Source organism: Diospyros lotus, chromosome 12, assembly GCF_014633365.1.
Source record: "Diospyros lotus cultivar Yz01 chromosome 12, ASM1463336v1, whole genome shotgun sequence".
Lineage (NCBI taxonomy): Eukaryota > Viridiplantae > Streptophyta > Magnoliopsida > Ericales > Ebenaceae > Diospyros > Diospyros lotus.
This window is the reverse complement of record NC_068349.1, coordinates 33668005-33812183: the sequence shown is the minus strand read 5'-3', so window position 1 is coordinate 33812183 and position 144179 is coordinate 33668005. Positions and strand designations below refer to the sequence as shown.

The window sequence follows — 144179 nt, the reverse complement described above, 5'->3', positions numbered from 1 at the left end:
AAAACATGTAAAGTTTTACAAGGAATATTAAAAATCAAATTCTTATGGTGGCATTTATCTCGTATGGAAGTGTGAATTGAATGTTCTATTCTATACGTGTATAGAGTATGATTGCATCCGAGTTTACTCGATGGGCAAATTGAGGGAGAAGATTGCTCGTCCCTATGACTAATATAGTGAACCTCGAAACCTAGGTTAATAAAAAAAAAAAAAAAAATTGAGGTAGTGTTACATATTGCAGTCAATATTCCTGAAAGTTTATAAATTATGTACTTAGTCCCTCGTAGTTTCATAAAATATGTTTGGATACCTTTCTCATTTTAGTATTTTACAAAAACAGACCTCCACAAAACCTAATTAATTTTTCAAATTTTTCTTACTATTTTCCAATTAGTCTATATAAACTCATAAAAAACACAAGTATATCAAGTCCTTTTACCTTTTTGTCCTTCATTTTTTAATGAAATGGCAATTTAAATCTCAACCCACGTGATAATTTAATGTTTCGTTGCTTAAAGTTTTGAACATATTTTCATATTATACTATACTTAGAAAATTGATCTATTACTCATGCCGAACAATATATCAATTGCCCGACGCGGACAACCAAGAGGGCATGGGACTTAATGGGCCACCCCTTGTTAGCTTGTATTAGGTAACAGATCAAGACTCAGTATTCTTAACTCATCACACCTTTAAACCAATTGTGGACAGTTAAGATTAAGCAAACTTTATAGTGGTTGGACAACTAATTGAAAAATATTTTATACATATAGCCTTTTTGTTTTTTTTTTTTTTCCTCAAGAAACCCTAATTCTAACAACCAGTTTCAAATTATTTGTTGGATTCTTGAAAATATGGATCCTATATACACACACATATATATGAATCCACATAAAATTTTATGATTATTCATACTTTAATTATTGTAAATTATTTGACAAACTTGACCTCAAATTTCCTTACTCATTAATAAGTATTTACATATTATTATTATTAGTTTGTAGATGCATTGACCGTTGAGATGACAACATGGATTGGTTATGGATTGATTTATGATATGGAGAGGTTTGTTAATGTGTTTTAAGATTTTAATAATTTTTCATAGGAAGAGGTTTGGTGATACATTTTGAGGCCTGATTTGCAATAAATTTAAGTAAAGTGGATTGAATAACTTTGTTAAAAACATTAATAAGTGCATTTTTAATTAAAAAATAGCAATTGGAAACTATTTTTTTTCTAAGATTTGGGTTTTAATGTATTATAAGCCCTATTATTGTGTTAAATTAGAAATATTATTTATGTTTATAATTTTTTTTATAATTTAATTAATAATTTTATTGCAAAGAAATGTGATAAATTTTTATCACTAGAAATAATGTTTAATTGTACATACTAAAAAACATTAAAAGTATTTTTATATCAAGACAATATTAGCTATGAAAGCGAGTAATTTGATTGTTAAAAGTATTTTTTTTCAGGCATTGGTGAACATATATGACAATGTTAAAATCATATTCAAATGTCTTAATCAAACATTAAGTTATTTTTTTAAAAAGGTAATTTTTGTAAATGCACTACTCATGAAAATAATTGTCACGATAGCAAAAATTTCATAATAATACCAAACGGATCCCTAAGTATCGAAGCCTTCAAATGGGTTTGAAGCCATCAAACCGAGAATCGAATTTAATTACTTAGACTCTGATTTTGAGTTTAAAGCCTTTGAATATGAATTTTTATCTTCGAACATAGAGAAAGATAAAGAGTTATTGCTAGAACATCCCATTTGCCACTATGTCCACCACTAGTACCATGACTATTGTCTCATCTCCATTATTGAACCATCAATGTCAACGGCTGTTTCTAGAGAAATTCCTACCGATAGAAAAATCTATGATAACGAGGTTTAAATCCCATTACATGTTGTCGCCAAGCATTGGGGACAACGGAGACACTGGAGAAAGAAAGAAATGGAAGCAGGGGCGGATGCATGCATAGCCTAGACCAGCTCATAATTAAAAAATATTTTTTAATATTAAAAAAATAATTTTTAATATAAAAAATAATAAATTTTACTAATAATTCAGTTAAAAAAAATTTTAGCCTACCCCAAAATTTGTGATGTGTAATTTTATATCTCAAACAAAATTTTTAACCTCGCTCTACATAAATTTCTGGATCCGCTCCTAAATGGAAGGGGAAAAAGAGAGAAGAGAAAAAAGAGAAATGGAGAGAAAATATCGTAAATGTAAGGGCAAAATGGTCACTTTATTTGGTTTATTAATGGCAAGAAATGAGCATGCTATTTTAAAAAATGCAAGGATAATTGACGCAAATTAGACAAACTTTAAGAGCAGTTTGTAAAATTTACCCCAAAATTTAATTGGGGTGCCTAGTTTCATGTATGATTGGAAGTATCCAACAACTATAAAAGAAGTCATCTTCCACAGACATATTCAGGGTGCAATTGGCAGCATGATTACTACAACAACATTGTATCGAGCCTTCATCCTACATTCACCTGACTGATTACAAGTAGAAGAATACACAAAAAAGAAGTTGAAACAATCGTAGCATCTGAGTTGAACAAGGAAAAGAAATGGATTGGACACACCAAGTTCACTTCATTGATGAACTATTGAAACTCTAACCAATTCTCGAGTTTTCTAGATATTAAAAGCTTCTGTCAGACGTATCTCTCTGCTATAGATTTTTTGTCTCATTTTTTGGCTAAACATCCTCACACTGGCACTCGTCTGCCTCTGCTCCTCTCAAAGAACTGCAGAGAAAAACAAGAATATGTTCAGTCCTAAATACAGTCCTAACAATGTTTATTAAGCATATGAAGTATTGGTTCATAATGCAAATGCCAAGGATTGCGTAATGATATGATGCCAACAATAATAGCATACCAAAACTTATATCCCATTGTGGGATTAGCTATATGAATTCTAACTCGTCATTTATTTCTATCCATGGCCAATCTTCCATGAGGCACTTATAACCAATGTCATGCTTAAGTGTCATCTCCCATGGTTCCAAAATTGTTCACATGATAAGGATTACGGGAAGAGCCATTATTAGTCACTTGATGGTGCACAATCTAAAGTTGTTTATGCCCTAGTCCATGTGTTGGGATGTCCCAATTTGAGATTCAATATATGTAGTACAAGAGAATAGATCCTATCTGGTGCATCAGTTTTGCTGGTACCAAAAGAATCAGTGTGAAATTATCGAAAATCCATAGCAGCTATAATTTTATTGCTTTCCATGAAAATGTTGTCGAATTTTGATGGTTCATACCGCTGTCACAAATGATTGCTTGAACACCCAACCAACAATAGGTAACCTCTGGAGAAAAACAGCCAGTGTTGGCCAGAAGCCACTGCAAAGTATGTATTGTTAGAACATAATAGTTTGAAGTTTCCATCTAATACTGAAGATGTGAGAACAAATAACTTAACCTGAAAAGGACAACAAAACCATATGTCTCCACAATCATGCCAATAATTGGCCATCCAATAAGGACCAAGAAGAAACCAACACCAAATGAAAGTGAACCCTGTCATAGAAAGGGGTCACGCATGAGCTAGTGAAATAACAAATGAGATAAAAATTGCAAGGGAAGTTCAAACCTTGAAATCCTTGCGTTTCATGAAGAACTGGAGGGTAGGCTTCACACCAATAGTTAAGGTCACTCCTGACAAGAAGAGGATCTGACCATCAAAGAGAAGCCAACAAATATTACGAAGGTAACAGACTTAGACAATAGTAATAAAGAAACATCATGAGAAAATAAAAATGCAAGAGACAGATGAGAAGGAATGATTTCCTTACATTTCCCATTGCAAGAAATCCCTTGTCAAAGAATAGAAAGATTCCAATCAATGTGAATACTACACCAAAACCAGTCAATCCCAGCCCAATCTCTGAGGAAGGTAGAACTTGTTAAGAGAACAGATTAATGGGCCTGATAATTTTTTGGAACCATTATTAACCAAATAAATAAACTTACAGAAGATATCAAAAAATCACAAAAGGTTTATAGTTAAAAAGAAAGTGGGAAATGTAGAATGGAGAGAAAATTGTACGTGTCACAAATTTTTGCTTCGAAAGCTTTTATTTATGCATTTTCAGGCATTTTTAGCAACAGTTGTGAGTTGTGACAACAGAAAGTTTCATAAGCTATAATCTCTCCAACCACACCATGGAGTATATCTATGTCCTCAGACTCCTTGCTTTGCAAGGTCAATATTGATGATACAAAAAAAATGGAATTATATATCTGTGAGATAATACAATAAAAGGAATAAAAAAACCTTGCTTCTAAAAGATTTTTCTGATGCTTATTTAGATATAATGTAACACAGAAGTACCCCATTGAAGGTTCTATAGACAGTAGTATCTCCAACTACACCATGAGACAGAGATCTATCAATCGAGGAATGCCTGCAAATGGTGCAAGAAATAATGCACACAATATGGATTTAATGCAAAATAAATTGATGTTGGCATAGACTAATCTTGACTTATAAAGGACAACAACTGATAATGTGTTTGGTCTCAGGGGGGGAAGGAACAACAAGGAAGTTAAAGTTTTTATCTCTGCTCTTCTGACTTTTTCTCGTTTGGTTCCAGATACAATAGAAGACATTGAGGGAAAAAAAAATTATTATGAACATTTTCTTGTTGGACTTAGCATTTCTTTCTTACTTTACACAACCAAACAAGAATTTTGTTTTCAAGTCTTGCCATTTTCTCAAAAGAGCCAAACAGATGAAATGATCAAGCTCTCACTCTCTCTCTCCTTGTTTAATTTTCCTTCCTTTCTCTTCTCTTCCTCAAAATCCAAGCATTGACTAAGAAATGAAAACTAGACACTCTCTCCCTCAAATAATACACCTCAGCATACTTTTTTCACAATTCACATGCAATTGAATAGCTACCTATGCATGTCACACATATCTCACATAATGATTCTACCGCCACTATAACTTTACATGAAAACAACCATAAATTTGAATGGAACTATAGTTGCTTTCCCTCTCTAATCTTACTTAATCGATAAACAAATAATTAGGAAAATGATATTCCAATAGACATGTAGATGCTCTGTTCTCTTAGTTTTTGCCACTTACTTTATATTAGCCATGTCCCAGTACCATTATACAAAGATTATCAAAAACAGAAAAAGAATAAGAAAAATTAAAATTAGTACAGACTGCCTGCTCTCCTGTGTGAACGTTGGTACACATGTCCCAAGTGTGAGGAAAACCTCACAATGAAATGTCCTTAATTGACACTTGGAGGACTGTTCTGCAGTAATGAACAATAAAAAATGCTCCTCATATTTCGCCATGTTATCAAACCAATGTTTTTTTTTTGGTAAAAGTACGTAGCATGAGACCAACTAATACAAGAAAAATAACAGACTAGACTGCCTGGGGATATAGTGAAGTACCTGTTATAACAATTGACTTTATATACCAAATGGCCCCCCATCATTCAGCCAAAATATTGAATAGCATAGACATCAATATTCTGACACAATATTTGGTCCATAACCAAAATCACCACTACCACAATTACTGGGATATTTAAGGGCACAAACAAACAAAAAGTGGCATCTCAAACGGTCTATAATGGAGATAAAAGGGTCTCATTGGATCATTATGTCTGATGATAACCAAATAAGATAGCTAGAGATACTGAGGCAAGGTGAATCCTAAATGAATGGCAAGATATCAAGGTTATTAACGGTTTATTTGTGTAAGCAATTGTCACATGACCCAACAAAGAAGCATAGGACAAATATATAATAGGCCTAATGAACACATTTTATTAATGATGCAGTGAAGATAACTTACAAGAAGATAGACCATCATTATCCTTATAATCAGTAGTTGGGGAATTGTTCTCTAATCTTTTGGACAAAGAGCTTTGTTCCTCGAGATGAAGGGTGTTACAATCCTCTCATTCTTCTTTTACTTTTAATTAATGTGTTTAGCTGCTGCTGTCACCCTTGGCAGTATTATCATCTCATATAATAATCATTAGCAAGTTCGAAACTAGTAGGTTTTTGTTGGAAATCACTGTCAACTGCCAGTTAGAGGCCCCAAACAAAAACCGAAACCGCTACTACTTGAACCATGGAGGTGTCTCTACAAGAAACCAATAGTACCCCTATCTGATCACCTTCCTTCACCTCCAATCACCTCATTGTTGCCATTTAAACCACACACAACAGCTGCTATTAACACAGCATTCATCATTAGCACCCAACCACAAAAAATGGCCGTAATATTTCTTTCACTTTCATGCCTCTTGCTAAAAAAGTGGGTTATCAAGTGTCACTGGATACAGACATGCAGGTGGAACACAATGTCCAGTGATTTATATTTAAAACTTTTTGAGAACTCATCGTGCCTCAAATACTGATGGGACACATGTTTATTGCTTGGCATACAATAATTTCAACAAAATAACTTGAGAGCTAGTAATATGATTGAATACAATTTAGATATGCACCTAATAATACCTCCTTTAGGCATTGTAAAGTTCAAAATATCCAATTTGTTCACCAACAAATATTTCAATATTTTATTAGGATGTCCCATCACAATTCTTTCCAGTACATAGAATTGAAAAGCGAGTTCTTACTACATTCATAAACTAAAACACTGATGTATTTTTAACATAACAATGAAAAGTGACAATGGTTTTTATTCCTATACATTATTTTCATTCATATACGACTTCTACTGGTAAACAATTACATGTATACAAAGCATTTCAATCAATAAAATTTGTCAAGCTTACCTATATTTTTTGTAAGCATATTCACTTGCAAATGTAAAGATCAAAGAATTTTTAATAATTTACATATATTGAGAGGGTAAACATCAAATATGCTTTCATTATGGAATAGACCAACCATGTTTAGGTAATTCCTTTGTTCAAATCCAACTTACATCCTTAAATTATTTAAAATTCCCACAAAATCTAGCAATCTAGCAATCTTGCAATCTTGCAAATAGCAGTTTATTTTTCAACAAGCGAGGAGCCATCCTTCTTAAATCATTTCCACCTAAAGCTAAAACTCACATAGGAACAAAATGCAGCCACTAGATTAATTGCATGTAGTTTAGCTGAACTAAGACTCAACCGCCATAGGTAAATTATTTAACTTCTAAGCAAGTAAGTTGGACATGAAAGAATGATATTTTCATGAACCAAGCTATAACTTGATGGTATTGACATCTAAAAGAATATACAATCCCACTCAATGATCATGCAGCTATGCCCTCATCATTTTCTGTTAATAATTTCCCATTCTTTCTTTTAGTTTCTATTTTGCTTCATGATTGCAGTAATCATGAAATTAAGGTGCTAGCCAAACTTTGCTCGCTTTGATCAACAAATAGATCACCCGCCGTGAATAAACATCTCACTTTTTCAAAGTATCATGGGCATTTAATATTGCACTGGAGAAAGAAAAAGGTTGCACTCACTTTTCATGTCACTCGCCTCGAACGAAACCATTTCCTTCACCAGATAGCAAAACTTTAACCACCAAAGTTCTTAACCTAGCTGCAGCAGAGCATAAAAAATTCAAACAAGAGCAAGTTAATGCCCCGAGAACAGCATCAGGAATTCACTAAAATAAGATAACCACTGGTCGTGTTCATTTTCCAGAAAACAAGGTAAAATCGAACACAGAGTTAGGAATGGCACAGTTTATTTCCCTTTGCATGCAACATGTATTCAAATTTGATTGAATATTCATCCATTCAGAAATTCGATTAAGAACATTCTAGGTTTGCAGCATGTAAATCGAAACGTAGGGTATTGTAAGCAAGGATTGTCGAGAAACGGAATTCAAACATCATTGCAACAAATGAAATAAATTCCCTGAAATCTGATACAATGCGAGCCGAAATCGAAGGCGATGAAAATGAAACGCAAACCGAATTGAAGAGACGGAGAGTGATCCTCGCCTCTGAGATGAGTTTGCTCAGCGGGAGAGAGAAGAGAGCGCGTGTGAACGCTTTCGATTTTCAGTTGCTTCCATTCTTCCAAACAGAGAAAAGAAAACAAAACGGAAAAGAAAAAATATTATTGTAAATCTGTTTTTCATTTTAACGTCAACTTACAAAAACATTTTATATATTTAATTTAATGAGTAAATTACACTAACCACTCTCGATTTTCAAAAATTACTTCAAGCACCCGTGTCGTTAAATAATAGGATGATATAATTATGTTATAATTATTTTTTAAACTCTATTTTTCTATCTTCTTTTTCAAACTATAAAAAATAAAAATACATTCACAACAAGATATTGCAAATTTTTTCTTTTTTTTAAAAAGGAAAAAATAAGACTATATAAACCCTATAGCAATAGGAATCCACACACTGCCACCATTGTCATTATCAAATAGTGAGAATGAAAAGAGAGTGAAAGAATATAGAGAGAGAGAAAGAGAAAGAGAGAATTTATGAATTATTTTGATATTTTTAAAAAAATTAATACTAATTAAAAAATTATTTTTTATTAGATTTACTTTTTCTTTGTAGTATTCCACCATCCTTGTTTTTGGTACATTATGAGATTTTCAATGATAGTTGATTGTATTCATCGATTTTTGCAATAATAGCTATGGTTAAGTAAACATTTGCAAAAATATTTTAAAGTTATATATTTGCAAAAATATTTTTCAAGAGATGTGATCGGGCATTGGAAATTCAAAGTTATGTATATTTTATTTTCAAAAATTGACTTCAAATTGCATGAGGCCATACTTAGTCATTCATTGAGAAGATAGGTCAATAATAGATGTATTTTTACGTTTAGCTTTATAAGTTGGTTGATACTAAGTAACCACAAGGTAGTAAGAGTCTCGAAACCCCAACCTTAAGGCTAGTCCATCGGGAGGATTTAAATAGTCTTAAAACTTTAAAATCATGGTTTTAATGAATCTTTATTTGTCACTTTTATACACCCCAAGTTATTAAGATAGCTACATTCAACATGACTCATAATTGAGAAGGATTTGAAGATGTGTGGAAAAGGTTTTGATGTTGTTGTAGTACCTGGTGGTAATTAGTAACAACATAAAGTGACATCCAACAAATGTCTATTGATCCTTCAACAATCTACTATTTACAAAAATTGGGTTTGAGGGTTATTGGGTGTCTTAGTGGAGTGAGATTGTTGGTTTAAATTTGAGAGTTTTGGGGTTTGTTTGTCATGGACTCAGGTTTTACAAAGAAATCTGGTTGGTTGAATTTCATGAATATTTTCTTGAAATTTCAGTAAAACGGGTTTATAATCCAAAGGAGACCATGAGTTACTCCAATTTTTCAAAGAAAATTTATTTTTTTGGGTTAGCGATTGAGAAAATTAGAGGTTAGAATGAATTTGGGGGTTTTCAGTTTGTCCATGTGTGTTTATGGGTTCCAAGAGTTGACTAATTTGGTTATTAATCGACTATTTTGGGCAATTAGTCAACTAATTTGGCTCCAAAGTCGACTAATCAGAACCCTGGTTTTGCAAGCTTTCTGTCAAGTCGACTTTCTTAAGTCAGCTTAAGTAAAGTCAACTATTTTCTTCCATAAGTCGACTATTCCTCCTCATAAGTCGACTATTTTCTTCCATAAGTCGACTATTTCTCCTCATAAGTCGACTATTTTCTTCCATAAGTCGGTTATTCCCTCTCATAAGTCGACTAATTATGATTTTTTTTAGGTTGCGCACCTTGCACTATTTCAACCATAACTTTTTGTAGAAATATCATAATCGAGTTCCATTTTTTCTATTGTAAACTAGACTCAAAGGAATTCAATTTGGTATAAGATTTGGGCCATTTTTGCCAAGTTTTGATCTTATAAGTTCCCTTTAAAATGCTTGTTTGAAATAGAGAGATTTGGAAATTGTGTCTACTGAATTCTCTTTGTATTATCTATCCTTTCTATTGATGGAATCATGACTTGTGCCATATTCTAGAAATCATGAGCTTTGTTTTAACATAAGATTTGGATCATTTGGTTGGGTTTTGAGCTCATAAAGGCCTTGGCAACTTTTCCGTAAAAATATACAATCTTTAAGTTTTGGGTAGTTGGCCTTGCTCCAGTTATTGAGGAATAAATCAAATCACTTACTTTGGGGCACATTTGGAGTATAATGAGAGCTATTAATATGCTAAATGATGATGCTTCTAGATGCAATTATTTAAGAAAGTAGAAGAGGTTTTTGAGCATTTCTTATGCATTTTGTATTCGCTAACCAAGTAGGGCTTGTTCTCCCTACATTTTCTTGTGGAATGATGTTGTACCCTGTGGGATAGGTTCCAAAAGGTCAGCGTTGGGTAGTTATTGTATTTCAACTTACTTGCCACATTACATTGCATTGTGTTGTTGGGTCATGGGTTGCATTCATTGGGGGGGGTCATGTTTTGTATGCGTTAGGAGCGTGAACATTGGCATGACACAGTTGGCCACTTGAGTGCTAACTTGTGTATGATAGGTGAGTATATGCATGTAGAGTACTCGCATGTGTGAATTATTATGTGGGTGTAGCATGGCCTGATACTTGGCTTATAGGAGCCTTGTCATCACCTTAATGCTACAAGAGCCATTACATTCTTTATGTATTGCATTGCATTGAGAGGTTGTGGATAAATTATGTAAAGAAAGTACGAATTCCGTTGACATGTGATATAAGATCTTGATATACGAGCCATAGGCTTAGTGTGATGGGATTGTGAGTGCTTTGGCACATGATGATGGTAGATATGATATGAGAGTCTTGGGTTCATGTTATTGATTTGGTAACCTATCCTTGGCTACTAGCAAGTTTGTATACATGTCTTGGGCGTCAATATGTGCATCTTGTGTGGGCTCCAATGATCTTTGATGTGCAATTTACCTTATGTTTATGCATTTGAAGCTAATGCACGTATTGAACATGGCACGATATGTTGTTGCATTGAGATTAAACACATGGGGTGTAGATGATAGTTTATGTATACGGGAATGACGTGAGTTTTCAATGTATAGCATGATTTGTATGATGTTTTAGAGAAGTTCAGCTATAGCCTATATCCATTTTCCATTATTTTTATATACTTACAGAACCTTGTGGCTCACCTTACTTTAACATCATTTCAGGTTAGAGGGAAAGGCGAAGTTCAAGGTTATTTCTAGTGGCGTTGATTCTTTTGGGGTGGTTATGTATGCAGAGGCAATCTTTACCAAAAGATCCATAGGGGTGTTAAGGAGAGAAATAATTTGGTGGTATATTTTTAAATGTTGTTGATTATCGATTAAGATGTACGTACAGATAAGCCTCAATGTGTATAGTAAACGTAATGTAATAAATGGTGATGCAAACATGTATATATATTGGTTTTCATTGTTATTGGATATTTAGTATCAGAGAAAGGAAAAAAAAATGAAGCAAATTTTTGGGTCGTTTCACATAAACTAAGAGACTGATTTCCAAAACATTTATTTTATCACAACGATTCATATATACTTGATAATTTTGATAATTGATTTTGATACTTTTAAGAATAGCTTACTTAGAATGTTTTTATCGTCAAAATCATAATTAATCACAAGAGTAAAAATATCAATCTATCACAATTCAATTCTAGGGTTTGTTCTTCTTAATTTATGATTATTTTGTTAAGCGTTCAGATATAATCAAAGTGTTTTTAATCATCAAATTAATCATGGTGTCTAGTATAATCTGTGACTAAAAACCCATTAAGGTCAGAAGAACATATATCGAGAACCAAATAAATATTTTATCTTGGTGTCTGCATCAAATATCTATTCATTCATTAAAGAGAGCTATTCATGACTCGGTATATAGTGTCTACCACTACCATATCTCATACAATCAATTTATTTATATTAAAGGTGGCCAATCAACAACGCAAATAAAAGAATTGAATTAATCACAATGAATGAAACTACAATTAAAATTTATTAAATAATAATTCTAAATTGACATAGAATATTCGTGTAAGGTTGCATTGAATTCATTGTAAATTAAATTAGTTCATAATTGAATTAATAAAATCCATGAAAAGAATATATGAAAATTAAATTGCTTCCATGTCAGATTTGGAACCAGATTTGGAGCATCATGGAATTGGATTGCATTAGCTTCAACTTCATGCAACAACCTTGAATTTACTTCACCATGTGCTCCGTAACCTTAGCTAGGGTTGCAATCGAGCTGAGCTACTAAGCTAGACTCATCTTGGCTCGACTCAGCAAACTTGAGCTCAGACTCAAGCTTAGTTTGCTAATTCGATTGATGAGTCAAGCTCAGGCTGCCACAAAGATGAGGTTATGCTACAATGACAACAGAGGGGGAAGTGTGCAACGACGACGAGAGGCAGCGGAGATGGATAATGAGCGAATGTTGGCAACAAAAGGTCAGGTAATGAGAGGCAAGACGATAGCAAGAAAGAGGCAGCGAGAAGCAAGGCGATAGCGAAAGGTGAGAGTCGAACACCGAGCCGCTCATGAATGGCTCAACTCATTTGCGACCCTAATCTTAACTCAGCGTCTACCTCCAATCCTTGTGCCTCTCGTTGCCTTCTTCCTAGCGCCTATTGCTTCCTTTTTCTTCTTATTACGGTCGCTCTCTCCTTTTCTTCTTCTTTTCTTTTTTTTCTTCCCTTTTATACCCCCTGTTTCCTTCCTTCATTTTATACCCTTCGATTTTTAGGTTTCTTTTGAGAATTAGCTGCTGAAATGTCTAAATAACCCTTGATTTGTTGGATTAATTTTTGGCTCTTAATTTATTAATTTTCACCTTAGACCCCTGCTTGAGGTGCGTTTTTCACCCTCAAATCAACAGAACTAGCTCAAGTTATAAAAATGAAAGATGTATCACGGCCTCTTAGCTTTCTGTAGCATCAAGAATCTCGTCAATCTGACAAAAAGTTATATCCAAAATACGACAAGACTGTCGTAATTAACGTCATTAATCCTAAAATCATTTTTCCTACAAAATACTCACAAAACACATCAAACAATCAATTTCACATAAAATTATAGCATAAAATATAAGAAATAAAGCATAAATAACATCACAAATAAGTGGTTCAGTTTTGAGTAGAATTGACTTGCCCTCGAGTCTATGGAAGACCCTCTTCTTGGCTGAGATAAGCCCAAGTTGAATTCCAAGATAGAGAGTGGCCTAATTAAATGGATCGAGGCTGATGGTGGCCTAGTTAAGATGCACCAAAGCTGCTTGGTTAAGATAAATTTAAAGATTACATAAAATACTTCTCATTCAAAAAAAAAAAAAAAAGAATTACAAATCAACTGTAGATAAAAATTGAACAAATCAAGTCAATGTTCTATTCTTAAGTGTATGGTAAATGACACTAATTTAAAAGCCTAAACTTTGAGCCAAGACTATTGTCACACCAGCAAAATAATTAAGGTTGTGTTCTTGAGTATATGATAAAGATTATTGTCACACCCCTATTTATGGGTTATGTACTTGACCATTAACTATAAGCCAAGACTTTAAGTTCACAAAACCTAAAATCCTTCCATGTTTATATAAAATAACATAAAATAATTAAAAGTTAAACCAACTTAAACTAAGCCCACTTATAATCCCTTGTTCCACGTCCATATCTAGCCCTCTAATCTTGCTCACTTGAAAAATAAATTAGAGAGAATGATGAACTTAAAGTCCAATGAAGGTAACCCTATCATAATAGATCAATAAAAAAAAATAAAGAATTTCATATGTAAATAATAAAATAAAATTTTAATTCAAAGATTCACGAGTATTTCATGCGAATATAAAACATCAATTAATCAAGTGAACCACAATAATATTCTATAACAATTCGACCTTATTAAATATTTTAGTAGGTAGAATAGCTCGTGATCCAATCAACTTTACTTTTCACTAGGGCTCATAATTAATTTTGATGGTTTAATTTTTGTCTAGGCTTGTAGTTATACGCCGCCTTAGGTTTTTTTCAATTTTGTATTGATTTTGAATTTAATTTTTTATTTTATTTTTAATTTCTTAATTAATCATAATCTTTATCTTTCTCGTATCATATTAACATAATATTCATATATGTTTCTAATTTTTCTCTCAATTATCCTTTAGAGTCAATCATAATCCTTCTCAAAATCCCTTTCAATAATATATATATATATATTATCTAATTTTGATTCTAACTTTATACTATTTTTTTTATTTAAATGTGAGTTTATATAGATTTTACATAATTTTATTTTTTTTATAGGAAACGAAGAAATGAAATAAATTTTAAAAATTGGGTTTTAAAGAAGATAGATATTATAAATTAATTAATAATATATATACATTTTAAAATTAAAATTATGAATTAATTGAAAATTAATATTATTATAAGAATTAATATTAAAAGAGAGAGATTCTCATTGGAGATAAAAGAGCAGGGTTGAGGAGAATCGAGAAGAGATGGAGGAGGAGGGGAAGGGAGGAGGATTGGAGGGAAGGAGAAGGCAGAAGGCCGGAGAGGCGGAAGCCGCACGGTTGAAGCAGCAGCCAAGTGAGTAGCAACCGCACGCAAGGCACGGCAGGGCGTGGCTGAACCAGGCAGAGGCCGTGCGGTTGGCGAGGCTGGGCGAGCGGCAGGCGTGGCTGACGGCGGATCCGGGGAAGCAGAATCCGGCGCACGATGAGCCCAGGACCAGGTTGGAGGTGGTGTCTGTTGATTCTTCGATGGATAGATAATGCTTCGAAGCCTGGTGATCCTTTGGGTGAAATCTGAGTCCTGGTGGCGGAATGAGCTTCTCGTAGTTGCCTTCCATGGCTGATGTTATTTGTAGGTTTCTCCTCTCTCATACTTGTTCTGATCAAATCCCACATTGTGTTGGAAATGAAATCCTGGTTCCACAGGTGAGCTACTTTGCTGTAGTTTGCCAGAGAGCAATCCTGTTCCTTCCAGGTTTGTTTTCCTCTTCTCCTTAAAATTTAATGACACTATTGATTTCATTTAATTTTAAGTTTTTGGAGAGAATTGTCTTTGAAACCAATATGACCCTATCCTTTTCCATGACAGCATCCTCCGCAACTGCCTTCAGGCGACGAAATTCCCCTTCGTTCTACTGGTCAAAAGCCAAAACGACTGGTTACTGGCCAAGGCAAGCCAAGAAGAATCACCCGGGATGTCTGCCCAGCCATGCCCATGGATTCAGCAGCAGTTTGAAAGGGAATCTCCGGATCTATGCTCCCCCAAGTATTTCGTCGCCCTTTACCTTTTATTATTATTTTTAGAATTGAAATGTTTTGAGTACACATTTTTTAAAGCAGTTTGTCAAATTAATGCACTGAATAGTGATTTATTTGATTTTAGATTAAGAAAATAATTATTCGAAACACGAATAATAAATGGGCACTTGTAGTTGTTTCAGTCTCCAGTGAATATCGATTAATTTAAAAATAAAAGATTGTTTCAGTCTCGAGTGAGTATCGATTAATTTAAAAATAAAAGATTATTAAGTACACATTTTTGAAAGCTATTTCTCAAATTTATGCACTGAATAGTGATTTATTTGATTTTAGATTTGGAAAATAATTTTTTGAAACACAAATAATAAATGGAACTTGTAGTTGTTTCAGTCTTGAACTCGATTAATTTAAAAATAAAAGATTATTAATATGTTTCGGTGTTGATCATTAAACCTTAGGTAAACACTAGGTTGAGCTAATAGTAGTATTTTCTTTGGTTTTCCGGTGGTATTTTTATTGGATTATTATTTGAACAAGATATATGGGCTGTCTAATTAAAGATATTGGATAACTAACTAATTCAAAATTGAAAACAAGATATTGGATTAGGATTGATGTTGTAAAATCTTGAGGACAAATCAAAACTATAACATGTGTATTATTATTTGATTAGGATTTGATAAGACCCAACGCAAAAAAGGATTTGGATAAATGCCAACCAAGAGGCTTATAAATACCAAGTTAGAGCATGGGAAAATAAACACCAAACCAATAATTGTGAGAAAGCTACAAGAAATCTAAAGCAGAAAAACACTTACGAGTGCCCGTCAACCCCAGTAAGAGATCTGAAAGTATGGATATTATTGGATTATATTTTTTGAGATTAACCTATTATATATGTATATAGCAAAAGCAAACCAACCTCATCAGAATTATAATACATGATAGTTATTCTTGAACAGAGTTACAGAGTCGAGAGAGAGAACCCCTTTTGATCAATCGCTCAACTCTTTCTCTTTGCGAACAAACGAGCATACACAACAAGATGATGACGGATCCATTGTCGTCGTTGTCTTCTTCTTCTTCTCCGTTGCTGTCCCCTGGTGTTGTATTCAAACCAACGAAGAGAGAAATTTTGCATAAATTCTTGATAAGAAAGGTTCACAATCTTCCACTGCCCAACAATGCTATCGTGGAGATGGATGTCTATGATCACCAACCCTGCTTATACGCAAGTATGTCTCTAATCCTTTGCTTTCTTTCTTAATTATCTGTGTATATATATATTGTGAACTTATATCATATTTATGGGTGTTCTTTCCTACAACAGGTGGTCATAATTATGGAATGGATCGGTACGAGACGTACTATTTTGTGAGACGGGAGAAAAAGTCTAAATCTAAATTTGAAACCGCGAAGAATCCCAAACGGCACCTTAAAAGCAAGGAAAATTCCAGTCGTGGAGGATGGTGGAAGGCCATCACTGGTGATAAGCCAATCCGTAATAAGAGATGTCGTATAATTGGTTTTAAGAAGACTCTTAAGTTTTGTACCTACAAGGACCAAAAGTATGACCGTAGAGAGTGCATCAAAACGGATTGGATAATGCATGAATACAAGCCGCCGCATCCAACAGTAAGTCTCACCCTTGAACAATTGAGTTTTAAGTTATCTGTATTTGAAACTTAGATTAGAAACATGTTATATAAGAGGCCTGGTCTGTTCATGTAAAGGAAAACAGGGATCGTTATGCCCTCAGATGTCATTATTTTTATGCTTTAGAAGAAGTCTGCCCTTAATTCTTAGCGTTTATTATCTGTTCATTTTAGTTATGAGCACGTATTTTATGTATATGACTTTACTTTATGGCTGACAGTTTATATGTTTTTCTTGCACAGTTCCAAGAATGGGTAGTATGCGGCATACGGTACAATGGGGGAAAGGGGTCTGGGCAAGAATACGGATCGGGATGCCATTTGACGTTGGACTATTGACTGCACTCTCACTCTGCAATTAAAACATAATAAGAACAAATCATAATAAAACTTTTATATTTTTTTATTTTAGTGAGAGGTTTATACTCGTCAGTGTACGAGTGCAGTTGTAGTCCAGATTTAAATTTATATTTTCTGGATGAATCCAGATCGTTCACTGAGAGATTTATTTATGGCAAAAGAAAAAGAATGTCACACACACGCACACGCATTTGGACAAATTGGCAACAAGATTTTTTTATGAGTTTTTTTTAGACAACAGATACTAGAAAATAAAGTAAGGCAGAAATTGAAATAAACATTAAACGTAAAAATATGAATTTGGATAGTGCTTGAGTTAAGACAATTTCAGTACCAACCCGTTGATTCTCAAATTTTAGCATAAAAGATTAGCAACATTAATTTAATTTCAGATATGAGGGTTTGTTATTAAATGCAATTAGAGATGATGATAGTTCTAGGTTAAGCAATCCCCATACATGATATGCGGGATTCTAATTTAAGCAACCACCATAAATCCAATTGCAATTAATACACAAAATAATTAAATTAATCATCTGGGTTTAGGTATGATAGCGTTTCCAGTTCTAGTAACTCTCATACATGGCATGAAAGCTTTAAGTTAGGCTTACGCTCCAATCCAAACCTAGTAATTTTTTAATAATTAATACACACTCATACTGAAATTTAAATTAATGTTACTTATTTAAAGCGCAGCTTTCTTTGGGAATCATTGGTGTTGGACACTGTCCTTGCCTTAACCCAAGATTAGATTTAACTACTCATTTTTATTTAAAAGTTAATTGACAGAAATTTAAATGACGTAATTTAAATAACAGAATTTAAATGACAAGAAATTTAAAGGCATAAACTAACCGGCCATTTAGGCGGTGGATAATTAAATGACAAGAATTAAAATTGCAGAAATTTAAAGGCATAAACTAACCGGCCATTTAGGCGGTGAATAATTAAATGACAAGAATTAAAATTGCAGAAATTTAAAGGCACAAATTAACCGGCCATTTAGGCAGTGAATAATAAAGTAATAATAAATGACATAAGAATTTAAAAGAAAAAAGAAAAAAAAGTAAGATTATAAGAGAAAGTACTAAAGAAAATGAGAAAGAACAAGAACAATTCTCAAAGAGAGAATTATAAGGAAACAACTAAACTTTTATTCAAGAATAATAATCACACTTACAAATGCAATCAAGTGATCTATTTATAGGCCACAAGATGCAATACAAATCACACAATTTCAATTATTCAACTAGACATAATTATATCTAATGGGCACTCACACACTTAAAGTTAAATGGATTTTAGCTATAATACACACCTAATATTTAAATGGATTTTAGCTAAAATACATACCTAATAAAGCACTCATAAAGTTAAATGGATTTTAGCTATAATATCCACCTAATAGTTAAATGGATTTTAGCTAAAAAACACACCTAATAAGGCTCTCACATAAAAAATAAAAATAGATTTCTATAAATTGGTTTTTAATCTTCATTAGGATTAAAAATAATCCTTGGGTCTTCTCCAAATAATATCTTCCATGGATTGTTCAAATTGAGCCTTAATTCTTCATGGGCTTGAATTCTTCATGGACTTTAATTTTTCATGGGCTTGATTTCTTCATGGGTTTGATTTCTTCATGGACTTGAATTTTTCATGGGCTTGATTTCTTCATGGGCTTGAATTCTTCATGCCTAAAAAAAAATAATAATAATTTAATGTTATTAATAAATTATATATTATATATATGTATTATACATGGCACATATATATATTAGATTATATTATATATATATTACATGCATGCATATAATGATATATATGTATTATATATAATTTTATATATTATTATTATTATTATTAAATTTTACTTTAAAATTTCATTTCATTCATTTTTCAATTTAAACTTGCATATAACCATAAAATATATATTAATATCTAATTTAAACCATTTTTAAGATCAAAAGAAGGGTATAATTATAATAAAATTTTTACAAAATTAACCACTAATCAACTATGCATCGGGACATCGGCAAGAATGTGAGGAGGAGCATTTGCAATGCCCTGATCAACATCTTCGACAGGAAAGGTGTTCAATGTTGGAGGATCAGCAAGTTCAAGCACAACAGGGTTCACCATACAATCAAATCTATAATGCTTCTTCTCAACTGAACATTGGATCGGATGGGCAATGCTGTTGGGAAAATGTGCAAGAATATTTTGGGTTAAATGAGCAAGAATATGCATCGGGATGCCAGTTGACCTTGGACTATGCATCAGGACGTTGGCAAGAATGTGAGGAGGAGCAATCGCAATGCCCTGATCAGCATCTTCAACAGGAAGGGTGTTCAATGTTGGAGGATCAGCAGGCTCAAGCACATCAGGATTCACCGTACAATCAAGTCTGTAATGCTTCTTCTCAACTGAACATGGGATCGGATGGGCAAAGCTGTTGGGCAAATGCGCAAGAATATTTTGGGTTAAATGAGCAAGAATATGCATCGGGATGCCAGTTGACCTTGGACTATGCATCAGGACGCTGGCAAGAATGTGAGGAGGAGCAATCGCAATGCCCTGATCAGCATCTTCAACAGGAAGGGTGTTCAATGTTGGAGGATCAGCAGGCTCAAGCACATCAGGATTCACCGTACAATCAAGTCTGTAATGCTTCTTCTCAACTGAACATGGGATCGGATGGGCAAAGCTGTTGGGCAAATGCGCAAGAATATTTTGGGTTAAATGAGCAAGAATATGCATCGGGATGCCATTCGACGTTGGACAATCAACAAGCCCGAGATAGCAACAGATCTCTCGAATTGATTGATGATCCGAGTTGGAATGAGTTTGAGGACACAGAGGGATCCCAAGTTCAGTTTCCTCAGATTTCATTCACACAGAGAGCTCGAAGATGAGGGACTTCATTTTGATTTGTGGACTTGATCTCCGAAGATGAACAGAAGAGGTGCCCTTGTTAGTAATTGAATGTACTCTTTTCTTCTTTTGCATAGAATAGAATATACTCTTTTCTTCTTTTGATTGGAAAGCCAAAACATTCATTGCTGTAAGTTGTTATCTTTGATATGAATAAAACAGAGCACAAGATGCCTCCATTTATCTAGTTTTTCAGTAATTATCACATATCTACTACATAATCTCTTATGCTATCTGCTTAAGCACTTGTTTGGAGCATCAAAATGTTTCTTTACCGTGAATTGTTTTTTTATTTTTTCTTTTAACTGCTTCTGCAGATTCTGTGTTCATACTGTGCAGAGATTTATGTACAAATTAAATCTGCATTGCAACCTGTATGTTTTATATATATATAATGAGGAAAAGGTTGTCTCAATTCAAATGGTTAACTCACTGTTCTTGCTTGCTTGTGTATCTATGCCACTTGATTTGATGTTAGTTCCCATTCCTAAATGTACAACCCATTTGTAGGTTTGCTGCCAGAGCATAGTTATACTGAAACTAGATTTGCTTCAGTGGCAACTCCCAAGGGTAAAATGGTCATTAATGTAGGATAAAAAAATATTAAAAAATGGGAAATCACTCCAAAAAATGCTTAGTATTAAGTGCCAAACCTATAAAATTCTAAAAGTCAGGTAATGGGTTAAAGTGGCTAACAGAGCAGAATTTTTTGCTAAACCTTATGCTCCAGCAGCATTTCTAGGAAAATTCAGGCAGCCAACTCTTAAGGGCATTTTGGTCCTTTTAGGTGCTTGTGCAAATCACGGAGAAATAGCACGCACCCTCTAAATGACATTTTGATGTTGGAGGACTATGTGTTCAGCAATCTCAAGGGTCATTAGAAGGCCAAACTTTGTGGCCAGACCAAGGAAAAAATTATCTCAAACTTTGAAATAAGCACTAATCTGTTCATATAGTTTTGATCACTATTTTTCTAATATCATGCATCTATAGGAAAAAAACATTTAAATCATGTATTATCTTTCAAAATATAGCTATCTTGTGGATCTCAAAGTCTCAAAGAAGCTTCAAGTATAGCTATCTTGATTTATTATGCAATTTTAATTTGTTTAGTAACTAATTCACGATTAATATGCTTGACTTGAAATCATGTACTATCATTCAAAATCATGCAGTGTTATAAAATAATAATGATTCTATTATTGTTTTCCTTATCTTTTGTTTTCTTACTTGTTTAGAAGATTGAACATAGTCTTGAAGCATCGTGTTTAATACCTTTTGCTTTTTCAAAGAGAATATGTGTATAATTTGAAACCTGTATTAGTTACACTAGAATAGAACATTTGGATTTTTTTTTTTTCACTTTTATGTTAATTAGAGTTAACTGAACAGAGTTTTGTGTATGAATTAACCACCTCGCATGTCTCAATATTTTTTTGAACTAGTTTCACATTTTCTCTGTTGTCCTTTCAAAAGATTAATAAATCAATTGCAACATCGAATGATTAATTAATAGGACAATAGTCTCTTGATAGCTTAACACCTTCAATATGGCATCCTCGATAAAGCTTCATTGCCATTAATAAATAGAAATGGTAAAAGGGTCTTTTTTTCTGTAAATCCTCTTTGGGGTCAAATCTTGCCAAGAGGTCTATCGTTTATGAGAATTAAATTAGGAGGCAGTTTCTAAGCACTAATTAATATAGAGATTAAATTTATCTAGGAATCCAACTATTATTGTCAAAATACAACAATTAAGATTTATGATGCAAGAATGATGCACCCCTGGCAGAGCGAGAAGAATAACTGGTAGGTGTCTGCTCATGAAAATGTGTAGTAGGTGACTTTGATCTTCGATTGCCTGGTGGGAGCCTCGAATAAGCCCTCAAGTGCATTTTCTGTAGAGGATTAACATCTAAGGATAATTTTTTGTGTGTCTAGGGCATAATTGTGCTCACAAAAATAAGTTAGAAGGCACACATGGATTTCTCACTTGCGTATGTCTTCCGATGCTTAAGTTAGAATGTGAAGGAAAATAGCTATACGAGGGAATTCATAGATGTTTCATCAGGTGCGCAATAAATAAAGAATGCAATTAATAAATATAAAAGATGTACATTTCTCGACGAGATAGGGGCTAGTCATAGTATTTTTACTAGATGTCGAGGATAAACATGCGTGCAATGTGTGAGGACTGTGGTCCTTGGTATAATTCGAATGGGGTTAAGAGGAATCCCCCCCGAATGACTAAGTGGCCTAAGGAGTCCTCTAAGAGAAGGTAAGCCTTACAGCGAGTTGCCAGAGTAGGTTCTTAACCTCTAGGTAGCTTGCCCGGACAAGACTTTGGGTTTTTAGAGGATGCCTTCAAGTGTTGTTTATTATTCTAAATTTAGCATGTTGTTCCTGAGAGAAATTACACCCAATTAATGATTATAAGACACTATATAGTGCATGGGGCTTTCATGGGCAGCCTAATCGAAAATATGAGAGCTTAAGGGCTACAATTAAATTCTTCATTATGAAGCTCACTACTGTAATTGAACAGAAGTTGCTACGTGATGGAAAATTTATGTGTAAATTAGACTATGGTTTAGGGTTTTGGAAAATTTATTGCAAATATCTCAAATAAATCTTGTAATGTTCACACTCATTAAAATTGAAGTCATGTAAATTTACATAATTTGGTAATGTGCAATTTGTACTGAAACATTCTTACATAATGCTTTACAGGGCTGAGATATCGTGAGAAATTAGCGATATCTCATGTGTAAAGCAAAGCAATTTCTCGCGATTTATCTTCCCTCGTGAATCTAATCTAAATGAAAAAAGAGATAGGACAAACCCTTGCCCAAAAGCCTCTCTCGCACTTGACAAAGATGTCGTTCTCCACTGGCGACCAATGAAACCAACCGACCACCAATGCATTTTACACGAACAAAGTTATCTTACATATGGATGGATAGATAGATAGATAGATATCCGATGCATTCATTGGCCGAAAACCAACTTCTTTAAGCAAACCACCAACGATAAGCGGCATACTTTGGTGGCTGGTGCTGTGGAGGTGGAGGTTTCTTCTAGTGTTCTTCTCACTTGTTACTGGATTGACGTGCCTTGCAAATTTGGACACGGATTAGATTTTCATCAGTTTGGAGGAACTTGAACGAACAGGTGTCTCCATATTGGATGTTGTTGGCCGCTCGGAACTCAGACCACCCACAAGTCATATCAGTCCTATTCCTCCAACCACTATTGTATGATCTTGCCGTCAGCTTAATGGGCCACACTTTCCCTTGCTTGTTCCTCAGCACCATTCCCTTCTTTCGCGATAGCCCAGCCTTCTTCATAAACCACTTCGGAATGGTCTAAAAGAAGAGATATAAGATTAAACCAAGGGAGTATGTACGTATATGGATGATGAAGATATAATACTCACTAGTCACTAGTCACTACTCACCACTGTGCGCGCAAGGTATTTCTTGAAAATAATGCGAAAACAGGGTTGCCCATTTTGATCACTCGCATCCGTGTTCACCTCAACCTCGAATTTTGGTGGTGAAACCAGGATTGGGACAACTTCCTCAGTGTTCTCTTCAATGATTTGTGGGTTCATCATCATGGGCTTCTTTTGGCAACAAGTTGGAGCATAAGCCACAACGTTGAACACCCAAGAGGCACATGTCAGATTAAAGACCAAGAAGTCGCCAGATTATAGATGGTTAGAACGAGAGAGAGAAAGAGAGAGACAAACAGACGGTGGTCGTGAGAGAGGTGGCTGGTGGCTGGGGCTACGGTGTTCAGAGAGAGGCAGGTAGGTGGCCAGAGGGTTGGGGTCGACGATGTCTGCGATAGGAAGAGCGAGAGTGAGACAGAGGAAGAAAGAGAGAAAGGGGGTTTGGGTCATTTGGATAATTTATTAGATGGGGAAATTCGTCGTTTCAACACCCTTGTAAATCTCTTTCTGTACAAATAACACAACTCAACAAAATTTTGTTATGCGAATAAAAAGAAGTACAAAAGAAATCAAACTCTTATGCTTAACTCAAAACCCAAATTCGAATCAAACTAGCATTTGTCTCATTGCATGTATTTTAAAGTTGATATTCTTTTAAATAAATTATATCTAGATCTTATGATTTTTTTCTTTTAAAATATATTTTGTATAAATAATAAGATTTATATGATTTGGGCCATATAATTTAGAAATGTCTCTTAAGATTTATATGTTTTGGACCATTTGTAAAAAGATAATGGTTTCCTTGTCCCAAATTACATGGATTGATATTTACTAATACCTTTTTAATAACATTAGTGACAAAAAAGATTATAAAAAATAAAAGTTATCGTATTTAATTTTAGGATTGAATTAGTTAATATACTTTAAGATTTAGAATAAATCCATCACCATATTTTAAAAGAAAAATATTATATTACTCGCGTCAGACAACATAACATTTGTTTGACACGAATAAATGTGAGAGGGCGGGCATGGGTCCCACGTCTTCCCCTCTCTCTACCTTCCCTTGCTAGCTCCCGTCGAGAACATATCTCTATTTTAAAAATATATAAACTATAACTGTCTTTGTAAAAATTTTTAAATTAGAATATTTATCGTCATGTAAAGTTATTTTAATTAGGGATAGAATTAATATTATTAATAGAATTAAAATATCTATAATAATAATACTAATTAAGTTGCCTTAAAACTAAAATATAGTTATTTATTTGGCATTTAGAAAAAAATAATTTCTTACAAAATCTTAAATCTGTCTCAGAGTTTACCGTACCGAGACCGAGGAAAAGCATATATATGCTCGGCGGAGAGCGCGGGTGGGGGTGGCGCATCGAAATAATCGGCGACACCTCCGATCAATTTCCCGGCTAGATATCGGCACCTTTCGATCAGATCCGCCGGATTCTTTGGATCGATCCTACCGATGGCTCCGGTTTCAGCCCTCGCCAAGTACAAGCTCGTGTTCTTGGGAGATCAATCCGTCGGGAAAACCAGCATCATCACTCGATTCATGTACGATAAGTTCGACAACACCTATCAGGTCAGCAAATTACGCTCGCATCTAGTGGATGTGAAGCGCGGACTACTCTATTTCTGAATTAGAGCTGATCCGTGTGGTTCTCCAATATATTCGCTCGCGTTTTGCTTGTTCGTGTTTTACGGCTGTAACTAGGGGGACGAGTTGTGTTATTTGAAGCGCTAGATCTTAATCTTCTTTCTTATTCAATCCGAGATTCGTGCGATGTGGTGACAATGAATAGTCTTCCACGGCCTGTTTGAATGTCGATTGAATTGCCACTGCTTGCCTGATGGGAAAATGCGTGAAAAAGGGAATCATAAATTTGAATTTTGCTGTTTCCAATGATAGTAAGATGCAGAAGTTCATCCACGTGAGCTTCATGCGTCTGTAAGGATCAGTAGTTATGCTTCCTTTAATGGGAAGTGATTATAATCTATCACGTTCAAATTAGGTTACTTATTTAATTTAGTGAACATTATTGAAAATAGTTTTCTTCAACATTTCTTTTGAATTTGAGCCCTGTTCCACCATGAAAATTTGCAGCTTATGACATTTCTTACGTTGTGCTTAATGTGCTTGGAATAATACTGCCACATAAATGGAATGTCAAGTGGAAAAGCTAGATCTGACCCCTTTGTCTTTGAGGACATTCAGAAATATGATGATTGCTCTTAGAATACATAAATGCAGGTTTCTTGTTAGCAGAAGATTCAGTTCCAGTTGTTGAGTAGTCCTAGGATAAGTATAACCATATTGGAGTATAGAAGAACTGACTAGTAGTAACTATGTTTTAAAATGCTATCCATTCAAGTTGCCCCATTCAAACAATTAATAACTTTTGGAACATTGGGGTTATCCTGGAAAGATTATATTTTTTTCTTAAGCCTTAAGTATCCTGGCAGTATTATTCCTCTTTGGTGGTTTTTGACAGATTTACCCAAGTGGTTCCACTGATGTGCTTGCCTAGAGACTGTTACAGAAGTTTTCCTTGTTTCTCTGTATGCACTTGATTGTCGGGGCACATGAAAATCACATGCTTAGGGCTGTGAATGTGTTAGCCACAAATGGGTCATCAAATAACGCACAGAGGTTTGGAGATTACTTACTGAACTGCAGGAAACTAGTGCATCTGGCAAATGTCCTACCCAGTAAGTTAGCCTAATTGTTACACCCAGTAACCTACAATAAAACAGGTGAAAGCTAACCACAACTCTTGGAGGATGGTATCAGTGAGAATTTGGAGGTTTCGTGGTTTGGTAGTTTGAGAGTTTGAGAAAATATATATAGTAAAAAAACATCTTTAACACCCAAGAATGTTTAATGGAAGTCATGACCATGGAAATAAAAAATAACACAACATCAGTGACTCAGAAGTCATGCATGTGAAACATTATTAGGGAAAATGTCCACAATCCTAACACTAGCATAGATTGTTATAGTCTGGGAGCCTCCCACATTGTAACAACCTATGCTAGGCATCCTGAAAAATTTACTGTTGCTTTATCCATTATGCCAAAAATATCCTCTGGATATATCATGCAAACTTCATTGTATAATATTTTTTTTTCTTTTGAATTATGACTTCACTTTTTTCTTCATTGCATGTGCCCCCGTTATGATGAAGGTTGAGTTTTGTGCTACTTGTATTTCTTGTTCCAAATAAATTGATTTAAGGATATTATTTGCAGGAATACGAATAATACTTCATTTTCTTTTGCATATCTTGTTAATTAAGCTTGAAATGTTGTCTTTCATTGTTCTCTTTTCTCTAACTTCATGAGCACTAAATTTGTGCATCAGGCTACTATCGGTATTGATTTTCTATCAAAAACAATGTATCTTGAAGATCGCACGGTTCGGTTACAGCTCTGGTAAGTTGATGCATTTCTTTTGGGGGAAAATGCCCATGCATACATGTGCTAGTCACATTTTTATTTAAGTGAAACTGATACTGTCAATTAGAATATTGCTTGATAGAGCACATAACAAGCTGCTTCTGGTCATTAAAATTTGTTAGCTTCTGCATTGGCCCACCAAAGCCACAAAAGAAATTCAGTAGAAAATGGAAAGCCTAATGTCAATATTTGCACCTTTTATTTCATAGAAACACTAAAATGAAGTGTTGGAAGTGTTTTGGGATAAATCTTATAAGAACCTTTGACCAAGGGGTCCAAGTCTGTCTCGTTATTTTCTGCTCAGATCTTCTGTAGATAGTAAGTATGAGATGCATACTGAAAATAGTATTTTGAGTCAGTATATGGTGTTTGTAAGTGGATTTTTCTAAAACCTCTAGTTTTAAATTCCATTGTGCAATATTACTGCTAAGATTGAATTTGTATGTGACCTTCTCTATTGTATGAATGTTCTCCTTTTTCCAATATACATGGTTCAATCCTTTTGTCCTGATCTTATTTGTATCATCGATTCTACTACCTCTAGGAATTGTTTATTTAAACACCCAGTCAAACTCCAGAGACTAAAGAATTATGTTGGTGTTTGTATGAACTATTGTATCTTAGTTTATGTGATTAAACGTATATCCTTTTCATTTTGGGTTTGTAGAAGGATCTTTGATTCAAATCATTAGAAGATTTATGTTCATTTACTTTGGAAGTTTTGCCATGTCTTTCATGTGCCCAGCTTTGCTTTATGTCACAGTTTTGTCACTGATATCCTAATTTTTGATAGTCTGGATTGAGAAATGTGATACTACTATTCCTTTGCCTATAGAATTTTTCTATCTGTAATTAGGAATTGGTCAAACCTCCCAGAAATAGATGTTAGCTGGTGCCTGGTGGTAAAAAAGAAAAATCTTCTTTTGCATATGCTGGTAAAGTTGTATCTAATCTAGCTTCAGATGTAAACATGTTGATTTTTCAGTTGATAATCATGATTATCTCACTGCAGAGAAATATATTCTGGGGATTGTTGACTTGATATTTGGTTCAAACCCACGTTTAATCACTATATACACGTTATGACTGCTCAAGTTTTGGAAGTTCATCGGTTTTTTTGGGTATGTTTACAGGGATACTGCTGGACAAGAAAGGTTTAGGAGTCTTATTCCAAGCTATATCAGGGATTCCTCTGTTGCAATAATTGTATATGATGTTGCAAGTATGCATTCCCTCTCTCTTTTTCATCTGATACGTTCGTTTACTCATTTTCATCATTATTTATTTACATTCAGGAAACAATGGGTTTAGAGGTTACACCTACATGAACAGTTGAAGCTTATGTTTGTGTTAAAGATTTTAAAATTGTTTTCTAAGCCTCTTGCCTGTTCTTGTGACAGATTCTTGTATACTTCTATGTTGTATTAATTATTTTCTGCTCTTGGCGTTTTAGGCAGACAATCATTCCTGAACACTTCAAAATGGATTGAGGAGGTTCGCACAGAGCGAGGTAGTGATGTCATAATTGTTCTCGTAGGGAACAAAACTGACCTTGTGGATAAGAGGTAAATTATTAAGCAATTCTTTGTTATCCTGAATTGAGTTGATTGTCTACTTTCCTAGCGCGCGTGCGCGCGCGCACACACACACATATATATATTCTCTTTTCCTATTAAAAAGAAAGGTTCCGTAATTGTTTGATTGTAGAGAAGCTCGCCCTAAGGTGGGTGAAAAAACTGAATATATCTTGTGATTAGTTTTCCTGAATAGATTACCTTTGATATCAGTTGAAGTCTAACATATCAAAAGAATTAGAATGATTTGGTCTCAGATCTACCATTAATCTACTTTGGTCTTCTATTTTGTAATTGGGTACAGACCCTGAATTCCTTGAATCTAGTATCACGCCGTATATTCATCGTGTTAGTACTTAATGGGGCAATCGTTTTAGTTCAAAAACAAGGATTCCACTTTATAGTGAAATGTGGGAGAGGCAATAGGTACAGTCTTACCTCCACTGCTGATTCCCATGATTTGAAGAATAGACAACTACATGAATAAACTAACTTAGAATGGAAGAAAATTATCAAGGTTTATCCTTCCCAACTGAAATGGCCAAACGGCAAACTGATCAAAACAAGATGAATGCATAGCTTTCATATGTGAAGAAATGGTGAACTAAGCACGCTGACAATTGCATAAAAGAGTTGCTCATTCAAATTGGTGGCCAGATTTCGTGACATCTATTTGTGATGGCGCCATGTGTTTTTTTTTTCCTTTTTTGCTCGGCATGGCACTATGTGATTTAATTTGTTCATTTTGATAGTTAAGAGCATGATCTTTTATCAAAAAAAAGGGCATGATTTTTTGATAAGCCTAGAAATAGAGCTCAATTTTGGCTGAGCTAGCTGAGCATGTATGAAAACTTAAATTTATTTCAGCATGAAACTCATCTTTCTAGAGAAGTTTTTGTTTCCACTTCTTATACAGCCAAATCTACCAAGAATTTGTATTAGATGTAATTGGCACATTCTCTGTTGTTATCATTCTTGGGCATTAAAGCAAAATGCAGCCACATTGACATATGACCTATCACCTATAACGCACAGGTTGCTTCTGCTTTGTTGTTTTTTCCTTTTGTTGTCAAATTTTCTCAATCTTTGCTCACACTTTTGCAATCTTAAAACATTGATCCATAGGCAAGTTTCAATAGAGGAAGGAGAAGCCAAAGCTCATGATTTAAATGTCATGTTTATTGAAACCAGTGCAAAGGCCGGCTTCAATATAAAGGTAAGATCTTCTCAGAACAACATTGTGTGGATAAAAGTAATGGTAGCTTGCATGACACTGCTAATTTCGTCTGTGTGTGAGTCCCTTTCTTTTGTTGCTGTTGTTTTGCCTCTCTTTTGCTTGTAATCATTGAGTTTCTAGCAATGATACTTCATGTTCTTATCCATGATGCCACGTTGCACGCATTCTGTTGAAAGTTTCCGGAGGTTCAAGCACCTAATGTGTATCAACTTCCTGTTAAAAACCCCATTGCTGTGGTTCTTAAAAATGGTCTCCTCTCACTTCTGTGCGTGAGTCCTCTAAGTAGTCAGGTCGCGCTCATCGGTCGGTGCTGTACTAATAATCTATTTGTAATTGGGGCTTGTTTTGCTCTAACAACGGACATCCTGTACAGCCTCTGTTTAGGAAGATTGCTGCAGCCTTACCAGGGATGGAAACACTATCTTCAGCGAAACAAGAAGACATGGTCGATGTCAATCTCAAGTCCAGTAGTGCAAGTGCATCTCAGTCACAACCACAGTCGGGAGGATGCTCCTGTTGATTTTCGAGCCATCAAATCGTTCTCGACCTACAATCTGTAAAGCCCTTGTTCTCAATCAGCATTTAAAGTTGTGCGGTTATGGTGATAGTCGAACTAGTCCTCACGTGTCTATCTGTATGATTCTTGTGAACCAGTAGTGTGACTGCACCTTTTTCTTCTTTCTTTCTTTCTTTTTGGTAAACATGTTTGGTCTGTCTGCTGCTTTGTTAGGTGAAATTTTGCTTGGAGATGATATAAAATTAATGAGTCTGGTGAAGCGTACCCTTGTTCTTGTAAATTTCAAGATGCTGTCAGTTCAATCATATGCATGTTTGCACAACACATGCATATCTGTATATGCAGTCCGGACCTTGATTTTTGTTGGTCTAAAACTCATAGACCGTGACAGTACAAGGGGTGAAATTATCAATTTCGCTCTTTGGCTTGCTTTTGGGTGAAATTAGTATTTTATCATTACTAATGTCCATGAATTCTGATTCATGGACCAAAATTCGTTTCCCATCCAGACCAGGTGTTTGAAATATGAAAAATGCTACTTGTACAAATAAGTGGGTTACTAAGAGGATGATCGAATACGTCAAATCACAAAAATGTCCTCACTCAATTTACAGATTCACCACCCCTGCGCTTGGCTACCTTATCTTCTCTCAGCCATAATTGTCTCCAGCAAGCTCCATCTTGTCTCGTCGTCTCGCGACGCGCCTCGCCGCCTTCACATCACCTCACAACGCGTCTCGTCGATCGTCGATGTATCTTGTTGTTGCACCATCTTGTCGCCTTATCATTGCCATCTCTAAATGAAGCCTAAAGCTTTATCCTAGATGAAATCCGATTAAGCTTTATGAATTAAACTCAATCGGGTTAAATTCGAGAATTAAACCCGATTAGGCTCTATGAATTAAACCCTATTGGGCTTAATTCGTAGATTAAGCCCTATTGGACTTTATGAATTAAGCCTGACCAGGCTTAATTAACGAATTAAGCTCGGTTGGGTTCATTTAGGACGAAGTCTAGACTTCATCATCAAATGAAGTCTGATTTGATCATCAAGTTTGTACATATTCTCGATACATGTAACACGGTCGTTGAAATATTATCCTAAATAGTATTTTCTGGACGTGGAGTGCTGGAGATTTCGAGTTTGGGTTGATTTAAATTATTAAAACTTTGAGTTGCTTTTAAGGACTAGTTTGTGTATTAAAAGCTTCGTGGGGGTTCAAGTGGCTCCCTCGCTAGTTAAGGTGTTCGTGTAACAATTTTTATTTGACAAAAAATAAGCACTGTTAGGACACGAGGTTTTTCACTTTACTAGGATTAGTGGAGCTTTATTTTTGTCTGTAACTTCCTTTCTTATTTTACAAATATATTATTTTCACAATTTAAATTTGGAGCCTTTTATTTTTAAAGGAACAATATACTAGTTACTACTTGATAGCCAAACTTATTCTCTTTTATTCAAATAAACTAAGACACACAAAAATGTCTCACGGGCATCATTTTGGAGTTTTTGAAAAGTTAAAAAAATATTTTGGAGTGATTTTTATAATTTTAAAAATATTTTGAGATTGTTTTATAATATTAAGAAAATATCATAAATGCATTTTTCATTTAGAAATGTGCTTCCATCTTTCTTTTTTTTTTTTTTGTCTTTAATTTTTTTCATAATTTGTTTTAATATATTAATATGGAATTTATATTTATTTTTATATTAAATAAGTCTAATTTTTTATTAAAATTTATATTTATAAAAAAATTTCTATATTTTTTTATTTATTCATTTTCTCATGTTTTTATTTTTTACTTTTTTTAAAAATATCATTTCTGTATTTCTGTTTTATATCTTATCCATTTCTTATTTATATTTCCCTGATACTTAATAAATAAACAATGAATTATCTTAAAATTTTTAGAAAAATAATTTTTTAATAATAAAAATTTCACAGCAATATCAAATCAATACTTAAATTATGTAAGGGGCTAACAATGCATAATTTTTTTTTTATATATATATATCTCTATTCATCTTTTGTTCGTGTTCGTATAAATATTTTTTATAATAAATATGTTATCTCAACTTCTTTATATATACTCAAATGTAGTTTAAAGTTTGACTCATGCTAGATGTACATCATTTTTGTATATAGTGGGTTACATAAAGGGGTATTATGACCAAAATACCTATCGCTTCTATGTATCTCACGCGCCTTTATGCGCCTTATGAGGGATATTTTTATCATTGATATTTCTTTATGTAGCCCAAGATAGACACAAAGGTGTAACACTAGCATTATTCTTAAAATTTAAGGTTTATTTATATCTAGGTATAGTTTCATTGAGGATGGATTAGTTCAACAAAAAAATTCGACTACCTGTGTAACAAAATTGATAAATAAAAAATTTCTTTAGTTTGGAATTTAATTAATTTCTTTATTTCTTAAGTTGGATCCAAACTTGTATTTTCATCTATGTTTGGAATTTAGTATTTCTTAATATAAGGCAAAAATAAAAATAAAAATATTATCGTGTAAATTATACTCAAATCTAATATAATTTGAATTATTCTGGATACGTAGACTACTATAATTTATTTTTATAATTTAAGTTTATAGTTATTTTTTTTTCTAAAGATCTCTTCTATTAAGATATTTAATTTATTATTTTTATTTGTAAAGTAGAAGTTTATAAACTCCTAATATCTCATTTTTTTTTATTTATTTAGCTAATTTGGGAGAAGGTATAATTCTTGCGATGACCTTAAACTCTAGTTAGTTTTTGCGTCATTTTTAATTAATTATTATAAAATAAGGTATATATCAAAATAATTGATTGATTACTAAAATAAAAAATTTGATATTCATGTTTTAGTTCAATTGGGAGACTGAGGTATTTTAAATTTATGATAAACAAAAATATATCAAGAGTGTCGATATTTTTGAAATATTTTCTATACTAAAACACCAATAACTATGATGCACGAAAATTTATCAGGAGTTTTGTTTTGATGTTTTCAAAATATTTCCATTTTTGAAATGTCAAGAAATATTTCTAGATTACTTTTACAATTTCAAAAATATTTCATAGTTGTTTCATAATATTAAAAAAATATTAAAAATATGTTTTTAATTTAAGAACACATTTCTATCTACAAATACAAATAGGGAAGAATTTTTTTCTATTTCTAACTCAAAATTTTAATTTCTTTTCTATAATTTGTATCCAAAATTTGTTTGAATGCATAATGAAATTTATATTTATTTTTAGATTGAATAAATTGTTTTATAATTTTTTATATTAAAAAATATATTTATAAAAAAAGTCATATTTTTTTATTTATGTTTTTTTTCTACGTTTTTGTTTCTTACTTTTTTGAAAAATGACATTTTTTTTATTTCATTTTCATATCGTATTCATTTCTCATTTTTGTTTCCATGAAACTTAGACAAGAAACACTAAAACAAGCATTCTTAGGTTGTTTCTGTAATTTAAAAAATATTTTGGGATTCTTTGTAATATTAGAAAAGAATGAGGGATTTAAGAGGAGGTTAGAGCTGCAAAAATTCAATCTCTAACCCAATGTTTAAGCCTTCAATCTCTTCTTTCTCCTCCATTATGCAAAAGGAAAAACCTAAAACATTTGTGCCAATATCTTTCTTATTTCTTTTCTAATCCCAATCTTGTTCTCGTCTAGCAATTGCAACTACAACTCTTGTACCGATTTTCGTTCGCACTTCGTCATTTTGTCCAGATTCGATAGTAACGACCGACAATTGTAACTTTTGGCTGAGTTAGCTCTTCGATCAGCGATCATCTGGTTTCTCTCTCTATATGTATTTATTGCAATTTTATGTTGTATTTTATATATATATATACACATTTTGTGACTCGTGAATGAATGCATGGTGTTAGATTGTATCTAATATTTATAGATATATATATATATGTAGTTATGTATGAATGTATATACGTATGTCTTTGAATAATTCTTGTGGTTGCGTTATTGAGATTTAAATAATTTTTTTAGATTTTAGTATTGTAAGTTTTTTATTGATTTGTGTGTGTCAGCAGAGATTTGTTGTGCTTGTTATTATTAAAAAATAAAGTTATATTATTAAAATATAAATTTATGTTTATATTTATTTGGATATATTATAGAATTTATATTTATTTTTAGATTAAATGATTAGTTTTTAAATAAAAAATTATTATATTTTTTATTTACTCATTTTCGTATCTTATTTTAAAAAATATATATTATTTCTTTTATTCTGTATGATATCCATTTGCGTGTAACCTAGTTTTAAAGGCTAGAGTATGGCCAATTGGCTCTGAATCCAGCGGACTAGGGAATCCCTAAACTACTTTTGATCTTCTTTTGCGACAGGGAATCCCTTTCCTTCTTCTCGTTATTGCTCGAGAACCCACCCAAAAGCTGCCCTTTCTTGTTACACTTGCAGGGCCGCCATCTTTCATCACAACATGACAGGTCTCTCTCTCTCTCTCTCTCTCTCTCTGAAAACCCAGAATCATTTGTGGGTTTTCGTTTTCTTAAACGTTATTGTCTGTTTTGAATTCGGTTCAGATTAAATTGACGATACAAAACTGGGTTTTGGCTCTCTTTTGTGGCTGCACAAGTGAAGATCCAATTTTGTAATCTAAGTCTAAAGGATAGGGGGATTAGGCTATGCATGATACTTCTTTGAATGCGAAGAGTTGCAGAGAGATGGTAATAATTGTTTCTCTTTTCTGTTGAAATTCACGATTGCTGCTTTTAGGGAAAATTCTTTACATGCATGTGATTAGAACTGTACTTGATGTTTGTAGTTTGTTGTTTTTCTCAATTTTTGTGACTAGTGAATGTGAAAAGTGAAATTATAGTCTTGAGCTAGTTCAATTTAGACTACAAAAAACACCTATGTTAGTGAAGCGTTGTCTGATTCTAGCTTTCTTTGTGAGCTTAAATTTCCACATCAGTACCCTTGTCTTGGTTTGATAAATTGGGCAGGGTCACTGGGATCCTGCCTCTTAACATGTTTCCGGACCCAAGCAAAGGCTACTACTTGTGTTTCAGAGCAACAGCAGCTTGGTTTTTTCATTCGATTATGTGATGTTATATCTAGTATAAGGTGAATATTTTGCAATTGCGAAACTAGTACTCCATGCGTGGAGTGTGTATTTGCATTTCAAGGTAAGATTTAAGATCTTTCTGATGCTAGCCACCTCTGGATTACTTGGTACCAAGAAGCTGCGTGTAAGATATTCTCTCCCTTCTAGGATGTGTGGTAATAACGTTTGTATTTGGTTACATACTCTTTGTAGAATGTACCTATGGAAACAACAGCACTTTAAACTTCTCTATTTTCAATGGATTCCTATGGTTCAATAAGCTTTAGGCTTATGGTAGAAATTATTCCTTTTGGTGTCTGCTAAATAGATGAATTGTGATTTTATTTTATTTTTTGTCTTCAATTGCACTATGTCCTTCAAATTTGAAAAGATAACATTTGTAGCTTCCTCTCTCAAGAGATGGTAATGCATTTATCATTTATGTTATTTCCACCTACAGATAGCCAAGAAGCTATATTGATCAACAATGGAACTTTAACTGACCGGCCTCTATTCCTCAAGCTTAGACGCTGGCAATGGTGGCTTTTGGTGGCCCTTAACATCCTCTTTCTTCTTGCTGGTCAAACTGCTGCTGTTATTCTCGGAAGATTTTACTATGATGAAGGTGGAAAGAGTAAATGGATGGCTACCCTTGTCCAAACTGCTGCTTTCCCAATTCTTCTCACCCCATATTTTTTTCTCTGTTTCTCAAAGGATCCTTTCACTGCTTCCACTACTCCTATTGGCACCATTTCCGTACTCTACTTTGTGCTTGGAGTAACCATTGCATTTGATAATTGGCTTTATTCTGTTGGACTATTGTACCTCTCTGCCTCTACTTATTCCCTCATTTGTGCAACCCAATTAGTATTTAATGCTGTTTTTTCTTTCTTTTTCAATTCTCAGAAGGTTACCGTACTAATTCTGAATTCCATAATCGTCCTTACATTATCTGCTTCTCTCATTGCGGTGAATGAGGATTCTGATGCACCATCAGGAGTCTCTAAATGGAAATACTTTCTCGGTTTCCTCAGTACACTTGGAGCTTCTGCTCTTTACTCTTTGTTGCTTTCCCTCATGCAACTTTCATTCCAAAAGGTTCTCAAGAAAGAAACTTTTTCTGTGGTTCTGGAAATGCAAATTTATACAGCACTGGTAGCCACTTGTGTTTCAATTGTAGGCCTTTTTGCCAGTGGTGAATGGAAGACTCTTCATGGAGAAATGAATGATTTTGGTAAGGGGAGAGTCGCTTATCTGATGACTTTGGCTTGGACGGCTGTGGCTTGGCAAATTTGTTCAGTTGGTGTTGTGGGATTGATTTTTGTGGTCTCTTCTCTGTTCTCCAACGTCATTAGTACTCTCTCCTTGGCTCTTACTCCTATTGCTTCTGTGATAGTCTTGCATGACAAGATGAATGGTGTAAAAATAATTGCTTTGCTTCTTGCTTTTTGGGGTTTTGCCTCTTATATCTACCAGAATTATCTCGATGATCTTGAGGCCAAGAAAACACAAGCTGAGGTCAATGAGGCTGTTTAGAATTCTTGTCTATTTTACACCTGGTTGTTGATTGCAAATGTGAAGCAGGATTTCTCTGTGCTGATTGCAGCAGAGTATTGAGGCTCACACTTTGGTGACTTCATATGGTAAGAAGAAGAAATTATGAGAGATTGCAGGGATGAATTTTCATTGTTAAGAGTTGCTGGGTTTAGGGAATTCCCATCCAATGCTTTCAACAGGTTCTCTCATTCAGCCCTGGTGGTTCAGTGATAGTATTCATGACCTGATCTGTCCCATGGGGCATTTTTTTCATATCCATTATTGTTTTCTCAGGGAACAGGTAAATAAGTTTTCTCTAGGAGCTATTGGTCTTGTCACTGTAATTCTTGCACAGTTCTACAGTGCCTTTTACATTTTATGCAAGAAGTTACGTTTGATCTTCACATGGTGTCGTCCAGTTTAGTTGATGCTATCTTCAGTAGGATATCTACTATGATGGGCAAGTACCCAACTTTATATATATTCTATGGATGTCTAAATTGGCTTGCCCCAGGATGATGATAGCCAAGTGGTGATGCTTGCCAGTGGGTGGCAAAACGGGTTGCCGGATCATAATCGTGTCGTGTCGAGACACATGTATAACACGATTATGACAAACACAAACATGACACGATTAACTAATCATGTCAAAACCCTCAACTATAACACGAACATGTTTATTAAACGGGTTATACGACACGACACGCATAATCCGTTTAACAAACAAGTTAAACAAATCACACACAATACGACATGGTAATCCATTTATTAAACAAACGCGACAGGACATGTTAACACGAATAAAAACCTATTAATACAAATAAAACACATTTCACCTGGTAAAATAGGAATATCTTCAACAATCAACACACTAACATGTAAATTAAAATACAGTCATTCAAGAAGAAAATAAAATACAATCATCCTAACAATTTATATATTAGATCTATTAATTATAAATATTAAATTATAATCATAAATTTTTTGAATACATAATAGTTTTTTTAATATTATAATTGTTTTAATTTATTTTTTTAAATTGGTCTTAATCGTGTTATTTTGTGTATAATCGTGTTAATGTATTCAGATCAACCTATTAACCTTTTTAATTAAATGTATCATTTTGTATATAATTGTATTAACGTATTCGGGTTAACCTGTTAACTCGTTTAATTAAATAGGTCATCACGTGTCTAAATGGGTTAGACGGGTTAATCTACTTAAGACACGAAAATAATCATATTATAAATGGATTGACCCGTTTATGACTCGAACTTGATTAACCTTAACCCTAATTTCCTTAACTTCATATCTTTTCATATCATGTAATCGAATCGTGTTTCGTATCATGTAATTGGATCGTGTGAAAAATTGCCAGCCTTACCCGGAAGGTCCTTGAAGTTGCTGTTTGTAAAACTGGCTATAAACAAAATAATTCCAAATGATGACGAAGGGTGTCCTAATCAAATGATGATGAAGGGTGTCCTAATTCATTAGACCTCTTAGATCTTGAGAGAGAGAGAGAGTGAGTGAGTTAGTTGTTTTGTTACTTTATCTTCTTATTTATGAGCAAAGAGAACTATTTTATAACTTAAATCACAACTCTCCAATTATAAAAGAGTAATTTTGTCATTGTTATTAAGACTTACCCTATTTTAAACAGTGCCACTGCCAGCAATACCTAATTAAGTAGCATTTTTTTGTTCTCTCTTTGTTGGTCTAATTATTAATCTATCAATTTGAAGGGGTTGGTGGTGTCACCTTCTGTTTATAGGGTAGGTGTTAGATTTAGAGAGTGTTTTAAGCACAAGAAACCGAAGCCTTGAAAACAAAAACTGTATTTTTTCTTTGCTTTGAAACATAGATTGCATATTTAAAACTCATTGCCTATTTTGCTCATCTCTACCTCCTATACTTTTTATTTTCCTTTTCTAGTTTATATATATATATATATATAGACAGAGAACAATATGATTCTATAATATTTACCCATTTAAAATTAAAAAAGCCCGTTATAGCAATTAATTTGTGGAGAATAGTAAGTGACCAAAAAAGGTTAAAACTTTTATCAAAAAATTTATTTTGAAATTTTACTCTTTCACTTTTAACCTTCTAAATGGTTAATAATAAAAAGTCTCATAAAGAATATACGATTTGAACATAATTTTATTATGAGTTTAACAATAGTGTAACACATCATAACATATTCGTAAATTGGTGAAACTTAAAGAGTGTTCAAAATAAATCTAAAAATCTTGTCAACGTTCAGATTTAACTGATCGTGATTTGTAGGCCCGCAATGAATAATTAAGTCCAAATGCAAAAAGAATGAATTAAGTGGAAACAAAGATAGGAAAATTTTACGTGATTTAGCCAGAACGATGCTTACTCCACGACTGTTCTCTGGGTATTCCAATAGAGTCACAGCATATTATTATGGTTGTTTCCTTTACAATAGTGTTTTTAATCCTTATTTATAGTGAGAGGTCTTTACAATTACATAAGATATAAAAGTATAAAGATGATATAATGGGAGACAAATTATCCTTATCATCTGTATAAAATCGGGAGTAGATTCCTCATTACAAGGGATCTAACTTGCCTCAGGTAAGATAAGTGGGTTACTGTCTCCGATTACAATGTTCTTATGTGAGCTGAACAGTTTGATCGGTAAGATAAATTGTTGGTCAGCAAGCTAGAGGGATCACTAAGAGTTAGTTGAGTTTATCACTGAGAGCGCATTAGGTTTATCGCTGAGAGCTCACTGGAAGCATTGTTAAAAGCTTGCTAGGATCCGAAACCTGAGCTCGAGTTTTAGCAATGCGTGAGTTTGCTCTAACGAGCTCGACTGTTGGGTCTATTGGGATTTAGGTGATTGGGCCGTCCTATTGGGTCGAGACCAACCCGCTTAACTCTTTCCAAAAAATACCCGCAACAAATCTTAAAGAAAAATAAAAATTAAAGATCATTGTAATGGGTGATTTTACTTGTGGAAACCCAAAAGAGATCTCAACAGAGATCTCAACTTCTTTTGCACAAACCCCCGAGACTCGGGTGTTTAGGCTTTTAGGGGAGGGGAACCTTTTTGATGCCTTAAAAAGGTCAAACATAAAAGAAAACATGGGAAAGGTTGCTCTCTTCTTTTCTTTTGCATATATTAAAGTGAGTTTAAGGAAAGTAGTGAAGAACCCAAACCAATCCTAAGGTCACAGCAGCCCACTACTTTTATGTTTTGAGGTCAAAGGTGCCATCACTCTTTGAAGGTCACAGCAGCCCACTACCTTTGTCTTTAGAGGGGTCAGTGGTGTCACTCTCTGAATACATAAAAAAAATAAATTTTGTTGGGCTACATAGCCTAGTATCACAATTCTTGCTGCGGGGGCCTTAGTGTAATTTAATAAAATTAAATTTAAAACGTGAAGGTATATTTTATAATTTAATAAAAATTTTAGAAGCCGCCTAATATAATCTATTCAAAAATTAAAATGAGATAATTAAGTATAGAATGAGGCCAACAGTTGTGCCACGTATACAGTAGCTTTGATTAATTTATAATTAATTGATTGATTTTTTTTTAAAAAAAATTGTTTCATAAATTGACTTGGGATGACCACCTTTGCCTGCCCCAGTGCCAGTGCTCGTGCCCTCCGTTATGTTAGGAAAAGTAAATCGTATATTCAGCATTTAGCCCTTGCACAGTGGGAGAATCAAACTTGTAACTTACTAGATTAACACCAGTATATTGTTCATCAGACCGTTCAGTCTATGTTTTGAGGACAAAATATAAATTGGCTTGATGTCACTTTGTTATACCTTATTTTATGCTAACTATACGATAATTTTGAACTCAAAACACCCTTTCGCTAACTCGGATTTGTGAGTTCACTGGGGATAAGACCCACACACTCCCTATTAATCTACTTCGGATAATATAAATATTGTGCGACACAACAAACATATCATTCCTCCTACCGAACTAACATTAAACTCACAAAGTAAAATAATGTGTTCAAGAGTGTAGTCCCATTGCTCACTGAGAAAACGAAGAGACACAACGTTTTTGCTGAAACCATCATCCTTTAGCTACTTATCAGCCCATAACCACTGTTTAGACTGGACTGCTAGCAATTGCCATCACCTATATTGCACAAAAATGCTAACGAGAAACGTTTCTGATATGAAACAATAATGTTAAAACATATTTTTTTTAAAAAAAAATAAGTATAAATAGGATTCAAAACGGGAACGATAAGGTAGCGTTCTTTTTACTGTTTTCAAGTCATTTTTACTTTTCAGTTTTCTAAAATAATGAAAACGCATTCTCTTTCTTGTTTTTAAAAATATATTTTTGAAAACAAAAAAAAAAATTGTGAAGAAAACTCAAAACAACAAAAAGTTGTTTTGAGTGTTTTCATCCAAAACAAACTCAAAACTCAAAACATATTTATTTATTTATTTATTCATATTTTATTATTGTAATAGGAAAAAATATTATAAAATTTATTAACTTTAAAATCTATATATATTTTTAATAATATATTAATATTAAATATTTATAATTTACTTAATAATCAAATTTATTGAATAAAATATTATTAAAAAAATATTTTCAAAATTTCAAAAAGAAAGCGTTTTCTAATTTTCTGTTTTGAAAAATAATTTTTCAAAATAACAAAGAGAACGCGTTTTCAATTTTTTAAAAATAGACTATCAAAACAGAAAACTGAAAATAAATTCAAAACTCAAAATTGAAAATTAAAAAATAAAGAGAACGCAGCCTAATTAATCTGTTAGAACGGGAGATGCTATGGCACACACCAAGAGGGGGGTGAATTGGTATAATTAAAAGCTTGGTAGAAACTTGATAACTTTTTGACCCAATTGAGGTTTTAGTGACTTAAAACATTGAATATATGAGATGATAAATGTAAAACAAGAAGAATAAAAGACACAAATGATTTATAGTGGTTCAGCTTAAACCAAGCATAATCCACTACCTTAGCTCCCACTAAAGATTTTAAACCAATTCACTCAAACCTCCTACTTACACAAGTAGGCCCTCTAGCTACACAAGCTAGGAAATACAACTTCCCAATTTAATGGGCCCTCTACCTACTGCTAGGAAAAATACAACCTCTCAATTTAATGGGCCCTCTAGCTACACAAGCTAGGAAAATAGAAACGATACAAATGAAAGAGATAAGCTAAGAGTTAACACTCTTAGTTACAAGTTCTCTCACAATGAAAAATAAGGCTTAACAATAAATTTACAATGATAGAACAGCCAAGCCTTGGAGAGAAAAATAAAACAATGAAAGCCCAAACACTGTAAACTCGAATAAAATTATTTGCAATTGCTAGATCGTCTCGTTTCCGTCCATTAGCCTCCTCTTGATCATCTATGACATGTATATATAAGTGTCCCACGAAGTTGAAGAGAAATATAGCCGTTTGGAGCCGTTGGGATTTGAAAAAATAGCCGTTGGAGCTTTCTACAAAAAGAAATAGTCGACAGAAGAAATATATAGTTGACTATTTTTACAACTAAAGCAAGAAATAGTCGACAGACAAAACGAATAGTCGACTATTTTATAACACAAAATTTCAATAGTCAACAGACACATTCCAATGGTCGACAGATGCTGAGATATGAAGAAATTTTTGAATTTCATGAACGAAAATAGTCGACAGATCAAAAGGCATAGTCGACTATTTTTACTCGATAGTCGACAGATGTTAAAAATAGTCAACAGATGCTTGAATAGTCGACAGAACAATCAAAATAGTCGACTATTTCAAGGCATAGTCAACAGAATGAACCTGATAGTCGACTATTCTTTAAAAAAACTTAAATTTTTAATACATCCTTATTCGATTATTTAAAAACTCATTTTGATTATCTTTAAAGCAAGTTGAGATTATCAAAAGTATGATTTGAAACAAATTATTCTTAACAAATCAATCTTTCATCCATACTCAATATTTCATATCTTGCTTTAAGATTTATATACTAAAAATGGATTTTCTCATTCATATAATCCATATAGTAGAAATTGATTTTCATATAGACATTCATCAAAACCATTTCATTACTAAGAGATATTAGATATCAAAATACTAGGAGTAGTTTTCTAAAATGAACATACTTTCAAAAACATGTTCTAGTTGGTCTTTTGCCTTAGAATTATTTTGACCAACGATTTCAAGGAGATTCTTTTTAGATCTTAAAACTTATTTATGCTAATCTCCAACTAATATAAAAGATCATAGATCATTTTAACAAAGCACTTTGAAATTGATTTTAGTTTCCAAACCATATGCTTTGATTGAGAGAAAATAAAAAGACATTTGAAATTTTCCATCATCAAAACTAAACACAAGAGTAAAATATCAATCTCCCCCTTTTTGATGATGACAAAACTTAAAATCAATTTCAACAAATCTCTCCCCCTTTTTGTCATAAATCAAAAAAATAAGGCTTTTAAAAAAAATAGACTCGTCCTTAAACCAAAAGATAATCTCTCTCCCCATTTTTAACTCTCCCCTAACGAGAGTTTGAAAAACTTCATTTTGAAATAAAAATATTTCAAATGATTTCACAAATCTTAAAATAGATAATCTCCCCCTTAAACCAAAAATCTTTTCAATAGAAATGAATTGGAGATAAACATAATCAAGAAAATATAGTTTTAAGAACTAGAGATAGCTCCTCCTTAAGATGACATTATTAATATCAAACATAATTTTTGAGCACGTCATATATATATATATATAAAATTTCATGAGATGCCAAAAAAGAATTTTCATACCATATTGCGAACTCATGATCATATCAGAGCCAATCTATATCTTTCAAAGAAATCACTCATATTTAAACAATCAAAGCACTAGATCAAATGCATGGCCACTCATCATATAAGAGGCATATACATTAAATGATCAATATATGAGTAAATAAATCATTTCAAGCAAATAGAAAGACTCTCTTTGAAAAAGACTCCCCCTTAAACTTATACGGGAGGTTTTAAGATATAAAGACATTTTTCATATAAAAATAGAATAGTAATTTGTCTCAATTCAAATGATTTTCACAAGAGTAAAATATAACAATGATCATAAATTTGAGGAATGAACCACATGCACTCACATATATATTCAAAGAATAAGTGGTCATCCAAAAACATAAATCTAAACAAGTTATGGCAAATTTAATGCAAGACATATTAAGGATAGGCTTTAAGAACATACATTTGTCTTTTGATAATATTAGCCATACTTGTAATCACATAGGATCATTACATATAGATAACTTCAAGAAGCAAGATGATCCTTTAGCAAATAAAGCATGATTTTATACTCAAGTATTCATTTGTCAAACAAAGATAATCAAGCTATTTCATACAAGAAAAATAGCATTATAAATGATTCAAGACATGAATACTATATGCCATCAAGAATATATCATTTATCAATTATTTGAGATCTAAGAAATTGGCGGCGAAGCCCTTTGATTTAACCAATGATAGATTTGAAAGACATGAAGGATCTAAACTTCTTTGAATCAAAGGTTTCGAAATAGAATGATATGATGTTTCGAAACTTCTTCAGATAAAATCACTAGAACTCAAGGATTGATAGGGATTTATCTAGAAAATGATTTCCAATAGATTTGGACATGATACCGATTGATATTTTCTTTTTAAGCAAGATTCCTTGAATTTTTGCTATGGCTATAGCATTTGTATTTGCATATTTGATTTGGAATATTGTGGGGATTTATGCCATAGTCTTTTTGTTCCATCCATAAGATTTGAGAAACTACATATTCACCTTTAGTGAAAGAGAATAAAATGGAAATTCACTTTCTTCTAAACAAAGACACTAGGAATTTTCTTAAAACTTGATATGGATCACTAGTGTTCTTTTTAGCTATTTTGCCTCCAAGATGGAATTCATTAGGATTGGATTGAAGTCTAGCTCATAGGTAAACATTAAACATGATGTTCATCCTAGTAGCTATCAAATATAGCAATGGTCCAATCATATGTCTATATAGCTCATTTTCCACCATTTGGCTTTTCCCATAAATGTCTAGGCTTGATGAACTGCTCTTTTGAGAGGCTTAGAAACAATGTTATATCTATTTGAGCTCTTTTAAGGTTTTCTTCTAGTACAAACTTGCTAGGACTTCCATACCATGACTTAGGGGCTTGTTTTAAACAATATACTTCCTTTGAAAATTTGAACATATGATCCTTTCATTGAGAATTCTCAAAACCAAGAGAATTTATCTACATATACTTCCTCATTTTTAACCATTCAAAAATGTACTTTCAATATTCATTTGAAATAGCTTAAACTTCTTATGACATGCACATGCCAATAATATTCTCAATGCTTCTAACTTAGCTACGAGGGCATAAGACTCATTATACTTGATTCATTTTTCTTGATTGTACCCTTTAGCTACTAATCTAGATTTAAAATGCAGAGAGACAAGTTTCGAAATATAGATATGAAGATTTTAAAATAGAAGTTTTTTTTTTTTTTGTTTATGATGTTTCTATTTGAGATAAGAAGATTGCAAATTGACATTCATTCTAAATAAATGATCTAGTCCTTATTTCTTTAAAAATATCTTCTATGATCTCATTACCTTGCACATATTTTCTCTTAGAAAAGATGATTCTCTTTCTTCATAAGATATATTAGCATATTGTCCTTTATTAGATTTGATTCTTTTGATCTAATGAGAATTTTTCAGATTTTTATCCTAATTCTTCATCACCACCTTCCATAGGTTTTGGAAATTCGACACTCACATAATTAACTATAACTAGAATAGATTCTTCTACCTTTAGAGTCATATTATTAAATACTCTATATGCTTTATCTTGAGTAGAATATCCTAAGAAAATTCTTTCATCACTCTAAATATCAAATCTTTCCTAAAGAGTTTTTACCATTGTTAAGGATAAAACATGTACTACCAAAAATATGAAAATATGGAATATTTGTTTTATAACTCATAGGGGTTTTCTTTAAGATAGGCTTTATAGAAATCCTATTCAACATATAGCATGAGGTGTTAATGGCTTAGACTAAAAAGGAATTTTGTCACATAGCACAATTCTAGCCATTTATTATAAAGATCTATCTTTCTTTTCAAGTACCTCATTTTGTTCTAGCACTAAAAAATTATGATCAATACCATTTTCATCACAATAGTGCTTGAATTGTTCATTTCAAAATTCTCCCCATGATTGCTTCTAATTTTTTTGAAATACATATACTTTTATCTTTTGAAAATATTTCAAATGGGCTAAATATTTCACTTTTAGATACAAGACATATTTCCCAAGTTACCTAGAATAGTCATCTACAATGACACGGATAAAATGTTTTTCACTTTAGGCTTTTGGGTTCTCATAGGTCCAAAGAGATCTAAATAGATTGAGATTAGAGACCTAGAGGTTGAGATTTTATTTGAAGGCTTAAATGATATACTTATTTGTTAGCCTTTCATGCATGCCTCACAAATATTTTTCATATTTAAGCTTTAGGCAATTTCTCAACAAGATCATGTTTGGATAGATTATAGAAGCATATTCATATTTGCATGACTTAGTCTATTATGCCATAGATAAATATTTGAGATATGGATTATACTGGGCATTTCTCTTATACTAGACAAGAATAAGTCTATGCACAAATTCTATCCTATTTTCTATGATCTTCATTTTATTTGTAACAAGATATTTTCACATGAATTATCATTAAAGCATACTTTATATCTTTATCACATAATTGACTTATGCTAGCTAGGTTATGCATAAGAGCATTTATCAAGAAAGTATTTCTAGCATATATCAACAAACTTCGTTCTTCCCTCACTCAATGCACATATCAAAACATAATAGAGTGCAAGCATATCATTCATTTTTATCAAAAACTAATAAGCATAGGGAGTTAAGGGATAGAAGCATACCACCAAGATTTTGATTAATAAAATCTTTCTTACACTTGGTTGGTAAAATGAGGAGTGATCTTCTTGTCCACTTCCTCCTTCCTTCATGCTTGATCCATCCATAAAGATTTCTCTTTAAAGTTCATTTGGATGTCAAGCAACCTACATAAACACTATCCACAAGCTTTTGGTGCCCAAACCACCTTGGGTTCACCCATGTTAGCATAGAGCTCCTCCTTAGGAACCCAAACTTGTTTTAGCTTATGTGGATGTTTTGTTATGAAACCTTTATGTTCAAAATGATACCAATGACTAGGATGTGTAGCAAAGGGTTTTCGTTTGAAATTCATTTTCCTTTTATCCTTTTGCACATTCCTCTTAAAATGATCATTTTTAGGTTTCAAAACATACTTGGATCCTTGGGGTTTAATATAGGAAGTAGTATACACCTTAGTTCCCTTAGGAATCCATTTCAAATTAGGTCCAAAATATGATTTCCTTTTTAAAGGACAGTTGTATGCAATGTGACCTAATTTACCACAATAAAAGCATTTAATTTCATGATAGGTGTGTAAATGTGAGTTCTTGGCTTTTGCTTTTGGACTATGAAAAATTTCAACACCTTTGTTATTATTACAAGAATTTGAAATCTCTTCTTTTAAAATGGATTTCTCATTTAATGCACTGTTCGAGGATTTCAATTCAAATTCTTCCAAAGCATTTTCCTTTGAAAATTCTTTATTGGAAGCAAGAAAATATTCATTATTTGATCTCAATACTTCCAATTCATTTGACAGTAGATTTAATTTCTTTTGAACAGATTTATTTTTCAAACAAAGCTTTTCAAAATTTTCATATAAATCATTAAAAGCATTCAATAACTCTTCATTTGAAAAAGTATCATGATCATCATTTTTAGCATTCAAAGAACTAGACTCATGGACATTTTCAATATCAATACTGTCATCAAAATCATAAGTAGAAGTAGAGGTTACCTCCTCTTCTTCTTGAGCTATGAAGCACGAGATGTGATTTGAGCTTTCTTCTTTCTCTTTTTGTTGATGATTCAGGTGATTTTCATCCTGTAAATTTTCATCAACATGCTCACAACATTTCTTAGTAAGATAAATTGAATCAAGAGTATTCAAAATATCTTTGGCATTAGTGCACTTAGAAATTTTTGCATAAATATTTTCATGCAAAGCTTGATGCAAAATTTTCATGGCTTTGATATTTAAAACAAAATGATTTTTATCATCTTCACTCCAAATACATTTTGGTTTTGAAACGAATCCTTTATCTACAATATACCACAGATTAAAATCAATGGATTGCAGGTAAATACAGATTCTTTTTCTCCAAAAATCATAAAATGAGCCATCAAAATAAGGTGCCACATTAGTAGGATAACCTTCCTTAAGAGCCATGGATCTCTCCTTAGGTTGTTAAACCTTGAAACAGAGAGTTAGGCTCTGATACCAATTGTTAGAACGGGAGATGCTATGGCACACACCAAGAGGGGGGGTGAATTGGTATAATTAAAAGCTTGGTAGAAACTTGATAACTTTTTGACCCAATTGAGGTTTTAGTGACTTAAAACATTGAATATATGAGATGATAAATGTAAAGCAAGAAGAATAAAAGACACAAATGATTTATAGTGGTTCGGCTTAAACCAAGCCTAATCCACTACCTTAGCTCCCACTAAAGATTTTAAACCAATTCACTCAAACCTCCTACTTACACAAGTAGGCCCTCTAGCTACACAAGCTAGGAAATACAACCTCCCAATTTAATAGGCCCTCTAGCTACTGCTAGGAAAAATACAACCTCCCAATTTAATGGGCCCTCTAGCTACACAAGCTAGAAAAATAGAAACGATACAAATGAAAGAGATAAGCTAAGAGTTAACACTCTTAGTTACAAGTTCTCTCACAATGAAAAACAAGGCTTAACAATAAATTTACAATGATAGAACAGCCAAGCCTTGGAGCGAAAAATAAAACAATGAAAGCCCAAACACTGTAAACTCGAATAAAATTATTTGCAATTGCTAGATCGTCTCGTTTCCGTCCATTAGCCTCCTCTTGATCATCTATGACATGTATATATAAGTGTCCCACGAAGTTGAAGAGAAATATAGCCGTTTGGAGCCGTTGGAATTTGAAAAAATAGCCGTTGGAGCTTTCTGCAAAAAGAAATAGTCGACAGAAGAAATATATAGTTGACTATTTTTACAACTAAAGTAAGAAATAGTCGACAGACAAAATGAATAGTCGACTATTTTATAACACAAAATTTCAATAGTCGACAGATGCTGAGATATGAAGAAATTTTTGAATTTCATGAACAAAAATAGTCGACAGATCAAAAGGCATAGTCGACTATTTTTACTCGATAGTCGACAGATATTAAAAATAGAGAACAGATGCTTGAATAGTCGACAGAACAATCAAAATAGTCGACTATTTCAAGGCATAGTCAACAGAATGAACCTGATAGTCAACTATTCTTTAGAAAAACTTGAATTTTCAATACATCCTTATTCGATTATTTAAAAACTCATTTTGATTATCTTTAAAGCAAGTTGAGATTATCAAAAGTATGATTTGAAACAAATTATTCTTAACAAATCAATTTTTCATCCATACTCAATATTTCATATCTTGCTTTAAGATTTATATACTAAAAATGCATTTTCTCATTCATATAATCCATATAGTAGAAATTGATTTTCATATAGACATTCATCAAAACCATTTCATTACTAAGAGATATTAGATATCAAAATACTAGGAGATAGTTTTCTAAAATGAACATACTTTCAAAAACATGTTCTAGTTGGTCTTTTGTCTTAGAATTATTTTGACCAACGATTTCAAGGAGATTCTTTTTAGATCTTAAAATTTGTTTATGCTAATCTCCAACTAATATAAAAGATCATAGATCATTTTAACAAAGTACTTTGAAATTGATTTTAGTTTCCAAACCATATGCTTTGATTGAGAGAAAATAAAAAGACATTTGAAATTTTTCATCATCAAAACTAAACACAAAAGTAAAATATCATAATCTTCATCCATGACTGCTATTTGAATAGGTTAATACATACAGAGCCTTGTCAATCGTTAAAAAATATAATATTTGATTTTTATTAAAGCATAAAATTTCAAGATTCAATATTTTAATTATATTTTTTTTTAAATCTTTATTATAATTGAGTGTAAATGAAGTCGTTATTTATATCACGTAAAATGTCACGTTACATAAAAAAATATATCAATGAGACACATCAAATTAATTTTAATATATAAATATGATATTTAATTTCTTAATAATTAAAAAAATTGATATTTTTTCCTTGATATAAAAAGAAAACTAAATTTAATTCATAAAAATACTTAAAAATTTCATAAAAATATCTAAAAATTTTATAAAAAGACCTAAAAATATTTTTAAAAAACCTAAATTTCATAAAAAAAAGACCTAAAAACAAAATAATCAAAAAGGCCTAAATTTCATTTTATATGTTTTATTTTAGGTCTTTTTATAAAATTTATGTCTTTTCTTTAATATTTTAGGTTTTTTTATGAAATTTTTAGGTCTTTTCATGAAATTTAGGTATTTCTTGAATATTTTTACCTTTTTTTATGAATTTTAGGTCTTTTATGAAATTTAAATATTTTTTAATATTTTTAGGTCTATTTTATGAAATTTTTAGGTATTTTTTTAATGAAATTTAGTTTTTAAATTATTTTTGGACCTTTTTATTGAAATTTTAGGCCTTGTATAAAATTTAATTATATTTTTATATTAAATTTGTCTTTATTCAAATCAATGACAAAATATTAAATTTTTTAATTATTGAGAGATAAAATATCATATTTATGTATTAAGTCTAATTTGATGTGTCTCGTTAATATAATTTTTTTTATGTGAAATGACATCTTATATTGCATAAATAATGACTTCGTTTATTTTTAATTATGATAAACTTTTAAAATAATAATTTTTAATAATTAAGATATTAAATTTTACATTTTATAAAATGATCATCATATTTTTTAATTGTTAAGGAAATTATATATTAAGCCAAATTCGAATTTATATTTCTTACCGCATCAGTTGTTAAATTATCATTTATTTTTTAATATTTTAATTATTAAGAAAATTATGTATTAAGCCAAATTTGAATCTATATTTCTTATCGCATTAATTGTTAAATTATCATTTATTTTTTAATAATGATAAAACGCAATATATTTAACATCACTCTTATTTGTTTTAGTTAAATAAAATATATTTATTATATCATATTTTTAATATTTTAATATTTAAATAATTTAATTAATTAATTCAAAATATGATATATTTAACATTAACTAATAAAATTATTTAAATATTAAAAAATAAAATATAATAAATACAGTTTATCTAAAATTAAAATATATTTATTATTATTTAATTACTTAGCAACACTCTTAAATAAAACGAAAGAAAGTGTGGATAAAGTGCAAAGAAAATAAATCTAAGTAAAGAAAGAAAAAAAAGCGTTGGAAGACGGGTTCGAATCGGAATTTGGGGAAACCTACGAAAAGGCAAAGACCGACAGGCAAAACAGGAACAAACAATGAACAAATCAGAGAGAAAAAGAAAATCAACCTCAAACATTTAAAACCATAACGGTTATCTCTAACAACCATCGACCGTACCGGTCTTTCCTCTTTTCCTAGAAAGCAGCACCGCTTGATTGATTGCTGCTGACCAGCTTTACCTGAGCGTCCATCAACATGATCTCTCCTCCCTGTCTTTTTCTTCTTTTTCAACACACTATTGACGGTCTCGATTGCCCTAAGTTACACGTGGCCCCACCACAACGCTTGATCTTGTTTTCAACCCGCTGGCCTACTTGATTGTATGGCTTGTAATGTACGCGGGGAGCATCATCCGTCGTGGTGCTGCGGAGCAAAGCCTGCCTGTTTACTCTTTGGGCGATAAATTGAGGCTGTTTATGCAAATTTCAACATCAAATCAAACGTCGCGTCGGATCGGACTACATGAAAATAAAAATTAGAAAAATAATAATAAAACTACAAAAATAATGGAATATGTTCCGTTTTTAGCTAATAGCTATTTGGGGACAGTGTACAGCAGGTTAGAAAGTAAAAATGCGCAAACAACGAGGACAAAACCGTACTTTCAAGTGTAGTCATCACCGCCGTCGCGGGACATCATCGGTCCAAATCAATGGTTAAGATTGAACCGGCCGATATCGGCCAGTTTCCTCGACCTGTTCGCCCAGGACGATGCCGCCGCCGACAGGTGAGGCTTCGCCGGAGCCCTAATCTCGGACGAAAATGCCGTCTCCGGCGGCATTCCTTTCTGACTCCAGTGCCGGCTGGGGCTCGCACGCACCAACGGACTGAAACAGAACGTGAGGCCGGACGCATTACGTGAACTGCTCAGCCGGACGCCGCCGCGTCGCACTGCCGGCCCCGGCCTCATCGGAGTCTGCCTCCACCCCTGCGATGACTCCGACGAGTAACCGCTCGATGCATCTTGGCAAGCTCCCTCCCCGCCACAGTCCGAAACCCTAGCCGGCGACATTCCCCGATCTCGTTCTCTCCCCGTCCTCCGCCCCAATCCCGCGGTCGATTCGTCCGGAAAGGAAAATCGCGACTGCTTCCTCCGGTGCCTGGACAACACACTCGAGAACCACGACGGCGAGGACACCGACGCCGTAGACGAATCCCTACCACTCCGATCCGAAACGCCGGGATCCGGATCCATCTCCTTCGATTTGGATCTGAACAAACGGAAGAAGAGAGAAAACCTACTCTTCGGCTTGTCGCACAAATTGCCAGCGACGACGCCTCCACTCGGTCCAATCTGCGGCGTACTGTAAAACCGCTGATGCCACAGCGTGCGGCGGGGGTGTTGGTCGGAGGCGGAGGTGTCCGATTTCCGGCGAGAGACGTAGGGCGAGACGGAGCGAGGAAAAGCCAGAGGCGGAGGAACCGGCTCGGATTTGCGGCGATCTTCCTCCCCGGCCTGAGTGGCGAGGAGCGCGGCAAGGCGTTCCCGGAGACACGAAGCGCAGACGCCGACGCTGCTGCTGAAATCGGCAAGATGCTTCTTACACCTCATTTACTCGCTCTTCCTTGTACAAGCACACACATACTATAACGGAAACGGAAACAGAAGACGGATTCAGCGAATCAGAGGATGTTTGGAGAGTCTTTTTTCTCTCTGGCGCACCATTTCTGGCAGCGGATCTGAAGAACAATTCAAAGCGTGGGTTTGTCTTCTTTGCAGTTTGCTCGCAGGGAGAAGACAAAAGAGGGGTTAGAGTTTCAGGTGGGGACTCCGCTAGCTAGCCGCTCCTCCTCGCTGCTCTCATATCTTATATCCTCCTCTCTTATTCTCTTCAGTTCTTCTACTTTTCCTTTTGTACAAAGTGTTTACCGACCGGCGGCCGTACGTTTGTCATTTTATCTATTTATTTAAATTTACTATTTTTAATCAATTAGTCACCTGGCTGGCTCAGTGTGGGGGTGGTGGTGGTTTTGGTTGATGAGTACGGAGACCACCTTTCAAAGCAAAGGCGGTGTCTTATGCGGCTGTTCTCGGTGATTAGGCTTTTCTAATCCTATTTGCTTACATTAATCTCGCGTCATCATTACTCTGTAATGTTGTCTAAACTTTTAATTCTCTCCATTTAACTATCTCCTTTCTCTCTAGAGTTATTGATAGATACTGGAGCACTCGGTAACTTTTTCAACCAAGACACAGCTAAGAGGCTAAAATGTAAGTTTCTAGAAACTCAACCACCGAGTGTGACAGTAGTTAAAATGTAAATTTCTAGGAAGTTCAGTCCTATGAGCATGCTTGACCAAATACAAGATTAAGTTCTATTTGATAATTGTTGATTGGGTTTGAGTATCTATTCGTGGATTATAAAATCATTCTCCCACTTAAGAATTTGATTATGTCATTAACCTCAAACCTAATTCAAAACTTATTAATATTCAATCCTACCATTATCCACCAATTTAAAAATTTGTGACAGAAAAAATGGTTAAGAAAATGATGCAACAGTTATTTATTATACCTAGCCATAGCCTTTTTGTTTTTCCTATTTTATTAGTGTTGTTGCTAAAATACAACAATTAAAATTTGTAATGTGAAATTCACTCGAGTTCGATGTCGGGTGAAGTTAGGTTGCCGTAAGAGATGTCGCCTCAAAGGTGATTGTTGTTAAGATGCTCGCCACTAACTCTCGCCATAAGGATTCGCCACTAACTCTTGCCACAAGGTTTCACCACTAGTTCTTGCCATTAACTCTCGCCACTAGGTTTTGCCATTAGCTCTCGCTACAAGGCTCTGCCTTCGCAGCTAGGTCTCGTCGCAAGGTTTTACCTTTGCGACGAGGTCTCACCGTAAGCTTTTGCCTTCACCGCTAGGTTCGCCGCAATGATTTACCTCTGTCACGAGGTCTCGCCACAAGCTTTTAGGTTCGCCGCAAGGATTTAGCCCTGTTGATGCTCAAAAAATGGGTTAGAAGGCTCGCGAGAATCTTCCCCTGCGAAGACCCTCCAATGCCAAAGTCAGTCGCGAATCCCAATGACTATTCACAAAAACAGTAAATGTGTATTCAAAGTGTCTAGATTTTACCAAAGTTGGAAGTCTTTTTCAATGTCCTGTAGTTGGGTATTTAGAGGGCACAATTCTCAAGGATGTTTGGTGCTGACACGTGTCGCTTGTTGAATGAACCATGTTCGAGGTGTGTGGCCACAATTAAGTCTTTGATGCAAGGTCTTACCACAAGGCTTGCTGCAAGGTTTTGCCTTTGTCATAAGGTCTCGCCGCAAGGTTTTACCTCTGCCACAAGGTCTCGTCGCAATGTTTTGCCTTCGCCACAAGGTCTCGCCGTAAGGTTTTGTCTCCACCACAAGGTTTTACCTCCGCCACAAGGTCTTATCGGGAGATTTTACCTTCGCCATAAGGTCTCGCCGCAAGGTTTTGCCTTTGCTACAAGGTCTCGCCGCAAGATTTTACCTCCGCCATAAGGTCTCGCCGTGAGGTTTTGCCTTCGCCATAAGGTCTCGCCGTAAGGTTTTATCTCCGCCACAAGGTCTCGCCGCGAGATTTTGCCTCCGCCACAAGTCTTGCCGCGAGGTTTTACCTTCGCCACAAGGTTTTGCCTTCACCACAAGGTCTGGCAGCAAGATTTGACCTCCGCCACAAGGTCTCGCTGCGAGATTTTGCCTTCGCCACAAGGCCTTGCTACAAGGTTTTACCTCTGCCACAAGGTTTCACCTCGAGATTTTGCCTTCGCCACAAGGTCTTGCCGCAAGGTTTTACCTCCACCACAAGGTCTCGCCGTAAGGTTTTACCTCCGCGACAAGATCTCACAGCGAGATTTTGTCTTTGCCACAAGATCTCGCCGCAAGGTTTTACCTCTGCCACAAGGTCTAGTGGCAAAGCGTTGGCCACGAGGTTGAGTTGCCTCGCGGCAGTCTTTGCCATGAGGCCCGGCCACTAGGCTGCCTTGCGACATGTAGCCACGAGCCTCATAGAGACGGCTCTATGGCAACCTCCTCCTTTTGGTTTTGATCCATTCAATAGCCGCCACGTGTTAGTACCCACCATTTTTTAGAATCGTGCCCTACAAATACCTAGCTATAGGACATTGATGGGGACTTTCAATTTTGGTAAAATCTAGACACTTTGAATGCACTTTTACTATTTTTGTGAATAGTCATTGGGATTCAAGACTGACTTTGGCATCGAAGGGTCTTCGCGAGGGAAGATTCCTGCAAGCATTCTAACCCATTTTTTGAGTATCAGTAGGGCCAAATCCTTGCGGCGAATCTAGCGGCGAAGGTAAAAGCTTGCGGCAAACCTAGCGGCAAAGCTAAAAGCTTGAGACGAGACTTCGTGGTGGAGGTTAATCCTTGTGGCAAACCTAACGGCGAAGGAAAAAGTTTGCGGTGAGACCTAGCGGCGAAGATAAAAGTTTGCGGCAAGACCTAGTGGCAAAATCTTGTGGCAAGAGCTTGTGGTAAGAGTTAGTGGCAAGAGTTAATGGCATGAGCTAGTGGCGAGAGCTTGTGGTAGGAGCTAGTGGCAAGAGCTAGTGGCGAATCCTTGTGACGAGCATCCTAACGACAATCTTCCTTGAGACGACATCTCTTATGGCAACCTAGCTTTACCCAACACCGAGCTCGAGTGGACCCCACATCACAAATTTTAATTGTTGTATTTTGACAACAACAATTTGGCGCCGTCTGTGGGAAAGATTCCCTCGAGATTGGGATTCGAGACTGATTTTGGCATCGGAGGGTCTTTGCGGGGAAAAATTCTCGCGAGCCTTCTAACCCATTTTTTGAGCATCAATAGGGCCAAATCTTTGGGGCGAAGGCAAAAGCTTGCGGCGAGACCTCGTGGCAGAGGTAAAACCTTGCGGCGAGACCTAGCTGCGAAGGCAGAACCTTGTGACGAGAGCTAGTGGTGAAGCCTTGTGGCAAAATTTTATGGCGAGAGCTTGTGGCAAGAGTTTGTAGCAAGAGCTAGTGGCAAGAGCTTATGGCAAGAGTTAGTGGCGAGAGCTTGTGGCAAGAGCTAGTGTCAAAACCTTGTGGTAAGAGCTATTGACAAATCCTTGTGACGAGCATTCTAACGGCAATCTCCCTTGAGGTGACATCTCTTACGACAACTTAACTTCACCCGACACCAAGCTCGAGTGGATTCCACATCACAAATTTTAATTGTTGTATTTTGGCAACAACAATTAGTCAAGAGAAATGATGGATCATGATTTTTTTGTATGGATTGTCGTTAACTTAATGTTATAACCATCAAGGACAAATTCCCTGTATCATCAATGAATGACCTTTTGCATGAGTTTCACCAATTCAGATTCTTTTCTAAACTGAATTTACACTCAGACTATCATCAAATTAGGAAAAAATCCGAGAACATACATGAAACAGTCTTAGAACACATCACAAAAATTTTGAATTTTTGGTGATGCCATTCGGACTCACCAATGTCACAACTACTTTTCAATCTCTCATGAATTGAAATTTTGAGTCTTACCTAAGAAAATTTATACCTATATTCTTTAATGATATTTTCATTTATAGTCCTTTTTTTTTTATTACCATGTGACCCACCAAAGAACTACCTTTAAAATTATAAAATCCAACCAACTCTTTATCAAAAGAACTAAATATGCCTTTGGTAAAATACTTGGGACATAAATCTTCCCGTCACCCATGCTGCCTCTATTTTTATTGAATTAACATTTCATATTCAATTTTTAGTTATTACTGTTGGCAAACCAATAGATACCAAGGAATCCATTCCTTTAATTATAATAAAAGTATGGGGGCAATTGTAACATGGTTTGATTCATTTATAACGGGATTTTTTATAGCTTGAAATTCATTTGAAAGGTTGGTGTGATTTTAGTTTTTGCACGTAGACCCCTTTAGTTACAAATGTTTGCAAAAAAATTTAAATAAATTAGCACTAAGACCTTCTTTTGGTTTAGGCCATTTTAGTGATGTCCTTGTGTTTTAAAATTTGTTCCGAAGACATCTATAGTATCATTTTTTACGTATAAACTCCTTTCGTCATTAATAACATAATTAAAAAGATAAAGATCTATTTTGCTACCTGAGAAAGATGAAGATATTATATATGTATATGTATTAATAAAGAGACAAAAAAATCTTATATCTTTAAAACAAAAGTTTCAATGGATCCTTCAAACATAACTTTAGCAAAAAGGTCAAGAGAAAATTACATATATATACTTACTAATTTGTGTTAATACTCTTGACTAATATATGGAGAGAAAGAAAAAGAGATAAAATTATATTTCAATTGTATCTAGACTTATCGGGGGAGGTAACTCGAGATATACATAATTTGACTTTCATATTTATTCCAAATATGTAAGGAGATAAATCCTATTCCTAACAGGATGAGATAAATTACATATCTGAATTATAGTCCCCAATAAGATGGGATAAATCACATTTTTCAAATATTCTAGGTAAAAGAGACGATCATATGATTTATTTGTTATCTATTTATCTTGTACAAATACAAAATAATCATCATTAATAGATAACTAGGTCCATGTGGGTGCAAGTTATATTTATAACAATCAAGTAATGTATTGTTGGATTGAGGTTTCAATGTGAAGATTGTGTGAGGTTGAAATTAGATAATCACTATGAGGCTATAGGTTTTAAATAGGGTTATTAGAGAAATGGAAAGGTAGCAACAATGGTGCTAAGGAGTTTTGTTAATCTTGAAATCCCCAAAATGTCACTATAGATGAAAAGTTAATGCCTCGTTGAAAATCATGAAGCTTGTTGCTTCATTGAGTAGTGACTTAGTAGTGGCATTGTTAATTGACTTGGAAAGATGTCAATCCGTTCAAACCGATTGAAATCTACTAATAGTTTAAATTGAATCGAGAAGTAAAATGGAATCGAATTGATTAATTAATCTGAAAAATAGAACTAATCGATAATTGAAAAAATTAAACCCAAACAGTATAAATTGAACCAAGCCGATTAAATTAAATAAACACAATTTTTTTTTAAAAAAACCAAAATAATCAATAAAAAACACACAAAATCGAAGAAAATAATGTCGTTTTATAAAATCAAAATAACATCATTTCAAAATTTAGTCGGTTCGATTAGTTCAGCTCGTATAACTAACAAAATTGAACAAAAAATCTAAAGTCAAACTTCTAAAAAAATTTAACCGAACCAAACCAATAAAAAAAAAAAACTAAACTAACAAATTCCAAAAAAATAAGGCTGCGTTCTCTTTACTATTTTCAAGTTATTTTTAATTTTTGATTTTCTAAAATAATGAAAGTGCGTTATCTTTACTGTTTTTAAAAATACATTTTTGAAAACAAAAAAAAATTGTAAATAAAATTTTAAACAACAAAAAGTTATTTTGAGTGTTTTAATTTAAAATAAATTCTAAATTTAGAACACATTTATTTATTTATTTATTCATATTTTATTATTATAATGGTAAAAAGATTATAAAATTCATTAACTTTAAAATGTATATATTTTTAATAATATATTAACATTAAATATTTATAATTTATTGAATAATTAAATATATTGAATAAAATATCATTAAAAAATTATTTTCAAAATTTCAAAGATATCACATTTTTTAATTTTTTGTTTTGAGAAATAATTTTTTAAAATGACAAAAAGAATGCGTTTTTAATTTTTTAAAAATAAATTATCAAAATAAAAAATTAAGAATAAATTTAAAACTTAAAATTAAAAATTTAAAAATAAAGAGGAAACAACCTAAAATTTTGCTCTCCCATCTCAACTACCATAACATGGATTTATTTGCTTCTCCATTCCCTTCATATTATTATTATTGACAATCAACAGAGTTTATTCAAGCCACATTCGGCCCCTCAGTCTCCTCTCTTTTATCTCTCTCATTCGCTTTTATTTCATATCACCATTTTTAGTCATTGCATGTTCAGTAAATTAATTTCCTCTAGCTTCTCTCTCTCTAACTGTTATTTCACATCTATCATTTTTCGTCATTTCATTTCGTCTTGCTTCGCTATCTCTCTCTGTTTCTAGTCATTTCATTTCCTCTTCCAGCGATTTCTAGCACCGACGAAGCCCGAGAACTCCGCCTATGAACAAGATTTGATCTTCGCCTCCGGTATCCATTTGGATTTCTTGGATTGTTCATTTGAAATGCTATTAAACTGTTTATACCATTACAAAAATTACTTGATGTTTTATCATCGAACTGTTATGCTATTTGAAAAATTACTTGATGTTGTATCTCTGATTCGATTTTCTCGATGTCATTGTCTCATTGAATTGTTTATGCTATTGAGAAATTACTTATTCATTTGGACACTGTTAATTTAAATTACAATCGAACTGTTATGCTATTTGAGAAATTACTTGATGTTATATCTTTGATTCGATTTTCTCGATGTCATTGTCTCATTGAATTGTTTATGCTATTGAAAAATTACTTATTCATTTGGACACTGTTAATTTAAATTACAATTGAACTGTTTATGTTATTTGAGAAATTACTTGATGTTGTATCTCTAATTTGGTTTTCTCGATGTCATTGTCTCATTGAATTGTTTATGCTATTGAGAAATTACTTATTCATTTGGACACTGTTAATTTAAATTACAATTGAACTGTTTTTACTATTTGAGAAATTACTTGATGTTGTATCTCTGATTCGGTTTTCTCGATGTCATTGTCTCATTGAATTGTTTATGCTATTGAGAAATTACTTATTCATTTGGACACTGTTAATTTAAATTACAATTGAACTGTTTATGCTATTTGAGAAATTACTAGATGTTATTGAACTGTTTATACAACAATTAAATGGTTGAAAATAATTGATTGGTGAGAAATACTAATTATTATATAAAATATTTTTTCACTATTACATATTTTTATAACATATATTTGTAATTCACATAAAATCAAATATTTGACACATCTAATTAGAGAATACTTAATTAAAGCAATAATATTATTTGGATTGAAACCTAGATTTGAAAATGCGAGAGGGAGAGACCTTGGAAGTTAGAGTTAAGCTAGTAAAAAATGTGGGTTCCACTTGGAACCTATTGGAGATGTTGGGTAGGTTTCAATTAAAACACAAATTCAAAAGAATCATGCTAGATGTATATTACTTTTGTACATTTTAAGCTACATAAGGGGGTATTATGACCAAAATAATAATACATAATGTGTCTATGTATGTGTGATAGAGACAACAAAAGAGAGAGACTTACCATTATTGCCTATGTTATCGTCGCTATATGGTCCTTGAATCAGATTAAAAATGGTTTGTTCAAACCTTATTGCATAATTGCAACAGGGTTTATTAGGACTCATTGCAAAATTGTAATAAGATTTTGACAATTGATAGAATAATGATTGAATTGATAAATCATAAAAAGATAAAAAATAAGAGAGAAAACAAAGAAAGGGCACAGGAGAGAGATAATGAGAGATTACCAACATCAACATCAATTAAGACTAATGCACAGGAAAATGTAATGCTTGTTTTCGATAGAAAAAAAAGAAAGAAAGGAAGATCAAAGGAAAAGATAAAGTTGTGTAGTAGAAAACAAGAGTTATGCCATGGCTGTTGGGTGGATAAATCACACCAAAGGTCACAAAATTTTGATGTTCTTTTTAATTTGGTTAATAAACTTCAATTTCTTATAAAGTGATAACAAAATTTTAAAATATTTTACAATGTGGTCACTAAAATAATTTTTTTATGGTTCCTCCCCAAAATTGCTGATGTGACAATGATGTGGCCATTGACACATCAGCAATTTTGGCCAGAAATTGTCAAAAAATCACTTCAGTGATTATATTATAAAATATTTTAAAGTTTTATGATCATTTTGCTAATAATTGAAGTTTAGTGATCAAATTATAAAATACATCAAAATTTGGTGACATTTGTTGTGATATACTCAGTGTTGGGTTGTTCCAATTGTTAGAGAAGAGAATAATAAAGAAAGAGATAATTTATATAAAAGCAAAATACGTAGGCGTTGTTCTATTTGTGTTTCATTTTTAAATTTATTTTTAATTTTATGTTTTGATTATTTATTTTAAAATTTCTAAAAATGCGTTCTTTTTGTTTTTAATATTTTTCGCATTTTGAAAATTTTGAACGTGTTTGTGATAAAAATAGTCAAAATGACTTTTAGTTATTTTTAGTTCTCTTTATAATTTTTTTTATTTTTAAGAATATGAAAGTAAACATATTTTAATTATTTAAAAAAATTAAAAATGAACTGAAAATAATAAAAAGAGACCTTAATTTTTGTGACAAAGGAGGCTGGTGTTATTATTAGAAACAAGAGTTGGCAAGTACAATTTAGATAAATTTAACACAGTGATGAGTGAAATTTTTAATAAAATGCACAATGTTTTTTTCTTTCATATTTTAAAAAGGACAACATTATCAAGCATAATGTTTAATTCCTACATTCTTAACCAAAATAAAACCAAACACAAAATAAATAAAAATAAACATTCCAAAGCCAAATTAACCAAAACATCAAAATTGGCAACAAAATCAAATACACACCCACAAACACAAAGTACTAATTCAGATACTCCGTTTGACACGTGTGTCCAAAAACTTAGAAAATACTTTATAGGTTTTAATTTTAATTTTATAATTAAAAATATCCTGATATTTTGGAGTTAATTATACCAATAATCATTCAACTTTGTATTTTGTTGTTATTTGATTACTGAACTTTGAAATGTTACTTGTTAGTCATTAATATTTTAAAACTGTTACTGCTTAGTCACTGAATTTTAAAATATTACTTGTTAGTCATTAATATTTTAAAATCGTTTATTACTCGTTATTTGTTAATTACTAAACTTTAAGTTCACGAGTGACGGACGAGAAACAGTTTTGAAATATTAGTGATTAGTAAGTAATATTTTAAAGTTTAGTGACTAAGTTGTAACGGTTTTGAAATATTAGTGACTAACAGGTAACATTTCAAAGTTCAGTGACAAAACAATAATAGAATATAAAGTTGAGTGATTATTGATGTAATTAACCCGACATTTTGTCTTAAAAAATTATGAAATTAGAGAGATTTAATTATTTAATAAAGACTATTGTTAAAAAAAACAGAAAATGTTTCTATAATTAAACAAGTCTTATGGTATTTATTTTAAAAAATATTTCGTCAATCATAGTGTACAATTAGAATAAAAATTAAATTATTTAATAAAAACAAAAAATATTTCCCGTGAACAGGCTCAACATTTTCAAATTTCAATTTCAAAATTCAAAATTTTAAACCGTTGGCATAATAATAAAACAAAAAGGTAAATTGGTATAAAAAGGGACGGTGGGTAAAGGCGAGAGCCACCGAATCAGCATATCAGCCGACCACGCTGCGCACCTGGCGCACTTTATCGCTTCCCTCTCTCTCTCTCTCGCGTCAGCGCTCTTTCACTTCTTCGTCTTCCTTTCCTACTCCCTGTCTACCTTTCTCTCCACCTTCTTCCTTTCCTTCTCCTCTTCCGTGCTTCTTCCAGAAGCTTCTAGGGTTTCCGAGAGCATGGCCACTATGGAGAGCTTGATCGGCCTGGTGAATCGTATCCAGAGGGCCTGCACTGCGCTCGGCGACTACGGCGGCGGCGACACCGCCTTCTCCTCCCTCTGGGACGCGCTTCCCTCCGTCGCCGTCGTCGGTGGACAGGTACTCCATCTCGACTGCTCTGTCGCCATTGAGAGTTTATGAGTGAGGGAAGGAAGGGATGGCTGGGAGGGGGACTTCGTGACCTTTAGTCTATTTGTTTTGAGCCGAATTTGAGATTCTGATATTCTTTTTCTTTGTAATTCTGATTTCATGTGCTTTTGCTTGGGTTCTTTTGAGAGGAGAGTTACTGATGGGGAGAGAAAATCAATTGAATTATATATTGTGCAATTCTGTTTTTCTTTTGGTTGAGAACAGTCTCACTTTTCTTGAAAGCGAAAGATGGAAGCTCTTTTGACTTTTTATTAAGTTTTATGACCGTTATAGAGAGTGAGAGATTGAAAAGCTGTGGCAACGCTACAGAGGGAGTGGAGAGTAGTAGTAAATTTTTGGTCTGGTTGTCTGATAATTTATTCTGTTTTGAACTGAGAACAGAGTTCTGGAAAGTCTTCAGTTTTAGAGAGCATAGTTGGAAGAGACTTTCTTCCTAGAGGATCTGGTGAGTTTTTGTATATTTGTCCCTCCTTATGATTTTTTGGTTTTTGGTCGTGTAATTTTTCATTTTAACTGAATTTTTTGTTTTACCATGCATGTTGCTAACTAGGCTTGTATATGGGCTTTTCCAGGGATTGTCACAAGGAGGCCTCTGGTGTTGCAACTTTACAAGATAGACGAGGGGCTGCAGGAATATGCTGAGTTTTCTCACCTGCCTCGAAAGAGATTCACTGATTTTGGTGTGTTATTTTGCTGCTAATGCTTTTTTATTGATTGAATTCTTTGTGATTTAATTTAGTCAGTCTTTGATGGTTGTCATATCTTTGATGATTGTCGTCTGAATATTGGTTAAAGAGTACTTGCAAAGGATTTTGGTAAAGTTAGTGGCTGCTGCAGAATCAGGGAAATATAATAGCTCAAGTGGCTACTGTATCAAGATATGTTTTTGGGAAAATCTTGTACATGCAGATGGGGAGTCAAATAGTGTATGATAGAGTACCAAATGTGTCACGACCCTAGGGGTAAGTCAGTAAATGGTCGGTAATAACCGCTTGTATGAGCCGTTAGTTGCTAACTAGATGGGGGGTTAAGTGGTTAGAGGCTTAGTTAATGGTACTGTTTTGCTGTTATGTTAGTTAGGCGTGTTGTTATATGGTTAGAGTTGCTGTTATGGTTGCTAGAGGCTCTATAAGAGACCTACGGCAGTAAGAGGAAGGCATCGAAAATAATAACCAGTCTTCACTTTCAATACTCTCTCTTAACTTTCTCTCATTCTCTTTTCCTCCCTTTCCTCATTCTATCTGTTTCTTCCTAAATTCATATCTTCTTTCTTGGAATTCCACTCGAATTCCTACAATTGCCCAGCCCTCAATCTGAGGGCTTGACAAAATGGTGTGTTAATATTCTTGCCGAAGTATTTTATTGTTTTCAGGAAACAGTTATCTTTTTCACTTATGCTATGAGTGTGTGTGAGAGAGGGAGAGAAGGTTGTGGGTGATTTGGGCCGTCTATTGTCATATCTAAAATGTGGTGTCCAATTTAGCTAACCAATTGGCCGCTAAACATTTGTTTCCCACTTTCGAGTCCCATGCACTAAATGAATATGTAACATAGAATAGAAAAGAGTCAACCAAACCAACTCTGAGAACAGGAATAGAGGGACATCTATTTGCTCTATAAAGGCAGCTGTTTTTTGAATCAAAAGAGAAAATAAAGATGTTCAAATATTATAAAATTAAAAATAAAAATAGATGTCTTCAGTCGATTTGCATTGAGCCTGGTTTTTTCTTTTCTTAAATAGCATATGGTTTGATTTGTAAGTAGGTATCCAAGTGTCTGACTTAGATGGGTTTGATTTTGCTATGAAGTTTTCACATTATCAAGTTATTTTGTAATATTTTTATTGGTCATGAATGCTCTCAGGGTGATGTAATGGAGTCCCACATCAATATTGGTGCTCTACACCTAGAAATGTTTCATACATCCACACGTGTTTATTATTGTCTACATTGATCCCTTGGGTGATGCCCACAGTGCTAGATGTATATGAAACATACAATGAATGTGAGGGAAATGTGTTCAAGGACAGATTCAACTCAAAACAATGTGGATCTACATCAATAGAGAAACCCATTCTAGTTTAACCAAAATTATGGCTGTAAATGGGAATGGATGGTAAATGAGAATGTAACCAATCCCAACTAATTAAGGAAATCTTAAGCCAAGTTGAGCTAAGCTAAGGCGCCATTCTTTCTTTAGAAGCATCCATAAGTTAAGGCCCACTTTTGGTTTGCTCTTACAATTGTGGAAAATGATTTCTCAGGATTTTGCTCTGGGGAAATATAAATTCTTTTTTAGGTAATAAATGGGGAAAATATCGTTTGCACTTGATACACATAAATATACAATTATGTATTATTGTCTTGTATTGTTTCGACTTTGGAGTGGACAACCTATACTTAATTGCGTGTGTCACTTTGGAATGGAGGAGGGAAAAGTGGGGCAAGGAAGGCTGAACCTTTTTTATGTTTCTTCTTGTTGGTAGTTAACTATGTTCACTTATAGAAGGTACCTAAAGGGGCAAAACCATTGTGGAAAACTAGAATAGCTGACTAATTAAAGAATTTGGAGTTGTAACACTGTCCAACTCAACCAATTTTCTAGCTTTCTCTCGATACAGCTTTTAGTTTTGTGGGCCTATTTGTGACAACAGGCTAAACTCTTGAACTAGTGAAGCATGGCCTGCAACTCTGCTGATGGATATTTGTTTTTTTGATTCTCAAATTGAATAAGATAGCGTTATGCTTTCCTTTCCTATTTTAAATGTTTCTGGTCATTGCAAACTTCAATAAATATTATGAGAAGATTAGGCTTGTTTCATTCTGTTGTAATAGGTATATTAGTTGCAACATTTGTTATTATATCATTTACTTCTGTTTTCTACACATACTTTTTTTTTGCTCCCCACCCCTCTTCATGTTTCTCTGTGGTAGGTATGGTCTACACTGATGCTGGTACTTATCTGTTGTAATATGATACTTTTATGCAGGCATGGTTCGCAAGGAAATCCAGGATGAAACTGATAGGGTGACAGGAAAGACAAAACAGATCTCCCCTATTCCAATCCATCTTAGTATATACTCTCCAAATGGTAGGGCTAATGGAACTAATGTACATCTAGGCTTCTTGTGAGCTGCTTCTTTTTGTGCTCTTGTTATTGCTCCACATCATGCAATTTATACTTACATGTTCTCAGTCTCGGGCTTTTCTTTGATAATTTGCCAGAGACTTCATAGGTTCGGAGGAGCATAGTAGTAGTTGTTCATCATCCAATGCATGTTGCTATTGTTTCCATGTCTCTGTAACTCCCTGAACTTGAGTTTTCTTAAGCAGTCCTGTAAATTGGTTTCAATAGGTACTTTAATCTAGTTACATAAGCAAGTTTTATGTTTTACCTTGCGGAGAAAAAGAAATTACTAGGTTCTCTTCATGGATGCTCTCAATAAAAAATGCAAAGCATAAGCTACTTGGAATGTGTGTTTCTGTGGATGTATATATTAACAATGCTCTGTAAATTACAACAACAATAATGACAAGCCTTAATTTTGTTAGGTGGGGTTAGTTACATGAATTATAGACCTCTAGCCATCTCTGTCCGTAGCCATATCTTCTGTAAGGCTATTATGTCCTATGTTATGTCCAATGCTCCGTCAATGTGAAGGCAAAAGTTTCCTCCAGGTGTATAATATATTGAAATCTTCAGGAAGTTAAATTGATATTTTCATTTTGAAGTTTGTATACTCAATTAACCATGATAACTTGTTTGAATTAAATGGAAGGTTTTTGGAGAGAATATTGACTTTGAAGCTCTACCAGAGGAAAATTACATGTCAATCTCGCTTTTTTATTGTTTATTTATATTTAGATTTCTCCTTTTGATGAGCCATTTGCTGTTTGTCCCTTTGTTATCTTCTCTGTCCTTGTTCTGCTTCTTTTGGGGTTGCAATATTCAGTGTCATCTCACCTTCAGATGAGGAGGTAGCTTTCTTTATCTTGTAATGCCATTGTGCAATTTTACATTACTGTTGATGGTTAGTCCATCGTAGTTTGGGCAGAGCACAGTGTTTCATTAGTAGTTCCTGAATTTCCATTAAATAACTAATCAAATGAGTACAATGCCAACTTGTTTGCAGTGATTTCTAATTCTTTTGTGATGTTTATGGACAGATTTTATCATGTTGAAAACTTATAGATCTTCTATTTTGTCTTGGTGGTACCAATAAATGACTATTATATTCTTATCTTTCTCATTGCATGTATGGTTAGGTTCAAGTTTTGATTTATTCTTTTGCTTTCACTAGGATTGTCAATGAAAACAGTAAGGACATGTGGATTTTCTTCTTTGAATTAGCTTTGTATTTGGACTTTGTATACTACTAGTGAATTTTTGATTTTGGAATACTAAAGAAAACTGAAGAAGAAGAATTTGTGTACATGGACATGAAACCAATTCTGAAATCCAACTTGTGGTTTTTCCTCCAAAGGCCAGTGTTGCATTTCTGTTGTGCTTTTGTTTTTGCCATTTGCTTGCGTTGTGCTTCAAAAGCTTGGTATAGGGCTCTACTTTTCCTGTTATGATTTTCTTTTGTCTAGACATATGAGAGTCTATACTTCATTCTTTCTTCCAATGCATGACTACATCCTCTCTTGTTCCTCCAACATCTGTCTATCACATCACTGACATCATTGCATTTTTTTTTTTTTTTATGGCAGTTGTCAACTTAACTTTAATTGATTTGCCTGGTTTGACTAAAGTTGCGGTTGGTAAGTTCTCTATACAAATTGTTATTTTCTTGTAGAACTTCTGAAATATTAAGTTATAATGATCATGAATAAAGATATTGTGGGCTGCAGAGGGACAACCAGAAAGTATTGTCAAAGACATTGAAGACATGGTGCGAACTTATGTTGAAAAGGTAATAAATGGTGCATTATCCTTTCTTATTAAGTTCCAGGCAACTGCCTTTAGGGTTAGTTTAGTGAATCGTAATTGTTTGTTATAAGAGTTAATTGTGATCGAGTTTGAATGAATGAGATGATGCTTGAACTTAAAAAGTATTAGCTGGATATCCTAGCTGTCCTTGCAAAGAAAAGGCCTACGAAACCCCTTGTTCACTAAGGGAAAGAAGATATAGTAATAGTCACTGGTGGTGAGCAGTGATCATTCCAAAGAATTGAAGAGAGAGGAGAAAGAGGGCAATTAGATGAGACCACAGAGAATGAGTTTCATTAGCCAATTTCATTACATTGCTTTCACTGCATCCATATCCATTCTGTGTAACAGAATTGGACACCCCAGCCTTACTCTGACAAACTGAATATTCTCCTAACCAATTAGCACATGCTTAATCCAACTCTGGTTAGCTGTGTTATATCTAGACCCCTGAAGCTATTTATGTTTCAAATAGATATGGTCCGGAGATTCATCAATGATGTTCTTGTCATTTGTCTTTATTTAGGAAGATATTAATTTTCTAGCATGACTGGTGTTAGTAAGTTGAATTAGTCTCAAAGTTATTTTAATAGCTTGTGCAGTGGTGTTAAAAAATTTCCTTCAACTAAGGAGGGATTTTGGTTTGTATTATTTTAATGTAGTTTATTTGCTCGGTTCCATCTGTTCTTATTGCTTCTAGATGTCCTAGGTTGTCAATTACTATGTCACTAATTGACGAATGTATGGTTTATTCAGCCTAACTGCATCATACTTGCAATATCTCCTGCCAATCAAGACATAGCAACATCAGATGCTATCAAACTTGCAAGGGAAGTGGATCCCACTGGTATGTTCTACTTACTGTTGGCTATAATTTAGTTTTAAAAAAATTGCTGCACTTCATTCAAATTGTTTGGAATTTGACTTATGGAATGTCCTTTGTGACTTGCAGGGGAAAGGACCTTTGGTGTTTTGACAAAGCTAGATTTGATGGATAAAGGAACTAATGCGCTGGATGTAGGCTTCCTCTCTTTTTCTGTATCTTTTCCAATTATCTTTAGGAATTTTGTGTTTCAACTTTTATTCAAGTTTAACAGAAATATAATTTTAAGAATTTGAGTTCATGATTAGATATTCTCTATGACTTGGTTATGTGTTTCTTCAAATTTTCTTTTTAGGATTTCTTCTGTGTATCTTTTCCAATTCCTTATTTTGTTGAACTGAATTAATGACTTGTTTCCCAAAAAGGTTCTTGAAGGGAGATCATATCGCTTACAGCATCCTTGGGTTGGAATTGTGAATCGTTCACAAGCTGATATCAACAAAAATGTTGATATGGTGGTTGCTCGGCGAAAGGAGCGAGAGTACTTTTCTACAAGTCCCTGACTATGGGCACTTAGAGAGTAAAATGGGTTCAGAATATCTTGCTAAACTCCTCTCCAGGGTATAGTTTGTGTATTCTTTAATATTTATTATTACTATTATTTTCTCTTTGGAAAAAAAGGGTATCCTTTTGATGAGTGTTATCAATTTCAGCACCTGGAGTCTGTAATCAAGGCAAGAATACCGAGTATCACATCATTGATTAACAAAAATATCAGTGACCTTGAATCTGAAATGGACCACCTTGGCAGGCCTATTGCTGTTGATGCAGGAGTGAGCACTTTATATACTCTCTATTGATCATATATAAAATTACAATCTATGTTGTCAGTGACTGTATCATTATCTTCCAGGCCCAACTCTACACTATCTTGGAACTCTGTCGTGCCTTTGATAAGATATTTAAGGAGCATCTGGATGGAGGGTAAGCACTTTATACTCTTCTCCATAATGCATTATTTATTCTCAGAGCTTTAAAGTACTTGAAAGTTGATCTTATAGTTTGAACCGGTGTGGTGTTACCTACAAGTGTTAATATAATATCATGGTGATTTGGGAATTACTAGAGTTCTGATCGTTTTGGTGTTTTGAAATTAGAATATTTCAAAAGCTTTTTATCCCATGTTTTATAATATATTTTTTTATTTTCAAATATCCCCTTTTTTACATTTTGATATATTTTAAAATCAAAGTGTTATTTTGCATGCCTATGTGACTTACTTGATTCAAAGGTTGTTGCTGGTTTTCATCTAAGAGAATTGTCCACTAGCCGTGGAACTCCTCCAGCAACAGATAGTGCACCCAAAATTGAAGATTTATCCGTTCAACAGCTTCCAAAATTCAGCCAGAATTCCCTGGCAGTTCACTCAAAACCCCACCATAAATACCTGTTGTGCTTCCTTTCTAAAGGAGAAAAAACTCTCTACCCACTTCTCTTCTCCATCACTTCTGGGTTATTTTCAATTATTTTTATACTGTTCCTAATATCTTTACATTGTGAGTGAACATTTGTGGGAAGTATCTGTTAGGACTCCCGTTAGTTACACCTATAAAAGGTGTAAAAGGAGGGGAACAATAGGGGCAACCAAGGGAATTGATTTAGGGGCAAAAGAGTAAGAAGTTGGTTAGGTGGCTGAAATGGAATGAGGAATAGGTATAAAAGGGGAGGGAGGAGGAGAGAGAGAGGATCTGGAAAATTTTGGAAGAAATCGTTGGAGAGTAAGGCTCTCTCAAATAGGTCAATTTTGCTGTCTTTTGTAATCGAAAAATTCCTATTGTTCTAGTGCTAAATTCAATCAATTGTGTAAGGGCTATCATTTTGGTATCAGAGCAACGATCCATAGGGGTGACTATCTTTGAGAGAGTGGGGGAATTGGAGGGAAGAATGGAGAGTTGTCAATAGCAGATTGAAGGGAAGATCGATTTGCAGATGGGATTGGAATCGATGAAAAAGGAGTTCTAGAGGGTGCAGAACATAGAGAAAAACATGGTGACGATGATGGAACAATTTATCTTGCTGATAGAGAGATGGGAGGACCAGGAGAAAGGGAGGAAGGGGAAACAGTCTAGCGAGAACCTATTGGCGGGTTCATCCTTCACTGGGGAGGCCACGCCTGAATTGGGAAGCTGATGGTGGGGTATGAGAGCTATGGGAGGTTGGAAGGAAGGAGCTGACGCCTGGAGATGCCCGTGTTTGAAGGAGATGACCCAGATGGTTAGGTGTTTCGGGCCGAGCGATACTTCTTTGTGAATCAGTTGTCGGATGCGGAGAAGTTAGACTCTGTTGCTCTTTGCTTTGAAGGAGTTACTTTTGCTTGGTTCCAGTGGGAGCAATGAAGGCAACGGGTGAGGAGTTGGGAGGAGCTTAGAGTGATGATGAGGAATAGGTTCTGACCCATGCAGGAAGGCACGGTGGAGGAGCGGTTACTTGCGCTCTGGCAGTGGGGGTCCGTCAAGGACTACCGCCTTTACTTTGAGATGTTGGCTTCACTGCTCGAGGACATGCTAAAGGTGTTACTGGAGGGACATTTTATAAATGGGTTGAGACCCGACATACGGGTGCAGATCAATTGCGTTGGAGTAGATGATGGAGCCCAACGAATTGAGGAGAGGAATCTGGTGGTTCGAGGGAGCCATTCCGGTCCCGGTCCAAACGGAGCAGTAACCTTGGTCTCGCCTCCCCTGGTGGCGTCACCCAAATCAGCGACCACCAGCCTTGGCTCCTCTCATCGGCTTGCAAACGTCGATAAGTGGAGCAGCCCCCCCCGCTTAAACGACTAAGTGAGTGAACTACAAGCCAAACAAGTTAAGGGGTTGTGTTTTTGTTGTGACGAGAAACATACGATTGGGCACAAATGCAAGAATAAAGAGCTGTAGGTGATGGTAATTTAGGAGGAGGAAAGGGAAGAGGAAGATAAAGGAGGAGCTAAAATAGGGGAGAATTCAGGGGAGGAAGGTGATATGGTCAAAACGGGGGAAGTAGTGGAGCTGTTCATAAACTCGGTAATGGGATTAACCCCTCCACAAACCATGAAGATCAAGGGGGAAATAAAGGGCTGGTGGTCTTAATTGATAGCGGAGCTTCCCATAACTTTATAGCGTCTGAATTGGTGCAGAAATTGGGACTAGTTCAGATAGAAACAAGAGGTTATGGCGTGATCATGGGGTCGGGCATGGTTGTTCAGGGGGGTGGAGTGTGTAAGAGGGTAACCTAAACATTGCAAAATGTGGAAGTAGTGGAGGATTTCTTGCCATTGGAGCTGGGAAGCTCAGACATAATCCTCGGAATGAAGTGGTTGGCCACTCTTGAGGAGACACAAGTGGATTGGGGCTCATTAGTTATGAAGTTTAGGGCAGGGGGGAGCTACCATAACACTACACGGGGATCCCAGCCTTAGTAATACCTTGGTAACGTTGAAGTCGATGATGAGGGCGTTTAGAGAGAACGGAGAAGGGGTGTTGCTGGAGTTGGGGAGTTTAACTACCAAGGAAAAGGAAGTGGGAGGGGCAGTCCTTGGCAGCTTGTAGGAGTTGCTAGTAGATATCAGGCATGTGTTTGAGGAGTCGTGTGGGCTTTTCCCCCACACTGGAGGCGGGACCATGTGATTACATTGCAACCAGGAGTGCTGTTGGTGAATGTACATCTCTATCGGTACCCCCACCTTCAGAAAAATGAGATTGAGAGGCTGGTTTGAGAGATGTTGGCGATAGGGCTTATTATTAGGCCGAGTGTGAGTTCTTTTTCCAGCTCGGTGTTGCTGGTCAAGAAGAAGGATAGAGGCGGGAGATTTTGTGTTGACTATAGAGTTTTAAACAACATAACAATTCCCGATATAGATATTGGATGAATTGAATGGGGCTGTTGTTTTCTCCAAATTGGACTTGAAATCGGGGTATCATCAGATACGGATAGCACCTAATGACATTCCTAATATTGCTTTTCGCATACATAAGGGACATTATGAATTTTTGGTTATGTCGTTTGGGTTAACAAATGCCTTGCCACATTCCAATCTTTGATGAATGAGATCTTTAAGGAGCATTTGAGGCACTTTGTTTTGGTGTTTTTTGATGACATTTTGGTTTATAGTAAGGACATGCCGAACACATGGAACATTTGAGGGTGTGTGTTAGGGCTCCTAGCAGTTCACCGACTATATGCTAATATGAAGAAGTGTCAGTTTGGGTAGTAGGAGATTGAGTATTTGGGGCACGTCATTTCTCAAGAAGCGGTGGCTGCGGATAGCTCTAAAGTTAAGGCAGTTATGGAGTGGCCCAGCCCTAAATCCATGTGTGAACTTCGAGGGTTCTTGGGCCTTACGGGGTATTATCAAAGATTTGTGAAGGATTATGGAAAGTTGGCATGGCCATTGACAAATTGCCTCTAGAAGGGTAATTTCTTTTGGGATGAATTAGCGAAGCAGGCTTTTCAACCCCTTAAAAAGGCGATGACCGATCTGTTCGTGTTGGCTTTGTCGGCTTTTTCGAGGGAATTCATTGTTGAGACCGATGTGTTTAGGCATGGATTAGGGGTAGTCTTGATGCAAGAACAACGACCAATTGTCTTTTTTCAGTCACTCCCTAAATTCCACTGGTCAAAATAGGTTGGTGTATGAGGGGGAATTGATAGCGATAGTATTTGCAGTGAGGAAGTGGCAACATTATCTACTTGGGTGTAAGTTTGTTATTAGGACAGATCAACGAAGTCTTAAATTTCTCATGGAGCTATGGGTGGTCAGTCCGGATTGTAAAAAATGGGTCATGAAGCTAATAGGGTACGATTTTGAGATTCAATATTGTCCCAGATTGGAGAATTGAGCAGCTGATGCTCTCTCACGTCTCCATTCTCCCACCACGTTAATGGCCTTTTCCATTCCCCTGAATATTGCAGCTAGACCAACTAAAAAATGAGGTGAAAGGAGATGCAACACTCTAGCAAACTGTTAGAGAAGTTCAAACTATCCTTCTAACAAACCCAACTTTGTAGTGGTGGATGGCCATTTGTTATTCAAGCGCAGGCTGTATCTTCCTAAAGGGTTTGCTTTAATTCCGTTAATGTTGAAGGAAGGGCATGATGGACTAGTTGGGGGTCACTCAAGACTTATAAGAGGATAGCCGCCAATGTGTATTGGGTGGGGATGAAGCGAGACATTTAACAATATGTCTAGCAATGTTGTGTGTGCCAGTAGAATAAATATGAGGCTTTATCACCCGGTGGGTTGTTGTAGCCGCTTCCAGTTCCTAGTCAAGTTTGGGAAGATGTGTCCATGAATTTCGTCGAAGGGTTACCCAAGTCAGCAGGGATGGATACTATCTTGATGGTAGTGGATCGACAAACATTTTATTGCCTTAAAACACCCTTTTACAGCGGCTAGTGTTATGGGGATTTTTGTGAAGGAGATTGTACGGTTATATAGGGTTCCAAATTCTATTGTTTCTGATAGAGATAGAATTTTTGTTAGCCATTTTTGAGAAGAATTATTCAGGCTGCAAGGCACTCAATTGAATAGAAGCACATCTTATCCTCAGTCCGATGAAGGTCTTAAATCGCACCTCGAAGACATACTTTCGTTGCTTCTCCTCCTCTAAGCCTAGGCATGGTACAGCTGGCTGCCATGGGCAGAATATTAGTATAACACTTCTTCCATGTCTCTTCTAGATTGACTCCATTCTAGATAGTCTATGGGCATGAACCTCCCCTAGTATTGAGGTTTGAGAAGGGCACCACTGCTGTTTCTATTATTGAACAACAGTTGTTGGAGCGAGATTCTGTTTTGGAAGAGTTGCAGTCCCAACTGTTGCATGCGCAAGCAAGGATGAAGGAAACAACAGATAAAAGGAGGGATGTGAAATTTGAGGGGGGTGATCTGGTTTATGTTAAAATTCGCCCTTATAGGCAGAAGACATTGGCTACTCGGGTGAATGAGAAACTGTCACCTAAGTTCTACGGGCCTTTTGTAGTGGAGAAGGTGTCTCTATCACCTTCTTGTGTGATCCACCCTATATTCCATGTCTCCTAGCTTTGCAAAGCGAAGGAGCGGTGCGGGAAACGACCAAATTTCCCGACCAGTTAACAGCTGAGTGGGAAATGAAGGTGCAACTGGAATTTCTTTTGGGTGTAAGGCCGAGCTGGGGAAAGAATCTACGGAGCCTTGAGGTTCTTATACAATGGAAGGGGTTGCCACCCCTAGAGCCTATCATCAGATTCTGCATCAGTTTCTTGAATTTTCTCACAAGGTGAAACTTGTGGGCAGGAGTATTGTTAGGACTTCTGTTAGTCACACCTATCAAAGGCGTAAAAGGAGGGGAACAATAGGGGCAACCAAGGGAATTGATTCAGGGTCAAAAGAGTTAGAAGTTGGTTAGAGGGGAATATTCATTCATCATTCACGTGGCTGAAACAGAATGAGGAATAGGTATAAAAGGGGAGGGAGGAAGGAGATAGAGAGGATCTGGAAAATTTTGGAAGAAGTCGTTGGAGAGTGAGGCCCTCTTGAATAGGTCAATTTTGCTTTCTTTTGTTTATATTCGCTCATAGCTATTGCTGTAAGTTTCTGTAATCGAAGAATTCATACTGTTCTAGTGCTAAATTCAATCAATCGTGTAAGGGTTCTATCAGCAATCCTATGTATCCTGGCAGGTTGTTGCCATAATCTACTTCACTGAAACATTGTCTCTTGGGCAAAATCTACGTTTAAGATTGTTGGAAAAAATTGGAGAGATAAGGCTGTAATGATATTGTTCAAGGCATGTCAAGAACACCTTCCTTAAAGGTAGATGTCTCTCAGAGACTATTTCTCGGTGAACTAGGTTATGGCAACTACTTCTCAGGATATATTGGACACTTTTCACAAGTGTGCACTCACATTGTGAAGATATCAGGAGCAACAAAGAAAAATATAATAACCCAGCAATTGACTAATGACTCAGAAGAAGGGTAGTATAATAGAGCATCTTGAAGAGGAGAATGATTATAATGAGGTGGGTGTTGTAGAGAGATTTTATCACCATAAATCAGAACCGAAAATCAAGTCATTAACTGGATAATGGAGGATAACGCCAGTTTCAATTAGGGATAGCAATGGTCCCCCAATGTTACCCATTTAAAATTAAAATAAGTATAAAAATTGAGATAATAAGATCTTCCAGCAAAGTTTTGAATAAGTCAACAAATAAAAGATCTTCAATTCAACGAACAACCAACAAATAAGCTTAGTTAAAATTGACCAAGTCAGAAAGTCTAGGATGATAAGCATGAGTAGACGAGGCCAAATGCAACACACTGGCGGAATTAAGGGGAAAGAACATCCGTGCATCTGGCCTTTTTAGTGTTAAAAAAAATCTATTATTACCTGCAAAATGTAGGTAATTTTTTTAACTGTTTATTGGCTGGCCCCCTAGATATTTGAGAAAATATGCCTCGCTCCCTTCAAAACCTTGTGTTCCATGTCAGCTAGAATCCTATGTATATATGGAACCCTATATTTTCTGGAAACCGATTGGGGAGCCTCCTCATGCACTGGGGACTCGCTTTAGATTGGGGTTCATGACCTTTCTGAAGCTGCTATATAGATTATGTTCACTTTTACAACTGGGATACAGTACTTAAAATACTTAATTTTGATACTTGACTGTGAATGCATTTTCGTTTTCCTGAAACCTTTGCTTAGATGTCCAATTTATACGTGTGCTTTGGTTTTTTCATCTTAGTCGACCTGGAGGTGACCGGATCTATGGAGTATTTGATAACCAGCTACCTGCTGCTATGAGGAAGCTTCCATTTGATCACCATCTTTCCCTGCAGAATGTGAGACGAATTGTTTCAGAAGCAGATGGTTACCAACCTCACTTGATCGCACCAGAGCAAGGTTATCGACGACTAATTGATGGTGCATTAAACTATTTTAGAGGCCCAGCTGAAGCTTCAGTCGATGCTGTCAGTAGTAGTTTTGTCTACCATTTTGCTGGTTTTTTCTTCCAAGTGTGTCCAGAACTTGCATCTAAATTCATATCCAACCTATAATTATTTTCATGTGTAGGTTCACTTTGTTCTGAAGGAACTTGTAAGGAAGTCAATTGGAGAAACTAAGGTGAACCTCCTCGTTATTTCCTAGTGTTTATCAAAAAGAAGCGCTACTGCCCTTATTGATTGAAAAGTGTGTTTCAACTTTTTTGTGTACGCAATTGGATAGGAGCTGAGGCGGTTTCCCACTCTGCAAGCTGAAATAGCTGCTGCTGCTGGTGCAGCCCTGGAAAAGTTTCGGGAGGAGAGTAGGAAGACAGTCATAAGACTGGTGGACATGGAATCTTCATACCTGACGGTTGATTTCTTCAGGAGACTGCCCCAAGAGGTGGAAAAGGGAGGAAATCCAGCTGTTGCCCCTACTGTGGATCGCTACACGGAGGGGCATTTCAGGAGGATAGCATTGAATGTGTCTTCTTATATCAGTATGGTGGCTGAGACGCTCAAGATCACCCTTCCAAAGGCGGTGGTTTATTGTCAGGTTCGGGAGGCCAAACAATCATTACTCAATTATTTCTACACGCAGATTGGCAAGAAAGAGGTACTCTCTCTCTCTCCTCTCTCTCTCTCTCACACACGCGCGCGGGGGCGGATCCAGGGCTGCCCCAGATTCATCAGTGATTTCAGCTCCCCTCCCCTCCCCTCCCAAATAGTCCAAATCCCAGGGAAGATTTGAGGGAGGGCTGCAGCCAGTGGCTTCCCCCCTGATCTGCCCCTGCACACACATACACGCACGTGCGACACCAGCATTATCTTCTCATAGTTCAAATAAACGATGATTAATAGATCTGGTGAAAAACAAAAAAAATTACACATCTTTGATGCTGACAAGAAAAACCCATCTCAATCTACGTATGTGTTGATGTTCAGCTATGAATATGCCCTTTTTTTCACGAAACTGATGTTGAGGTTGATCCCCACAATCTTTCAGGGTAAACAGCTTGCGCAGCTGCTAGACGAAGATCCGGCGTTGATGGAGAGGCGGCAGCAGTGCGCGAAAAGGCTCGAACTGTACAGGGCAGCAAGGGATGAGATCGATTCTGTGTCCTGGGCCCGATGAAATTGGCAAAACATATCAAGAACAAGAAGAAAAAGTAGTAGGTAGCAGAAGAAGAAAATGGATTGTGTGTAGAATCCATCTTCCTGTGGGTTCACCAGTAGTAATATGAACGTTTTGCAGTGTTGATGTTGAGTGTGAGTGGACAACTGAAATTCTTTTATGCGTTTCCTAGTTCTCTTCCGGCGTTTCTTCTGTCGACTACTTTTTTATAATTTGCTCTGTAAAAATGTGTAAATTCTGCTTCTGCCTCTTGCTTCTGGTATGATGTGTATGAAGTTCTTAATTGCTTCGCAGTGATGCCCCTCATGAACTGATTAAAAAATTACTGGCCATGGCGGCCGAACTAAATGCCATGGTTGTCCCATGGCTGGGGTCGAAGGACCCTAGCCAGTGAATTATGTATAAAAAAAAATGTTATTAGTATATTTTTATGTATATCTTGGGCTATACAAAAGAATATTAATGATAAAAAGTTCTTCGTGAGACGCATGAAAGCGAGGAGTATTTTAGTCATAATATCTTTTTTCTGTGTAATTTAAGATGTACAAAAATGATGTACAAATAACATGATTTATGTAAAATCATTTGTAAATGATAGGCTGGATTAAAATCAAGACTTCCATTATCTTTTTTTTTTTTTTTTTTAACTATCAAATCCTGAACAATGAGAGAAAGGGAAAGAGTGACAAATAGATCAAGGTATTTTTGTAGTATTCAAAGGTTTAACTGGAGTTAACTAACTGTAAGGGCTTTAGTGTAACAAGTTCTTTAAACTCAACAAAATTAATGCCATTTTTAGAACTTTAAAAATATTAAAATCTAAATATTAAGATAATGTTTGTTAATTAAGATATAGATAAAAAAAAAGTGAAATATAAAAAGTATTTTAAACAAAAGTATTTTTCATTATATTTGCTAAATTTATTTCAAACAAATAACGTATGTGTTCTTTTGTATATTTTAAAAAATTTAATAAATAAATTGATAAAAATTTTAAAAATTTTTATAAATTTATCTTGATCATTTTATATCTTAGTCTGAAAACTATTCTAATCTTATTTTAATATAATTTTATTTTACTCATTTTAACAAATGCTACTTAAAAATACAAGATGCAATTTTTCTCCCTTAAACTAGACCTGGCCCAACACTGCATGCCAAGGGCCTTGGGCTCCTGATGAGCCCAATAGGCATGGTATGGAAACCTTAAATTTATATTAATATTAGAATCATGTACATTCATTTTGTATATTTTGAGCTACATAATATTATGACCAAAATATTATGACTCAAATACCCTGCGTCTCACATGCGCCTTATGAGGGATTTTTTTGTCATAATACTCCCTTATGTAGCCCAAAATGTACAAAATGAGTGTACCAATAGCATTTTCCTTAATATTATCATCATCTTCCTTTTCTTCTTGAAGTAAAAATAACTAAAAAGAAGCAGCATGTTAATGAAAATAACAAAGAAAACAAAAATAAAAGTAAAAATTATTGCGAGTTAAAAAGAAACTCTTGTGAATTATAGAAGAAGAAAAAAAAAATAAAGTCTGTCAAAAATCGTGAGATCGAGCAACGAGGGCTCCTTAAAGTCTGTCAAAAATCGTGAGATCGAACAACGAGGGCTCCCGTAAGGATAGACATCCTAAGAAAAAAGAAACAAAGTTAACAAATCACGTGAGAAATTTATAGAATAAATAAACATTAATTCTGATAAAAATCTCAAATTAATTATCAAATTGAAATTAAAATTTAGTATATAACAGACACCATTGAATAAGCAATTAAAGAAGAAGGATTTCCCTCTTCTTGTAACACTCAATTGAAGAGGATTCACATGTTAAAATGTGGAGCAAATGGAAATATGCCCTTTTCAGTCAAATAAGCTAAAGGGCAGCTCTCCTGTTGTACCATGGAAAATTTATATAAGCAAGACAAGAGAAGGCCCATCACCTTCATATCCACAATCAATGTTCATAACCACAAAATTAATTTTATATATATATATATATAATATAAACACACACACACATATATATGAACACACATATATCTCTTTTCATTATATATATTCCCCCAAATCTTCTTATTATTATGGGCAAATTACACTTAACATCTCTTGAGAGTTGGCAAAATGACAAAGATAACCTTGATGTTTGAGAAATGACAAAACCCTTTGTCATTTAAAAATTAGGTAAAAAAGAAACCATTTTTCCCTAATTAGCTTGCATGAAAATAAAAATAGAAAACGAATATAATATGAAAACGGAAACGGATAAATGGTATTTTTTTAAAAAGTAGGAAACAAAAACGCATATGTAAAAAAATATACTGGTCTTTTGTAAATATAATTTTTAATATAAAAAATAGTTATTCAATCTAAAAATAAATATAAATTCTATAATACATTTGAACAAATATAAGATAGTCTATTATTCATGAATCATAACTTATTAATTAAAAATAAATAATAAATTTTAAAAAATAAAATAATCAAATATAATGTAATTTATAAGAAGTTTTCTACTTCATCATTCTCTTTCTCTATGGTCTCATTGGCATCTTCATCAAAGAGCATGGTCTGCAACTAATTTTTTTTAATTTTTAATATAGAAAATTATAACTTAAAAATTCTAACCTCTTCATAGACAAAAACACATTTTTGATATTTTTTTACTATTATTATGAATCAGTGTCAAAACATTTTTGAAATTATAGAAACGATCGTAAAAACATTTGTTTGGTGTTTCTTGGCGTTTCAGTACAATAAATATTTCAAAAGCGTCAAAATCGCACTCCTAGAACGTTTCCGTGCATCATAGTTCTTTAATTATTTAAACTATTTGTTTTTCTCTCTTTTTTGTCTTATCAGAGAACACAGTCGATTTGATATATCATTAAAGAATAACCATGGTTGTTCTATTCTTTAGTAAGTAAGAAAAGAAGGTAAGAAAGAGAGTTGATGGAAAAAAAAACAAAATGAAATAAACTAGTAGTGGTTGATGACCAACAATCGACCACCCTAGGTCGGCAAAATAAACCCTAACATCGTCGAATTGAATTTTAACACTGATACATCTTCTAGTTGACAAAAGTTTCAAAAAAAAAGAGAAAGAGATATCTTTATCTTTTTATCTTCTCTTCTCCATCTTTATCATTCTCTTCTTTATCTTTATCTTTTTAAAAGATGCATATTGAGTATAATTTACCTTTATTATTATTAACTTTACAAGTGTTTCATTGTTAATGGGATTTAGTTTAATCTTATTACCAAAAAAAGTTGCATAGCACTAAGAATTTAGAACATGTCTGTGACTAAGGTTATATATTATTTGGAATCTTTGGCTTAAGGAATCCCTGGGTTTAAAAATATTTCTAAAAATTAATATTTATTTCTTTAATAAAAAATTAATTTAAAAATATGTTCAAAAGAATGTCGATATTTAGAGGTATTCAAACAACATTGAGGGGTCAATGTGTAATTTGATTATTTTTATATTTTAGTCACTCAGTTGAACAGTGATATGAAGTAAAGAGAGCAAGAGGCTTTGATTTGACAACCTTTTAGACTTTTGTACTAGAGTCATTTTAAAGCTAAGCAATTCTAAGAAGATTCTTGGGATGATAGTTCTTGTGCGACTTCTGTTATTTATGTTCTTGATTTTGATAGATGAGGTAAATCATAGGTGTGAGACTTTGTTTCACTGCGTAGAGCGATGATTAAATTCATGACCTATTAGTGCGAATCCTAATTTATTATGGCCCGATTATTTGACCCGTGTCCTGGAGACAATCCCATGAAAATTCTTGAAAGGCCAATGGATGGTTGTTTCCTTTTACGCTTTTATTTGATGATCTTCTTTAGCCGTTTTTCTTTATTTGGTTCAATAACTTACTTTTAAAAGTTAATAAATATTCATGATCAAATTCTATTTATTATTATAAAAATATAAATTTTATTAAAAAATATTATTAAATATAATATTTTTTCAAAATTAATGAAAAATATGTTCAATTAATCCTATTAATGAAATTAAAATAATGTGACATTTACATCTATCATAATAGTTCGTGTTAAATTTAATAATATAATAATTTATGTGACCCTCTTTAAAATGTAATGGTCAATTTGGTCCATAAACTAAAGTACAATGGTAAATTCTAGATTTTTTAAAAATACAATTGACTTTTTAGATTATTTTTAAAATACAAGGACTAATTTGACACAAAATATAACGATAATATCTTTTCTTATATAATAATTCATCTATCTTAACACTATTATTATCTCTATATGTTCATATTAGGACATATTGATGTTTTACTATTTAACATTTTGTATCATACACCTACTTATATGACTTACTGAATTGACAAAATTTGCAATTCTTACAACATAGCCCCAATATTTTGAAGAAATTTTACGAAGACCCTACAAAGATATTACCGGCTAAAGTAACTTGCCATTCAAACGAGATCAGTAACTGTAATTTGGCCTGGCTGAATCCAATGGCCCAAATTCACCGACGCAACCGATATACCGTTGGTACCATAGAAGTTCTCCGTTCCCGAGAGAGAGAGGGAGAGGGAAAGCGTATTTGCTACTCGCTCTCTTGTTCTGGTATTTTGCTCAGATCGATCTGATCTCTCTCTCGCTCGCTCGCTTGCGCGCGCGCTCTCTGCTGACGCTCGAACAAGGGTTCCTCTCTTTCCAGGTGGAGTTCTCACAGAATCATTCACAGTGTCCTCTAATTCATTCAGTCCTTTTTCTTCGTTTTCTTGAATTTCGTGGTATTATTTGGCTTTGGTTCGCCTACTGATGATCCCACTCAACTCACTCTATTCAGTTCTTGATGTTTCCTGTCTCTCTCTGCTTTAGATCTTATCCAATTCTGTGAGGAGGAGTTCGTGTCTTCTACTCTGAGTCTCATTTCTCCACTTCTGCTTACTTGTACCGCGTGTTCTTCTCAAATTTGGGGTGTTTCATTATCACACTCCGCAAATTTGATCTCTGTATGTATGTATGTATAGGCATATGTATGTAGTGGTTACGGGGGGTTTGGATGAGTCGAAGAGTCAGGCTGTTACTTCTTTCTCTTTAGATATATTATGGCAACGAAATGGGGTCATGTATTGACAGTTAACCAATATGAGAGCATTCCACAATGTTTTTTGGTAGCAGTTTGGCGATCATAACATGTATAGGTTGTTAAGATGATGAGATTCTGCTTGGTATTAATATGCTTCCCTCACTCAATTCTTGTTTATAACAACCCAAGGATCAGTGATTGCTGTTTGAAATGTTGAAATGGAAGACAATGAGCTCGTTGGTCTTCTGTAATTAGCCCAATGCTTTCTATTTTTATGTTTCAGACTCTGTTTTGACATGAATCAGCCGGTTATTACATTCTCCTGATGCTTGAACGAAGTAATATGGTTTTGTTCACAAATAAAACAATAAATAAAATAAAAAATCTTACCTCAAAATAAAAATTATATGCATAAATAATTTGTGCATATAAATATGAACTAGAATGATCATTGATATCGTGATTACTGGTCGTCAGCAGTCCACATGAAGTACCATTTTTAGGGAATCCATGGGATTCTTTTGTTCACTGACAATTGCATTAGCTTGGATTTATTGTGTTGTATTTTATCTTAATTCTTATCTTTTCTCTACAGAATATAGTTTACAACTTTGTTGACAGTCATGGGGAATATTTTCGCCAACACAAACAAGGTATTTTGATATTTTCCTTTTTCTTGTTTTTGCATGTATTTTTAGCAAGTCCTTTTTTCTTCAGAATTTTGTTTCATCACACGCCAGTTACGCAACTCTGTGATTTCACAATTTGAACTTTCGGACCTGATAAATACTTATCAAGTGCTTTGCTTTTTTTTCCTCCTCATAGGACATGGTTCATTGATATACTTGGCATTCTTGACCATGTCCAGCAACTAACTTATATTAGTTCAGTAGCATGCTTGGTGGTTTCATTAAAAAGATGCAGTAAAAGAAATTTTACTGATGATCAAACTTTTAAGTAAGCTCTAATGCTAGTTGTGTTAATATTTCTATGTTTAATCAAATCCTTTGATTGGTTAAATGATCTAAATACAATCCAGGAAAGTATTACTGATATTACCAGCTAATTTCTTGAAGATTGTTGTCCATGCACGGATATGCTTCTCTTATGATTGATATCTATTTGGTGCACCCGGGAGCATGCATATGCATTTTGAATTTGAGTTCCATCTGACAAATAGACCTGATTGCAGGGAGCAAATGGAAGATTGCCAGCTGGAAAGGTGAGATTTGTTTCTGTCTCAGAATAAAAACTGTTTTTTGTCTTTGGTTTTCAGTTTCATCTGACAACAAATACAATTGGTTGCAGCAGGAACAAAATGGAAGCTTGCTGACTAAAAAGAAGGTGAGATTTGTTTCTGTTTTGGGTTAATAGCTGTTTTTGTCTTTTTGATTGAGTCCTATCTGACCAAAATAAACTTGAAAGCAAGCAGGAAGAAAATGGAAGATTGCCAAGTGAAAAGAAGGTTATAGTAACTTTATACTACTTGTGTCTATATTTGTTTACTAGATCATATTCAGTTGAATATTACTGACCTTACCTGTTAATTCATGTAGACTTTCCCCCTAACCATGTATGCTTCTCTTCCAAGTGATTATTTTCCATCTTTTTCACACGAGCACGTGCTCATGGCAGAGTTATCATCTGAAAAATACACTTGCTTGCAGGAAGCAAATGGGAACGTCAAAAGTGAAAAGAAGGTTACGGTTGTTTTTGTCTTGGGTGAGTGCTTGCCTTTTATTTATACTCTTAAGTCTTAATCTTAAGTCTACATCACCAGGCAATATACTATGAACGAAATCTGTCTCAGATGTGTTTTCCTTGTGTTCTTTTTAGGTGGGTGACTATTTAATATACCTCATTGAAAAATTAAACATTTACTTGCTTTTAGCTTTTCTATGGGTCTGTTTTCTTGCTTTCTGCTTCTTGTTGTGTACGATTTAACAATGAACAAATTAATTTTCTGCTAGGGTCTGCTTTCTTGACTCTTTTCTGTTTTCATTCTCTTGAAAGTTTCTGCTCTAATTTTGGACTTCTTATTTAATGACTGGTTTTTCTTACTCCCAACACTTTGAACAGGTGGTCCAGGCAGTGGAAAGGGAACTCAGTGTGCAAAAATTGTCCAACACTTTGGGTACACCCATCTGAGTGCTGGTGATCTTCTCAGAGCAGAAATAAAGTCTGGTTCTGAAAATGGGTAAGCCTCTTAAAAACAAGAGATGATCAGCGATCATCCCAACTTTTGTCTGTAGATTTATTTGGTTTTCTTTTCTGGTATACATTTTATGTGTACCTATGTGTTAGTGGTTGTATCCATTGGACTTGCTTGTCAATTAATGAATGAAGAAAAAAGAACAAGGAAAAATAGCAAGTTGGGGCCTTCACGTTGATATCCCACTGTTGGAGACACCCTGCAGCCAGAACAAGTGACCTAAATGGACAATGAGAAGCCTATAAAATTTTCTCCTATGTATTCTTTGTCTGCAAAAGGTGAAGTCCCTCACCTTAAGGAACCCCCACACATTGCCCCGCGCACATGGGAGGGGTTAATCACAGTACACGGCGGCGCACCAGATAAGAGGCACAGTGCATAGTGCTCACAAGGAGCCACTCCCATAGGAGGATGAAACTCCCACACTGCGGCTGCCATGACTTGAGCCTGCATCCTTGTCTGCAATCTGCTACCTGACTGCCATCCGTGCTACGCCTGTGGGGGCTGTATTCCTTCTTTCTCTGTTGGTGGTTTTCTGCAAATTTGTGTGGAAAAAAAATCTTAAAGCTTATTTGACCAAAATTATGACCCTTTGTAGAGCATAATCAAGAAAAAGGAACCTTATAGTCAACCTCAAATAGTGGGGGAAAAAGCTTAATTTGAGTTGAGTTGAAATAGTTTATTTATATATATAAAAAATTCTTAAATAGCTTAGATTGTTCTCGTTTGTTTCCCTTTCCTTGTTTCTTTGAGATAGCATTTCCCCTAATGAACTTGTTTACAGTGCAAGCGATGTGTACTTTTTTTGTTTGTACAAGTGGTGCTGAAGAACTGACAGATGGTGTCCATGTCATTGTTTCTTTGGGAAGTCTATATTCCTGTACACTTGTCCCCTGATTTCATGGTCACTTGTTCAATATTGTTTGGTAATCAGCTCTGATTCCACTTGTTAGGTATTGAACTGAACTGATACCATTTGATGCGGAATAAATCAAACACATAAATAAATAACGTCACGGCCACAGGATCACTATCAAAATACACAGATTTAACATGGTTCGACAAATCACATGCAAATGAAGGTGATCCAAATATAGTCATTGATTTATCTTGTGCATGTGAATGTTTTGGTTACATGTAAGCTCAATTTTAGTTAATCTACTAATCCAAATATCAATTTTTCCATTATAATTTATGGAATTTATTTATTTAGTGAAACCTAACGATTATGGAATTCACCGTCTTCTATTGCACTTCTAGATTCTAAATACCTGGTTCTCTAAATTTTTAGGACCATGATTGAGAACATGATTAAGGAGGGAAAAATTGTACCTTCGGAGGTAACTGTTAAGCTTCTTGAACGAGCAATGCAGCAAAGTGGTAATGAAAAATTTCTTATTGATGGTTTTCCTCGTAATGAAGAAAACCGTGCTGCATTTGAGACTGTTGTAAGTTCAATTACATCATCCTAATTCTGCAACATATTGATATGGTAAAACTTTTTATGCTAATCGTCCACCAATGGTTTTGTGCAGACTGGTATTCAGCCAAAATTTGTACTGTTTTTTGATTGTCCAGCAGAAGAAATGGAGAGGCGCATTTTGAGCCGAAACCAGGTTAGGCAAATATCATTTATTAAGTTTTCTTGTATGGTGTCTGTATCCCGTAACACTTGGTCCTCTCTTTCCCTCTTTGTGTGGCAAATTATAGGGAAGGGATGATGATAACATTGATACAATACGGAAGCGGTTTAAGGTTTACATGGAATCCAGTCTCCCTGTGATTGAATATTACAACTCTAAAGGGAAGGTTAGAAAGGTAATAATCTTTTTGTGCTCCTCTCTGCTAGTGTTTCACATTTTATGTGCAAGTGCTGATGTTTTTTCTGCCTTCAGATTGATGCTGCAAAGCCTGTTGAAGAGGTTTTTGAAGCTGTAAAAGCAGTTTTCACCCCATTGAATGAGAAGGTAAAGCACTGTATTTATGCTTCATGGAATTATAGTACACTACAGGGACAGTTGATGTCTATGAAAAATAAATCTGGCACATCTGTATCCCAGCTATGGGATGGGGCGTTTATTATCCTGAGAATTATGATATATTCTTCTATAAATTTGGGAATTGGAAATGCTGGATGTTGTGCATTGAGCTGCATACTGTTCTATTATTTCATCTTTTTCTCTGTTTTCTGAGAACTAGAGTTGGGTATTAACATTGTGAAAAATGAAGAACAGGTCATTTGGGTAAATATTTGGTGAATGCGTCTGGTAGAATTTGACAATGAATTTAAAAGGGAAACAAGGAATGCCTTTGGAGATTAAAAAATCTAAAATAACATGCAACACAAAAACAATAAGTCAAAAAAAAACTAACATGCAACACAAAAACAATTAAAGTGTGTTTGATTGCACATATTTACCATGGAAAATATGTAATTATTACATATTTTTTATGGAAAACAATCAAACACTCTTAATTTTTTTATGAAAAAATATGTATGGTACAAGCATTTAAAGCTTATTTCCATGGAATTCATTTTCCAAGGGGGTGGGGTGATTTTTGTTTTCTAGGCTATATTACCTAGAATTAAATTCTAGGTAATGCAACCAAACACAACTTTAGTTAAATTTTGATATAAAGTGTATGGGCCTAAATAAAGATATGACAAAATACAAAAATACATGAAAATCTAAAATTCATGTAGCCGACCCCACATAGTGGGATAAAGGCTGAATATGTTGTTGTTGTAACCTGCAACACAATTGAAGTTTGATAGACGCTGAAGTATGCTCTGTCAGACAAGAACAGTGGGCTATTTTCAACTAAAATATGATGCAACTTTGAGGAATTTTGAGAAATCATCCTATTCATTTTTTTGCTAGCCACCATTGAATTATTACCATGCATTCTCCATTTAGAATGAGCATGTAAGGTAGATAAATAGATCATTCGCATGCATCAGATGCTGATTGTTGCTTGGTGGTTTCGCGTTGATCCAAGAAGATTAGATGTTTGAGCTGTGATGAGTTGTGCCATAATCCTAATGATACCTATGGAATAAATCCATGTAAATATATGCTCAAATTTATGAACTTGTTTTGACATTTACAATTTTTTTTCTTTAAACCTTACACGACTATGTTCTGATGAATTGCAGGCAGTGTTACAGGCTGTCTAGATGCTGCAATTTTAGGCAAGATATCAATCCAGATGCAATATTAGGTAAAAAAAATTGTCTTTCAAGCATTAGCTTTATAATTCTGTCAATGGTTGTGTCACATTTTCAAGGGTAGGATAGTCCATAAAATTTTTTAAGCTGCTAGGAGGTGTACCAAGGCGGTTATCAGTTAACATATCTTGATGTACATTCCAGAAGATACAGCTCAGCTGATGGTTATATATATGTATTGAGACATTGGCCACAAAAATCATGAAATGGAAAGAATCTAATTTCTCTCTCCGATTATGTTATTCTCTCTCTTTTCTTCCCGAATTCTCTCAAGATTCTCCTATCAAAATCCTAAACCATCCTTGTCAGCTCTAAGATGCTGACAATTAGTATCAGAGCAAGGCGGTCACCGGCTTAAGGCAACCTTCCGACGAACCATATAGTCTGAGTGATTGAAGTCGACACCACCCCAATCATAACTATTGACCAATTGAGTCAAGCACGAGTAAGCAAGTGAAGGATGGTAGAACAGGAGAGACAGTGATCGGGTGGTTCCGACGAACGAGGTTGGAAACCATTATGAGTATCAGCAAGGACGATGGCAGAAGGCACACGGATGAAACAACTGGAGTTGAGGTTGGATTCTATGGAGCTGGGCCTCTGGAAGAATCATGAGCAAGTAGACGAGAGGCTAGAAATGGTCGAGGTAGGAATCTGACACACCCAGGAGGAAGTTAGCCACATTCGAGCAAACATGTCAATGATTGAGAGGAACCTCCGAAAAGGCTTCTCGCATCTTAGATAAGAATTCTTGGGGTTGAGCCAGCAGCTAAGTGCTGCCCTTACTATGTTTTCCTAGCAACCTAATGTGAGCCTACCGGTGGACTTCCCTCCCCGTGTCGCGGCAACACCCATCATCACAAGACCAAGGGGTAGGCCAAAGGCGGATGAATGGATGGAGTATGTTGCAGAAAACTCTCTTCGGGGATCCTTGGCGAACCAAACTAATCCTCCTATGTCGAGGCTAGAAATCCTGATGTTTGAAGGGGGATAAACCCTGTCGATGGATTAGACGTTGTGAACGTTTCTTTTACCACTATAGAAAAACAGAAGGGAACAAGGTCAACATAGCGGCTGCCTATCTAAATGATGTGGCTGATTCATGGTTTCAAGGGTGAAGCGAACAAAGAACAAAATAGAGGTGGCTTGAATTCGTAGAGGAGTTCTGTGCTCGTTTCAGGGAGCAAAACCTAACTGATGTTGTGGAAGAATTCAACAAGATAAAGCAAGAAAGAACAGTGGAAGAGTATACGAGCATTATTTCGTGTCTAGTTTCATCAGCGGGCTGAGTGATGAACTAAGACCAATGGTCAAAATGCTACAACCCACCTCTATGAGACAGTCAGTTGAGAAGGCCTGCTTGCACGAATTGTCCTTGGAAGTGTTTGTTAACAAGCATAAGATATCCTCAAGGGGTTATGGGGGGAGTAATTGGCAGGGTAGTGTAGGGGGAAACTTTAAAGGCAACAATTCACCCATAACAAAGGGAAGCTATGTACCCTAAGCACCACCCAATCATGCTCCCTTGAAATCTCTCACAATAGAGCAGAAAAGACAAATGGGGATGTGCTTTATATGCGAAAAGTATACACTCGAGCATCAATGCAGAAAACAGTTGATGCAGATGGAGGGGCAAGAGGAAGAAGAAGAAGGGGAAGAAAACAGGGAGCAAGAAAATGCTAGAGATGGAGTTGGCAAAGAGGAAGGAGGACAAATATCTTTACATGCTCTCGAGGGTTGTCCATCAGAGAAGATAATCAAGATAAGGGGGACAATGGGGAAGAAAAGGGTGATAGTCCTTATTGACAGTGGGAGCACACATAGCTTCCTAGATGAGGACACGACAAAGGAGTTGCAATGCACCTTACAGGCCACCTTTCCCTTATCAGTTACTATTGCAAACGGTAGCAAAATGATCAATAAGTACAGGTGCAAAAACTTTACATGGAGGATGCAAGGGCATGAGTTCACCACTGATCTAAGGATTCTACGCTTAGAGGGCTGCCACACTGTATTGGGTGTCACTTGGATGAGAATGGTGAGTCCATTGATATTTGATTTTAATACATTGGAAGTTACCTTTGAAAGGGCAGGTAAGAGATTGACATTAACCGTGTGCTTGGAGAGGGTGAATGTAAAATGGAGGCTGCCATAGCTCAATTACACTCTTTGTATGCAATCAAATTGGAGGAGCAAAAAGGGGATTCTAAGGAAAAGGAAGCAGCTAATCATTCTTGGTTTAGGTTAGAGGTTACAATACCCCCTTCAAGCAAGGTACTAGCTCATGACTCTTTATAATCATTACTAGTTGAATTTGAGAATTTATTTACTGAACCATCTACCTTACCCCCAACCCGATTCCTAGAACACACCATCCATTTAAAGCCCAATACCAAACCCGTCAATGTCAAATCATACCGATATTCTCCCTTCCAAAAGGCAGAAATTGAAAGGTTGGTGAAAGACATGTTATCTAAGTCCATAATTCAATCAAGCCAGAGCCCATTTGCCTCCTATGTCCTCCTTGTAAAAAAGAAGGATGGATCATGGAGATTTTGTGTTGATTATCGCCAACTAAACTCCCACGTGATCAAAAACAAATTTCTAATCTCTATCATAGAGGACCTCCTTAATGAATTATTCGGGGCCACCATATTTTCAAAGCTTGATTTAAGGTCTGGATAACACAAGATTAGGATGAGCCGCATAGACATCCCTAAAATTGCATTTAGAATCCATCAAGGCCTATATGAATTCTTGGTTATGTCTTTTAGCCTAACCAATGCCCTTGCCACCTTCCAAACCCAGATGAATGACATCTTTGGCCCTCACTTGAGAAAATTCATCCTTGTCTTTTTTGATGACATACTTATACATAGCCCAAATTTTGATCAACACTTGAGCCACCTACGAACTACTTTCCAAATCCTCAGATATAATTGATTGTGAAGAGATCCAAGTGTACCTTCGCGGAGAAAAAAGTGGAGTACTTAGGTCACATCATCACGGGGAAAGGAGTTAGCACCGATCCAAAGAAAATTATTGCCATGGTGGAATGGTCGACACCACATACAGTTAAGGAGCTGAGGGGATTCCTTGGATTGACGGAATACTACAAAAAATTCATCAAGAAGTATGGGATTAAACCACTTACAGAGTTTCTTAAGAAGAATGATTTTGAATGGAACTCCAGGGCAGATGCAGCATTTCACACCCTTAAGGAGGCCATGACACAGGCTCCAATCCTAGCCCTACCTGACTTCTCCAAGCCCTTTACGTTGGAGACAGATTCTTGTGAGTCAGGAGTAGGTGCAATGCTAGTGCAGGAGGGTAAACCAATAGCCTTTCTCAGCCAAGTCCTAGCCCTAAAACACTTGAGGCTAAGCATCTACGACAAGGAATTAATTGCAGTGCTCTTGGTAGTGGAGAAGTAGAGATATTATTTGGAAGGGAACCTATTCCTGATAAAAACAAATCATGAGAGTCTCAAGTTCTTCATGTAACAAAGGTTGCACACTCAATTGCCAAAAAAAGGGGTAACCAAGCTGTTGGGACTAAATTATACGATACAATATAGAAAGGGAAAGGAGAATATAGTGGCAAATGCATTGTCAAGACGGGAAGAGGAAAGAAAGGGAGTGTCGAGTAGTTTTAGCCTTGGTGCCTGATTGACTGAAAGAAGTTTCAAATAGCTATGGACAAACCTCGTGGGCAAAGGACCTTATGACTTGGCTGCTAGGCCAATTGATCATAAGGGGTACAACTTAAAGGTTGGTCTGCTAAGGTACAAAGGAAGGTTGGCAATAGGGGATGATGCTCAACTCAAATGAAGGATTTTACAATCCTTGCATGACTCTCCCATTGGAGGACATTCAGGCATGAATGTCACTTACAACAAGGTAAGACAACTTTTTCATTAGCCAAGGTTGAAGAAAGATGTAATCGAGTTTGTGCTAGAGTGTTCCATTTTCCAGCGTTGTAAACGTGAGCAGGTTCCTTACCCGAGCTTACTTCAACCTCTAAACATACCGGAACAAGCATGGCAGCATATTTCCATAGATTTTGTAGAAGGTTTGCCTAGATCAAAGGGAAAGAATATTATATTGGTGGTAGTGGACAGGTTGACAAAGTTCAGCTATTTTTGAAGTCTAGCTCACCCTTTCACAACCCCTGAAATAGCTAGGTTGCTATTAGACTCAATGTTGAAGATACACGGATTACCTTTATCAATTATATTAGATAGACACAAGGTGTTCACTAGCAACTTTTGGAAAGAATTATTCAAACAGCTAGGAATGGGGTTGCACATGTCAATAGTCTACCATCTTGAAACCGATGGACAGATCGAGAGGGTGAACCAATGTCTAGAATCTTACCTTAGGTGCCTATGTTGCTCTAAACCTAAGAGTTGGAATAGGTGATTACCCCTTGCTTAGTGGTGGTATAATTCTGATCACCACCATTCTTTAAAAAGGTCCCCATTTGAAGCCCTCTTTGAGTACAAACCCCATTTGATACCCGCAGTCATGCAATACTCTAGTGTGGAATTGGCTGCAGACCAATACTTACAGCAGAGACAAGAGGCATTACAAGTGATAAAAAGAGAATTGGTTGTATCACAAAAAGAGAAGTGAGAGAAGCTTTGAAGTGGGAGACTTGGTCTACTTGAAGGTTAAGAGATTCCAACATCAGCTATTTGTTGAAAACCCTCCCAACTAGTTGAGCCCAAAGTACTACGAGCCTTTCCAGGTGGTAGCCAAAGTGGGGAAGCTAGCCTATAGACTGCAACTACAATAGGAATTCATCCAATCTTCCATATCTCTTTGTTGAAACGATTGGTGGGACCTTCTAACTGCACAAGTTCAGACCTCCCTCTAGTGGAAGTTGACCTAGCAAAAGTGGAGGAACCCCTTGCAGTGTTGGATAAGAGGGTGATCTATCAAAATTCCATTCCCATTACACAAGTGCTGGTGCAATGGACCCACTATCACCCTAATCACACAACTTGGGAGTATCTACTAGATCTCCTCAAACAATTTCCTCGAGTTGTTCAACTTTTGTAATTTCTTGAGGACAATAAATGTCTTAAAGGAAAAGGGTATTGTCACATTACTAAGGGTAGGATAGTCAATAAAATTCTGTATGGTTCTTTGGAGGTGTACCAAAGCAATTATCAGCCAGCATCTCCTAGTGTGCATTCCAAAAGATACAGCTCAGCTGATGGTTATATATATGTATTGAGGCATTAGCCACAAAAATTATGAAATGGAAAGAATTTGATTTCTCTCTCTCTCTCTGTTCTTCTCGAATTCTCTCAGGATTCTCTTATCAAAATCCTAAACCACCCTTGTCAGCTCTAAGGTGCTGACAGGTTGCCTCGTGGAAGTACTTTGCTTGCATCTGTAAGGATTATTCTTGTTCAAAGTTGAACAGAGTATGGTGGTACTTGATTTTCTGGTCTTAGAGCCACATCTCCAAGTTATTATCAAGCTATGAAAATATACTGGCAATCAACATATGTCAAATTGGAAGGCTTGTTTACCTGTTTGTGACTTGATTCCCTTTCTTTATGGTTGTTGTGATATTAAAATTTTTAATTCAAGTAGCTCAAGTAGTTGGAATTTTAGATGAAGACCATCATAGACTTGGCAGTTCTTCAGAAACCATACTGTGTGTACACCTAATTTTGATTCTATTTTCTTTAAGTTTTTGATTTGGCATGGGCATCAGGAGATTTTTCTTAAAAGCTTTGTGGGGGAAAATGTTTTCCTGCTTTCACATGGTAGATAAGTGATCAAGTGAGAAGTTGCAAGTGCCAAATAGAGATTTTTTTTTCTTTGATAAAAAGGGAAGAGGGGTGAGCGTTGGTAATGGTAAGGTTGCTCCTTTCTAATTGGTAATGGTTTGACTTGTGGAAATAACCTCTTTGCGAAGTAAAGGTAAGCTACATACAGAAACAACCCTTGCAAATAAGAGCAAATATTGATGGGTGGGAGAATGGTGCAGGAGATAACAGTACATGGAATAGAGAAATTTGGCAGAAAGAAGGCGGCAAGGAGGAGACAATATAGAGAAGCAAAAGAAAATCTAGAAATTCTTGGGGGGAGGGGGGGGGGGGGGGGGAGTGAGAGAGAGAATTCAATGAGCATCCACAAACCCTCTATTCTTTCCAAGAGGTCTTTTTGTTTTCCTTACAAGAACAGTAATCTCTATTCATAGTTATATCATATGCCTTGTCATGTTTTGAAGATCTCTTATCATGTTTTCTTTGGTTTCTTTCCATCCTTTTCTTTTTTGTTACAATTTTTTTACCCTTGTACTCACAGATAGACTTGCACAGCTAATTTATATTCCTTCTCACTTTCCAGGTTCTGCTTTCAGGGAGCTTAAAGACACCATATTTGGTCCCATTTGTTACTCATTGTAGAAAATTAGTTGTATCACTATTTTTACTATTCTTTGTAAACAGAAGTTAGCAGTTTACATGTGAGAATTTGCCCTCTACAGTCATTATGGTTACATTGCATAGAAAAAGAAACCCTACTGTTGTGTTGTGAAGTAGGATTTGTGGAAAAAGAAAGAAACAAAAGGAAAATATATATATATATATATTCTTATGTTTATATGCAATGTACGTATATCAGGACCCTACAAATTGCTGTTTGTGCACCAGCTTCTCCATTTGGGCAGCTGAGGTGAAAAAGACTCTTTCGAACCAAACTGATTAAATTCTGTTAGTTGATTTCAATTCTACTGGCTAAAATATATTCTTTTTTACAAAAATACACTTAAGAGGACTGTATTTAAAGTGAAATGGCCACTCAAATGTGAATTTCGGATAGAACAATGTAAAATGGAGAATGAAATAAATATGATTATGAATGAATGGCCACTAAAACACCAATTGTTTTGAATAATTCAGTTATTCTTGTACAGTTTGGACAATTTAATATTTCCAACTAATATGGTTAGATTAACATTTTTAATAAAAGAGTTGGTACTAAATAGTCAACAATTTCACAATTCAATTTCATGACAGTAAAAAACCAATCAAATTAATCAAAATGCTCACCCCCTAATCTTTTACTACTAACCAAAAAGTCTAAAAACTGCATAAAGAACACTTTTTATGCCAGCCTTCAATACCACCACCCACCACCCAAATTATGGAGGATCCCCTATAAAACCCTATAACTCATATTTAAGAACATCCAGACTTATTCTTCTTGATCTTCAATTGTCTCTTTTGCTAAAGACTTGTTCAACTTAAAAAGAAAAATCAACATGGTATCCAAGTCAGAAAGCTAATTCCCAATTAAAATTGTGCAACATAATTTAAGGGTACATACCTCTTCTCAGTTTTGAAACTCAGCCACCTCCAGAATTATACAACAGAGAACCAGAAGCTCAAATTTGTTGATCTGGACGTTGAAAACTATAATTATGATAGCTTATTATTGCCAAAGAATAATTCATAGAAGTTCAACCAGGAGACAATCTTGCCAACAATAGAACAATTTGTCCATTTTTATTACATACATTTTGAATAAGATGCTTGCAAAACAACTATTTACTAATGGTATCCAACAACTGGATTCAGATCTTTTTGCCCAACTCATCTACATATAGACAAATTACACTGGCAACATACTAAGCATACTATTTCATAAGTTTATTAATTCCATTAATCCCTTCTAACTGCTTTTGTTCAATTTAAATTAGTCTATCACACATTCAAATTGGCCTCCATTAACTGCCAATATACTCATTTTGATTATTTGATTTTCAACCATAAACAAGGACATAATAAAAAAACACCATAAGATTGCAAAAATTTATATGAAGGCACAATTGATAATCCCATAAGAAATTAAAATCCAATGCACATTTGGCTCGACAAATAAGTAGAAACTAAATGCAACTATTTAGAAGGCAAGCCTTGGTAGCAACCCTAAGTTTTCTTCTCTTTAATCACAAGTTCAGAGGTTCTAGTTAAGTAAGGAGTCTCTTTGCAAAACCAAGGGGAAGATTGCATACAAATACAACCCTCACCCATCCCTCATAAAGCAAGGAGCCTGGGACACCTTTTCTTCAATGCCAATTCTCTACCCATTAAATCATTCAAAAATGTCAATTCAAGTTAGAAGGGCCATTCTTGCATTCTCATTCCAACACAAAACAAGAGATGGGGGAGAGAGAAAGAAACAAGAGTAGAGAAGCAAACAGTCCAACAACCACAATCACAACCAGTTACCCACTCCCCCACTGGATAACCTTTCAATCCCACTTGAGTTATTTAACCAAAAACACTTACTTCAACAAATTTCTCTTGAAAATCCAAAACAACAACAACATATCCAGCCTTTATCCCACTATGTGGGGTCGGCTACATGAATTCTAGACTTCTATGTATTTCTGTCTTTTGTTATATCTTTATTTAGGCCTATACACTTCATATCAAACTTTAATGTCTCTCCCAAAGTCTTCTTGGGTCTATCTCTACCTCTTTTTTTGACTAATTGTTCCATTTCATCAACTCTCCTCATAAGAGCGTCTCTTTGTCCTCCTCCTGTCACAATTGAGTACATGTTTATAGCATACACACCCCATATATGTAGTATGTACCTTGTTATTGTGTTCATATGAATACAAACAAAGTAATTGTTTCTCTTTTTCTTTTCCCACATAACTTAGTTGCTAAGGGAGATAAACTATAAGTATGAATAAAAACAAATCAACAGTCTAGCTGTTGTAATGAAGCATCAAAGACAAGTGAGTTCACTTTTTGCAATAAGTTATGACCTCAAATTTAAGCCAAGGCAACAAAAGCTATGGATGGAAAAAGGCAATCTGCAATCATGTTTGCTAACACTCCTAGGCCACTATTCAAGGTTATAATTAAAATTACCTTGAAGTACAACCCTTGTTTTTTAACATTGTTTGGATCACCATAACAAACAGCCACCAACTTTCCAACTTCAAATTCCCCTTTAGGAACCAAAGGGCCATCATCAACATCATCATCCTCTTCATTCCCCAAGTTGTTCTGTTCAGAATTGACATCTTCATTTTGTTGAGAACTAATCAATTGAAATTCTTTACAAAGCTTTTCCCACTCCTTAAGCAAACATAGGAAGTCTAGTGCCGCTTCATTTCTTACCTAAAATCATTTCAGGATCAACCTATGATAAAAAGAACAAGCTTCTAATAACATCATGTAATAAAATGAATAGGCATATTACCACTGCTTCAGGGTGGTTCTGTTTAAGGCTTTTACATGCATAAGAATTTGTGTCAACAGCCCATCTCTGTGCAACCACAAAAAATGAGATATACATCAACAAAGAAAATAGGCATAACTGAAGTTCTCAAAAATGCCTTTCACAAACAATTTTTGCTTACCATGATTAGTTTTAAATTGGATAAGGATGCACCAAGGCAAAGTCCAGTTGACATGGCTCCACATCCGGAATACAAATCCAGTAAGGTCATGTCACACACTTGAAATCCGAACACTTGAGACAACTTTGCAGCATCTAAGTCACTCTCTTCAGCTGCACTGTTTGAACTGGCATCACTTATTGAGGATGCCTCACTATCTGTCTTTGAATTTCCTAGAGTTAATATCACCAATCAGGAGAACTGATCTAAAATTAAATGTCAACTTCAACAAATTGCATACAATGGCAAACTCATCCTCAAATCCAATTGGTTACTTTTTGGTTCACACAGTAATTTTTTGTAAACGACTGATAATTTTGTATCCAAGTCCTCTATGGAAAGATGCTAACCAGTATTTGTGTGTAGAGTTGTAAATGAGAAGTGTGGCACTGAATATGCCATATCACAATACAAATCTGAAGACAAAATTGCTTTCTCTTTTTTGCCTAAATTGATCTGTTATAAAAAGAAGAAAATTAGGAAACATGGAAAACAATAACAAAATTGAAACAACACACAAGGTGCACAATGATCATACATTTACTCCAAGTTGAACAATTTTTACTTTTGACACAATACATGTCAAAGGATTATCATCCCTTAAGTCTGAGTAAAACACTCTTTGTTTGTCAATCAGATTTGATTGATGCTTGATTACCTGAAACATCCAAATACATGAAGATTAGTGAATAATATATTTGTAAAATTTGGTAAAAATGGGTTAGCAAAAGATAAATTATCTTACTGTATCTTCAGCTCTAAAGAACCACTGAGCAGTAAAATATAGTTCTTCATCAATGGTTTCAAAAAGTTCCACAATCTTGGCGATGAAATCAGGCTTTCCTTCTTCACCCTAATAAAATCACACCCAAAAAAGACCACCTGCATTTACTTCCACAAACTTGTAGCTTGCAACCTTTCAGCTGCTAGGAATCCTCACCCAACTTTAAAGTCTAGTTACAATAATATCATAAAAAATCTAGGACATAAATTTAATAGGTAGTTAACAAACTGCAATGAGACGGGTGGAGGATTATAGGTGGATACCAAAACATATTCACAAGAACAAATAGGCAATTACATTGAAATTATACCAGACAAGCCACCACCTTTCTCATGGATTCTTTAAGGAAACTCCATCAACATGATGGCTTAAATTTTAAATTTTACAACAATTTGGATGACAACCCTTCTTTTGGAATGAATTTTAGTTATAAAGGAACCAATTATGAACTAACCACCCCCAAGCCAGACTAAGTACAAACCATCTAGAATAACCATCAATGCTGCTATAAACGTTAACACTTGAAAGAATAGATCAGATCTGGCCATTTGTTGGATGGTCCCTGTTGAGAGCAAAAATGATACTGTAGAAGATAAAAATTAACCCTATATTTAATAGCTTAAGCTTTTAGAAGATATGATGATTAATAATTCAACATGGTATCAAAGCACGAAAAAGATTTTGATTCAAACCTCACTAGTGACTCAATATTTTAGAGTTGCTAATGTTTGGACTAGTTATTCAATAAAGCCCATCAACATGCAACGAGACGTATTGAGAGTAAAAATGATAATATAAAAGATAAAATTAACTCTAGAAAAGCATGTCAAAGTTGACCTCACTAAGTGAGGCCCTATGAAGTAATAAGCCAACGATAGGCACCAAGTGGCTGCAAGAGCACTTAAGGCAGCATCATTAATATCCCCACAATGCTTTTTGGTGAAAATAAGCAACTGGTAAGTCCTGGTGAGTGTCTGTGAATACATCACCTTGTTCCTTTTCAGGGAGCTCAACAACTGTTTGGCAAAGGACTCTAGACTCCAAGTTACTCTGTGAGGGTGCATAACACTCTTGCTAAGTTGAGGAGAGTCTTGAGGAGCACATAATGGTAGACCTAAATAACTTGTCCTCTAGGAAGCAATGATAGGCACCAAGTGATCGTGAAAGAGTACCCAAGCTCTGTAAGGCTGTTTTAATATGAAGTTTGAATCCTTGCTTTTGTCAGGCGTCACCTCAAAGGGTTGCGAAGGGGTTAGTGAAATCAGTGTATGATAGTGTTGAATTTCTAAGAAAGTGTCTTCCATCTTCTAGTAATCTTCTTTTGCTGATCAGTGCACACACTGACTCCTCTTTTCCACCAGAGGCAGGATGGTGCATGTTACTTGACAACGCCATTGATTTGAACCTTCATTCAACATGACGCCAAGAAGGATCTCGAGCTTAGTCCTCCAGATCAACCAACAAACCTTGTAAAGCAGGGCATAGAGACCTAGGGAGTGCATTCTATAAAAGAAATGAATTGGACGATAAAGTACGTGGTAATGCATTGATATGCAGACAGTCAGCACCGTATGTTGGTTTCCAAATAGGCGATGACCCTGTACCTTGACCAAGCATGAGGAACTGTCTGTTTCCTTTACACTATTTAGAGAATTTTGAAGTAATGATGCTTTGGTTCAAGAAAGCACGAGCAATCGAGAAAGCAAGACAGTAATCAAGAAGTAATGGTTTTGCAAAGATTGTGAAAGAAAAACCGCACCCCTGCTTGAGACAATCGTGAAAGACATCTAAACATATACACATGCAAAATCACATACACAAATAAATAGTCATATACTGGCACCGATATATAACACATACATATATATATATACATATATTATATGTATAGAGAGAGAGAGAGAGAGAGAGATGACTTTGACGTAAGCGTCGTCGAGAAGATTGAAAGGAACACCGTCAACAACAGCTTGAGTGTAGTGGCACTTAGCTTGCAGAGCATATTTATCGTTGGACTCAGCGCTACATGCAGACCAAGACACAGTGAAGACAATCAAAGCAACGATCAGATACAGAAATAAATAAAACTGAATCTTCAGTTTAGAAATGAACAATTACTCGTCCGAAGCCATAGATGAAGCTCCGGGCTTGGCCTTTCTCTGCAAAACCAGAAACCACGATGGAAACGGAATCTACACATTCGATCGAGAATGGAGCATATTTTCGAGAACAATGAGATAGACCTTGGATTGATAGCGAAGGGGCCACCTCTTTCTTGCTTCCTCGGCTGGAACCGGTTTTCCGAAGAACATGACGTCTTCGTTCTGCGGCGAGTGCTTCGCCTTCTTCGGTGAACGAGTGGACTGGAACGATGAGATCTCCTGCGGCCTCCACCGTCGCTTCCCTCCATTGCCCATTATCTCTCTCTCTAGAATATCAATGGACAGAAGAAGTGGAGCTGCTCTCTCTCTCTCTCTAGAGTATCAATGGACAGAAGAAGTAGAGACAGAGGTTAAAGAGGAAGCTTTTTGAATGTTTTGAAGGAGCGGGATACATAAAAATCCAAAAGGAATTTAAAAAACATAATTAATTATATAAAGATCCAAAAGGAATTAATTTAAAATTTTGTACTAATGATTTGAAGAGAGGTGATCTCCGGCGATGCGGGCATGCAAGGTGGATGGGTGTGGGGGGAGGGGGGCACGCCTCCTCTAAGTTTGCTTGCATCAGACAAACGTTATGTTGTCTGACATAATATTTTACATTATTTAAAAATAATAAAATTGAATAATAAAACTTAAATTCACTACATTATAATTCTAAAACATGGAAACGGGCTTTGGAGACATAGTTTTAGTGTTTTCAAACATTTTCCCATTTCAAAAACAGAAAAAATGGCTTGAAACATTTTTTTGTATTATTTTTGTAATTTTCAAAATGTTCTGGGGTCATTTTGCAAATTATAAAAAATGATCGAAAACGTGTTTCCGGCGATAAAGATCACAAACCTCGATGCTTCTTCTCTTTTCAGTTTTCTTCTTCTTTTTCTTCTAGTGTTTTGTTTCTAAATCCCGAAATTATCTCTCTCAATTATTAGAGCTTGTTGTTCCAGGTGTTCTCTTGCTTCATCGTTCCCTCATTTCTGATCGTTGTTGTTTCTTGTTGCTTCCTCGCTAAAGATCATCGTTCCCTCACCAAAGATCGAGCCATGTCGTCAAATCCCGAAGTCATCGTCTCAACAAGCAAATACTAGAGAGAACAGATCAAGATGAATGCGTAAGTGAAGGTGTAGGTGCACGTGCATCTCCCCTCGTCCCATCCTAGGACCCCACATCCTTTACTTATTTTATTTTTAATTATTAAATTCAATTTACTTATTATCATTGTAACTCCCCGTTTTCCCAGAACGTGCATTATCTCGAGATTTCGAAAATATATATATATTTTTTTTCAACACAACATAAGTCTCTCGATATACATACCCCCATCATATTCATTTCTCGACAATCCCGATTATACCTTCTCAACATATCAAAATTTAAAAAATTAATAGACTAAGATAGATATTATCAATCACATCAGCGGAAGTAAGATCGAAACCTCAATGATATATAATCGACAATTCCTTTTACAATAACCAAATCGATGTTTCACATGAAAATATCAAAATATTACATAATCTCTTAACATCGCAATTATAGACAAGGACTTACGAAAACTAAACATATCAGCTACATCTCGACGACATTCTTTCCCTTGGCGTCACTACTTTCACCTGGAACGTTTAAATATTCTAGGGACATAGTTCAAATTAGATGCTGAATCATCTAAGTGAGAGTTCAAAAATATTTTCATGCAGATGTGCAAAATCATATATAAAATCGACAAATCCTAACATGCCCCAGCCTAAGAGAATCCCACATAGCACTTAGCCCTAACCGGGGAAAATGTAATCTTTCTAAAGGCGACATGACCACCTCAACCCATTGGCAAACACAATCCTGCTTAAGAGGGACAACCTCGACATATGAACCCGGGAATCACCTCGTTGTCATTGTTAGACATTACGCTCCTACTCAAAAAGCATTCCAGAACCCAACGCAGCCCTAGCCCCAAGAGTATCACATCAGCACTATCCCCGAAATCAACGACACTTCGATATTAGTGCTATTGCTCAAAGGAATCAGATGTGGTATCCACTCTCAGTCCCGCCACTTGAGTACCGTAGGGTGAAGTCCGTCTCAACCCCGTCCCAAGTGGGTCACATAGCATTAATCATTGGCACGCATCCCGAGTGCTATCACTCAAGGGTTATGTCACAGGATTACAACTCACGTCCCACATAGACCACACAACATGCCAATGTTAAAAAATCATAACATGCATAAAATCAACATCTCAATTGATGAGGGGAACGCCCTCGGTCCCATAATTACGCCGAGACGAATACCTAACAGCGGTCAAAAGATACACAGCAGATAGGCATTGCCACGTCAATCAGATAAGCACTCAATAGAGAAACCCCCGAGATCTCGGGAACAGGCTATCCCACCGAAGATCACGGAGGCAACAGTTATCCCGAACTCCTCGGAGGCGGAGGCTATCGCGAAACCCTTATCGGGAAAGTCCCGAAGAAGGCGGGAGGAAGATCCCGAAGATCCCTCATGATCCCTATCCCGAGAAAAGGTAAGCGAAGAAGGTGGGAGACTCTCCTGATCTTTCCATCAATTAACATAGTTTAAAAGGGGACAAGGAACCCTAAATCAAAAACTAACTTAATCATCGGAGATCGACCGGGGGAGCAAGCCCCGTCTCCATTGCAGGTACATTCAGAGAGGCAAGAAGGGAACGTGCGGCTACCACTTCCGAAAATCCTTCATCATCAATGTATGCAATTTACCGAAAGAAATCTAATATAGGCGTAAATAATCATTTGTAAAACCATCAATAAACCTAGCCATAGGGATGAACATTCATAGTAAACCATTCATATGCCACCAACAAGTTTTTCAATAGAACCACTCACCTTTAGACGCAACTCAAATTTCCTTGAAAAGTGCGACACGCCTCGACTTGCGTGCCCTCCTCGAACTTCGCACGAGTCACTCCACCTTAAGCCGCAAGACACCCTATTTATCATATCTATCCATCAATTTTCTTCTTAATTTTCTCATATTTTCCTATTTTTCTCCCGTTTTCTTATCACTAATAATCCAAAATAATTATCTACGCAACTATTTTTTCAAATGTTTTTACATAATAATTCATAAAATAATTTTTAAAAAAAAATAAAAAAAAATCCAAAATACCTGAGCCTTCATGCGTCCTCATGCACGACGCATGGTCTGGATGATTTGGTTGGCGCATGACAGTCACGCGCCGGTCGTCTTTTTCAATTTTTCGGTCACCGGCAATGCTTTGATGCCCGATTTTCTTACACCGATCGAAAGCCCACTTCTAGTCGATCACAATGGCACCGACCTCCAACCGAAAAGACACCGGAAAACCCCCCAATCGGGTAGTTACAAGTGCGGTGCGACGGTTCGCCTCGTTTTTCCGATCAGCCCTCGAAACACCCTCAAAACATGTCGAAAATTCATGAAACTTACCAGAAACGCTCATCTTGCCTCAAGGATCAAAAGCCCCTTATTGGCTTCCCTCGATTCGCCCTCAAACTCGAGCGATTTGGTGCTTCAAAATCGGCCAAAACCCTTTGCTATTTATAGGCCAAAACCGACCCCCACGTGGCCAATTTTCGGCCATACCTTCTCTCACACGCCTCCTAGACTACCCTTGGCCATGCCCTGACGAGATTTGTTGCCCAAATCTCTAAATTTTCTAGCCAAATCTGCGGCCAGATCTGCCATGCTTTGGCAGATTTTCAAAAATTGTATTTTAGCCCCTTTGAAAGTTCATTTTACATTTTGGTCCTTATTCTCAAGCCCTTGATCTTCCCAGCACCATCACTAAGACCCTCAAGATTAGTACTTCTCATTTCTCCCTTGAAACTTCCAAAAAATTACCATTTTGACCTCCATCGGGTAAATTCAGAAAATTACATTTAGGCCCGACTGATGGTTTTGATCCTAAATCCACTCGATTCAACCCGAAATCACTTAAGGGTTGTTCTATACATCAAATATTAGTCCTTGATATGCTCCGTTGACTTTTTGGATGTCTCTTTCGTCTATTTGGTTTTCTCAGCCCGATCAACAGCTGTACCGAAAACTGTTCCCGATCCAATTTCTTTCATCACCAGAAATCATAACTTATATTACTTGATGATGCTATATCATTTTTCTTAATTATCTAGGGTCTGAGGAACTCCCTTCGCTCGATTCGACGATTTATTTACTTTTAAACCTCATTTTCGATATTTTAAATTCATCTAAATTACACGGTGACCTCACATAGATATGGGGGTATTACAATCATTTTACTTTCAAATTAATTACAACAATAATATCATTAACTATTATTTTCCATTTTTAATAGAAAAAGATATTGACTATTAATTATTATGAAACTTATATCTATTATTTATGTTTATTTGTATTATGTTCGAATAATTTTTTATATTAAAAATTATATTTACAAAAAAACTCTATTTTTTTTTAATTTACACTTTATCCGCATTTTCGTTTCTTATTTTAAAAAAAATATCATTTTCCCATTTTTATTCGTATCGAAAATATTTATTGTATCAATTTCCATGCAACCTAACATTGGAACACAGTCCAACAAAAATTCTTAATGTGTTCATCAAATACATCCCAATTACCACTAATTCCAAACATAAGATAAGTTAAAATAAAAATTCTAACTACAAGAATCATTTGTCTATCTTAAAGAGTTAAGACGGCCTCTATAAATTAAAGAGTGGGCTAAAATAAAATTTTAAAAACAAAGAGAAAAAAAAAAAACATTTATGATTGTTTGAACCTATCTCATTTGTGTTACAGGCTACGATCTCCATCAAAATAAGTAAGAGAGGAAAAACAGCGTGGGTGCTACCATTACCTATTATCGAAGAAATAGAGGTTGTTAGATAATTTAAAGATGATTTGCTAATTGTAACACCCAAGAACTTTGGGTTAAATAGAAAATAAATATTTTATTAAAAAAATGAGATTTGAGGAAAATAGGTATCAGAATAGCTCGATAGATTGACCGAATCGACTGCAGGGAGTACTCGGGAGTTGAGATGCCTAAAGAAAATGATATGGCAATGTCGAGTATATTGAGGAATAATTTATGGCATCGAAAGAAAATTGATCGAGAGCAATTTTTGGTACAGCTTCGGATTAGGTTGAAAAATTGAATTGTCGTGAGGGACTTTTGAAATGACAACAGAACCCTTGAGAGATCTTAATTTTGTAAGTAAAACAACCTTTGAGCGATTTTGGGTTGAATCAGGAGAATTTGCAGTAGAAATAAAAATTTGGGCCTAAGTGTAATTTCTCAAAATTGCTCGAGAGAGGTCTAAAGGATGATTTTTCAGGATCTTTGGGGATGAAATGAGGATTTTAGAACTTGAGGATCTTAATGGAAATGATAGAAAAATCAGGGGCTTGAGGAAATAGGGGCAAAATGCAAAAAGTTAGAAATTAAGAGACAAATGTGCAAAATACAGAAAGTTGAAGGTGCCATGGCCGACCATCACTGCCAGTTGCCGACCAGGGGAATCCAACCATTGGGATCTCGAGAGCTCGGGTTGGGGAAGTTCAAGGACCCAAGCCATGCTGATGGCGTGCATCGAGGTGGCCGAAAAATCAAGAAAACCGACCATGGTTCGGTCAATTGGTCGTGGCCTGTAAATGGCCTTTCGAGGCATTTTGTAGATGAATTTTGGTCGTCCAAGGGATGGGTGAGGCGTTTAAGGCATTCGGTCAAACACCCATGGCCGTTTTGAGGTCCAATTTGGCTTATAAATAAAGCTAGGGCTCAGCCCGAAACTTTATATTTTGAGCTTCAAATCGAGAGTTTAATCGAACGAATTGAGAGGTTTCAATAAGGGGATTTTGATCCTTGGAGGTAGTATATCGTTTCTAGAGAGTTTGGCTCATTTTGGTGTCGGTTTGAGTGGGTTTCGAGCTTGGCCGGAGTTGGGAGGGAGTGGTGTTGGCTGAGACTTTGGGCGGCCGATTGAAGGCCTTCCGGAGCTCCTTTTGGGCATCAAGAAGTGCCATCGTGATTGACTGGAAAAGAGGATTCTCAAGGTATAGCTTTCTCTCGTCGTCGGTGTGCTGGAGCTGGAAAAGATGACCGGCGCGTGAAGCACACGCGCTGGACTTCACTCGCAGGACTCATGAAATACGCATGGGGGTGCGTGCAGGTGAGTTATTTTCTTATTTTTTTTAAATATTCTTAGAATATTATTTTAGGAATTTTTGTGTAAAAATATTGGAGAAAATAGTTGTGTAGATATTTATTTTAGAAGATTAGTGAGGAAAAATGGGAGAAAAATGAGGAAAATGAGAGGAAATTAAGGAAAAATAGACTTTTGATGGATGAAATGATGATTAGGATACTTTGAGGCTTGAGGTGAAGCAACTTGTGCAAAGTTTGAGGTTGGCACGAAAATTGAGGTTGGGCACTCAAATCGAGGTAATGCAAGCTTCTCAATGTATCCTGAAATTTGTCAAAGGTGAGAATTCCTACCCTAAAACTTGGTTTGGATTCTCCTAAACTCGATTTGTTTCCGTGCAAATGATTTGGTTGCATGTGTTTGGTTTTAACCTGTGATGGTTGATTTCATATGGGTTCGTCTCGAAATGTTTTAAGCATGTGCATTGAATTTTGTGTGATAAATTATGTGCATGAGATGTGGTTTTATATGGTTTGTGGCATTGGCATGTTTTTATGGGATGTCAACTTGGGATGTTGCCCCGATAGTGTAGCCGTAATTCCCCAAGGGTGTTGACTGAATAGCGTACAGGGGTATCTCGGGCTATGTGCTGCGATGATTACTTGGGGTTCTGTGCCGGGCTTGGCGGGCAGGGAAGTTACACTAGGGTGGTAGGTTGTACATGTGGGATTGGGATGTCAACGCATGATGTGGCACTTGAAGTGACAGCACTAGGGATGTGTGCCAAGGGAAAATACCCCTTTGCAACTTGGGCTGAGAGTGGACACCACCCTTGTGAATCGTTAAAGGGCGGGGCTGAGAGTGGACACCACCCCAGGTCGGCTCAAGTGGCGGGGCTACAAGTGGACACCACCCCATGAGGCCTTTGAGCGGCAGTATTGTTTCTGAGGTGGACGTAGATTCTCAAGATGGTGTTGATCATCATATAGCCAAGATTTGTGTTGTCATGCTCCGAAAGCTTCTGAGTGGGAACGTAATGACGACGGGGTGGTTCCCAAGTTTATGCAGTGACGTTGCTCCCTCTTAAGCTAGGACTGTGTTATGCCAATGTATCGATGTTGTTGTGTTGCCTTTAGAGATATTGCATTTTCCCCGGTTAGAGTTAAATGATGTGTGGGATTCTCTTGGACTGGGATTATCGTGATGTTTCTGTTGTTTTATATCTTGTATACATTCATGAAAATATTTTTGAATTCTCACTTAGATGATTCAACGTCTAATTTTGGACAATATCACTGAAATATTCAAACGTTCAAGGTGAAAACAGCGGTGCCAAAAGGAAAGGAATTGCCGAGGATTGACGGTAACTTGTAGGTGGATCGTAGTATGTATTTTGGATTTTGATGTATTTCTATTTCGATGATGTAATGTTAAACAATGGTACGATTTTGAGGTTATGTATGAGATGATTTCGGTTATGTACCATAATAGGTTTCGATCTAGCTTCCACATTTATGATGATATTATCTGTCTTAGCTTGATGATTCTAAGTTTGATGTGCTGAGAAAGTAATCGGGATTGTTGGGGAAGTTATGGATTTAAGTGTTGTGTAGTGGAAATGCATGTCTAGAAAAGTTCTGGCTAAAGAAAAACTTGGTACTTAAGTGTGTCCGTCTGTGACCCATCTCTCTTTCCTAGGAACTTAGCTGGTGTACTATTCACGTACAAACGCTATTCTAGTATTATTCGTGAAAAAAAAATATATAACCCTGAAATCCTTGAGTTATTCATTTATTTATTATAACGAGCGTTTCGGGAAAATGGGGCGTTACACTAATAATCGGGCAACATATTTATAAATTTTTAAACTTTAGGGATATGGATTATACTATTCAAAAAATAGAGAAATAAACACTTTGTGGCACAATTAAATTTTGAATAATGTTAATTATTGGCTTAAGAGGTGTTGTTAAAGGATAATAAGTGTATTTTTTTAGATAACATTCATTTAGAGGGTGTTTGGCTTATTGATTTGATAACTTATAAGTTATTAATTTAGCTTATAAGTTGTGTAGCTTATTTTTTTGAAATGTTTGTCAACATCCAACAGCTTAAACGAAACGCTACTATGTTTAGGCTTTGTTTGGCTAAGCGTTTCAAATTACACCTTTTAAGTTGCTCAACTTTTAAGTGATATAAAGCTTTTAATTAAGTTGAGTAGTGTTTAAATTGATAATGTATTTGAATAAATGTGCTTTTAAATTATCAATTGAATAATTATATATTTGGTTTGAAAAAAAAACTGATAAACTATTAGAACTTGATAAAAAGACAAAAATAGACATGTTGATTATGTAAAATTTTATCATTAAATGTTAATAAATTATACATAATTATTTAAAACATATATTAATTAATACAATATATATATGCATTTTATTTTTTTCCCTTGAATATATTATCATTAGATTTATACAATATATATATATATATACACACACTATACATATGTGATAGGGGGAGGCAGTGATCGGGGAGCCACCAAGGATGGAGCTGACAATGGAGGCGCGAACGACAATTGAGACTATAGTCAAAGGTATTCGAATAAGGCTAGAGGCAGCGGTCGATGGAGATGGGTTTAGAGGCGGTGGCTACTGGCGACGGAAGAGCTGGAAGCGATGGCGAGGCGGATGGCAATAGACGATGGGCGACATTGTGGGCGAGAAATTGGTTGCAAGGCGTTGAAAAAGAAGGATATGAGTTGAAAAATGGTGCTTTGTTTAAGGGTAAATAGGTAATTTATATAATCAAAGCAGTTTTTATTCTAGTAGCATTTTGCAAAAGCTGAGGGGGATAAGCTTTGCAAAACGTTATTAGAATAACATTTAAGCTATATAACTTTTAAGTTATTTGGGTTTGTCAACACTTAATTAAAAAACACTTAATAGCTTATAAGTTACACTAATAGCTTATAAGCGGCCAAACCACTTAGCCAAACAAAGCCTTAAAAGCTAATTCACCAGTGTTTGACAAAATTTCCCCTTCTACTAGGAGCTTTTTACATTGACTAATTAAGATATTTATTTACTCTCAAATGAAACACACATTTCCAATCTATATCCTTCTTCATCCTCTGACTTCTCTGAACCCATCGTTGCCAAATCCATCTCCAACCACCACTATCGCCATTATCCGTCACTAACGCCCCCATCTATGATTATGTACACTATATATATCACATATTATATTATATATATTAATGCATATTGAATTAATATATTTGATATTTTTATTTAAAATTAGTATTTTTATGAAATTTATTTGCATTATTCAACATGTTTATTTTTTTTTTTTGTTAAATTTTGATAACTTATCAACTCTTTCAACCAAACATATAATTATTAACTGATAGTTTAAAAGAATATTTATGCAAGTACGTTCTCATTTTAAACGTTATACAATTTTTAAGCATTACACAACTCAAAAGCTCAACAATTTAAAAGCTACTAAAAACAAAAGAATAAGCCAAACAATCTCTTATTACACCTTATTCTTTCAAACAATCTTATTAATTATTAAATGTTCTTAAAACATGATGTATTTATTATTAACTAATATCCGTTTGGAAATTAAAAATAAAATATAATAAATACCTTTTATATGAAAAATAAATTGCACTTATTGTACTTTAATCATTGTCTATGTTAATATTTTATTATTAGATAAATTACATCGATCTCTCATATTACTAATTTTTCTCTATTTTATCTTCGTAGTATGAACACAAATTGTATTTACGAAAAATTCTTGAGAGCTAGATAAGTTGACAGACAGGCTTGCAAAATGGGATTAAAGGACTAAAATATCCTCGTTCACATTGCATTGCATTTTTTTCAATGCAATGTGAGTGAAATCATTTTAGTCTTTTAGCCCCCATTCTGTAAGCTTGTCTGTTAACATGTCTGGTCCTGTAGAAGAACTCTTGTATCTACTAACCCAAATTAAAGATGATCGGTGTGTAAATAGAATGACCATTCTATTACAGCCTATGCTAAACATGGCAATTCCATCTCTTTCTCTTTCCATTGTCCTCTATTTCGCCAATCACGCATACCTTTAGGGGCGTTTGATATAAGAGAAATTTTAAGATTCTTGAAAATGTTAAGTTGAGAATTTATATTCTCATATTTGATATATTTTTTTTATAAAAAAAATCCTAAAAAATAAGATTATCGAAAATGATTTTTAAGTAACTTTCTCACAAAAAAAAATTTCATGGAAAGGGTTGGGAATCCAAGTTTCCCATAAATTTGGAAATGTTTTTAATAAAGAAAAAAACTAAAACACCCCTTACCTTTTTTATAACTCCATACAAATATATTATATATTATATATATGAAATATTTATATTATATATACATATATGTATGTATATTTATATATATATTAAATATAAACATATATTATAATACATTTATATTATTTATTATAAAATATTATATATTAAAGTATATATTCATACAAATATATATACACATGCTATATATACATAATATATAAAAAATTATTATTATTTTTTTACTTTCTAAAGATGTTGTAGGTCCTAATATTTTATATAGTTGAAGAAATTTATCATTTTAAAAAAAAAAATCAAATAAGGATAATTTTGAAAAAAGAACATGAATTTCCAAAAATGTTGCATATAAATTAAACATAGAAATGTAAGATTGCCATGAAAGAATACTCAACATTTTTTAAAATGTTTAAATCTAATCAAATATAAAATTACATAAATCCTAGAAATCAAAGATTTCCATAGCATTTTCAGAAATTATGAATCTCAAGAATTTAAAAACTTCTCTCGTACCAAACGCTCCCTTAGGGTGACGTGTGAAATTTATCTGTTATTATTTTGAAAGCCCCCAATTAGAAAATATTTTGAAGTTAATTTTTCATATTTGTTATTATTTTATTTGATTTTTTTTTTACTCTTTCTGGGGATTAAATACACTCAATGCTGAATGCTCTCCCCCCCCCCTCTCTTTCTCTCTCTCCAACAACTCCCCTTCTTCATCAATGGCTTCCTGACTTCAATAACAATTGACTTCTTCTAGCCTCCTCTCTGTGTTTCTCTCTTACTTTGCAAGAACGAAGTCAAATAAAACCATGTGGCAACTTCATGCATACGTAATAATTCATAAACTGTGATCAAACTCATAAAATGGGCTCTTCTCAACTCATAAAATCAAATGTTGTCACCAGCATTAACAAATACTTGAATTATTTCTCAGCAGCATTTCAACCAGTCATTCATTGAGCAGCAAAGCAATTGCTTCATTGAGGTTTTTACCTAGAAACTCATCAGCATGCATAGTAATCATTGAGCTTTCTAGGAACTTTACAGTACAATACCCATTCTTTAAGGTTGTATGGCTAAGGCACTATGTGAACACTATTTCAGCTAAGATTAACAAATGGCTAATACCTTCATAAGAAAAAGATGAATCGACTAGCAGTGGAAGACCAAAAGCTGTGGTGAAAGTTAAACAAATATGATACCATTTTCCTTAATGGTATCAAGAACAATTCCCAGCTTCCCTTCGATCCGCTCATTATTCTTGGGCTCATAAGCCATTGCAAATACATCAGCTTCCTTAGTCCTCTCAGCAATCAATTTCCCTATTACTCGGCAAGCATTGTTATCAGTGAGTGATGGCAACGTGGTCCTAAGATCCTTGGCGTTGGTTGTTGCGACTGATATCACTTTGCTGGTTCCCCGATGCATCACTTTTGCGTGGATGAATCGCTTTGAAAAGAAAACGTTTAGTAGGAATGGTCTCATATACATATCTGTCCGTTGCTTCCATGATTTTCTGTTAGGTCTTTTTGCAGCTTCACCTCTAGACCTCCGTGTCCAGGCAGCTTGAACAATAAGTTCCTGCAACATGATTTTTACTTCATTTTGTAAAAACTATGTAGACTAAAAGGAGGCATCAAGTCATAAAACCATTCATTGATGACTTGAATACTGTCACCATGTTAGAACCACAAGCCTGATTCAAAATGGATGTTTGACTAATTTAGAAAAATGGTGTAACTACAAATAAACAATCCACTAGGACCATACATATAAGTGTAACAATGAAGGGGCAGTGCACTAAAGGAAACATTGAAAGCAATGGTATAGGGAGTAGACTCTAATTCTCACAGCAGGATTGCATTATTCTTTGAGAGATCAAGTACCAAGTGCCCCAGAAAAATGTCAACAATTCTTGCAGTAGATACTGTCTTAAGTCGATACGTGTGTGTGACAACCAATAGCTCCTAAGATAAAAGTTTATGTGTTAGTGCATAAGCTTTTGAACTTGGGTGCAGCAAGAGGATAAGGAGTACAAGACCATGTGCTCAATTCCAGCCTGCCTAGCTGATGAGAGATGAAGTACCCAGGCAAGGTGAATCCTATATATATATATATATATAGCATTGTTCCACTGGATGCCATGACATATTCTAAGATTGTGAGAAATAATACTGAACCATGTGAATCAGTTCATAAGAGAATGGAATCAGAGCATATGCACGAATCGGAAGTGTGTGGGTTGGCCCCATGAACAGGAACGTGAGTGCTGCAAGTGGGGTGCATTCTGACTATTGAGAACTCTTAGCTCATAGTATACCTGTCCAGTGCCAGATGAACTAGAATAAATGAGTGTGCTATCTATGTAGAATTAGTTCCTCTATGAAATGAGATCTTGTAAACCCAAAGCAGATATAAAAGTACTGTATCATTACTTCACAAGTTTATGTTAAAAACAAGACCTCATACAGGAGAAGGTAACCACTCCAAGCTGCTGCCGCGGCATACACTAATTTCTAGAAATTTATTCCATAGATATTGATAATAATGAATATCCTTAGAGGCTTTTAATTAGGCAACAAGTTCCTTAATGTTGGGTAAAGAACAAAAGACACTGACCAATAAATAATAATATCAGACTGGAAGTGGAAGATGCTAGAAGTTACTTGGTGCCATGCAAAAGAACACTGTTGCTAATACTCTATCCAGGCAGGCGACAAAATCAGACTAATAAGAGAATGCTTTCCAATCCTTTAACTGAACCAATAAATAAGCTGAAGGCATGGTAAAGTTACTAATTTCACTTCAACCAATAAATTTCTCTTAAAATTTAAAGAATGGTTTGTCAAGTTTTTGCACTTCAGAAACAGGAAATTGGATGAAGCATTTCCTGAGGTCAAGACAATTCTTGCTCAAGGAACCAAAAAAGCCATTCTCATGCACGAGACTCTCCACTTTGTGAGGTTCAAGATCAGGTCCTTTTTATACTTGGCCTTATCCTTACTTTTCCAAAAAATTGTTTTCACAACTCAAACCCATCAGTGTTCAGTCGTAGAGAAGCAACCTCAATTTTGCTACCAAGGCTAGCCCTCAAATGCCTGGTCTAAGAACTGCTACTAAATATACTTAATTCATTTAGCATAAGCTTCATCTTCTCCTCAGTGAAACATTCCAAAGTTTTTTCATGTTTCACCTGGATGTACCTTAATCAAAGTAGATGGAAGTAACCATCCGCAAGGCAATGAAACTCTTTCATCTTAGCTTTAAGGAACAAACACATGTTAAGTGCTTATTAGATGGCACATTAAGTTTTAAATACCAATATGATTCTGGTCTCTGTTATGCCTAGCACTAGTCAGTTCCGATTGTATTATGGATGTACCTGGAAATGCCAATTCCTTTTCAAGTACAAACACATTAGCAAGATCCTAACAAATATATATATATATATATATCTTAACAAAAGCAACAGGAGTTATAACCAGGTGTATTCACCACAAACCAAAATATAATAATAATAATAATAACAACAACAACAACGTAAGGCCAAATTATACAACAAAATCAGAGACTCTTGCGCCTTTTGTCGAACACGACGCTTGCAAGGGAGTGTACTCATGACCAATCACATACCAATCAAAACAATTACGTGTAGATAGTTAAAGAAACTTCAAGAACCCGCATTCCCAAACTGGATAAAAAGGAATTTTTGGGTCTCCCGTTCCAATTCAAGTATTGGGATCGGCAATTCTTGGCATAATTGCAAAATCAGAGAAACGGGCTCGTTACAGAACCACTATTTTTCCAAACCCAGTAATGGAAAAACTATAGAAAGACAAATGAAAGAGCGAAGAGCGATAAAACCAGAGTAGTTCGGTTACCTTGTTGAGTGCGGGATTTGGAGGGTTTGAGATTGAATTGATGGACAAGTTGAGGTGGGGAAACGAAGAAGACCATGAGAGGGAAGCGGGTTTCTCTGTGCGAGCTCGAATGAAGTCGGAGGAGAGAAGAAACGGGCGCGGAGAAGCAGATAAGGAGGCTGTCGCCATCTCTGCTATTTCGCGTAGATATAGAGAGTGCGGCCAATCTGCTCGACTCTCGATTGTGATGATTCTTCATTTTTGCTTCCTTTTATTGTCTAGGAAAGGGGGTGTTTGGCTTACCCTTTTTAAAAGCAACTTTTAAGTTGTTTTAGTTTTTAAGTTAGGTAAAGTTTAATAATTAGACAACGTTTAACCTGATAATATGTAATATGTTTGGTTAATTATGCTTTAAGTTATCAGTTATATAGTTATGTGTTTGATTTAAAACAAATGATAAGCTATCAAAACTTGACAAAAAGATAAAAATAGGCATTTTGTTAAATAATATAAATAAAAATATATAAAATTATTAATTTTTAATAAAAATAAATTATAAATTAATGTCCAACTAATAAAATTTTACTATTAGATATTGATAAATTATATATAATTATTAAAAAAATATTAATATAATATTTTATTAAACCCAATATATATTATATGTGTTATATATATAATGTTATTAAAGCAATAAAAGAGACGATGATGGGCGACGAAAGGAGGAGATAGGCGACGGTAATGGGTGACGAAACGAGACGTCAATGAACATTAGGTTAGAGGTGACGACCGATCTACTAACAGAAGGCGATGATGGATGTGACCAAAGTTGGAGATTTGGCGACAATGACGATGCTAGGTTGGAGGTGGCGTTGTTGCAATGTCGACAATGGAAGAGGCAAAGAAAGAGATGAGAGAAAATAAGTGTGCAAGGGATAAAGAGTTGTAAATGTGTAAAATATTTGAGAGTAAATCAATAAATTCATTAGTTAACGTAAAAAACTCATAGGAATATATTTGGAAAAGCTAGGGGTGGGGGGAAGCTTTTCTCAAACGCTAGAATTAGTTTAAAAACTAAGTAGTATTTAAGCTCTTAAATATTATCAATCGCATCAAAAAATAAGTTACATAGCTTATAAGTTATTTCAATAACTTATAAGTGGTCAAACTCCTAAACCAAGCACCCCTGATTGCATCAAACCAATAATACATTAAACTCGCTCGCATGGGCAGCCCAATTGGTCAAGAAAGGGGGCACAAAGTGCCTTCCGTAATGAATTTTGGACCAAGACTGAGGATCGAGTCTCGCAAGCGGCAGTGTAGGGGTACCTCTCTCCAAAGTGAGGGGGGCTCCTTGTGCGCGGTAAGCTCGGGTCTAGCTACTGCGTCCGGATGGGTCATCATGATTAACCTCCCCCTACGTCCTGTTGGGCCGGGTGTGGGGAGCGCTCGGGATGAGCGATTTCACCTTTTGGACCAATAATACATTAAACTCTATCTCAAAAAAAATGAGAAAATAACAATTATATACCACTAGAAATAAAAATAACATTTTAAACCTTGTCCTAACTCAACAAAACTCCATTCCCTTTTATAACTTCAAATACAATGTCTTTTATAACTTCAAATACCATGTCTAATTTAACTTAAACAAAACTCTACTCACAAAACATTTACACTAAAAAGTTTGTATGTACTATGCAATCATAATATACAAATTTTCATATCAAATGAAAATGAGAAGGCATGTAGGCCTAACGAAGGCAACAAAAGAGACTTATGAATCCCATTATCTCCGCTTCTTCTTAATCATTGCTCATTTACTCTCATTTCTTTGGAGATCGAACAAAACACACGAAATACATATTTCTAATTTTTTCTCAGAACAATCTAGAATGGACAATCTCTTGTTAGTGTTAAAATTATGCAAAAAAAGAGAGAAAGAGACGGAGAGAGATGAGGCATACAAGATGAAAGAGTTAGACGTTTTGCAAAGTTATTAATTTCTCACACATTTATATTTTTAACCTATTATTTGATTACATATTGTCTAAAAATTACTTGGATTTTTTAGAGATTTTTCTCAAATCATCTTAATCTCATTTTCTAACGTAAGTAAGATAAAAAGATAAAATAAAATATCCCTTTTTTCTAAACATATATTCTAATTTTCTACATTGAAAATTAGTTTCTATGGTTCTAATATATGAACCCCTTATTTAATTTTTTTTAGAAAATAAAAATTAGAGATTTTATAAAATAATTGAAAATAAAAAAACTAAAAATTATTTTCTACAACTAAATACCCCCTAATATTTCCTTGGTAATTTGGAGATTTGGAAAAGGCAAATTCTGAAAAAAAAAAAAAATTCCATCTCTATCTCCATCTTTAATATAAGCTAAATGAAAGAAAACATCTCTTTTCTTTTTAAACACATGTTCTTATTTTTCAAATAGCAAATTAGTTTTATGCACTTCGAAAATTTGACTGGACTTTTTAAAATTTTCTATAAAAAATTAAACTAGAGGTTATATAAAGAAATTAGATATAGAAAACTTGAAAAACATTTTCCACAATCAAACCCTCAATTTTAGAATAGAATTTCTGATTTTTATCAAATTCACACAACAAACTATTTTTTTTTTGCTTCAATGTAGATTGCGATTACCACTCGTTACTTTCTATTGCCAAAATGGTGAACTGAAAAAGAAAAAGCATAGACTAGATGATGAGGTTGCAACAAATTGTCACCTCAAGACCATTTGGGACGATCGTCCTTGTGCGGCCCCTACCGCTTGCGTCCTTGATTTCATGGCCACTATAACAAAACAATTATTTAGAGATAGATTTTTAGATGGATTTTGGTTTGTCGCAAAAATGCTGGACGCAAAATTTGAAACGGATTTTGACGTCTCATTTTGAGAAGGATTTTGAAACGAATTTTTCTGTCTCAAATTTGAGACGGATTTAGAGACAGATTTTTTTGTCTCAAATTTAAGATGAATTTAAAGATAGATTTTTTTCGTCTCAAATTGGAAACGGATTTTTCTGTCTCCAAATCTGTCTCAATTTTGAGATAGATTTTTCCATCTTAAATTTGAGACAGATTTTTCCGTCTCAAAATTCGTCTCAAATTTGAGACGATTTTTTTCACACACCAATTTTCCCATAATTTAATAGAGATTTTGAAACAAATTTTTCCGTCTCTAAACCTGTCTCAAATATAAATATAATTAAAAAAATAATTTTTTAAAAATTTTAAAATTCAACCTGATAAACACAATATACAAAATAAAAAAAATCATCCATATAATACAATAAATCCATAAAGTAATACACATCATCTATAAATATTAGAAATACATTATAAAATCTATCATCTATACTAATTACATGTCCATAAATAGTAAAAATACATAAAAAATTCTATCATCCATACAAATAACGGATCCTCTTAATAATCCGAAGAATCTAGGGGTGGTGATGATGGAGACGATGGCGGGGGAGGCAACCTACCTTCAATGGCTGACAGGTGATCGTGAAAGGATTCCGTAGCTGTCTTAATAGCTTCTTGAATTTGTTCTACCAATGAGCTCGACGACGGTGGCAACCAACCTTAAATGGTGTGATGATGCCTCCTATTGTGGCGTCTGAAAGTCAATCTGCAAGCATCATAAATACATAAAATAAGTTGTATTATCAAAAAATTAGTTAACCATAATAAAATAATATAAAAAAACACAAGTAATGTATACTTACATAAGTATCCTCGAACCTCCTATTAACGAATCCCGAACTGTCTTTTTTTTTGTGTATCGCGAGGAACAACTCAGCCTGTGTGGATGGACGACCAAATTGCTTCGATTGCAAGAGAAATAAAAGATGTTCATGCAAACATTGTTATTTCTTAAAAAATAATTAAGTAAAATAAAAATAATAAAAAATATCAAATATTACCAATTTTTTCTTACACTTTGACATGAGAATAGAAACACAAGTATGCATACTACCCTTGACATCTGAGGCCTGATTTTTCTTTACTTTTCATACTTATTTTTGAATTTGTAGAATTCCAATATTCCTTTTAAATTTAGACATCACTAAAGCAAATCATTTATCCCAAATAAATTCTCAAAGCCCACAATGGACCCACCAATCACTTAAATGCAATTCATAACAATTCATAATACAAAATCAAGAAGATACAACTAGATTAACACGGTATTTCAAGAGTTATAAAGCTTCTCTAGTGTACACTTATAGATAATCCAAAATAGAACATATAAGGAACAAGTTGCTGATATGCTCTATAAAAAAAAAGTTATTGTTACATCTTGCCAACAACAAATTTAGTAACGGATAAGAATATGGATAGAGGTAAAAGACCCAATCTCATTAGGATTGCCTGTTAACAGACTTTCCTCTAGTGGAATTAGGCATAGAGGGTGGCATGACATGATAAATAAAATTGTCTCAACGTTAATAACTTTGTCCGCACAAACATAAGTCTGTTGTATATATATATATATCTATAAATCTATATCTATATGTTCCATGCATGCAAATTACTTAGCAGCTTACACCATGCTTATTGATGTAGTGATTGTATAGCCAATGGACAGCCCAATGAGGATACATATTTATCTATATGTTCCCAATAGAATATATATATATATATATATGAACAAAATAGCAATCCAACCATGCATCGTGACGCTGCCAGTTACTCATTCATGGTGATGGCCTTGTTCCCTTGTGGGTTTAATTATTTAAAATAAATAATTAAATTTATAAGACAAATGAACATGCAAAATGCCTTGGTCCCCTACAATAGTAAAAATAAGAATATGCAAATTCCCATGGGTACTGTAAATCTCAGTATACACCATTACAACAGAAGAGAAAGTCCTATTATTGCATACAAAGGAAACATTGTTTGCCAAATAAAAAAGAAACCTATGTTCTTCATCATTATTATTTTTGCTCATGAATCAGTCAATGGTTTTTGACGTTCAAGATTTATGCTTTTATGTGATCAAAACATCCAAAAGATTATTTGAATTTCTTGTGACACAAGGCCGTGGACAAAATAAAATAATTGTGCAATGCTGCAAATGATGCATCATAAAATATACCAGATATATAAACAAACCCTACTACTACCCTCAGTACGTACATAGGTGACTGCAAGCTTATGAACTGATTATTTTAAGCAAGGAGCCAATCACACAATCAACTCTTAAATGAGCAAGTCCAGAGAAAATACATGAACTCTAATTATGCTATGTAACTGTTCACTATAATATCAAATGGAATTCAGAGAAATTACCTTTCCAGTAAGAATGATCACTCCAATAGAACCATCATCTTTGGCATCATTTAATGCTTACATAAGCTCCTTGACTGTTTGTGGCCGAAAAGCATTTCTACGCTCTGGCCTATTGATTGTGATCTGAAAGGAACAACGTAAGATAGAAGGATGACAAGATCTAAGCTCTCCAGATCACTCACAGATGCAACTTATAAAATTATATAATTAGCTAAAATAGTGTAAAGGAGACTTAGAACAAGAAAAATCAAACTAATTAGTAGCAAATGCAATGGATGTAAAGGCACATGGAACATATGCTTTCTCCAACCTTGCCGGTTTTTAATTACTATAACTGATTTGGTTTGCTACATTCTACCATGTGGACCTCTAACTTGAACAAGCAATGGCCATATCATCATCCCCTTTTCCACATCAGGTGCTGCCTCAACTCGCTCTCATGATTATTTGGAATATATACTCAATATATAGATGGGATCAGGTTGAAGCAGGATAGAGGAGAAAATCTCTCCCATTGAAAGTCTTTCCTCATGTAATATCTCCCATATAATCATATAGATATAGATTTATTCGACGCAGTACCCTCGTGTGTTGTCGCTCCAACTACCACTAAAAAAACTCAAGAAAACTACCATTTTGTGGATTTATGGCCATACGATATGCACACCATTGCTGAAACTAAACTAAGTATAGATGACTGAGATAGTTTTGATAGTGATTATATATATTTGAGATGTTATTTGGACTTTTATTTATAATATTTGTAGTAAAATTTGTGTATTAAAAAACTGAACCACATACAACTCAAAGTCCAACTGTTAACATATATACACACAGAATATATACACATAGAATATACATACACAGAATATGTAATACCCAGTATTCAAAATCAAAGGTATTTTTGGGAGATTGAGGGGTCAAAATGGAATTTATCAAAGTTTCAGGCCAATGTGCAATATTCAAAACATGAACGAAAGGCAATAGTCCCTGTCAAAGTGAGTCAATGAAGGTAAAATTGCCCAAAAAAGTAGTATTTGACAAAATCAAGAGATTCGCGAAGGTTGGAGATAAAAAACACTTGATTAGGGCCATCCGGGCAAAAGTGCAGATTGTGTAAACTGCCCAAGGGAGGTTGAATTGATGATTTTTTTAGAAATTATTAAGGGAAATGAATAGTTTGGAACTTATAGGCAATAAAGGAATTAATGAAAAGTTCAAGGGCTATTTGGAAAGGGCAAAGATGGAATTCCAAAAATTAGAGGGCAAAAAGGTAATTTGGCAAAACCTGGCAGTGTGAACACTGCCATGGCCGCCAGCCACCTCCAATTGCCAATTTCGGCTGAGGGCAGCTACTAGAGAGGTCGTGGGGGCTCCAGGGCTAAGCCTAGGGCCATGATGGCTGACCCTTGGACGAGAATCGGCCACTAGGGTGGCCGATTTTGACAGATTTCGACCGTGAGAGTTGCCGAAAAATCAAATCTTTTTGTGGGATGTTTGCAGCTAGAAACGGGCAGGGTGAGGCCATTTAATGGTCTTAATGGTGACAGAGACCTTGGATTGGACAGCCATTGGTGTTTAGAGGCTCGAAATTGGCTATATAAATAGCTGGGTATGGCCGAGGGTTTCAAAAGAAAATGGGAGAGAAATAGCTTGTGTTTTGGCTTGAATCGAACATCATCGATAAGAGGCTTTTGCTCCCCATAAGTTGAGGATCGTTTCTGAAGTTTTTGGTGCATTTTGGTGTACATTTTAAGCCGTTTCGAGGCTTGACCGGAAAGCAAGGCGGTCGATGGGGCCGGCTCTGTAAATGGCCAAATCAAGGCTGTCTAGTGATGTTTTCGAGCAAATGATTATGCCATGGTGATTGATGAGACAAGGGGAACAAAGTGGGAGAAGAATCCAGAAACGTCGGTGTACCAGCGCCGGGGAAGATGACTAGCGCGTGAGGGAGCGTCCCTGGCCAGAAAATTCTGCAAAAATTCTCAAAAAATCAAGAATAATGAGAAGAAGGGGTTTGTGCAAAAATATTTGGGTTGACCTTTAAAGTTTCTTGGATTTTGCAACAAAGTAGCCTTGATAAGCATGTCGTTAAAGCATAGAGGGATCATTGAGGCTTAAGGTGGAGTATAAAGGGATCATTCAGGCTCAAGTATAGGTGTCAAAAGGGCTGGCCCGGCCCAGCCTGGTCCTGCCCGAGTCGGCCCACGGACTTTTTAAACGAGCCGGGCCCGGGCCCTTTTGTCATTGATAGGGCCCGGCCCAGCCCACGGCCCCCTTACAAAGGGGCCGGGCCAGCCCGTGGGCTAGAGGGCTGGGCCGGGCCCTTAGCCCACAGGACCTAGCGAGCTGGGCCCGGTGGGCCCGGCCCTTTCTTTTTTTTCTTTTTTTTTAAATAATTTTTTTAAAAATAATACATATAATATATACATATATAAATATCAAAATAATACATATATAAAAATTAATTTGTTTCTTTTAAAAATATTTTCTATCTTAATTCTTAAGTTTTAAATATTATTTCATTATTTTATATTTCAAAATTCTATATGCCTTATAATTTTTCTTGTGAATTGATATGAAAAATAATGTACATATAAAAAGGAGAATGTTTATTTATAATATAAATATATAAAAAATTTAACTTAAAAATTTTAAATAAATTAATTGATGGTTATTATTTATATATATTGCGAAATTAAAATTTTTAGTATCCAATATCAATAATTACTAAAAAATAACAAAATTAAAAAAAAAATGAGTAAGGGCCTTACTGGCCCATAAGGGCCGAACGGGCCACGGGCCGGGCCGTGGGCCCAATTTTTTTGGCCCAGCCCGGCCAGTATGAACAGTAACGGGCCGGGCCAAAGCCCGGCCCTTTTGACACCTCTAGGCTCAAGGTGGAGTATGAGCGTATTTTGAGGCTTAGCACGTATTACGAAGCAAAAGTTAGCTTTTATCGAATTCAGGTGAGTGGTCTGATTCTAGTCTTACCCTTGCTTGGAAGTGTCTTGGTGTGCATGTAGTAAGTTCAGGCGAGCGATTTTACCCTCCCGAGCTTAGGTTGCATATGGTTGAACCAGTTCAAGTGAGTGGTTATACCCTCTAGAACTCGAGGTGTTATGCATAGGAGTTTTACTTATGTACTTATGGCATCGATCGTATGCATATTAAACATGTGGATTATTGCATCAACTATTTTTACTTATAAATGAGTCAGTACATGGCGTGTGATTTTTTTCATATTATCAGAGTATTGGTTTTCGTGTCGTTGTTATGTCCATGGGGGACGGGATGGGGTCTACTTGAGAATGGGATAAAGTTAATCCAGGTGAACGAGTGACATGGTAGAGCACCCGAGGATTAAGTATGTCGTAGCAAGGTCAACCCCAACGGAGTGTGGAATGGATTTTCCATGGGAAGTTGACTATGTCAGGAAGATTTCTCAAGTTAAACGTGTTGTATGTTGTCGTTGTTTGTTTATGCCATGCTCGTATGTTTTTCATGTATTTAGTAAACTGTTTCATGCCATCACTTAGATGTTTTATTATCTAACTCGGGTTATGCCCCTGGAACATTCAACTTTCCAGCCAAAGACTGCTGCGAGGGCGATGACATGGCCAATTGAGGGCCAATAGTGCTTTGTTTGTTAGTCGTTGTATCACTTCGGAGGCATTAGTATTTATTTTGGTATATGTATGAACAGTTGTATGATGGTGATGTTATCTTTTGGTAGACTGTATTACATTTTTTGTTGTGGAGATACTATGTAAGAACCACGGTGTTTGATATTAATGTATCTGCTGCGTTATAATATGTCTCTTTAGTTTTTAAGATTATTGGTCTTGATTAGTTAAACGGGTAAGGATAGGGTTCTCGGGATTCTACCTACATGTGAAGATTTTTCTTGAAATTACCGCAGGCGCAGGCCATCGTATGTGTCCGGTGTTTTATCTGCATGTGAAGATTGTTTTCTTGGCACCGCGCGTGATGGACTTAAAGAAAGAAAGATTCTCGAAGATTCCCTTATAGTGACGAGCCTATGTAAGGTGGAGTGTTATAGAATACATAGACACACAATATATATACATATACTTTTGAGGCGGATCTGGCAGTGACGGAGGCGAATGTGGAGGCGAAGACTGATAGAGTTGGAGGCGGCGGTAGCTGTGGCGACCAGAGGCGGAGGCAGCGGCTATGATAGAAGGCGAAGGCAGATCTGGCAGCAGCGGAGGCGGAGCTCGATCGAGCTGGAGGCGGCGGCGGCAGCGGTGACGGATGGGTCGTTAGGGGAGTAGTTCACAAGAGAAAGAGAGAGATAGAGAGAGGGGGGGGGATAGGGGTGAGTTAGAGTTATATTTGGGGATTTGGGGAAGGAGGGGGGGAGAGAGGGAGAGAGAGACGACAAGAGTAGTTCCTGCCCACATTTTTAGTTTTTTCTTTTTGTTTTTTTAAATGTTTATTTATTAAATAAAAATAAAATAATTTATGATTATGATAATTAATAAAATAATAATAGATGAAGACGGGGATGATGAGCTAGAGTCATGATGTCCCAAAATTAGGATTCAAGAGTATGTATTACAATATAAAAGAGTACGAAATGAATTTTACCTTTGTTACTACGGCATTTATAATGGCTTTGACTTAGAGTCCATGTTGGCTACGCATCAATGGACATATATACATCTTTCATCTTAGGATGACCACCTTTCTCCGACCCTCGATGTTCGTACCCTTGATTACGTTAGGGGAGGTAAATCATAGGTTGGACATTTGGCCCTTGCATAGGGCGAGAATCGAATTCGCAATCCACTGGATTAACATCAACATATTGCTCATCTGACGGCTCTACCTATGCCCTGAGGGCACATCTTTCATCTTTGAGATTGTGGGGGAGGATATGGATTTCATTATCTATATCCATGATTTGGTAACAACTTCAATGTTGATCTCTAAAGTTGTGTTCATTTGTTTAGGTTAAATCTTGAGATATGCATTTCTTGTGATTATAAATAAGATCATTGGACTGATTAAGGGTGATTCTCATATTTAGGGGAATCAAATGCTTCCATGCATCAATGTGTGTTAGGATTTATTTGCAAAGAAAGCACACTTTCCTTGAAGGTGAAAAACAGGGTGCAAGGTGCAGACTGCAACATGTGAAATAGTTTGGGGTAAGGTTCCCAAGAAATAGTTTTAGACTAGATCACCTTTGCTACCTTAACTCCCTCTTTGCCCTTGACTTACCAGAACCCCTATGCAAGTGATAATTCAACCCTAGAGTGTCCATGTTGATTCCCTTCAACTTGATAAAAGATGTTACTTTGTCATTAACCTTTATTGTTTTTGTATATACGCTTTGATGTTCTATACTTTTTCAATCAACATTTTTTTATCAAATTGGTGTTTGTTCATGAACTTATTCTAAATTGTTAGGAGATTGTCCGTATCATAAACCATATTTATTTGAGATCACATTTTTTTGTAATTTTTAAAAGAAATCTAACTCTTTTTAGATAATAATAGGGATTGAGATAATAATAGTTTGCAGTTAAGATAAGAAATAATTAGGTGGTTATCTATCTGACCTAAGTCTCCTCTATATATATCATGTAAAATTTATGATTATTTCATTTTTTCTTTTAAATAGAAGTAAAATTCAGAGATCGTATTCTTTTTCGTTCTACCAAGTGTTTGTATCACTATAAAATCTTGTGTGGAGGTTTTGCTGGTAAATATAAACAAATTCTCTAATCGCATTAGGTTAGTGTGTTATTTTATTGTTTTTCTTTATCTCTTTTAGACAATTGTTAGTCACATATACACTCAACTCTCTATAAACTTACCACTAATTAGATAAAATGATGGTTAATAATTCAATATTTTTAATGTGAAAAGTCAAAATATATATATAGAATTCATATTTCCACACATATAGGTACTAAGGATCAATATTACAAATATCACTATATGTAAGACTGGAGATAGCAAAGTAGCATAGTCATTCACTCAATTAAGTAGCAATCTACTACCCAATCATGAATGCTAAAAGGCATGCAAGATGAACAATCACAAATCTAATACTTGAAACACATTCACACATTCAAGATGCAGCAATTAATACATATATATGTCTGCAAGCAAACAAGAAAATGAATGTGATCTTCAAGACTTTTGTGTTGACGAGGCAACGACAACAGGGTGAAAACCATGCCGAAGACTAGCTTCCCAAATTTTCTCAATGCTAAACATGGTGTTGCCACATTCATGCACATTCCACCCTTCCAACGCATGTAGTATCCCAGCAATTCGCCATGCACTCATCACCCTCCTTGGGAGCCAATTCTACTCCACAAAGACGAAATTTAGATAAAAGAAAGGATTGAAATACATAGATTCTAAACTATTATATACTACTTACCTCACAAGAGTCTACGTTCTCTAAGTTCTTAGGGGTCACCATTGCAGGTGTGTTGTGGTAAAAGCAGTCGCCCCGAATTTTTTGAGGAAGAAATTGAGTGAATGGGATGAACAACGTTCCCTTTGATGCCTTCATATGTTCTTCTTTATTCAGTCCATCCCCCACTAACCATGTCTACAACACAATGTTGATAATGCATGATCATCTCATTGTAAATGTAACAAAATCACAACTTTAACTAAGAAATAAAGCAAAAATTGGTTGGAAAATTTAAGCTTGCCTTTATATCATGGACATAGCTCTTAGCAAGAACTATATTGGTTGCAGCCTCTGCACCAATAGCCAACTTGAGCTTGTTATACTCATTCTCATATAATGTCGCCACCTATTGGGACACAAAAAATGATTTGATCAATCTTATATTCCATAAACAATTCGGTTTATTGACAATTAGACACAATTAAGTGGGATTCGTCAGGAGATCATATATCAAAAGTTGAAATACTTAACAACAACAATAACATAGCAAGTCTTTATTAGGGTCACATTGATTAGTACCTTGATGCCTCTTTGACATAGGGCAAAGGCTAAGGAATAGGCAACTTTGGAAGGGTTGCCTCGGAGGAGCACTTGGGTGGTTCCTACTGGAATGCTATGTAAGACAACAGCAACAGCTAAACTACTTCCATCCACCACCTTTACTTTGAGTTGTGGGTACCTTTTAATATAGAGCTCACCATTCTTATTGAGCTCATCTTCCTGCAACAATATTATGTCAAAGATATATATATATATATATATATAGAGAGAGAGAGAGAGAGAGAGAAAGAGGTCATCAACATCAGATTGGGGATTTACTATAATATAACTTCAATTAAGATCCATTTGTACTTATGTTTGGATATATTTTGTCATATCTTATGGTTAATTTTCCATTCTATTGTAATTTTTTTATATCTTTAACACAAAGATCGATCTACCATACGTCTTATCTCGAAAAGAAAGCATAATAACAACATGCATGCCTGATTTAAAAGGCCAAGGCTCAACACTTTAGCCCCTTTTCTCTCAGCTTCCAGTATGGCATCCTCAATCATATTATTGATAGACTCCCTTTGCCATTGAAGAAAGTACTGCAAAAGAGCAACCGATTGATCATTAATTAGGCACACTAATATTAATGATTCAAGAGAAAAATATGGTCAACTTCAAATTGTCATATACTTACTTGAATGCTATACTTTGGAATTGCCCATGTTTGTAGCTTGAGATTTTGCAACACATTTCTCTCCACAGTGAAGGTACGACCATAAATCCAAGTAATCATCACGGACCAAAGTGTGACAGGCCACATTAACCACAAGTACCACTCGTAAGTGTAAGGCTTAGAGGCAAACCTTGCGAAGCCAAGCCGGAGATGGTAAATGGATTCTGGTGTTGTTAGATGTGTCAAGTGAACTACATCTGGTGATTCTTCGGGTCGTTTGATCGACGTTTCGTATAAAGTATCGGATGACTTGTCCATGGTGCCATAGATGTAATCATAGAATGGCATGAAAAGGGCATAATTCGTTCGAAATTGAGTATGATGAAGAGAGTGAAACCTACCACACAACAAGGTGCAAGTTAGACCTTTTTATGTTTTTGCCACATAGGTCGAGCAAGCATGGCACAAGCCATATAGGCTAGCCTCTTTTTACTATGGTCACGACACAAAATGACACAACTTGGTAACTAATTGGATCGTTTTTTACACAACCCACATAATGCAAGATGACACAATTCATTTGCTATATACTTGCATGCATTTTATTATCTAAACAGTTCAAGATTCACATTAATTAGGGTATAGATCATCTATATAATTAATATAAAAAAGATTAGAATCTTGTAGATTGCATGCAGTTCCCATTTAGTTAGTTATTCATCCAAGACAAAGAGTGTAAAATGGATAGAAAATGATGGATTGAAGTTAGAAGGACTTACGAGGGTGTGTAAATGATGTACTTAAGAGGGGGAAAGGCAGAAAAGAGCCATTTAGGAATGAGCTCGAAGTTGCAATGCCCTAGATTGTTCATGAAGTCGATAAATGTAACATAGAACACAAAGGAAGTCACCGACGCTGTCTTTGTTAGCACCGTTGTCAGCAGTGGAATTGCGAACAGAAAAAAGTAAGCAAGGTGCTCGGCAAATGGATGGATCACCGACGTGATGGGCTCAGTGACAATGGAGGAGTGGTGGTGCGAGTGGTAGCGAGAGTAGAGGAAGTGGTGGTGCAGCGCCCTATGTAGCCAGTAGTAGATGAACTCCACCACACTGACGTGAAGCAAGATTGTTATTATAAAGCCATCCATCCGCCACCATGGAAGGTTTTTCGCCTTCTCTATTGTCGAGGCACCTATGTAAAGTATTATCCCACTTAGCATGACTTGATCATCCCTGTAGGAGAATGAAAGAAAACTTGGTGAGAAAATTCTTAATCATCATACTAATCTCTCTAAATTGCATAAATTGGTTACTAAACTTTAATTTATAGTTAAAATATCATTGAAGTTCAATTTACTATATAATTCCATAACTATGTCAATTGTCATTATAAAAGAGGTTAACGGAATGTTGTTGACGTGGCCAATAACATGGACGGCTAAACAACATAAATGGTCATTAAATTTTATACTAAAGTACAAAAAAATCATTGAATTTTGTATTAAAATACAAAAATGTCAGCATTTCATTAGTTTTTTTTTTATAACAATTGACGATAATTATGCAATTGTATAATAAATTGAAATTCAATGACCTTTTAGCTATATATAAATTGAAGTCCAATGACATTTTTATATCTTAGTACAAAATTTAGAAATCATTTATGCAATTTACCCTATTAATCTCTCGTCTAGTTGACGAAAGTTAAGAAATCCAAGTGATTCTATAAAATCTTAGTGGTACCCTTTCTAACATAAATTTGATAAAAATGTACCCTACTACACTACTGTTTGAACAATAGTGTTATAGTCTAATTTCTAAAATATAAAGATTCTCAATCTATTTATATAAAACAAAAACTAACATATATATATATATATTTAAAGCTTAAAATAGAAAAAAAAAATTAACATATATAGGTAAGGACAATGTTACTCATAATTTTAAAGGGACAATGCTTATACTATAATAAATATATCTTATTTTTAAGAATAATATTAGGAGTTATGACTGATGATGGTATTATCAATTATATGGTGTCTCCTCGTTAGAGGAGGCTAAAAAAATTATATGTCATTATTTTCTCTACATATATCACATTTTTCAATAAAAATGACATTTGTCATCCGTCATAATTTTTAATATTATTTTATTTTTAAATAATGTATATTTATTTTACTTTCCTTAAACGATCAGATATCCTAATTACTTAATAATCATAAATGCATCCTAATTTAAAACTTTTAATCATTATCTGGATGTTGAAAAGATGGGTCACTTATTGCATGGTCCAAAGAGGAAAGCATTTCTATTTCATTTTGCCACATCATGATTTACTGTTTTGCAATTAATTTGTAATCATTAGTCACACAAATTCGCAATTAATGTCATAGTTATCTGTTGTCCCCTTTGGTCAACTTATGCAGGTACAGTACACTCCATGCAAATAAAAATAAATTATATAAAAAGCTTACCAAAATAAACTATATATATGTACAATTACAAAATATATATGTATAACAGGAACACTGAACATAGAGGTCCCAAGCACATTTTCCTGCCTCCCCTTTACTTCTTAGGGGGTCACGACTCTCTCGCAACTGCTTTTAATGCCCCATATTTGTAGGTGACCCATAATGTCAAATTACCAAGTTGTTATTAATAAAAATTTTACACTGTGACACCATTTTTTTTTAATTAGAATAAAATCATAAAATTCACAAGAAAGGGATTAAAAAGAAAGGAGGGGAGAGCAATGGAATGAATGAAGGAAGGAAGGAAGGAAGGAATTACCAGTTGCTTTCTCGATCAACTTGATCAAACTCGATGCTCTTATCGACAATCCTGTTGGCTCCCCTGGCCGTCCGGTAGCGAGAGAGAGAGATCCATAGCTGGTCGTGAAGCATTCTTGTTAATAGAAATGGCAGTATCAGAATTCTGGTATAGTCCCTCTCTTCTTCTTCCTTTGCCACTATACTGTATACGCTGTGCACTGCAAAGGGAACCATAACCAGGTGCTATTCCCCGCCAACCCACGCAACCACCAACAAATTCATTGATTAGTTCATTACATAATCGCACCTTAATTACAATTAATTAAGTGTGTTTGGGGTGGAACCCCAAAAAGATCAGCTTTTAGTGACACAAAAAAGCGCCGGGAAATCAATGAAGTTGATGTTTCAACCACCATTTCAAGGGTTTGGCAGCAAGAACTCTTGGGCCAAAGATTGATAAACTAATATTTAATATCGACTCCATATTTTCATTCAACTTAAAAAAGAAGAAGAGGAAGACAAAGAAACCCAAAAAGAGAACCACGCATTGCCCCGACAAAATGACACAAGAATCACCACCACTGTCCATGAAAGGAATATAATATGTAATATAATATAGTTTTGAAGAAATAATGTACGTGTGTGTGTGTGTGTGTATGAAGATGTTGAATATGATGAAGAGAAGAGGAGGCGGAATACGTACCTTGTAGCTTCCAAGGCGCTGCCATGGCCACTCTGTGAGGATGCCTGGTTGAGAAGCCATTAATTCTCAGTCCTAAGCTTGAGCTCTTCTCGAGTAATTCTTTCTACGAACCCACCTGTCCTCTTCCTATTTCTCGACTCCATACATATACACACACATATATATATATATATAAAAAAGACAGAAAAAGTTTCACCTTAATTGATGGCCCTCTACTTTGACGTTTTCTTATTTAAATATTTTTTATTTTAATTATACCCTTAAATTATATAATTTAGAATCAATTTATGGGGCATAATAAATTAAGCATAATTTAATAATATAATTAAAATAAAAAAATTTAAAACTATATTTTAAATAAATATAATAAAAAAATAAAATTTTAAATGTATAAATGAAAAAAAAAAAAGTATTAAGCCTTAATTAATTAATGTTTACACTCGCCGACAACTACTAGTGACACGCACCCACCCTTCCAACACCAAAAAGGGCTCTTAGTATGCCACCTCTCTCGCTATATAATTAATGGGGTTTAAATGGGGGGAAATAGAGGCGTGTCAAGATGGCAGTGGGGGCTTTATTGGGAACGACCACAGCCACGTCACGAGATTGACAAGACGAAATTGCCTGACATTGCAAATGAGTCAGGTTACTCTAACATCATTATGTACCCTTAAGTTATATAATGGTGTAAAAGAGCACTAAAGGCACAGACTATTTTAGATATTTTTATACTATTATATAGTGTATATAATAGTATAAGAGTAGCATTTTTCTTTATAAATTATTTAAGAGCCTCAACTGTCAGCTGTCTAGAGATGGTTCATTGAATAGAAAGTGTCTGTTGCGGGACGCATCGTCTATGTGTCTCAGTCTCTCCATTTAAGCCAGAATTGGGGCGGCAAATCTGGGAAAGGGCAATGGGAACTGCCAACAGTGGTGGAGGGGAGCACTTAGCTTGAAAATTAAAGAAAGATAATGTAATGAACACAAAGGATGGAACGTATGGGCTGGGTATTGGTTAATTCAAAAATTTTGATTTGGGTCAGATTATGAATTTAATTTGGAGTAACATATTTGAAATTTGAGTTTTCCTACCTTCTGTACGGCATGGGAATTAATATACATATTTTATTTAACAAATAAAATAACATTTATTTAAAATATTTTTTATATTTTATTTTTTCGATATAAATCTTGATTAACAAACACTCATTAATTAAATAATATGAATTTGTTGTATTTTAATAATTAATTAATACCATAACCATTGTTCTTGAAAATCGTACTTAGGATTATCAGATATTTAGTAGCTGCAGGCCTGCAAATGATCATAATGGCTAGGCCAGGTAGCTGTGCTTTATTCATGGACAAGACGTTACAGCTCGTTGTTGAACTTTATGGAATCAATTGGTGGTGGTTGGTTGGGTAGCTCACAGCGTACCTAATTAATTAATAGCCTATGGCCAGCTAGTTGCATGGAAATCTCCCACTTGTACACAAGTTTGAGCAGCCTGTTAATGTGTTAGCAAACTAAAATAAAATTGTATTAAAATAAAATTAAAATATTTTTTAAATTTAGATATAGAGTAATTAATATTAAAATATATTTTAAAATTTTTATTATAATATTTGTTAATTTTTTTAAAATGTATTAAGAATCATATTTTATGAAATGGAAACATATAAGTCATTTTTTTTATTTATAAAATTTTATATAATTTTATTTTTTTTAAAATAAATTTATCTATAAAATTTTAGATACAAAATTACGTAACTTTTATTAAGTGGGTTGTCAGATAAATTTAATTTTTATCTATAATACTTTTTAAATCTCATTTCTCCTAATCTACATATTGATTAATAAACACTATATTGATAAATAATTTTTACAAATGCTGATATCTATAAATTTAAAATAATTTTATTCAAAATTAATAACAATTCACGTAGCGTATAGATTTAATTATTATTAATTTTAGATAAAAATATTATAAATTTATGTATATTACATTAATCTATAAATTTATTTATCAGTACCACATCTTTCTTGATTATATGAGATGGAAAAGGAGTGAGAATTTTTTTTTTAATTTTAGTTGTATTGTTAATTTTTTTAATATTTAATAATAATTGATTTAACATATAATATTTATTTAATCCATTAAAATATAATAATTAATCTGTCACCAAATAGGTTTGATAAGCCATTGAAGATATAATAATATAATTATATATATATTAACCCATCAAGGACAATTATTTAAATTTAAAAATAAAATATATCTATTAGGTGTTAAGATAAAAGATAAGGTGTAATTAGTGCACTTCAACTAAAATATTTTGACGATGTTTAAGAGTTGATCGTCACCAAATTCGAAGGGAATGTGCTCTTGATTAGATTTCTTGAACTTCGGCCGAACTCGACCTTGAGCTTATCGAAAACTTGCTTGATCTGTAATAGAAAGACAACTCGACCTTGAGCTTATCGAAAACTTGCTTGATCTGTAATAGAAAGACAAGACTTTGTCCTTCAGTATGTCCTCTAACGATTAAGTTAATTTTGTGGGCAATCGATGTAAATAGATCCATGATTTTTATGGAATAAAAAAGAATAGAATATAACCAAATTATTCCATACTGTTACATAAATAATTTAAATAAAAAGAACAGACTTATACCAAATGCCGAATGGGGTGGTGATGCTGTGCGTTGGCCTGAAGAAATGACACTTGATATTGGCCTAACTGGCGCCTGCATTCAGGGCATGCCTGTTGCTTGTTGCGTGTTAGGTTCTGAGCAGTTAATTTGGAAACAAACATATAAATGAAAGTTTTACTCAGGAGTTTGGCATGGGGACATTAAAAAATGAATAATGCTATTTGTACATCTTAGACTACACAAAAGTGTATCAATGACAAAAATATCTGGTCGCATGGGCAGCTCAGTTGGTCAGCAGCGGTGAAGTTGGAACAAATGACCCAAAATCGAGTCTCTTCAACAATAGTGTGGGAGCAATATCTCAAATGAGGGAGACTCCTTGTGCGAAGTGAACACTGGTCTAGCCACTGTTGGTTGGCTGATTCACCATGATTAACCTCCCCCCACATTCTTGTCGAGCCGGGGGTGGGGGCGCCCAAGATGAGCAATTTCACCTTTTGGAACAAATGACAAAAATATCTCTCATGAGGTGCATAGAGGCGCGTGAGGTGTATGGAGACGAGAGGTATTTTGGTCATAATACCCCTGTGTATAGCCCAAAATGTACAAAAATGATGTACATTTAGCATAATTCATAAAAAATATAATATTAGTCTCTTAAAAAATAAAAAAGTGACAAAAAAACAACTTATTTTCTTCGTCTATTATTTTGAGATTACCGCTCTTGCGCGGTCTTTCACCACTCGTGTTCTCAATTTTGACAGAAAAAGTAAATCACATGTGAAAACTTTATCTCACTACGTAGAGTAAGGAATCAAACCCATGACCTATTAGTGCGAATCACAACTTATCATGACTCAACCACTTAACTCGCGCAAGGTAAGAAAATGACACTTGATATTGCCCTAATGACGTTATTTGACAATTTTGATCAATTTGACTATTTTAATTTTTTTCGATACGAAAATCAAACCAAATCGAAACGAACCGAACCAAAATAATCAAAATTGTTAAACTTGAAAATCGAATCAAATTGACTTTTAACTTGAATTGAATCGAACGAACAATTTTGATTAAAAATAAATAGTTTTGAGTTTTGACACCACCCATTAAGATTGAATTACGCATAATCTCACACAAAAAATTAAGAGAGATGAGACACACAAAATTTGCTAGGTTTTGTATCCATGACTAGCTTCATAACTCCATAATAGAGAGATTAATCCATTCATCATATCTAGATTTTTTTACGAAACAATTACAAACTTTTCTAACACGATTTTTACACGAACTATTATCATAATTAAATTAAATTTTATGCAAAGAACTATTATCATAGATGAATTTGAGCAACGACCTATTTATGGGTGCCAAGTGGTATCAATTGGTTCAAACTATAGAAACGTACCGACTATAAACACTCTTTGGTTCAACTCATCCATGACTATCGATCTTTTCATGTGGAGTCAGTCCCCTTTTATCCATCTCTTCTTGCACATGGGCTACCACTTGGACCACAGAATTCAAGTAAATGATGCGATATTTCTAATTAAACCAGGGGGATGGTCGACGCACCAAAGCATCAAATGGGCACAGGCATAGCATTGATTTGATCTAAGGCAGTGGCAGATTGCAGGACTGCTGCGTCCCCCTTATTGTACAGCCAAGGACGAGGTGCAATTATTACTCTCCGAGTATGGGTAAATGATTAAATTAAGATGAATTAAAATTTGTATTAATAAATTTTGAATTTGACATCTTGTTTTACACAACGAGATAAAAATCTCTATCTATAATTTATTTTTTTTATCAAAATTGAGGACACGAGAGATAGAGGATCGCGCAAGAACAATAATCTCAAGAGAGATACTTTTAATAATAATGATAATAATTTATCCACATAATCTCAAATCGACAAGCAATGCAAGAGTTCTGGTGAATTAACTATTTTTGGTTTATTTCTAAATGACTTCTAAATAAGTTTTTCATATGGTTTCATTTGTCCCGTATACGATGATTCTTTTGATCACTTTCTCGCCTCTAATTGTGTGTTTCAAGTTAGTTTTTGATTGGCCCGACTTTTATATTTCTCTGGTTGTTTATTTCGTCCAATCGTATCCTCTTATTTAGTTGCTTTGTTCTTTTTCATACGAATCTAACCTTTTCTTTGTCATTTTTGTTGGCCTCCAAACTTACCTCCAATATTAGAAGAAAATTAAATTAAACTAATCGAATATATGGGCTTTTTCAAAACACACACACACTAAGCTTTAGACTATTTATAAAATTATCGCTAAAATAAACCCAAGTTAAGGTCTATAATAATAATAATAACAACGATAACATTTACTAAATCGTTTCAAATCTTGACCCAACTTTCTTAATATTATTAGTTATTTTGAATATAATTCATTTAGTATGATCAGATTCGATTATTTTGGTTAATATCAACCAAACTAATTAATTTCTTTAAAATTTTAATTTAATTTTATTGAATATAAATTCAATAAATAAAATTAACCCAAAAGACTTTCCAGCACAAAGAGAGAAGACAAAAGACAATAAGTGATGTCTGTAGTCCAATCCCTATTCCAATTACCTAGTTGTCTCCCTCCTTTGCTACGTTACGTACATATGTTTATTTCTTCATTTGATGATGCATTAATTTAACTCTCCTAAACTTGTACTGATAATTGCTTACTTTAAACGGTATGTGTAGTTGCCACCTAAACCAATTAATATAAGGTTAAGTCCCCTTCATTTTTATTAGGGATTTAGTATAAAAAATGTAGCCCTAGTTTAGGCAGAATTATTGACTCAATTTTGAACCCAAATCAACCACTTGTCATATCCCAATTATGAAACAAAATCCAATCCATTTGAATTTTCTTCTATTAGCAAAATAAGATAGTTGATTGATTTAATTTGTTTTTTTTTTTTAATTAAGTTCAATTGGGGTCTTGATGTAACACTACACTCTCTTATCGTCCATACCTAATCAATAGTACGTTATGAATTATAATAACATCATACTAGTCAATATTATTAATGAGTCGTAATTATTAATTAATTGAATAATGATACTTGTTAATCAGGAAATAGATTACAAAAATAAAATATAAAAGTATTCAAGACAAAAATATTTTTTTATTGTATTTGTTAAATTTATTTGATGATTATTGAAAAAGAAGTCACGTGATTTTTTATCTGAATTTTTTAGATAAATTTATCTCTTTTTTTCTCCATATAAATTTATTTTGAACCTTACAAATAAGAAAAAATGACCCATATGTCCTCCAGTATATTCCAAAAAATTTAACAAATAATTTAATAAAAATTTTGAAATATTTTTCAATCTTATCTCGATCATTTCATATCTTGATTCGGAAAGTATTCCAACTGTTATAATTATAACCCGAAATTTAAATTTGTTTGTGATTGAGACTCCTAATTTAACCTTGATTATGACTTCGAATTTGACTGTGATTAGGATATTATCAAATTTGATTTTATGTGGGATTTATCTTATGTGGAAGAATATCCTCATAAATCATCTTCTGATCAGAATATGATTTATTGTGTATATCTATATATGATTTTAGGCTTATAAATAGCTGCCTAGGTTACATAAAATTATAAGGTGTGTCAATTTCACTTTTGTACTAATAATTATTTACTTAGTGATATTTTATTCTTTCTGTCCGTAGTTTCTTTCCTATTTGAGTTTTTTATATTAAATTATATATTCGTGTGTGGTTGATTTATTTGATTGTGATTTGTTATCGATCTAATTTTGTAACACTAATCTTTTATTGATACAATCTTATTTTAATCATTTTAATATATACTACCTAACTAAATTGAGGAGCCAAAGGGAACTTTCAAGATCTTAGAATGCCTAATCTACCCTTGCAATGGGTTTTGAAACTCTTATCAACAGTTATATATTACTTCATACCCTTATTAATTGGTGGAACCAAAATCATCTCAAAAGTGAGATGGAAGGCCATTGCCTCGCCCAATGCCCTAAATTTCTTACTTGAAATTGTCATTATTCATTTGTATGAAGCCATAGAAAAAGGAAAATAGGTCGAACTTATATTTTTATACATGTATTTTCACGTATTATTTTATTTAATTATTTAAATTTTTCGTTATTTTGATTACACCTATAAATTTATATTTTTAGGTTAATTTAATTTTTATATTTTGACATTTTTTTGGTATAATAACTTAATTTTTTTTATTTCAATTATATCTCTGAATATATGTTTGCGAGTTAATTTAGCAATGTATTTTAACATGAACAAAGTATCACATGTAATTTTATTTATTTTTTTATATATAAAAGTATATAACTTAAATTAATTGAAAATTATATATCTAGAGATATAATTAAAATAACGAAAAATTTAGGTTACTGTATAAAAAAATATCAAAGTATAAATATTAAATTGATTTAAAAATTAAATTTAGTCGATTAATTAAAATAATAAAAATTTTAAGTGATTATAAAAAAATATGAATTTAGCTCTAAGAAACGAGTTTTTGACCAAAAAGAAAGAAAATCTGTCACTTTGCTGCTAATTTCACTTCCACCACTGAAATTTCAACATCACATCTTTAAAAGTACTACCAGACACCACTGGCTTTGGGCCCCGCCCTCTTCACCGCCCACTACTTGTTGCCCCCCGCCGGTGTTTCAGATGCACTTACACTTTAATTATATAATATAATTAAAATATTTAAAAAATCTCTTATTTAAAACACGTGATTAAAATATTATTCATCTAAAATAATGAAGTAGCATAAGACAATAAGGCGTAAGAAATATTTTTATTATTTATGATATATTATATAATCAAATGTGTAACCCAAAAAGTACCAATAGCATGATCCTTTATTATCTACTCTCATGTTCATTTCTTAGTATTGTTTTTTTTTTAATTTAATAATAATAAATTTATCAAGTAAAAATATTTTCGTAAAGTCCCTTGAAATAAAGAAAACGATTAGAAGATACAGATAAGTTTCTGTACAAATACTCTAATTCTTAAATTAGCCATTAAAAGCTTAAAAACTATTAAAATTAGTATTATAGATATATCTTTTTTAAAATTAGGGCTCATTTATTTATAAAAGAGCATGTAAATTTTTCAAATCCTCTAAAATTAAGATTCTTCAGATAATATTTATTTTAATATTTTGATATTCCCTAGGATTAAGATTCTTATGGACAACGTTTATCATAATATTCTATAATCTATTAAAATTAAGATTTTTATGCATAATATTGATTCTTTTTATAGAACTCTCTAAGAGATTTTTGGATGTCGAAGTTATTTTATTTGCACTCTCTTCGGGACCCATCATTAGGAAAAATTACATCATTTAACTTAAAATATTACTTTGGGCTTTTAGTTTTTTTTTTTATCTTTTAATAAATTTTTACCTATAACACATCTGTAATCATTTAAAAGTTCATCATCCTCTTAGTCATCTTTCTTTATGTTGAGTTGGTCAAGTCATCATTTAATGATAAAGGTTAATTGTTTTTAATGAGATTCTAAAATTACAAAAAATTGAAAATTTCAATTAGTGAATCGTTAAAGATTCATATCTTATGAGCACAAAAAATTGAGCTATTGAATCACGATAAATTATTTTATTATTTAAAAAAAATTATGATACAAACAATTAATACGAGCTTTCTCCCAAAACTAGAGAGCGAACTCATAAATTATCTTATGAGCATAGATTGTGATTCACGATAAATGTATAAATAGTATACTTTGAAGTCACCCCTCCCTTAACAAGATTAATAAAGTATTAATGAAACCCACCCACAATCCCAAATTTGCTAAAAAAATATGTTTCCAAACCCACCCTTCTTATCACGAAATACCATTTTAAGTGGTTGGTAAAAGCATTCATCAATGCCTTTATCTATGTTTTTTGGGATACATTGGGGACCAAGCCCAATAAGGCGGACAGATGTAGGGAGGCCTCAATGGACCACAAATTGTCATCCACAAGCCTTCCAAGAAGACCCATCATTCAATCTTTGAATTTTTTGGTCCCAATTTCTAGTTTTGGTACAAGAACGCCATGCATTAAGATTATAGGAACTTCTTAAGAATCATCATACTTGGCCCAAGTCTAATAAGGCGGTCACTTAAAAGGTGTTCTAAACCTTTTTAGGGGTGGTTGAGAAAAGACTTTGAATTTTAGTTTTTTTTTTTGTTTTTTCGTACCTAAAAGATAAGGAGCTTTTTAGAAATCATCATACTTAGTTTAACAAGAATGTCTATTAAACGGGTGTTCTAAACCTTTTTAAGGGGGACTTCGAATTTTAGTTTTTTCACATAAAGGATCATAGGAGCTTCCTAAAAATAATCATACTTAGTCTAATAAAAATGTCTATTAAATGGGTGTTCTAAACCTTTTTAGGGGTGGTTGGGAAGAGACTTCGAATTTTAAATTTTTTTTTATGTAAAAGTATATAAGGAATGACATTTCGCTACCTATTTTCAATCAATTTTAAAAATATTTTCACTACAACAAATTTTAGATTAAGAGACATTTAAAAATGCCTTAATAGATAGTTTATTGGGGTATTTTAATTATTGGGACACTAATAATAATGCCCCGTGTAATTGTACCCCAAAAACGTATTGAGACACTTACAAATGCTTCAAAAATAACTATAAATTTAAGTTTGTTGCGACATTAAAAATGTCTCAAAAATCACTATAAATTTATTTTTCATATCCCCCAGAAGGCCTTCTCTTAACTCTAACTTACTTCTCCCTCAGCTCGAATCCTTCTTCTTGCACATGTGTGACCACTTGATCTACACATCATCTTATTAATATATGTGCCTATGTTTATTTTATAGTATATCTAAGTTTCATTAAAATTATTCTATTGGAGCACTTAAGATTTGTTTATTAGGGCACTTCATCAGAGTGTCTTGTTAGAATTATTTTAATGGGCATTTCAAAAATTCTGCCATATTAAATTTATCTATTAAGATACTTATATTTGTCTATTAGGGCATTTCATTGTCACGCCTTATTAGAATTGTTTTATTGGAGCACTTTGTTAAATTATGCCTTAAAATGGTATTTTATAGGGCACTTAATTGTTGTGCTTCATTAAAGTTATTGTATTGGGGCACTTTTTTAAATTGTGCCTTAAAATGGTATTTTAGAAGACACTTTCTAAAAAATGCCCTAAAAAAAATGCCTCAACAAATTATTTTTGTTGTAGTGTTTTTAGGGCTTGTTTTAGTTTGTTTTTAGATTTCGCTTGTTTGTTTTGAATATCAAAATTTTGAAATTTTTGTGGTTTTCATATGTAATAACTTTTTCTTATTTAATCTTTGTGAAAATTCATATTTTGAAAAGTTACTAAAAGTAGTAAGTCAAAAATGGAAAAACTAAAACCATAATTTTGCCTTTTTGGGGAATGAGTTCATTTTTTCCTAAATACAAATGAATATAAAAGCTACAAATAATAACGAAATCAAACAAATCCTAAGGGCCGTTTGGTTGTAGAAAATATTTTTTAAGTTCTAAACGTATACAATATTTTAGGCAAACGTATACAACATTTTTGTGTTTTAAAAAATAATAACGTGTATTTTTATGAAGTTTAAAAAATATATATTTAATATTTTATAATTCATAATATAAATTTGGAAAATTAAAAAAATTGAATTTTTAACTTTTCATGATCAACCATTCAATAGAAATTAAAGTTAAAAATTAAAAAAAAAAATCTATAACCAAACAAGCCCTAAAATTTTCAAAGAAAAGATCAGAAAAAATAAAGTAAATAACTAAAAATTGTAAACATGTTAGGGTTTTCATTTTCTAAATCAGAACAACAAACTAAATACACACAAAATAAGACTAAAAATTCAAAAAAAAAAAAAAAACTTAAACCAATTAGTTTTTTGTTTTAATTTTTCATATTTTTCTTCTTTTTGCATGCGCTTATTTTTATTTTCATTTAAAATATAAAAAATTTAACCTGTTTGATTGTCGACTTGAGAATTTTAGTTTGTTTTTCAATTTTGTTTCTAATCTTTTCACGCAATGGTGCAGAGGAGAAGAAAATAAAAATAAAATAAAAATTACAGAAACATATTTTTTTTTTTCAATGTTTAGAATTTTAAATTTTTTGAAAATAATTAAAAAACTTAATAAAAACTCATAATTATAATATATCTTATAGTCGCTTTACAAAATATATATACGGAGAAGATTGATGATTTAAAATCATGTAATTGACTTATAGAGGAGTTAAGGCTTAATATATTACTAGTTTTCATCTATTAATTCTTTTGTTATTTATATTTTTTTTCATTTTTACATGGAATTGGTTTTCCTTTCAAGTTTTGATTTCGCTTTGCAACCCTGTCTTATAGGGGTGTTCAAAAAAATCGGTGCACCGCGAAAACTGGCCAAACTGAACCGAACCAAACCGATCCGATCGATTTTTTTTTTTTTCGGTCGAAAACGGTTTGGATTCTGTCCAAACCGCACGGTTTGCGGTTTGGGTAATTTGCGCCCAAGAAATTAATAAAAAAAATTATAAAAAATATTATTTTAAAATTTTAATAATTGGTAGCCCATCCTATTTATGTTTTACACTATTTTGTCTTTATTTTTTGCTCCTATTTATTTACATTTAATTGTCTTTATTTACCAATATTTGTGTCTTTATTTAACATTTTTAAATATATTTTTTAGTAATTTTAAATAGTATTTCAAACTGCGGTAAACCAGACCGCATTTCGGTCTGGTTTGGTTGAAAAACCGCACTAGCGGTTTGACGTGCTGAAAATGATTCAGATCGGCCAAACCACACCGCGAACACCCCTACTGCCTTATAGTTTCCTTGAAATAGAAGTCTATTTTTTAGTTAGAGATTTGAAGAGTTATATTAAGGTAACATTTGTTAAAATGAGTAAGATTATAATATTTTTCGTATCAAATTATAAAATAGTCATGATATGGTTGGAAAGTATTTTAAAATTTTTATTCGACTATTTGTTAAATTTTTCATAATGTATTAAAGGGGCATATGGGTTAATTTTTATAAAAAGTCACGTGACCTCTTTTATAAGGGTTGTCAGAAAAATTTAACAAATACAATGAAAAATATTTTTGTATAAAATATTTTTTATATTTTTTACTCCATGTCCTAGTTAACAAACACTCCCTAAAGGAAATAGAACATGTAAGAAAAGTAGTCATGGTTCCTTCTTTAAGGATTAACTTAGATGAATGGGACAAACACACCTAACTAGCTTTATACCTTATTTAAGGCACTATTTGTAGTGTTATAAATTTTGTCGCCCACTTCATTTTACACATTGAATGGTGTGACCCTCCCACACGTTAATAGGTCTAGCAAATCAAACCCATAACCTTAAATT

The 144179-nt window shown here is 34.5% G+C and overlaps 10 protein-coding genes across 17 annotated transcripts; 4 read left to right on the top strand and 6 right to left on the bottom strand.

The window, feature by feature from the left end:
• Window positions 1–2401: 2401 nt before the first annotated feature.
• Window positions 2402–8114, bottom strand: LOC127787144 (vesicle transport protein GOT1-like). 2 transcript variants are annotated; one of them, XM_052315036.1, is made up of 7 exons: window positions 8001–8114; window positions 7515–7593; window positions 3841–3932; window positions 3639–3719; window positions 3468–3565; window positions 3307–3388; window positions 2402–2782 (listed from the first exon to the last, which is right to left on the bottom strand). In XM_052315036.1, the coding sequence occupies exons 2-7, from the start codon at window positions 7543–7545 to the stop codon at window positions 2744–2746; spliced, it is 423 nt and encodes a 140-aa protein (XP_052170996.1). In that variant the 5' UTR covers window positions 7546–7593; window positions 8001–8114; the 3' UTR covers window positions 2402–2743. The 2 variants fall into 2 exon arrangements, with proteins under 2 accessions (XP_052170996.1, XP_052170997.1); XM_052315037.1 differs by lacking the exon at window positions 8001–8114 and having other exon boundaries at window positions 3841–3973; window positions 7515–7575.
• Window positions 8115–23310: 15196 nt separating this feature from the next.
• On the bottom strand, window positions 23311–23837 carry LOC127787622 (B3 domain-containing protein REM9-like). The gene is made up of 2 exons (XM_052315683.1): window positions 23679–23837; window positions 23311–23586 (listed from the first exon to the last, which is right to left on the bottom strand). Exons 1-2 carry the CDS (start codon window positions 23835–23837, stop codon window positions 23311–23313), a joined length of 435 nt encoding a protein of 144 aa, XP_052171643.1.
• Window positions 23838–25003: 1166 nt separating this feature from the next.
• Window positions 25004–30736, top strand: LOC127787455 (ras-related protein RABH1b-like). The gene is made up of 6 exons (XM_052315510.1): window positions 25004–25275; window positions 27055–27125; window positions 28283–28371; window positions 28603–28714; window positions 29849–29939; window positions 30334–30736. The coding sequence occupies exons 1-6, from the start codon at window positions 25159–25161 to the stop codon at window positions 30478–30480; spliced, it is 627 nt and encodes a 208-aa protein (XP_052171470.1). The 5' UTR covers window positions 25004–25158; the 3' UTR covers window positions 30481–30736.
• Window positions 30737–34793: 4057 nt separating this feature from the next.
• On the top strand, window positions 34794–37521 carry LOC127813924 (probable purine permease 11). Of its 2 annotated transcripts, XM_052355060.1 has the most exons (3): window positions 34794–34963; window positions 35060–35203; window positions 36044–37521. In XM_052355060.1, the coding sequence occupies exon 3, from the start codon at window positions 36226–36228 to the stop codon at window positions 37117–37119; it is 894 nt and encodes a 297-aa protein (XP_052211020.1). In that variant the 5' UTR covers window positions 34794–34963; window positions 35060–35203; window positions 36044–36225; the 3' UTR covers window positions 37120–37521. The 2 variants fall into 2 exon arrangements, with proteins under 2 accessions (XP_052211020.1, XP_052211019.1); XM_052355059.1 differs by lacking the exon at window positions 35060–35203.
• Window positions 37522–51574: 14053 nt separating this feature from the next.
• Window positions 51575–53545, bottom strand: LOC127813964 (uncharacterized). Of its 2 annotated transcripts, none has more exons than XM_052355123.1 (2): window positions 52284–53545; window positions 51575–52139 (listed from the first exon to the last, which is right to left on the bottom strand). In XM_052355123.1, exon 1 carries the CDS (start codon window positions 53231–53233, stop codon window positions 52331–52333), a length of 903 nt encoding a protein of 300 aa, XP_052211083.1. In that variant the 5' UTR covers window positions 53234–53545; the 3' UTR covers window positions 51575–52139; window positions 52284–52330. The 2 variants fall into 2 exon arrangements, with proteins under 2 accessions (XP_052211083.1, XP_052211081.1); XM_052355121.1 differs by having other exon boundaries at window positions 51575–52091.
• A 9528-nt stretch (window positions 53546–63073) lies between these two features.
• On the top strand, window positions 63074–78594 carry LOC127814257 (phragmoplastin DRP1E-like). The gene is given in 16 exon segments (XM_052355649.1): window positions 63074–63401; window positions 63834–63897; window positions 64025–64132; window positions 66442–66543; window positions 68166–68216; window positions 68307–68368; window positions 69142–69232; window positions 69338–69402; window positions 69634–69765; window positions 69767–69829; window positions 69922–70041; window positions 70122–70192; window positions 76978–77203; window positions 77307–77357; window positions 77460–77831; window positions 78222–78594. Coding segments are annotated over 16 exon segments (1848 nt in total). The 5' UTR covers window positions 63074–63260; the 3' UTR covers window positions 78351–78594.
• Window positions 78595–82891: 4297 nt separating this feature from the next.
• LOC127814259 (UMP-CMP kinase 3-like) lies at window positions 82892–95516 on the top strand. 4 transcript variants are annotated; one of them, XM_052355654.1, is made up of 13 exons: window positions 82892–83070; window positions 84041–84098; window positions 84638–84667; window positions 84757–84789; window positions 84878–84910; window positions 85113–85167; window positions 85525–85642; window positions 86949–87105; window positions 87193–87273; window positions 87368–87475; window positions 87553–87624; window positions 88815–88879; window positions 95255–95516. In XM_052355654.1, exons 2-12 carry the CDS (start codon window positions 84069–84071, stop codon window positions 88833–88835), a joined length of 738 nt encoding a protein of 245 aa, XP_052211614.1. In that variant the 5' UTR covers window positions 82892–83070; window positions 84041–84068; the 3' UTR covers window positions 88836–88879; window positions 95255–95516. The 4 variants fall into 4 exon arrangements, with proteins under 4 accessions (XP_052211614.1, XP_052211613.1, XP_052211616.1 ...); XM_052355653.1 differs by having other exon boundaries at window positions 84754–84789; XM_052355656.1 differs by lacking the exon at window positions 84878–84910 and having other exon boundaries at window positions 82893–83070.
• On the bottom strand, window positions 85755–101572 carry LOC127814258 (putative DNA (cytosine-5)-methyltransferase CMT1). Of its 2 annotated transcripts, XM_052355652.1 has the most exons (11): window positions 101352–101572; window positions 101227–101267; window positions 101028–101130; window positions 99073–99180; window positions 98866–98985; window positions 98678–98783; window positions 98289–98500; window positions 98129–98194; window positions 97795–98046; window positions 96236–96307; window positions 85755–86192 (listed from the first exon to the last, which is right to left on the bottom strand). In XM_052355652.1, the coding sequence occupies exons 1-10, from the start codon at window positions 101523–101525 to the stop codon at window positions 96242–96244; spliced, it is 1248 nt and encodes a 415-aa protein (XP_052211612.1). In that variant the 5' UTR covers window positions 101526–101572; the 3' UTR covers window positions 85755–86192; window positions 96236–96241. The 2 variants fall into 2 exon arrangements, with proteins under 2 accessions (XP_052211612.1, XP_052211611.1); XM_052355651.1 differs by lacking the exons at window positions 85755–86192; window positions 96236–96307 and having other exon boundaries at window positions 97669–98046.
• An 11064-nt stretch (window positions 101573–112636) lies between these two features.
• Window positions 112637–115891, bottom strand: LOC127814029 (uncharacterized). The gene is made up of 2 exons (XM_052355249.1): window positions 115655–115891; window positions 112637–113354 (listed from the first exon to the last, which is right to left on the bottom strand). Exons 1-2 carry the CDS (start codon window positions 115820–115822, stop codon window positions 112959–112961), a joined length of 564 nt encoding a protein of 187 aa, XP_052211209.1. The 5' UTR covers window positions 115823–115891; the 3' UTR covers window positions 112637–112958.
• An 11029-nt stretch (window positions 115892–126920) lies between these two features.
• On the bottom strand, window positions 126921–132237 carry LOC127786677 (very-long-chain aldehyde decarbonylase CER1-like). Its single transcript, XM_052314233.1, has 9 exons — window positions 132071–132237; window positions 131387–131610; window positions 129374–129826; window positions 128616–128991; window positions 128413–128520; window positions 127946–128146; window positions 127668–127772; window positions 127388–127561; window positions 126921–127311 (listed from the first exon to the last, which is right to left on the bottom strand). The coding sequence occupies exons 1-9, from the start codon at window positions 132128–132130 to the stop codon at window positions 127132–127134; spliced, it is 1881 nt and encodes a 626-aa protein (XP_052170193.1). The 5' UTR covers window positions 132131–132237; the 3' UTR covers window positions 126921–127131.
• Window positions 132238–144179: the final 11942 nt, after the last annotated feature.

Coding starts and splice junctions, on each gene's coding strand:
- LOC127787144 (XM_052315036.1), bottom strand. CDS start 7,545: ATGGTTTCGTTCGAGGCGAGTGACATGAAAA. Junction 3,389..3,467: donor GGTTTTGTTGTCCTTTTCAG/GTTAAGTTATTT, acceptor CATACTTTGCAG/TGGCTTCTGGCCAACACTGG. Junction 2,783..3,306: donor AGCAATCATTTGTGACAGCG/GTATGAACCATC, acceptor TTTTCTCTGCAG/TTCTTTGAGAGGAGCAGAGG.
- LOC127814029 (XM_052355249.1), bottom strand. CDS start 115,822: ATGGCGACAGCCTCCTTATCTGCTTCTCCGCGCCCGTTTCTTCTCTCC. Junction 113,355..115,654: donor CAAATCCCGCACTCAACAAG/GTAACCGAACTA, acceptor ATCATGTTGCAG/GAACTTATTGTTCAAGCTGC.
- LOC127787455 (XM_052315510.1), top strand. CDS start 25,159: ATGGCTCCGGTTTCAGCCCTCGCCAAGTACAAGCTCGTGTTCTTGGGA. Junction 27,126..28,282: donor ACGGTTCGGTTACAGCTCTG/GTAAGTTGATGC, acceptor GTATGTTTACAG/GGATACTGCTGGACAAGAAA. Junction 29,940..30,333: donor AGGCCGGCTTCAATATAAAG/GTAAGATCTTCT, acceptor CATCCTGTACAG/CCTCTGTTTAGGAAGATTGC.
- LOC127814259 (XM_052355653.1), top strand. CDS start 84,069: ATGGGGAATATTTTCGCCAACACAAACAAG. Junction 87,274..87,367: donor GCATTTTGAGCCGAAACCAG/GTTAGGCAAATA, acceptor GGCAAATTATAG/GGAAGGGATGATGATAACAT. Junction 87,625..88,814: donor TCACCCCATTGAATGAGAAG/GTAAAGCACTGT, acceptor GATGAATTGCAG/GCAGTGTTACAGGCTGTCTA.
- LOC127786677 (XM_052314233.1), bottom strand. CDS start 132,130: ATGGCTTCTCAACCAGGCATCCTCACAGAGTGGCCATGGCAGCGCCTT. Junction 128,147..128,412: donor GCCTTGGCCTTTTAAATCAG/GCATGCATGTTG, acceptor ATATTGTTGCAG/GAAGATGAGCTCAATAAGAA. Junction 127,312..127,387: donor AGAACGTAGACTCTTGTGAG/GTAAGTAGTATA, acceptor TTTGTGGAGTAG/AATTGGCTCCCAAGGAGGGT.
- LOC127787622 (XM_052315683.1), bottom strand. CDS start 23,837: ATGATGAACCCACAAATCATTGAAGAGAACACTGAGGAAGTTGTCCCA. Junction 23,587..23,678: donor AATACCTTGCGCGCACAGTG/GTGAGTAGTGAC, acceptor CTCTTCTTTTAG/ACCATTCCGAAGTGGTTTAT.
- LOC127814258 (XM_052355651.1), bottom strand. CDS start 101,525: ATGGGCAATGGAGGGAAGCGACGGTGGAGGCCGCAGGAGATCTCATCG. Junction 99,181..101,027: donor TCGACGACGCTTACGTCAAA/GTCATCTCTCTC, acceptor TGATTTTATTAG/GGTGAAGAAGGAAAGCCTGA. Junction 98,986..99,072: donor TCTTTAGAGCTGAAGATACA/GTAAGATAATTT, acceptor TGGATGTTTCAG/GTAATCAAGCATCAATCAAA.
- LOC127813964 (XM_052355123.1), bottom strand. CDS start 53,233: ATGAGGTGTAAGAAGCATCTTGCCGATTTCAGCAGCAGCGTCGGCGTC.